The 143441-nt window shown below is 42.8% G+C and overlaps 6 protein-coding genes, 2 long non-coding RNA genes and 1 other non-coding gene across 33 annotated transcripts in view; 4 read left to right on the top strand and 5 right to left on the bottom strand.

Moving 5' to 3' along the window:
• The window catches only part of ATP8A (ATPase phospholipid transporting 8A1), a 134575-nt gene extending 98280 nt beyond the window's left edge, over positions 1-36295 (top strand). For 10 of the 18 annotated variants that reach the window (XM_065432726.2, XM_065432715.2, XM_065432711.2 and 7 more), the window contains 17 exons: positions 942-1006; positions 1100-1189; positions 1756-1838; positions 1962-2067; positions 3591-3668; positions 4308-4418; positions 4511-4585; positions 6262-6384; positions 8378-8456; positions 10855-10916; positions 11050-11106; positions 13658-13765; positions 15487-15575; positions 16938-17039; positions 28530-28615; positions 30928-30971; positions 32444-36295. In XM_065432726.2, coding sequence (XP_065288798.1) covers positions 942-1006; positions 1100-1189; positions 1756-1838; positions 1962-2067; positions 3591-3668; positions 4308-4418; positions 4511-4585; positions 6262-6384; positions 8378-8456; positions 10855-10916; positions 11050-11106; positions 13658-13765; positions 15487-15575; positions 16938-17039; positions 28530-28615; positions 30928-30971; positions 32444-32497 — 1412 coding nt within the window. In that variant the 3' untranslated portion in view covers positions 32498-36295. Of the gene's footprint in view, positions 1-941; positions 1007-1099; positions 1190-1755; positions 1839-1961; positions 2068-3590; positions 3669-4307; positions 4419-4510; positions 4586-6261; positions 6385-8377; positions 8457-10854; positions 10917-11049; positions 11107-13657; positions 13766-15486; positions 15576-16937; positions 17040-18220; positions 18644-19046; positions 19099-21461; positions 23806-28529; positions 28616-30927; positions 30972-32443 lie in introns of those variants that run through there. The other 8 variants (XM_065432717.2, XM_065432709.2, XM_065432714.2 and 5 more) reach the window with 8 other exon arrangements.
• Positions 36296-40842: 4547 nt separating this feature from the next.
• On the bottom strand, positions 40843-54296 carry LOC135902565 (G2/mitotic-specific cyclin-A-like). 2 transcript variants are annotated; one of them, XM_065432733.2, is made up of 8 exons: positions 53853-54296; positions 52752-53010; positions 52474-52607; positions 51358-51581; positions 45918-46122; positions 43836-43949; positions 41952-42085; positions 40843-41330 (listed from the first exon to the last, which is right to left on the bottom strand). In XM_065432733.2, exons 1-8 carry the CDS (start codon positions 54048-54050, stop codon positions 41282-41284), a joined length of 1317 nt encoding a protein of 438 aa, XP_065288805.2. In that variant the 5' UTR covers positions 54051-54296; the 3' UTR covers positions 40843-41281. The 2 variants fall into 2 exon arrangements, with proteins under 2 accessions (XP_065288805.2, XP_065288804.2); XM_065432732.2 differs by having other exon boundaries at positions 52752-53013; positions 53853-54295.
• A 2564-nt stretch (positions 54297-56860) lies between these two features.
• On the bottom strand, positions 56861-58006 carry Vti1b (Vesicle transport through interaction with t-SNAREs 1b). Its single transcript, XM_065432734.2, has one exon. It carries the CDS (start codon positions 57841-57843, stop codon positions 57160-57162), a length of 684 nt encoding a protein of 227 aa, XP_065288806.1. The 5' UTR covers positions 57844-58006; the 3' UTR covers positions 56861-57159.
• A 284-nt stretch (positions 58007-58290) lies between these two features.
• On the top strand, positions 58291-72892 carry LOC135902567 (cysteine-rich hydrophobic domain-containing protein 2). The gene is made up of 6 exons (XM_065432736.2): positions 58291-58702; positions 59539-59593; positions 61926-62081; positions 64259-64315; positions 67525-67584; positions 69640-72892. Exons 1-6 carry the CDS (start codon positions 58560-58562, stop codon positions 69688-69690), a joined length of 522 nt encoding a protein of 173 aa, XP_065288808.1. The 5' UTR covers positions 58291-58559; the 3' UTR covers positions 69691-72892.
• Positions 72893-76218: 3326 nt separating this feature from the next.
• Positions 76219-115701, bottom strand: LOC135902563 (sister chromatid cohesion protein PDS5 homolog B-like). 5 transcript variants are annotated; one of them, XM_070535387.1, is made up of 17 exons: positions 115557-115701; positions 115274-115430; positions 113065-113160; positions 111807-112013; positions 110045-110131; positions 107437-107537; positions 106489-106606; positions 105719-105799; positions 102792-102938; positions 100406-100521; positions 97936-98096; positions 96012-96157; positions 93359-93501; positions 91468-91691; positions 87437-87537; positions 81771-81956; positions 76219-76425 (listed from the first exon to the last, which is right to left on the bottom strand). In XM_070535387.1, exons 3-17 carry the CDS (start codon positions 113134-113136, stop codon positions 76312-76314), a joined length of 2004 nt encoding a protein of 667 aa, XP_070391488.1. In that variant the 5' UTR covers positions 113137-113160; positions 115274-115430; positions 115557-115701; the 3' UTR covers positions 76219-76311. The 5 variants fall into 5 exon arrangements, with proteins under 5 accessions (XP_070391488.1, XP_065288799.2, XP_070391490.1 ...); XM_065432727.2 differs by having other exon boundaries at positions 98005-98096; positions 115557-115700; XM_070535389.1 differs by having other exon boundaries at positions 115274-115426; positions 115557-115649.
• Positions 81971-87429, top strand: LOC135902568 (uncharacterized). Its single transcript, XR_011512707.1, has 3 exons — positions 81971-83952; positions 84238-84274; positions 86364-87429. It is a non-coding gene; the product is annotated as an uncharacterized lncRNA (long non-coding RNA).
• Positions 96596-111632, top strand: LOC139057358 (uncharacterized). The gene is made up of 2 exons (XR_011512708.1): positions 96596-96707; positions 111419-111632. It is a non-coding gene; the product is annotated as an uncharacterized lncRNA (long non-coding RNA).
• A 4926-nt stretch (positions 115702-120627) lies between the features above and the next one.
• Positions 120628-141527, bottom strand: LOC135902569 (serine/threonine-protein phosphatase 2A regulatory subunit B'' subunit beta-like). 3 transcript variants are annotated; one of them, XM_065432737.2, is made up of 7 exons: positions 141369-141527; positions 138356-138446; positions 131614-131930; positions 128864-129118; positions 122134-122361; positions 121003-121347; positions 120628-120905 (listed from the first exon to the last, which is right to left on the bottom strand). In XM_065432737.2, the coding sequence occupies exons 3-7, from the start codon at positions 131871-131873 to the stop codon at positions 120863-120865; spliced, it is 1131 nt and encodes a 376-aa protein (XP_065288809.1). In that variant the 5' UTR covers positions 131874-131930; positions 138356-138446; positions 141369-141527; the 3' UTR covers positions 120628-120862. The 3 variants fall into 3 exon arrangements, with proteins under 3 accessions (XP_065288809.1, XP_065288811.1, XP_065288810.1); XM_065432739.2 differs by having other exon boundaries at positions 120628-121347; XM_065432738.2 differs by lacking the exon at positions 138356-138446 and having other exon boundaries at positions 141369-141523.
• LOC135902624 (U2 spliceosomal RNA) lies at positions 129405-129599 on the bottom strand. Its single transcript, XR_010564550.2, has one exon. It is a non-coding gene; the product is annotated as a U2 spliceosomal RNA (small nuclear RNA).
• Positions 141528-143441: the final 1914 nt, after the last annotated feature.

Genomic DNA, 143441 nt, shown 5'->3' with positions numbered 1-143441 from the left:
CCCCAGCTCTCCAAATTTTGCTGCTAGAAATTGAATAAGGAAGTGGTTGAAACAATTAGTTGTATTGATTGGCACTGCACATCATAAAAAGTGTGATAATCATTCTGACTGCTTGACAGCTTGTGCAGCAGATATGGAATTTTTTGGACGTTTTTGTTAGACAATTTGCTATTTACCATCTTTTGCTCGTACACTTGTTATCATGGACTGGAGATAAGGTTATTTGGTTTTAACAGCACTGAAACCTTGCTAATTGCAGCTTTTACTATCATTAGCATTTTGCAAATATTCAAATTTTTCAATTAACAAATTAGATATTCTGCAATTCCATTCAGTCCTTGGCTCAAGTACCTTCTATTGATTAAGTCATTGAATCAAATAATTGCTATTTTGAGATATTTAAGTTTTCTTGAATGGTATTCAAGTAATCTGCACCAACAGGGTGATAAGTTGCAAGCTGATATGAAACATGAACAATATCTCCATGCTGAATCAAGAATTGGTTGGCAAGAAATAGAAAGCCAGCTAGCATAACTTTATAGCTGCTGAATGATTCACATTATATTTAGAACTTGCAAAATTTATTGATTTGTGTATTCCAGTGAGATCACTAGTGGTTTGCGTTCGCTATTTTTAAAAATAAGTTATTTTAATCATCACTGTTTATGATTAAAGGATTCTGAGCATCACACATTGTGATTTTGAGGAAGCAAAACTGTTAAAATTTATAGCACAGCTTTGAGTGTACTTTCTATAAATAACATTTCTGAGTGCATCAGGTTGCTTACCAGTGTCAAATAATCTTCAGCTGCAAGGCCACTTCATTAGGCTGATCACAGTTGTATAATGCTAACCACACTTTCACGTTGCCTGCATAAATATGTCACTTCTTGAGTATGTCTGCGAGAATATATCTCATTGCTGTGTCCCTCCTATTTCAGGATACTCAACGAGGCTGATCTCTCAGTCAATGCCACTTCTAGTCATTAATGAAGACAGCTTAGATGTAAGCCTTTCATTATTTTTTTTTTCATGATATGATTGCTTTCTTTGTAGCATAAGCAGTGAACACTTTTTCCTTCTAATTTTTCATCTTCAGGGCACACGAGAAGCCGTTCATAAGCATGCCCATGACTTTGGTGATCTTCTGAGGAAAGAAAATGAGCTTGCCCTTGTGGTTGACGGAAAGGTACAAGCTCTTCATTGTCTCTTCTGTACTACCATATTTGCCTAAACAGTTAACACTCCCCTTGTTTCTGGCTTGCCCATGATAATCAATGTGGTGAAGTGGGTGCTTATATTAAAAGCAAAACAATATTACAATGAACAAGCCAGAAATACTAGTTTCTTGCAGGCAAACTCAAAACTGAAACATTTCGGTCATTTCCAACATGAAAAGCATGACCAGCTTCAAATTATTACACACAATATCTTCAGAAATCGACCAATCTAGTGCCATTGTGCCCTTCTCCTTATTTTTTAACGGTGCTTTTGTGTATGCTCTAAATCTTTTTTTTTTTTTTAGAAAACCTGCTAGTCATTCCCTTCATCTGCAGCTCTTCTTGTGTGTGTCACTATGCAATTATTGAGATTACAAAGAAATATTACAAAGAACTGAAACAGCAGTCGTGAACAAAGCTTTCTCAGAGTCCCTTAAGACTTCACAGAGCTCCGGTATCCACTGAAAATGTTTGCCCGTGAATGTTCACAAAATCCACACAAGAAAAGATGTAAAACCAAGTGATGTCTGCGCAGACGCTGAAACATGCACTGTCTTCTGATGTTCGGCGAGACTTTGTTGACATCGCACTTTCCTGCAAGGTCTGCATCTGCTGCCGGTAAGTTGTGCTCTCGAGTTAATGAGGATGGTACACAAGAGCCTCGTAGGGCATCTTGCGCATGTATTGTGCATACATTAAGCTTTCGGGCAAGTGCTCAGATGGTTTTATTGTTCCCTCCAGGGTGTCCCCAATGCAGAAAGCAGAAATAGTGGACATGGTGAAGAATTCCACTCAGTGCGTGACGTTGGCCATTGGTGATGGTGCCAATGATGTTGCCATGATCCAGGTGAGTTTTTACTTGCAGAACACCTTTGATTACTCGCACTTGTATGTTGCTAATGCATCTTGTAGGAGCATCAGGAATAAAAACAACAATAAACCAAATGTTTGGTTTATCGCTCCCGTTTGTTTATCTGTGTGCCTTACTCTGTCCCCGTCATAAATGTGTGCCTCACAACAGCAAACTTTTCTCTTCCCTATTATTGGCAGTAACTTGGAAACTAAGCAGTTAAGCTGTACAGTCGATCCCACTTATAATGATACTGGTTTTAACAACATATTGGATATAACAGTGAACAGCCGATGCATTGTCAGCTTTTGTATGTGTTATAAGGTAAAAAATAAGCCGCTTATAACAGTGCTCCCATATCCCATGCTATCGGTTATAACAATTGAACCTGGTTACAGGGTACGTGCTCCAAAAGAAGAAACACCACAAAATCCCTGGGGGGAGCATGCGCCACTTTGTCACACCTACCTTTGGTGCCACGCAACCTACACGGCATGCCTTTGTCGCATTGCCTTGGGGGGGAAAAAATGCGATCCGTTTCATCACGCCTGTTTTTGTGCCATGCACCCCGCACGGCACGCCTTCATCGCATCTCATCACTGGGGTCAAGCGTCCCTCTCCCGTCTTTCTTCCACCCTAATGCCTGTGTCACCGACCCAGGATATGCGGAAGGGAGACCGGAGAGGAATCACCATATAGACCGGAGGCCGTGCAGGATGCGCGGCACAAAGGGCAGGTGTGACAAAGTGGCAGTTTTTTTTTTTTTTTTGTCTGGCTTTCATGGTCCTTTCCTTTTTTTTTGGTGCAGACACCCTGTAGCCAGATTTTTTATTATAGCGAATAATGTGGCAGGGAACATTGTAATGGTGAGTGCATTATTTTAGCAAAGAACACACCCACAGTTTGGCAGCTGCCAGTTGTTACATCCAAGTATTGTAAAAACCAGTTATGCTATAGATGGGTTTGACTGTACTTCTTTCAGTCTAATTAAAATTTTTGAATTTTTGTCCCCTCTACTTTTGTGGTGAAACTCGGGTATAACAATTACCAGTTGTAAAAGCGGGGCTTTCTTGGCACCCAAATATTGTTATAAGTGGGTTCCACTGCAATCTGTTTCTCAGCACTTGGAAGAAAATTAGTAGTCATTCGTTCACTTAACTTAGTTTATGCTTAAGCATATGACGTCAAAGAGGGCAGCGCAATATGCTAACAACACATCCAAACTGTCCACTTTTGTTTGTAATTTCCCTTGATTATTCACTGTGAAAAGCCTTTTCCCGGCCAAGGGTGCTTGCCATAGAACTCTGGGTTTTATACTGTTCAATGACAATAGTAGATAGAAAGGCCTTTGTGCTAAAAACGGTAACAGGAACTTTGTGATTGTGATCTGTGTGGGATAAATTAAGGTTGTAATTTTGTGCTACTAACATATTGGGGTGTCCATTAGAGATTTGTTTCATTGCGGTGACATATAACTCTCAAAGCTTTCAACAGAATGATTACTTACTCTTCATTTGCAGTCCGCACATGTAGGTATTGGCATCAGCGGCATGGAAGGCTTGCAAGCTGCCTGTGCCTCCGACTATTCTATTGCACAGGTGAGCGATACTGTCTTTGCTAAGTTGTTTTCTGTTTCGTCTTTTTGTGAAGCATAAACAAACTATCTAAAGCTAGTCCTAGTAGTGCACGTTTAGGGATGCCAGCTTGTGGAAACTGCTCACATTATTCAGTGCACCTTTTTATCACACATTCACTGCAGCATGGATCACTGGGTTATGGTGATTATTTCTCTTCTGTGTGGCTCTCAATATACAGACTCTTTCTGTCATGTGGATACATAGTCCTTTGGAAAATCAACACTGGCAAAAGATGTTGCCTCGAAATTCAAGTGCAGTCGTGCCATCTCCCTGGAGCTCAAGAAAGATGCCAAAGTGTGCAAATTGCCATCGGGTCACAACACTTTTGAGAGGCATGACATGCGACCTACCAATGGATTGTAAAGCACAGAAATGTGAAACTCAAGAAGTTCTGCCACGATGGACATGTTTAAGCACAAGATATGTTATGCTAACCTGATAAAAGGCCCCCCATAAGTGAGGAAGCATACAGTCTTTACAAGGCTATCATTGCATAGTCTGCTATAGTTGTGGCTAGATTTATTTGACAATTTCCTAAGTGTTAATGTCAGCAAATGTTGAATCAGACTTCATCTCCCTTGTGTTCAATGCCTCATGCAGTTCCGATTTCTGCGTCGTCTACTCTTCGTGCACGGAGCCTGGAACCACAACCGAATGTGCAGGTTGATACTCTACTCATTTCACAAGAACATATGTCTCTATGTCATTGAGGTGAGTCTACTTCGGCTTTATCTCCTGCTGAAGTCTTGCTCAGTTTTTTACCACTTTGTACGTAACTGATATGTGTTTGCTCGGATCTACAGTTGTGGTTCGCGGCCGTGAGCGGATGGTCTGGACAAACTTTGTTCGAGAGGTGGTCAATCGGCATGTACAACGTGGTGAGTAGAGATTGCAATGTAATCCAGTGTAAGGCTGGGCACAGCAAATGCTTGAATGGAATGAAATAGGTTCAGAAAATGAAATTAACGCCTGTGTTCCCGAACACCTTAGTTCTTAAACTACAGGGTATGCAAGGTATTTGAGAACATAATGACAACTTCAGGAATAGCAAGAACATTTCAGTCAAGAATTCAGGTACTCGTCCCTAATATTTTTACTTTTATTTAACTGCTGTTTTCTAAGGCTGTTCAACAAAACCATCTTCGGCCTCAATTATTGACTAAATTCAACTTCGATAATGGCTGCATGCTCGGGTTACATAGCGCATGTTAATGTTCGGCAGTGCTTCTGCAATAGCAGCTTTAGCGAGATTGTAAACATTGTGTGGTTGATTATTAGTCTCCATCTGAGTGATGCTGCCCATACATGGCAGTGTGGCAGGTTTATGTTGGAAACTAGGAACGCCACATTGAGGGTGACGTGGCCTCAAATGTTCACCAGCCAGCCACTCTCGGGTCACACAGGCCCTGTGGGAGCAAGAAAATCCATTGCTTAGGAGTGCACGTAATGACAATGTGTGCAGAAAGCTTGGCTTTTGACTCTGCCACTTCAGTCTGCTCAGCAATCGATAATAGGCCTCTCAGGGTTCTCGCTCATCATGGCCTCCACGTGCTGGACAAACTTGAAAATGCCTGAATGGCAAGTGACCACTGGTAGTGCTTATTTTGCTTTGTCTGAAATGAATTGGCCATAAACTGTAGTCTTAACCTGAAGAGATTGGATTTGGCACCATTTAAGAAGCTGGTGATCACCAAGCCACTGTGGTCCTCATGTAAGAAGACTAGGACAGCGTGTAGATTCATTTTCTGTGTCAGACTGGGAGCTGACAACCTGAGACAAGTGTGCTAGACAGGTGACAAAGGGGTTGGTGAAGACGAATTTAGGAGCCTAGACAGATGGAATGAGAATGTTGATGTCTATGGCAATTCGAAGCTGTGTCCTCAAATACCTCGTGAACCTGGTAGTTCTTCTTTTGCTAAAGTAGCACTGTAGTGCAAATTTAGAGTGATATAATGTACGATGAACCTAGTCTGAGGCCATACCTTGTAGTGTACAACTTCATGCAAGGCTGTTACAGCGTTTTCAAGCAGCTTAGGAGGATGTAGGGGTGGCCATTCTTATAATCATCACGATCATCACCATCAGCCTATCTGCAAGAGCCAAAGAAATTTTCAGAGGCCTCCAGTGACTACGCCTATCCTGTATTGGCCACTTTCACACCATGCCTAAAGAATTCCTAATCTCATCACTTCATCTATTCCTCTGCTGTCCTCGACCACATTTCCTTTTTTTTATTGCGTATCGTGTTACCTAGACAGACATCTGGTTATCAGTTTTATGCATTACATGACCTACTCATTTGCACTAATTCCCCATAACCTCATGTATAATGTGTACTCCTACTTGATATTTTATCTGTACTGCTATTTTTCTAACATTGCAGCTATAATTTTCCTTTCCACTGCTCGGTCCACAGTCATTAGCTTCCTTTCAGCTTTTATTACTGCCTCCTCTTTTCAGCATTTGAATCCACCTCTGGCAGTATGCAGCAGTGCACCTTTAATTAAAAGGATGTCGGTAAGCTGCTGTACGGGTGCAACGTTTTGCTTTGCAGATGTTCACCGCAGCTCCTCCCCTCGCCATCGGCCTATTTGATCGCACCTGCAGCGCAGAGGTGATGATGAAGTACCCCGCACTGTACAAGTCATCTCAGAATGCTGAAGGCTTCAATGCCAAGGTAAAATAGCATCACCATTGGTTATGTTCAAGGGTGTATGAATGTCAAGTAGATTTCTGATCGAATATCGAATCAAATCAGGAAAAAAAAAAAACAGCCAAATATCGTATCGAATGTTGAATACCAGAAAATTTAATGCTTACAAATTTTGGGCAAGAAAACACAGTGCTGCACATGCTTGAGAGTCTCCTAGTATTGCAGAACAAGAATGTAGCGAGCTATCAGCTAAATCAGGCGCATAGAAATCAACATATACAGTACGGTCTACTCTTATTAAAGGGGACTCCAAATTAGTGTGCCAACCAGGACTGCAGCTAAGTTCCAGTATATGAAACCCTGAAAAATATTTCTTATCAATAGAATGTCTATTGAATATAATCTATTGCCTTTTTTTTCTCTAAAGCTGACATATTTAATGACACACTGAATACCAGTGACATTCTCTGTTTAATAGTGGGCCAGTGTTTTATGGCAATTTGTTATAGCACAGAAGTTTTGCTTTCCAGTTTTTATCCAAAATATAGAAAGGCTTCCCCACCATTACAGCAGATGGGTTATCGTAAGGTCAATCTGCGCGACATGCGAAAGTGCCGACTGCACATCACGTGACTTAGATCGCCACTCATTGAGTAGCCATCCTTGGTGCTGTGCAGGTCAACTGCAGTCAGTGCCGACGGTAAAGAACAGGCACTGCTGCATTGTCAGGTTCAGCATGATTTGCCACCTGTCAAAGATTCTGAAGTTGAGAGGGTCACGATAAGTTCGCGCAATGCGGTGCCATTTTTTGAATTGCGGCATTTAAGTGCTGCGTGTGCAATCCTCGCATCGAGCCGACATCGGGCAGCGCATGTAGCAGGGCAGAAGCACTCAGAGAGACAAAGTCTGTGACCGCGTAAGCTGGGGTTCGCTACCCCTTTTGCACCAAAAACAACTGAGTGAGATGCTTGCGTTGCATTGAGCACGAGGGACTTCGTGGCACATACGGCACTGCACATGTGTCTGCGCCGAATATTCAAGAAATCAAATGGTAGATTTTCGATTCACGAATAATTCGAACGTTCACTATTCGATTTGATTTGGTGATGAATAATAGAGTATTTACACTGCCCTAGAACTTATGTTGCATTTCGCCGCAAAACAGCAGTGAAACAATAGAGTATGTGTGAGCCTGTTCGATGGGATGTACGTACAAGACAGTGCGTGCTTAAATTTGCTTTCAGCGTTGAACTCCGTGCTGCTTTTGCTGGTGTTGTGGCCAGTTGCTGACGAGAGAGAGGAAAGATTTTATTGACAGGAAAGGCAGAGAGGTCGGCCTGGGCTGGTACACTCTAGTCTACTACTGGGCTGCTGACAAGCTGTGCAAAACAAGCATGATGTAATTTCCATTACAAGGAAATCTCTACATCAGAAAGGTTAGAGATGCCTTGGAGTTCAGGCATAATCACCTAATTCAGTCTGATAATGAGAAAAGCAAAGAAAGGTGCAAAAATAACTTTTTTCTTTCTGTCATTCTTGTTTCAGTGTATTCTTTCTCTTATTATGACTTGTAGGTTAAAAATTGCAGTGTACTGTACTATATCTATTCATGCAGGCCTACCAATTGGTGAGGCAACTCACCCCCCCACCCCCCCCCTTTGGAGCTAGGAAAAAAAAAGAATATATTTCATTGTAAGGCACTTGCATCAATACATGCACTAGAGCAGGTTAAATTTAGTGAAGGCTGCAGCGAAGGTAACAAGGAATATTAAATAAAAGCTTTCCTACAGGGTCATAAGACGTTGAATACTTGTTTCGGGAGTCTTGGTGCAGTGACCTGGAGGTAACCGCAGCTAATTCTTGTAAAGCCTGTTCCCCATCAAGATTTCTGATGCACCTTACGCTTACCAAGTAGCAGCAATTATGTTTTGAGAAAACACTGTTTCTTTCAGTTTTGTTGTACCCACTTTCTTTTAATCATCTGTACCTTATTTTTGACTTGGCTGCCAACTTGCAGGTGTTCTGGGTGTGGATCATCGACGCCATCTACCACTCAATAGTCCTGTTCTGGCTGACCATGCTGGGAGTAAAGCAGGGCAAGTCGTGCTTCTAACCGTATTGCATCGAAAGTCACGACTAGAGCATGCTGCATGTAGCTGGTACTACAGCTCAAAGTTTACATCTAGTGGTTAAGAACATTGATCTTCAATCTTTCCTGCCATACAACCTATTGTGTCGTGACCCCCATCACCTCTTGGCCTTTCGCTGCAATGCCACAAGCTCTTCAGCTTTAGCTCATATTAGTAAAGTGCAAAACTGACACTCAAAATTGACGCTGAAAATTTTTTTAGCAGACTTCTTACCTGCAAACTTTTACAAATTTGTCATAAAATGCCTGTTTCTCATAGTTTGTTTACAATGTTTGCAATTGTCACATTGACACCAATAATTTTACGATTTTTCATTTGTGGCCAGTTTAGAGCAAAATGATTTTAAAACACTAGAAATTCCTTCGCCCACCGATTGTGCAGAAGCTAATTTTCAAACCTGCTCATTTATTCTGACTTACCAGCAGCAGTGCAATTCTTTCAGAACCAGTGCACAACAGCAAATGAAATTACAGCCTCTGTTCTGACTGTTTCATTAAAAACGGGGAGGAAGCTTAAAGCTTTGCCTTTAAGAGTGGAACGCGATAGCACTCCAAAATCCCTGACTGCTTCTCACGCTTCCCGGCAACTGCAGCTTATGGAACTGTAATGTTTACTGAAAAATGTTGGCAGCGAACGCTGTTCACAAAGGCGAGCTTTCTGGTAAAAATGCAGCCTTTTGTATGGGCTGATCCCGGAGGTAGTGCAAAGCTGTGCCAAGAAAGTTGCATCATTTTCAGGTTTCTGTTATTGGTTTGCACTTTTAATATTTATTTCTGTGATGGTTTAACATAAAAGGCATGCGCAGTCAGTGTTTCATGACAGTTGTTGGTGGGCTGTCATTCTCAACATTTTGAGGAATAGATTTGCCAAGAATGTTAGACAAGGTATGAGCAACATTAGTTATAGAATGGTATGGGAATATAACCTACATATACATTATGTCATATACCTTATGTCATATGTCGAGGTGTGGCAGATGCGTATACCTAAACATATACAGAAATTTTCGCTCACGGACAACTCCATTGACACTGAATTTTCTGCAACATGGGCCCCTAATGCTATCATGTTAAAATGTTCATTGACATTTCCGTTTGCTTGTGACGCAGATCATTTTTCACAATGTCCCTAATAAAAAAGTCTGTGATGTTCTTTTCTTTAATACGCAGTTAATATCTCGACTATAAAATAAATTTTGTATTTTTCACCCATATTTATTCCTTTTTTTGACTTCGACTGCAGTATTTGTCAACCGGTAAGGTTAGCAGGTCTGAGATTTGGGCTGACCTTTGCTAACTGATAGATACTTAGTATATAAAAATGTTAGTGAGTGGCACAATTATAGAAAACATTTTATACTCCATTTCCTTCATTTGCATTTGTAACCAAAAAAATAGTGAGCCGTATGAAAGAAAGGCAATGGTGTGTATCATGTAATTAGATGTAACAGTGTTTCATACTTTTATATCACAGAATATGACTTAAGTGTTACATGTAAGTCTGTATATCTGAGCCTATTTGCCACCAAAAGAACAGAGTGGTAAGTATCCACAACCATACTGTTCAAGTGCGCCACTTGTGCGTTTAACAGAATGTAAGATGTCGCATGCTGTAAGTACAAAGGTGCCTTAATAATATGTGATTTGACGTAACCTTATGTCCGCAAGTTGTAATCGTAACATATCTAGTAGTTCTTTCATAGAAGTCATCACAAATAAAGAAAACTGCGTAGTGAAAGAGATGGAGTGAGGGCTCTGTGAGTGTATTATTTGCATAGCTTTTCTGAAGCATTTCTTGCTAAGTATGAAATCGAGTATAGGTGTTTCAGATGTGCCTGCTCGGAGAGCAATGTTTAGCATTCCGTACTGCATCGTCTTGTGCCTGCACTGGGGTCTTATCACATTTTCACATTCCTTGAGCAGATTTTGTTTCCTGGTTCTGCTGTGTTATCTTTTACTTGAAGTCATTTCTATCTGTGTGGAGCACATCAAAGAGCCTGGGACATCATACAGCATTATTCGAGGCATATAATGTTTGTAGTATGTAATGGACAAGGCGTACTAATAATGCACCAGTCACTTGATTTAGACTTAAAAGAGTGTGATCTACCTAAAACCACCGAACGTTTAGGGCATAGCTGGATGATATTGTGAGGATTTCTACACTCGAACATGTTTTCCTCACTGGAGAATTTTATCTGAATGAAGAAAATAAATCATATGTGTTAGTTACCATTAAAACAATTTGTTGCAACCGAAATGTACTTTTAGGCTGTAATATGCTCGTCGTTCAAATAAATAAATGGGCTATGCAATTTTGACTTACATTGGCATTGATGACACAGATGTTGCATGGGCGAATGGAAGAGACGGTGGATACCTCATGTTTGGAAACATGGTGTACACTGTGAGTCTTCGAGTCATTTTTCTTTCCTTCTTTAGTTTAGCGACTTGAATAATTCAGCAAAATCTGTATATAAGTGCTTACCATTTGTTTTGTTTTTCTCTTTTATTACATTGTGCACGTATTACTTTTCCAGTACGTCGTGGTGACTGTGTGCCTGAAGGCTGGCCTGGAGATGAACTCTTGGACTTGGGTAAGGCTAACCTGACTGCTTTTGATGTGCTTTAATAAAGGGACACCAAAGGTGAACATTACCGGGGCCCTGAAACAGTTTTTTGAAAATAGTGAAAATAATTTGCCGATCTGTTAATAAGGCTCTTGCTAACATGAAAGCCAAATGTTATTGTACTTCATTCAGCAGAGAATTTAGTCTCATGTCAAAAGCAGTGAACGGACACTTGCTCTCGCATCCACAATATCGCCATGCAGCGTCAGCGAAAGCACTTGGTCCGCCAACACTATTGGCTGACTTCATGATTGTGGGAACATTCTCAGTAATATATAATTGCTAATCTTGAGTTAAATGAATGAAAAATATGTATGTCTACAATCTCGGATAGACAGGAAAAATAATTTCATCTTTGCACTGTGTGTAGTTGCGTTTGCTTCACGTGGATTCCAAGATGGCGGCGGTGTGCTACGTAGCATAGTCTACTGCGGCCGCCGCGACACTCAACTTTCAGCCGGCGCTTTGCCCTCTTGGCTTCTCAGCTGTGCAAGCTTCCAGCGTACTAGCGGAGACGTAAGCAGAGACGACGCTGAATGTCGGTGTGATAACTCCACTTCTAGTTGAAGGATTCAAGAAATTTCTGTGGCATGAGATTCATGGGACAATGTACTTTAATAGTGAGGGCACCCTATGATTAGATTAAAATAAGACTGCTTCAGGGCCCCTTTAAGTTAAGCTAAGCTGATAGATTAGTGTCCCAAAACGTACAAAGCTTCACATTTACTGGGAACAAAATTTCCTTAAGAGGGAGCTATAGCTCAGGCCCAACTTTGATGCTACCTATTCAAGTACTTGTAAAATGCAGAAATACTTTTATGAGACAACCCCTTGTCTAATTGGAATGAAATTTGCTTTGGAGCGAAAGTTAAATCCTAGCTACTGGAGAAAGCAAAATTTTGATTTAATGCCTGAAACTTTTATTACAAAGATTGCTGAAAATCGGCAAGTTTCAAAAACGTAAAAGTGCAATGTTTACAAATCTGTAACTTCTCGCCAAGAACAGATATTGCAGTTCTGTAAACTGCATATGTTAGAGCACCTAGAGTGCACAAATTTAATATATAAATTTACAGCTTACATGAATTTGTTACATTGTTTACAAAGGTTTTGTAAAATTCCTGCTCCCATATTATAATGTTATTTTTCTGAGCGGTGTATAATACAGCAGTTTTGTCTGCTTAGGTACAGTTAACAGAATTTTGGTTTCATTTTTTATTGCTAAGTTACAGAGTTGTAAACATAATAGTTTTGTTTTTTGATACAGTTGAACTCACTTATAATGATACCGGTTTTAACAATATATCAGTTATAACAATGAGAAGCTGCTGTACCATCAACTTTTGTATGTTTTTTATGATGATATAACCCACTTACTACAATGCCCCCATGCTGCATTATCAGTTATAATGATGAAGTCTGGCTGCTAGGTGTCCGTACCGAAAAGTAATGTGAAATCCTTAAAAAGAAAAAGGGAATTTGAGCCACTGCGTGCCACCCCACGCTGTTTTCTAGCCTCCTCCGCATCGCCAGCCTTGCGCGGCTCTCTACCTTTGCTTTTCCACCCCTCCGAACATGAACGGGCTGCGCCCATAGCTCTACGCCACACCAGCTTCCGAAACCAAGTGGATCGCGCCTGTTGCACTGCTCCCCGATTGTTCGCGGGCCAACACAGTAAACAGCTGGATGGAGGAAGGCGGTGGGGTGGGGTACTGACCTCTCTGCCATTATAATTTTCTCACAACAGCTCTGCCACCCTCCCATTTTGCTTCTATTTTTTTTTTTCATGCAACTCGGTTATAACAATTATCGGTTAACCATAACAATGGAAGTTTCATGGCACTTGACTATTGTTATAAGGGGGTTCAACTGTATTTTGAAATTTTAACAATTCTTATTAAAAATTGACAACCTAGATAAGAAATCTGCTTGCTACATTTGCTAGATTCTAACTTTTTCTTTTAAATGCAAGAAATTTCATCAAATTAGGTGTAGTGGTTGCCAGTAAAAATGGTTTCTTCGTTCCCATTTATTTATATGGGAGCCCCCAAGAGCTTCCTCTAAACAAGAAAATGGTGCATGTAGGAGAGGCAGCATTGACACCTCAAAATGTTGAACTAGCTTGTGATGGTATCTTGTGACCCATTTATCAGTGGCAAATAACCGTGGTAATAAAAGGACAATTACATTGCATTTGAATCTGAGAGGAAATGCACTCTGACCAATTCTATTTCCAACTGAAGAATTAATGCTACCTTGCCACACTGTGCTGGAGGCACATCAAAAAGGAAAGTTTGACCTTCGTTTTCTCTTAAAGTAACTAACCCCCTTTTTTTAGTCAAAGAACTGTTAATTGAGGGTTTGAAATATTGTGTGACTAGCATAAATTAATGTTGGGTTCTTGTCTAGTGTCCCTTTAATTGAGCATGCCTGTCTTCCTTCCTTGTCTACTGCATGGTGAATCCGGATGGTTGACAGGTTTTTTGCAGTAACCATCCCCCTTTTTCTTTTTTGCAAGCCTGTGCACATGGCCATCTGGGGAAGCATCGGCATGTGGATACTGTTCCTACTCATCTACTGCAACATATGGCCAGTGCTGCCCATCGCTCCAGACATGGCTGGCATGGTGCGTATAGATAGCAACGCAGTTTTGAACATCATCTTGTCTTAATGGTAGCCTTGGAAGTGGCCTGTCCTAGCACAGTAACTGTTAGTTCTGCGTATGTTATCATTATTAGATAAACAAAAAAACAATGGCAGGCTGTATCAGGGACCCTGCCACAGTGGGGTACAGGAAACATCTTGTGCGGGCTGCAGACCGTGTCTGCAGTAGTGTAGCCAGGAGGTGGCACACCAAACACAAGCAACATCCCTCCCCCTCCCCTGAAAAAGGATTTCTGGCTGTGTCACTAGGTGTGTGGGCACAAGGGTAAAGAAGTGACATGACCACATACCAAATATGTACTCAAGTTACATTTATTCATGCATTAGTAAGCTTACATGCCGAATTTATGTTACAGCTAGTGAGGGTCTTATGGTCTAAATTTGTCATCATAATCGCTCCCTATTTGTTGTGGGGCAGCTTGTTTTGCAGAGGTTGTTTGGGCAAAAAAATGACCCCCCTGCCTGTGGTACCCAAGACTACCCTGCACCTCTCGAGCCCGCCGCACACATAGATGGTTGGGGCTCCTGCCCTTGCCTCAATCTCTTGCGCTTGCGCTCGCAATGCAGACAGACACATTCCACCATGGTCAAAGGGGTCACGAGGATGGGATCCTCGTGACAGATATCACTCTGTCTTGTTACCCGAGTACCGTACATGCCAAATGCAGGGGGCCCATAGCCCAGCACGAAATTGCAGCAACAATTTGTGCACTTGCAAACCTTATAATTCCTCATTATCACTGGTTTAGTTTGATAAACTATACCTACTATGGCATAGCGAGCTCACTCAATTGTGACCATTTTTTCTTGGATGCACAAACATACTGCCAAGCTGCGTCTCTCTGCATGTCATGTGTGAAGCTAAATTTACCTCCGATTGGATCATGCATATATTGGCCATCTGCACACCGAACACATGCATGATTGAATAATAGCTTCTTTCCTCTACTAAGTGATACCAAAACAAAGCACATGACATCTAATCATTCATTAGAAAACTTAGATGCTTAAGGTACAGCTAGTAGGGGTCCTATGGTGTAATCGTGCAATTGTACTTGCTCCCTATTCATATTGGGCTCACCGTAGTAAAAGGTGGCGAGTAGAAATCGCCATCCCTCGATCTTGGTGTCCGAGTCTCTTCGCGCTGTTTCTGGATTCTGCGTGTTGAACACGGGGGCACCATAATTGAACAAGCATGAAATTTCTGCGAAAAAGAATTGCACATTTGTAAATATTATAACTCCTGACGAGCACAGGCTTGAGTTTGCTGGATTATACCTGCTATGGCTGCATGAGTTCTCTCAAGCGTGATCACTCCTGCAAGGCTCAACAAATGCACTGCTAACCTATGCCTCTCTAAATGCTGAGTGATAGGCCAAATACAGCTGTGATTGCAGCACATGCATGATCGAGTTATGGCTTCTTTTCTCTACACAACGATGCCAAAGTTAAGATACATGGGTAGTATGATGGCAGAGATATAAGCGATAATGCTATAACATGTTTTCATTACATCAACTTTTAGCATGCGATCCCCTCTGACCATTCCTAAAGATGTTTCACATCAGAAAAAAGTGTGTTGGAACTTACAGTTGGAAGGCAGACTTAAACGATAACTGGCTGAGTAACAATTCACTTTGGAATTTGAGCTGGAGTCTGGACAGTGCTGCCCTTCCTTTGCAGCACATCATGATCTTCTCGTCTGGGATCTTCTGGATGGGCCTCGTGATAATTCCCTTCATGGCACTGCTGGCAGATGTCATTGTCATTGTGTGAGTGCTGGCACCCTTCATTTATCAATTGAGTGCTCCCTCCTGCGTGCAACATGTTGCACGAATGACCGAGAGCTGAGCAAGTTGGCAGGGGTACGTGGCACGGACCATCAGGAGTGCAAGACACAGACATGAGAGGAACGAAAGAGATATTTGTGTTGCCTTTCCCATTCTCATGCGCTTGTGTTTTGCATGCCTGGCCATCTGTGCCGTGTTGCACGAATTAAAATGTTTGGCAGTTTTGGCAGCTAGAAAGCTGTTTACCTATGTAGTTTACATTTAGGGTGCTTGCTTAAACTAGCATGACTGGCTAGCTTTTACACAGGCCTGTAAGGCTGAACTGACAGCTCTGACAGGCTGAAGTTGCCTACCAGAACTGTGTAAATGCAAGCCAGTCACGCTGAGCGATTCTCATGTGAGGTGGAGCTAAATTCTTCTGGACACGGTAAGTTGACTTAGCCTGACCAGCTTGGTGAGGTGTATGCGAACACAGTAAGGTTCACTTGGTGTTTCACAGCCAGCACCTAAATACTTTGTGATCACTTGTGATACTATCTTGCCTATGAGGTCTCAGCATGCCAGAAACAAGTTTAGGCAAATGCTGCCTGGTTTTGGCCATGCCATGCCAACTTTTGACTTTACGTATTAATGTCTAGTTCGTGCAAACCAGCATACCATTATGCTGACGAAATGGCAGGATCTGATGAAAACAAGATGTTGCTTTAGGCAAGTTGGTTCTGCATTATTATGACAAGCACGTAAGACGAGACAAAACACATTCCCTAGTCTTAATTATTTGGTAAGGTTACAACTGACGCAGTTTTGAGCAACACCTCGTTTTACTTCTTTTATATTGTACCTATTTAATGCCCTTAATTTGTTTTCTCCGTCAGTTTTGTATTTTCTCTCTGAGTTTCACTCGACCAATGTATTTTGTATATTGTTTTACTTGTGTATTTTGCTAGACATTGTACTTTTGTATAACTCTTGTGTTTTTTGTATAACATTTGTGTAGTTTTGTTTTTTTCTGGTAACGCGCAAAGCTCACATTTTCTCATGTATCCATTCCCCCTATCTAGTACCCCTTCGGGGGCCTTTAAGGGTATTATGAAATAAATAAATAAAATAAAAGAAGACGAGTGAAGGTGCTGTCCTCGTCTTCTTGTGTGTTTTGTCGCGCGTTACGTGCCATTCGTAATATTAGTCAAAACAACTTTGTCAAATTATTGGCACTAAAATGAAGCTGCTTCCACCCTGTTTGCTCTCTTATGCTTTATGTTCTTGGTGTGACACTCGCAGCTGAAATGCTTTAAACGTGCCTCACCAACGGGACTCAACATCCTAGCCTTTCTTTACTTTCAGTATTAGGCGAACATGTTTCAAGTCTTTAACCGAAGCTGTGAGAGAAAGTGAGATTACCCATTCTGACCCTGGCCCTGTAATCCTCCACGGAACCAAGCAGAAGTATGTATGCTTGTTTCCTCTCTGCTCGCTTATTAGTAGAAACCAAACAAAATGTAATGCGCTGATGTATGTGTGGATAGAATGATGTTGCGTATGATTTGATTCAATAATTCAGCATTTAGAAAGCTTAGAATAATGCAAGCTGTACATTAAGTTTGCTGTTGCTGCTTCCACATGGCCTTGTAGTGTCCAAGAAGAATGGAAGTATGTTTAGAAGGAGCTATTGCAACATAGAAACAGTCAGTCAGCAAATTTTTTTTTATATATCATAGGAGGTGTTCTCAGGGCTCTTTTCACACCAGGAAATTGAATAGGAGTGCTTTAATACTTACGGGTATGTTTTAACTGGGTTTTATTTCCATATCTCCCTATTCTTATCGATGGAGTGAAATATGATAGCAAGATAACAGCTGGGCTGCTTTAATGAAACCTTCTGCATTTAAAAGTCTTATTGCGGTAGCTTAAGAACAAGAATACGGATTTAGGCATTTAAGATTTTCAGAGTGAGCAAATCTTATGTCATTTAATGAACCACCAAATTTCATGGCATGAGCTTTTGAAAAGCTTGCACAGTCAAAGTGCAACACATTGGCACTGCTTGCATTAGATGCTCTGTTAGTAGTAGTTTACAGACCCCTTTTGATATTTATTTTCATTTATAAGTACCTACAGATTAGTAAGTTGGTAAGTTGTTAATTTCAAGTTCTTCAAATTCTTGAATTCTTTAAAATTTTTAAAAGCATTTCAGAACTCAATGCAAAATTTTGCTTCCTGCAGTTGTAAGAGTTGCATTTGTTTTAATGTAGAATATTTTACTCAGATTGCTTCAACATCTTTCTGATAAGAGCACTGCACTCCTTCTCATTGATTCGATAAGGAAATGTAAAAAACGGGGGGAATTTGTGCAGGGAAATAGAGGGGAATATGGAATTTTTTCGTGTAAAGTAAGGTTGGGGGAGGAGCCAAGCCTTAAAGCTAGAGCTTCTTAACTGCTGTCTGTGTGAGCTCAATAAGCTGCTTTGCTGCCTTAAAGAGGCCTCTCTACATCCTCAGTACCTGCTGTTGCAAGCATGGCAGTAAATATCTGGTTGCTTTCTACTCCCGAGTACTTCTGCTCACATACCACTGCTTTTGGCATGCCACAACATTTGCACCTAATTAGCAGCGCCTTGACATTCCAGCTTGATCCCCTCCTCGCAAGAAGGCAACCTTGGCTGAAGCATGCGCAAGTGTGCCGCACATCTTGTGCTGAACTCTTTTTCTTTTTTTTTTTCGCATGACCTATCGCTGTGAACTTTTTTGCACCACTCGTGGGCTTTTACCAGCTGTAAAACACCCTCAAGCGACAAGTCTTTACACTTTTCGTGGCATTGCTGTCTTTGTACATGAACATCGTTGGAATGACCATGTAATCATGTGGCTGTATTACGTGTAATGCTGTCATGTAACTTTCCTCACGTTTTTTTTTTTTTTTTTCTCCTAGCATGTACAAGGCAGCTTTGACTTGCTTGGGATGCACGTGAAATGTCGATTGAAGTTAATGTAATAGCATGAAGCAAGCATGCGTTATCTGTGATTTATTAAACAGTGTACTCTGTTCTCAAGATGTGGCGAACCAGCTGCTTCGTGCGTGAACTAAATGCATTTTAAGTGTCTTCATTTGTGCTGCTGTGGCTTGAGCTTGGCAGTTTTTTATTTTTTTTGTGCGTAGGTTTTGCATGGTGGCAACTCTCATCACATAGCACCTTTTAATGCCCCTTTGTTTTCATGTTTTCAAATTTTGTTCTTGTGCTCGAGATTACTTGCACATTTCTCGTGCAATATTTATGTAGTCGTTTGTCTTTTTTTTATGTTTGCATTAGGCATTAGCAGCATGCCATTTTTAATTTTCGCTTAGGTACTTCATGTCTACGGATGATATCATAATTCCATTAAATCTTATGAATTCACCTCCATGTGCACAACTGTTCTTGTGAACACTTAGCCTTCTGGCCCTTTTTTACTTAGCAGCTGTTCAAGTTCTTTGTCCATGAAGAGCAGCTACCTTGTTTGCCACAAAGTAAGGCACCTGCTTTTTATCCATGCAAGTAACTTTCACTACCTGAAACTTGACTGTTATAGTAATTACAGTCACTGATATATTTTTCAAATTCAAAGCGGACCGACCGTGAAAGGGCTCCCCAAAGTGTGGCAGTCCAAAAGTAAGGAATTTAGTGCAAGGAAGGGTGCATTCTACTTCAGCCACCAGAAAGCTCACAGATATGCTTACAAGTCTGTTTTGCACAAAGTGTGATATTATGTACTCTAAGATGGCTAAACATTTGCTCAATGCCAAGCCCGACACACGTTACTATGCAACAGCATCGGGAGGTTGCAAGAAACCTTTCTGACTGTGCTGTGCCGGTGAACCAAAATTGGTTGGGAGCTCATGACGATGTAGTTTTGTCCTCATGCATCTCACTAGGATAAAACTCATCCTTATTCTGAGCACGCAGGCTTACCTGCTGCTGGTCTTTAGCCACAAATGAATGGACTACCATCTCTGAAACAGCTACCGCACCAGCCAAACACGTTTGCGATCTTTTGATATCTAGCAAAGCTGACCTGCCTGCCATTGTACAACTTGTTGTTCGTATAGCTCAAAGGCAACATACATAATTATTTTCAAGAGCACGTTAGTGATAGGAAATTTCTTGCCGTAGCATTGGGCCTATTGCCAAAATCTCCATGCGGCCGTAAACACATGAAGGCTCAAAAATTTCCCTGCCACATGAAATTTAGCTTCCTGCTCCATGTTTATACAAGTGGCATTTGTAACCTGGTACACGTGAATTACTGAACAGATTATAAGAAAAAAAGTTATTGGACCGCTGCATGGCCATTGTGAATTTTTGGCCGTAATTATACACAAGGTGCCTGCATATGTCGTGGCATGTGGTATGTTTTACTTAATGTGCAGTTGCATATATATGTCATTTATGTTTGTGTCACGATAAAAGTTCGTATAATTGAGCATTTCGGGAAAAAATGAAGTCGGAGAAATTGGTTGTCTGCTGTACCCGTAGATTGTGTACCTGTGGCTGTGCAATATCCTTAGTGATTGTGCCAGTTTCATGGCGATTGGACGGCTTGTTGATCTGGTAAAATAAAAGTGTCTGTATGGCCAGAAATGGTTGCAATATGAAACTTAATTGTAGCAGTAATCTTTTTTTTTTCTTGAAACATACCATTGCTTAGTTGTATAAGTGGTTATAATACTTGCATGCTGTTTTTCTTTTGTCGTTGTCCTCAGTATTACTAATCACAGGAGAGCAGTAATAACAAATGTCCTGTCTTTTGTCTAATTAAACAGCGTTGCTAAATAGCATGATACCCACTGCATGGTTTCAGCAAGACGGTCACGCCGTCACATCAATGTGCTTTTATGCAGCCATATAGCTTGTATTCCTGTCATCTGTTATGTTTGAAGTCACTAGCACACTGGAGAGACAGACAACTGTATTGTCTGTGCCATCTTTCATGATGCCGAATCAACTAGAGCACACAGAACATTAATTGTGACGACCGAGTTCTGCCTGTCTGCCTGGTGCAAAGACGTGGGTAGCGACAGTGATTGGCATATAGTGCATTCTTTTTCTTTCCCATTCTGCAAAAACTACAACTCAACACAAGAATGTTTCTCAGGTGTTGTAGTTGAAGAAAACATGACAAGGTTGCACCACCAGCACTGGTGCTTCCATCAACATCTCTGATGAACGTTGTACACCTCAATACATTTACAGAAAGGTTAAAACTGTCTTATATGTCAAACATCCTTTTGTTAGCTATTGCCAATTAAAAACTGTAAGCCGTTGCATGCAGTTTTCTATGTGTGTTTAATAGCAGCAAAATTAGTATATATATATATATATATATAGTCTTTGTAGGCTGCAAGCAGCATAATGGCTGTATTCTTTATTGATCAATTTTGGATATCAACTTTCAATGTGGGTTGATTAGCTAAGCCATTGGTAGAATAACTGTCACTCCAGTAAGGTGGGTTGCACAGGGCATCACATTTCACAAAATTGAAAGTACCTTCTCAAATGACTGTCCAAAAGTGAGCACTGCAGCTGCCATTGGGATGCTCACACAAAAAAAAAAGGAATGTTTGTATGTAAGCACCCAGCATGTAAAATTTGCAAGGGTATTGGGTGTGTAGGTACTGCAATTTAAATAATCTTTTGTGTCTTGGCACTCTCTTAATTTATGAGGCTTCTGAGCAGGCCAAGAAGCTGGCAACATTGTTGCATGCAGTGTTGAAAAGCACCTTGATGTGTGGTGTTGTGCTGTCCGTTCCCTCCTTTCACTGTTCTGTTTTTAGTTTTGCATTTGGTTCCCTCCCTTTTTTGTTTTCTTGCCACCAACCCTCCCTTCCCCCAGTGCCTCCCACGTCCCCCAGTGCATCGTGTATGAGAACAGACAAGTGCTGGAAGCTGCAGAAACCCGGCTCTGATATGGCTGTGCTTCCTCCTCCCACCTTGCACGTGCGCTGCTTCGTGACAACACAACACCACCATTCTGTGCCTGAGAACTTTTGAGTCTGTGATATGTGTGGTTGATAGCTCTGTTTTTTAGCACTCCGTGTTGTGAGCCGCCACGGCGAAAGGCCGTGGCTGCTGCGTTGGCTCCCCAGAGGTTGCGCTTGTTTTGTCTGTTTTATTCTCTACACTGAGGTTGTATGTTTCCCGAAAGTTTCTGCAAACATAAGAGCTGTTTATTCTCTCTAGTGGTATTACAACTATATTGAGACCGCAATCCCTATGTAGAGAAAGGTGATATAAGTTTAAATGCAATTCCTGTACAGGTATTTGTCAGTATTGTGTTGCACAAACCTGTCAGACATGCTGAATGATTTTGGCTTGATATAAATAGTTAATTGGCCTCTAGAAGTGCAGCTACAAAATATATCCTGTACATCCGAGTTGGATGTTTCAGGCACCTTATAATAAATTGTTTTAAAGGGTGTTTAGTGCCAGGAAGGCATGCGTGCAACGTTATCAATGTCTAAACACAAACTGAGGTTTTAAAACCATGTCTTTCATTTTTGATGCAGGGAAGATGCAGTGCCACAGATAACGGAATTTCACTCATTAGCCTGATAACAAACAAGCTACACTGGTTTCTTGAATACTCCAAATTGTGAGAAAATTTTTATACAAATGGGAATGGTGAAGTCACAGCATCATTTTTTAAGCACGCAGCCTCTGTAAAATAAAATTTGTCTTGCAAGGGACGTGTTTGCAAGTTGATTTTGTAAACTTGCTTTTCAGCCTGCTAGTGATTGACATAGCTGTTATAGCAAAAGAGTTGTGCATATGTGATACAAAGAATGAATAGTATGAAATGGCCAGCACGACTGTGCTTAAAGGGACCCTGAAACGATTTTGACGATTTTGTACAAACATACTGAGTGGTTAGAGTAGGTCTTTCTGATCATTAATTGGTTGCACCTAAGTGCTCCACGTAAAGCGTGTAATTTATTATAAGGTTTAAAAAATGTGCATAGCTGCCGATTGCAGCACACTGCTGAATAGAATTTTTAGCCGCCCCTACCCATATGACGTAAATCACCCAATTGATATCAGTAGGGCGAGCTATCTGATTGGCTGCCCAGGGTGCACCATTGATAATTTTTCCACCTTTATGGTGAACTAATGATGTTTGTAATTGTTGGAATGTTAGTTCATTTGTTTCTATAAAAAGAAAGTAACAGAAAGAGAATGCACAAGAACAATTTCTCACTACACTTAAGCACCCTCGGCACACAGCAAGCGTCGCCTGCTTGTGTTACAACATGCTCCATTTTGACGAGAACTCTGCGGTCAGAGTCTGTCTCAGTCTTTTCGCGAGCACTATGATTCGACTTTGTTGCATTCTGAACTGTAAACGTAGCTAGTGGCAATATGTCAAGCTGCGACATCGTGTCCCTTTGTAAGGCAGCAGACGAGCGGACTGGCTGCAATGCATCAAACTGCCGCTATCCGATCGGTGCCAGGATTTGTGCGTCTGCGACTGTCACCTTACACCGGAAGATTATTAACACAAAAGCATTTCGCGAGTCCGGTATGAGGGTAAACACAAGTGCAGGGGCCTGGCCGTTGCAAATGTGAATGGTCTGCACGGTACACCCACCTGGTGGCACATAGCCCAACCACACACAGTAGCAGTAACGAAATGTATTCTTCTTTGCTGCTGGTGTCAATTTTTTGCAGGAGTGTAATCATTAACACAGTGTTTTTGTAAATATTTAAAATGTTTTACACTTGGTTAGAGCAATATTAGCTCTTTGTTTGGCTGGTTAAGCTCTGCGCCAAAGGCTGACTGGACCGTGGAAGACCGATCAGGCAGCTCACATACGTCTGCACTAAAGTTCCTTCATCAGCTTGAGTTTATGCCTTCACCATTCCATCAAAACGTCCAGCTCACCTGTCGTTACCGGAATACCAGACACGTTCGGCACTGCGACAGAATGCTCGCAATGCACGCTGCTTCGATAGCTCTCGCTTGGAGAGGCTCCATGTGCTCGCTCCTAGAGAACCGGAAGTCGACGACACGACGTGCCATCATAACGCAGAACCAGTGAAGCTGGAGCTTAGCCCCGATCACTTGGCGAACGAGTTGAGGAGAAAATGCATGACTATGCAGGAAGGTAACTTGTAATTGTCCGTGGCTCTCTTAATATGAGACGTTTCACGCAAATTGTGGTGTGAATGATTAACTTTAGCTGTACCCTACGCGTCTACAAAATTTGTCCGAACCGTTTCAGGGGCCCGTTAACTTGTAACTATGTTGACCAACAACTATAAAGATTTCTTGGCCTTTTATACACGACCACAGGTGAAGCTTATCAAAGGTATGAAATTGTGAGCCATTGCCATAGGGCAGCAACTCATCTGAACTATTCAGCCTAATTGGACAAGTCTTACTGTGGCATATTGCAGCATTCGTTACTCTGGAAGATACTCAAAAGTTGTGAGGGTGTTACCGTCACCCAAATTTTGTTTTGAATATGTTTGTGTAGTGAGGTATGACATGTTGAACAGCATGAAGGACGTGTTCTTCTTCAGATGAGACTCATTTAATGAACTTGAAGTGCACACAGGACGTGAACTGTGCCTTTCAAGATGAACATTGCTCAAGAAGGATGTGGTACCTTTCTTAGATTGTGGGGATGTGTTGCCCTTGGAGAGCTAAGCCTCGCGTAAATGATGCAATCGAACCCTGTTTTAGTGAAGTTTCATTCAACATGAAAATATTATTGTTGTGCCTGATATTTGTTCTAAGCCATTGCAGGTTGACATCAGCAAGAGATATGTTTTATTTATGCTTCAGGTTCAACTGTATTACCATACAGGGTTATTGGATGCACAGACAAGCAGCCAGTTGGTAGGGCCATTTTGTGGTGCAGAGTTCGGCTAGAGAAGACACAGCCATTATTTCAGGGACAAACCACATTCTACTTAACTTCTGATGTAAAACATTGACTGCAGCGTAACTGTCAACATATCGATGTTTTGAAGAATACATCCGTGCGACACAAGAATGTCTCTATCCTATTGTGGATTGTGGTTTGAACAGGCCATTGCAAGATGTCCCTATCTGCTTTGATACTGCTGCCCGCGTCTCTGGTAAACTTTTATTTCATGAAGCATAATATGTATGTGGACAAGGTATAACTCTCCATTATTAGACACCAGCCAGTGCGTGTAGCATGTAGCAACGACAGAGGCTTGGGGAGATTCTGTATTGAAAGCATATTATTCATTATTGAGTGCACCTGATGATAACATTCCAACCACGTGGCATATCTTTGGTGCTCAGTATTAAACTACATAGTTCTATGCGGCCATCCACTGGAGCACATGGATGCTCATCTTCATTTAATTGCCTGTTGCACGTGTACAGAGAAAGCACAAACCCAATCTGAAAATTGAGCTCTATGTTTCAATTCATGCTTGGCAACTTGCATGTGCTGTGCGTTTTTTGCATTGATTAGCTTCTGCATGCTGCACCATTTGTTTTGGCACATCAGCTGGAGTTGTGTGCAAAATGCCCTTGTTTCAGTTTTACACCAAAGACTTGTTTTGTGTTCATTCCCGTAATTATTTTCGTCATTGAAAATTTTTGCAATAAACAGTCACCAACAGCTCTCTGTGGCGATTCTTGTTCATTTATTGGCCAGAAAGAGTTCACTGATGTTGCTTTAAGCTTCCGTGCATAATATGCACCATGCACCCACATAATGAAGCTTTACCTCAAGCTGTACACATCTAAATATGAAACACAGAAGTGTTTTCTTTATTTTTTCATCGCTGAATAAATTTGAGCATGAAAGTGCTGAAAAATCAAAATAAATTGTAGCGGCAGCTTGCACATTTTTTTCTTATTTTCATCTAATATTGCCAAATTAAAGAAGAAAAAGAAATTGAAACATTGAGTGGGAAGGCTATAAACTCTAAATTACAACAAAGTAAGGTGTACAGTTAAATTTACTGCTGCAATCTTGCAACAGGAGCAGATATCACAATTTCTTAAACTCCACATATTATAAAATTGGTGGGCAGATCAGTGTATTAATACATTGCTCTTAAAAATACTGTTGTGTTTATAGGACTTTTGCAAAACTTGCATAAAGTGGTAATATGTGAACTGTAAACCAATGTAGATTTGGCTTCTTTTTAAGTGCTTTAATAGGTACTTGGGGATCTCTCTGTTTCTAAATATGCAGATTTTTCCTTAGGGGTGAGGGGTGAGGGGGGGGGGGGGGGGGAGACTTTTGCAGAAAGACTGTGGGACTATAATATATCTGGCTCAACACTTGCTAGAATTTAATACATCTATATGACAATTATATTTAGACTGGTTCATCAGTTGCCTGATAAGAGTGTTGATGCATTTCACACATATGAACTTGAACACAAATATGAGTGTTGGTTCTAAGCTAAAGTTTCTTTTAAGAAGAAAACCATCATGTCTGCAACTTTTGCATCCGTATTCTAAGTTAGAAGTGCAAATTCACTTATTTTGGGACTATTAGGTTTTCTTAAGGTATTGCTTGCAGTTGCAGTACTTGAAAGTCTGGAATCGCAGCTATGCAACTTAATTGGGTATTGAAATTATCTGAGGCACACGGCTGGTAAGAAGTATAGGGCAGACAACTAATACTACTATTTAGCTATACAGTATACTATTAATTAAGAGGATTTTCACTGCACTTTCTTACCTAACTAATGTAGCACTTTTGTGTGAGATTAATTTGTTAATTTTGTCTGCCCAGTTCTAATAGTAACAGATGATGGCAATAGGCAGGATGGCCTCCATAGTTGTTGAGTACACCAGACTTCATATGCTTGAGAGAACATATAACTTGTAAGGCAAGCAAATAACCAGGCTTCACTACAAACCAGTATTCTTGTAGTAGAAACCTATGGGGCTGAAACTTAGAGGCTAGCAAAAATACCTAAAGAGTCTTTCAAAAGGGTGTTTAACTGAGCTAGTTGGTTCATTCTTCGAGGATAGCAGCAGCTGAAATTGTAGAACACAGACACAGAAAGGAAAGAACAGACTTGGACATAGCTGATCCACGTCTGTTACGGCAGCTATGTCCCTATTTGTTTGTTCCTTTCTGTATCTATGTTATGCAATTTCTGCTGCTACAGTCCTCGAATGACTTCAAGGGTTTTAAAGATCAAACAATGAGTGATAAAAAGAGAAATGCATTCAACATTAAAAGATAAGAATACCACTGTGTATATTGGGGAATGCAATTATATGATATTGTTGTTCATGTTAGGAAGTTGAGATGGTCACGTAATGGCATAGAGCAGATGAGCAGTTGTCTATAAGAGTTACCAGTGTGGGTACCAAGGAAAGATAAATGGTGTTGAAGGTAGCAGACGATTAGATAGAGCAATAAGACAAGGAAATTTTCTGATGTAGAGTGGGCTTAATTAATGCAAGACTGAAGTAAAAGTGAGGTCTTGGGGAAAGGCCGTTACATTACAATGGACTTGACTGGGCTGATGCTGCAAGTAATTTTTCTCGAGTGGCATTTACTTGAATTTAGCATAGTCGGACCAAGTTGATTCAACTGGCTTGTTGCTGTTTTCTGGGTTCTCATATAGGTTCAATAAGCAATAAGTGATTTAGAGTGTACATAAGTACGAGCATGACTGACTGTCGGCAAGTGTAAGTGCAGGTACGTATGTATGCGAGTGAGTGCCAACGAGTGAAAGTGGATTTGAGTATGAGTGGGTGCTGGTAAGTATGCATGGAATTTGCTATGAGTGCGAGTAGGAACACATATGTGAGTATACATAGTCTGTGAAAGTATTGATGAGTGAGTATCCACTTATTATGCTCGCCTATGATGCAGCTTCTTGCAAAACAGAAGAAACCAGTTTTATTATGCATGCTGTGTCCAGTGGTGTGTTTTACAGCACTGCATACAGTCTTCTGAGGCTACTTTTTTTGCACACATAGTCCAATTCCTGCATAACAGACCTCATAACTGTTATTGTTCACAGTTTTGAGCACTGTATGCTGCTTTTTTTGTATTCATTGCCTTTGGATCACATCCTAAATGAAGGGATGTTCACTGATGGGCCAGAGATTTCAGAAAGTGGCATCTGGAACTCGCAACTGTTGGACTGCAGTTTAATTTACTAGATAGGCAGCTTACACAGGTGTTTCGAGGAATTCCCATAAAGTATTTGCAGGCCTAGAGGCTGGAATTCTACTCCTATCAGTCGCTGTAGTTCAACTCAGTCTACAGTGCAATAAATTTCATCCGAATTGTGCCCTAACTTGACTAATGAAACTGTTTATGTATTTTTGTACATCATAACAGAGAAATAAGAGTTAGTGCCAAGGTAAAGTAATAGGTGCAAATTCTAAAGGCTGCAAGTTGGCCTAGAGCTAGCTGGTAACTAGGGCCCAGCAATATCTTGGCCTCGCATTATCAATGCGTGTTTGTATTCATCCCAATAAATCTTTTTCAAGCCTTTGGCAATCATCTAACTACTACATTTACACCCAACGCATATGAAAACACAAATTTGCACATGGAGAACTACCATTTGGGTTTTGTCTGTATTCAAGCAAAGTAAAGGCTGAATGTATATATGGAATATTAATGATTAATATGCTGCATTGCATTTATAAATTTATTGGAATGAATGCTTATTGTATCAAGTATTTAATGTTGTACAAATGACCTCTCTTCCGTATGCATTGTAGTTACTATCTATAAACTATATAGGAGGGCTACACTACAGAATAAGTGCAAGGCTGTTAAATGTGATTTTCTTTCTGCAAGCCTTTTTGCCTATTTTTCAGACAAAATTCAACCTATGGTGAATTTAGTACATTTTGACTCGGGGGAGTACTGACGACAATTCACAACGTATCCCACACAAACAGTTTCACAAATTTCCTCTGTTGATACAGGTTGACAGAGACTGCACGTCTGCTGAAGAATGTCTTCATGAAGCCTGTCACCACAGCACATGTACCAATAGAAGTGGAGCTAAAACGTGTGTGTCCTTTCCAAGCTTTACTCATGCTTCCTTAGTGGAGACCTTGCTTTTGTTGTTGTATAACTTCACTCACACATTGTCTAGAGGGATATTAAAGAGAAATGGTAAGATTGAGTCTGAATAGTGAAGCGCCCATCTAGAGTTGTCAGAATACCCTGAGAAAAGGTTTGGTAAGCCTGAAAAAAATTTTAACTGGCAATGCCACTTCATTTTTGCACCGATTCACTGTGGCATCATTGATTTTAGCATCCTCATTTAGTATGTTGTCATGAAAACTGGCTATTTAATTGCCTTATGAATAAAGAATGATTATGCTTGCATTTAAGGTTATCAACTAAGTATGAGAGGTTCTGAAAATGTTTTCTTCTCAAAAATGGCCCAGATGTGGGAAAATACTGTGGGAACCATAACATCACACTGACGTCATCAACACTGTGGTTCCCCTAGATTGAAAGATGGATGTGTCAGACCTATTTTACCTCTTAATTAGCAATGTCCTTTGGCTAAATGTATGTAAATTGATAATGAAAAGAATGCTTTGCTAGCATAAAGCGATTCAGTATCTCTCTTTATTGTTCCTCTATCAATACTAGTTCCTCAGTTGTTTTTTTAGGTGACTGCTGTCTTGCTTTTTTATGCCCAACCAGAGCCTCAGCAGTTTAAAATATACTAATTCCTTTGCATTATGTTGTCACTACTGCTTCAATATAACACATTATTATGAATGATTGTGGTGATTGCTACTACCTTGGGGGCCACATTCGTGGAACTATTGCTTTCAGCATACATTTAGCGACTAAAGCTCTTGTGCCATATAGGTGCAAATGAAAAGCCAAGTTTCATCGAAGCCCAGGTGCGGAGCCAGAAATAAGTTGGTGCACTCTGCCACGCTCACAAAATTTGAAATTCATGAAATTCAAACGTGCCTGCCCGCGCTAAAAATAAACGGGGTGTTTTCTTTGTAGCTGTGATCCACAAACCTTTGTCCTTAACTGAGTGTGGAAGATTTTGTGGGCAGGCACACTTCCCGCTGACGTTTTGATGCCAAGTAGCCATCTTATTTCTGTGTATTGATGTAATGAGTTTCAGGAATGTCGTAGATATGCAGAAAACCATTTGTTATACTGAGACAATCGCATTGAATATGAAGTACCTTCGGCAGTAATCATTCCAGAATGTGGCCCCGCCATTGCGTACATTGAAGTATAACTGCCATGCCTTGTTGTTTGCATTGCTTGTGTGTTGCCTTGGCGAAATGACTCTTCTGCATGCACGCTTATGTCACATACTTGCTTTTACCTAAAACTCCAATGTAGTTCACATGTCACGGTTACATTACCTAGGCTAAAAGAAAACGACATACCTTGCAGGATTTTTACATACACTTGACAGCACATTTCTTGTAATTATCTTCTTTGTACTTATCGATCACCCTAGCTGGACACAACATTTGCCATTACTGTTCCTTCACTGCCCTGTCACATGTTCTTTAAGAGACCATTAAAAGCAGTGATAATTAAAGGGGAGACTAAAGAGACAAATAAGTTGGGTTGTATTGGTGAATTAACATTTTGCAATACCGAAAAGCCACGGTTAACTGTGAGAGGAGGCTTTGTATAAGCTACAATAGAAGCAAAAATGAAACATGACGATGGTATTATGGATTTTGATTACGTCTGCTTGCTCCTGGCTTATTTTGTGGACCACAAGATGGACCGTATTGTACTATAAAGGAGTCAAAGACCAAACTTAGCAAGTGTCAATAACACAGCACCATAAAGCCCAAATTCAAAACGATACTTCGAAATTTGTGACATTGTACTAAGGTATCGGTGCTAGGGTTCCAGCACGACATTAAAGAAATTGAAGTTTGCTTTTGTTTTCCACTAGTAATCAACCTATTACCACAACATATGTTTTTAAGGAATACTTTACAGTCTAAAATGATTTGGTGTTTCTTTAGCATCTCATTAAAATCATGCAATCTCAGTTGGCTTCTACTTTATTTTGCATCTTTAAGGTGTATGCTAGGTGTATACTCAAAAAGCCAGCAATCGTGTTGACAAGCTCCATGCCTATAGTTGTGAGCTAGTGGAGTTCGCAGATTTTAACGGTTGTTGCTTTTAATGGTCAGGTGTGGCATGGGTATAAAATGAGGAAGTCAACCACAGAGGTGAACATCCCTCTCCAATTTATTTTCCAAAATATTGTTGCTAATGTTGGTGAGAAATGAGCACGTCTACTTTGTTATTTCATAATGCTTGCATAACAGCTCACACCAAACACACATTTGCATTTATCACTTGCAGATGGTTACGCCTTCTCTCAAGAAGAACATGGAGTAGTGCCTCAGGTGACCTTGATTCTCTACTTCCACTTGACTGTAATGGTCTTCTTTTTTTTTATGGACTGTTTTAAATACAGGCCACAACAGAACACTGTATGTGGCTTGCTGTACTTAGAACAGAATCCGAGATGAACGGTTAAAAAGACAAGACGAAGATTTGAATCCTTTGGGCATTTACACATGATGTATGTTTGCTTCGGGTACTTCTGTAAAACCAACTTCCTTGAAGTCATGCACCAAGTAACATGAGAAAAAGAGCTGTTAGGTGTATTTGAGGGCATACAATAGGCCACTTGTAGGCCACCATTTCCTGGGTGTCTGTTGCACTTATGCTTCAGGGCAACCAAGACAAAAAGGTTCACTGTAAACATGTTCACCTTGAACCTTGGCGAAAAGAGTTTATGAACAGCAGGTGCTGTGGTAAAAGTTCATTTGCACACACAATTATCATGGGGCACTTGAAATGTCTTGCAGGCACTCGCAACTGCAGTCAACATGATATGCTGCCAATTGTGGGTGGAGAACTTAGGCACCAAGGATGCATAATTGTTTTCATCACTCCTACAATTTGTAAACTTCTTTCTTTAATATTACACGACCATTTACATTACTATTAAGTTAACATGCATGCAGAAGGCACCCAAGAAGTAAATGTTTAGGTCTCTTCATTACCCTAATTTCTTTAAAGGAATACTGACGTGACATTTTCAGCTTGCCGTCTAAACTCTAGAAGAAATACTGGCAATTGTCAAAGTGCCCTAAATAATTTACTGTACGTAGCACTTGTTTCTGTGAATTAGTTTCGGTTGCAGTACTCAGAGTTGGATGCATCATGACATGACGATACACCACCTAACTTTAGATTATGGGATTTTACGTGCCAAAGCCATGGTCTGATTATGAGGCTTGCCATAATGGGGGACTCCAGGTTAATTTTAACCAACCGGGGTTCTTTAATGTGCATCTAAATCTAAGTACACAGGTGTTTTTGCATTTCGCCCCCATCGAATGCAGCCATTGTGGCCGGGATTTGAGCCCGTGACCTCACGCTTAACAGCGCAACACCAAAGCCACTAAGCAACCACAGTGGGTGATACACCGCCTAACTCCGTGCCTACTATCGCTGCAAGCAAGGACTGCCAGAAGAAATGCAGGCAGCACTTAATAAATTTTTTAATGACCAACATCATTATACCTAACCTTGTTGCTGCACAATGTCAGCAAATGTTGTGCTGCATCATTATGCCATGACTAGGTTGATGACGCCAGGGTCCATATGCCACATGCATTTCAACATGTAACTAAAGTTAATGTTTTGTATAAGTGTTCCCCAACCTTCGTACTTGTAAGGTGTCATTATTTTACGCATGAAAAGCATATATTAGAGTTTCTAAAAGTTTGAAAATATGTTAGCACTTCTTTAAGAAACCATTATAATAAAGCAAGATTGCTCAAAAGTTTTTCTTATTATTATCCAGGCTGACCTTATTCGTGCATACGACTCAACCAAGACTAAGCCAAAAGGCATCTGAAGAACGACACTCAAGCCACGAGCACACATTCCACTCTCGGCAAGAGGTTTGGAAGCGTCGGCAATGTCAGCTGCACGGTGTACATACAAAGTGTGACTGCTTCCAAGTCTCTGTATGTCTGTGCATGGATGTATCCTAGTGACTCTTTTCTTTGTGTTACATATGCCGTGCAAGTGCGTTGGTATACAGGCTGTGCCACAATTCAGTGTTGTCACATTTTCCAGCCAGTGAAGGCTTACCTGGCGGAATGTTTTTTCTTGATTCAGTTGACTTATGCAAAGATATTGTTTCACACGTCGTGTTGCATTATTTTTTTTTTCACTCTCATACATCATGTTCACCATGGGCTGAACTATGATATTATTGGTCTACCTTTTGTGACACGACAAATTGAATCTCGCGCTCTTTTTTCTGGTCTGTTTTGTGCAGTAAACCAAAACAGAACAGAATTTCTATTTTGTTGTACGAACCTTCGTAGAAAGCAAAGATGAACAATGTAGGTGAATAAGTCTTTACCTCTCATGTTTATTTCTTTTTTTTTATTAGACACTTTACTTGTACAGCTTCAAAGATTTACTGTATTACTATATGCTTCCCCTACCTTGGAACTTGAGTAACCTAGTGTGCCGGTGTGGTTAAGAACACAGCTGTAAAGATTAAGCATGCCTGCTGTGAATGGTGACTTTATTAAACTAAAAGCAGTGAGTGCTTTTAAGGCAGTTATGTGAACAAAAGTTGACCACATTTTCTAAAAATTGTGCAATGAAAAGCTTGTGCTAGGGTCATACTCAAGGCCCCTTCCGATTCTGATCTCCGCGAGGAAGGGCACCTAGATGGTGAACGAAATGTATGGAGCATGAAAGGATGATGACACTAAAAGTAAGCACTTGAGTGGTGTTGTCTGTCATTTGTGCTCAGTCACTACTCACCGTAGTCATTACAGTTCTTATACTTAGTGACTGATGCAACAGAAGCACTAAAGAAGTGCTGTTATGACAAAAGGTACAAGGTCACTGTCGACACTCCTATAATGTTGCTGTTGGACTATACTGACTTGCTTATGTTGAAGGCCCCGTAAATGGTCGTCCTGCAGTAATGCTACTATGTGTGTTTCGTAACAGCATAAAATATCACACGAGAATGAGCTTTACAAATTTTATTGCTTACAAGCAGAAGAAAACTGTTCTAGGATTTTCGTTATGGCTATAGCTCCCATGCAACTCTGGTGAGTACACTTTGCAATGCCATCATCTGTTGTAGAAGATAGTGCGAAAATTCTGGAAGACTCATGGCTATGATTGCAGCCTGATTTGGCCATGGTATCACACAGATATCTGCATATTTCTGCTGCATAAGCATGTCAGAGCACACTCATTTGAGGCAATCGCTGTGGTCATCGTAATCAGAATACTGCCCCTGACCTTTGCATTCAGATTGGTGATATCAGGGTGAAGTTTATAAATATTTGAAAAGTTGCTAATTGTAAGAAAAAAAAAAATCGGCTTTTGAATGCTGATACAAGTCAAATTTCCAGTGATACATATGCCTTCTTACACCTTGTTGTTAGATTACTCGTTAGGATCACATTTCTGTGTGTTTCTGATGACCCGTCATGACTCAGCTGCTCATTTTTAGGGCTGCAAACAGTGTAGCAAATGTGTGCCCAGAGTTCTATAAATTGTTTACATGATATGCAGCTGATTCTGTTTTAGTAATGATCATTTATATAGTGAAGTTGCTACGCTGCTCTTTGGTGAAAACTGTTGTGCACTGCAGATTTCTACTTACACCAAATATTTTCTAATTGAATTCCATTTCCTTTTTAAAAGCAGGTGGGAAGTGTCAGAATTGCGACGACTTAGCACTGTATCGCTTTTCAGCTTATGGTAAAGGCAACAAAGACATTGTGTTGGTGTTTATTACATCTGATGCACCAGAAATCTGGTTGAACATTCTTATTTTGCCGAGGCTGTGGGAAAGTGGAGAGAGATTGCAGTATATTCCCATAACATGGTCTGGTAACCCACTGGATAGAGTGGTGTTGCATGGTTAAAAAATAGGAGAGAAAAGAGGTATTTCTCATGGTGCTTGCATTGTTGTCTTTCACAATTCACAGGATAATATTGTATTCTGAAATGTGCAATCTAGTCATGGCAGTCCTCTCTGTCATGTACATAATGTGCATGATTAATGGGTCACTAGAACCAACCAAATAGCCTACTCACAAACTACCTATATGTTACATCAGATTCTTTAATTGCTTGGAAGCAGTGTGTCTTTACCACATCAATTTTTTGTAATGTAAGCATGATGTAGATCCATATGTTACTTAGGTGTGCATCTATCTTTGCTCAGTGCAGGAAATTATAGAACGGATATATCATTGCCCACTGCCACAATCTATTCATGCTTAGAACATCAGTTGCCTAACATTGCGTAGATGCCTGCATGGCACGCATTTTGGCCATTGCTTCTAACCGGCATGCTTTTGTTCATTCATATAAGGCTGTTTTCTTAAAATTTGTAAATGGTAAAGACCTGTCGTGTGTGTTTGTCAAATGACATTTCATAAAACAAATACTGTAAAGAATTCTTTTTTATCGAGCTCAATTCTTTGCAATCTCATTCTGTGATAAGATTCCAGAACAATTTGTGGTGTCTAAATATTGAGGAATTATTTTGCCACTTAATGTATGCACTGATTAAAAAAATTGGTCCCCCAACTTGTTTGTAAGACCAATTTTGTTGAATTGCTGCCTGTTCGCACAAGTTGATTCATTTGCAGCACATGGACCTCAAGGTTGCCATTGTCATTCTTTCCCATCTGTGGCCTGACTAACCAGCATAAACTAGGACATCCATGTACTTGACCAAATACCGCTGTTGTCCTTAATTTGGTTTGGTGCGATTGGGAAACCATTGCATAGTTCAGGGGAGCTGCACGTTTGGTGCAGCTTGTCTTAGCTGCTTGCAAGCATCGTTTGTACAGTTAAAACTCGATCTAACGAAACACGATTTTACGAAGTTCCCAATTTAATGAAGAAATTCCAATTCCTGGCAAATATTCATACAGTTAAATGTTGACATCAACCGGAATTAACAAAACTAGCTTGCATTAAACCCAATTTAATGAAGCTTAAAACTTAACGAAGCAGACGGGTTTTCCTTCGAACGTGCACCCCAATGCTGTCGCGCTAAAACATATAGGCACCCTAGCCACAGCACAACGGACTCGGCAGGCACTAGCGTTCTTACGTACCAGATGGCGCTAGGGGCGGCCATACTTGGGCTGTCTTCGCCGACTTATTACACGCGCATGCATGGGTTGGCGATAAATGCAATGGCGTGTGGTACCTTTTGGGTGTTGCATTACAATTTTAGATTTCGAAGGACCGAAAAATCCCTTACTCGATTTTCTGAACTTCCAGATTTTCTGAACTTCTAGCATGGTCATCACTTCGGGAAATCGAGTTTCAACTGCAATAGTTTAAAGAAGCACATTTTGTATACCATTGGACCATGTGTGACAGGAAACCAGTGATGTCTATCTCAAAACAGAGATTGGTTGTATCCAAGTGGTGTTGACCTTAAGGAACACATGCCATTTGCTGTTGGAGCTTTATGTACATCTTATTGTCAAAGTGTCTCCAAGGAATGTTTCCCCCCATATTCAGTATGAGCAGTGGTGTACACAAGAAGGTACGCGATTGGCAAGGTTTTAAAAGGACTTGGATGTTCATGGCATATATGCTTGTATTTATTGATGTCGAATCACATTAAAGTATGTTCCAAAGCAGGTATTTTGAGCTTGTTTTTCTGTGCAAGCAAAGCTTATGAGAAGCAGTACCTCTGTCTCAGGATATTGAACTGCATTTGAGCACTACATGCGTCACTTGCTCCCCAAATTCCAAGGTAAGAACCTTTTTATGTGCATTCCACTAATTTCATATCTTTTCCATACAGTTACTTTGGTATGAATACGGATTCCACATAAATTTAATGTTACTTTAATAATACAAAAGTCAAATGAAGTTATTGGACAGTACGAGGAATTTTTTAATGCAGTAGCACTCAGTTTCACATTTTACCAGGCAATGCTGCAGGACCTATGCGTGTGGTGGATCAAAAGAGGCTCTTCATTTCCAAGAAATGGCTTGCACTATATTTATTGACAGAAATCGGCGATTGAGCTTTGTTTAGGTAGTGCTAGCTTGAGCGAGTTGTGAAGCTTAAGGCAAACGAAGTCAATACTCATAGGGCCAGTCCCTGGCTCATTGAGACTTTGCCATGCTATGGTTCACTCTGTCCGTCGTAACCAAACCGAGCAGGGCACCGTTATGGAAAGCAGATGATTCTCTCGTAGACTCCTTGCAAAACAGTTTGGTTGTTCGAGACTAACTGTAGTAGCCAAAAGTTTGTTCTAAGTGGGATATATATCATAGGCGGACTCGAGTATGAAAAGAATTCGATTCCAGTATACCCAACCAACGCATGTAAAGCATGTGGACTGAGTGCAACACATGCTCTGGGAATGTGCCGGCAACAACAGTAGTGAAACCACCGCCGTTCGCGACGCGTCCCTAACTGCGGCCTTTACCAGCGTACAGGAAGCCTCAAGCTCGCTTCTTCCCAATGCCGCCCCAGCTGCGGGAGTAGCCGGGGGCCTTCGTTGGCGGCGCTGCTGCTGGGAGGCGGCTCTCAAAAGTTTGCAATTGAAAGACCAGCTCTGGGCTGTCTGGCAAGCCGAAGAGGCCGCCCGACTCCAAGGACTTCGAGCTGCCACCAAAACTGCCGGACCATTCTTTTTAATGAAGTTTATTTTCTTCTACCAGATGACATCTACGTAGGTGTTTGTTGTAGTGATACCAAGTGCTCCAAGTTGGCATCGAAAAGGTTAATTGAAGAGCCACACATACCCAGTGGCCCCGCACAGGCCCCACTGGCATGTTGGCCCACATTTTCAGACTGCACTATTTTTGGAATTGGCCCACGAAAATTGGCCAGGTAACAGACAGGTAGTCATTACAAAAAAACTGGGTTGAACACCAAGAATGCTTCATATTAAAAATTTGCATCATCGGCTCAAAGCGCATTCACAATTGTTGGCTGTAGGCATTACGAGGAAGGAAAAGCTATTCCTTCACTATTGGTGCTGGAACACCACACATAGAACATGCCTCAAACATCCTGTAGTGCCTTCAGTAAAGCAGTAGCGTGTAAAATACTCTACATTGAAGTGAAATGGAGTCACATTGTGTAAGCTGCAATTTTATGTCCTAGTTTTTTTTAATGGTCACAGTGATACTGGGCATAACTGGCAAAAGTGCATCGCGTACACATGTCTACGTCAACACTGAAGAGTATATTTACACATTCCAAGTAGCATATCTGATGCATTTTTTGTTGGAAGTGTAGACAATGCAAAAAGCTGCTCCAAATCGACAGCACTGCCTGATAAATATTGTAGTTTCCTACTAATACTACTGCGGTCGTCCAGCTAGAATGGGGATGATGGCTTCAAACATTCTTGTCGATTTAATGCAATTTGTATGTCTAGCTTAAAGTACTACTGCACACCGATGCAGATCTGTTGCTAATTGTTGTAGTTATAATGCAACAGCATCCGGCTGATAATAAAATTTGAATACAGACAGTAAAACATTTGAATTCGACAAACAAGTACAGTCAAACCCACTTTGAGCATTACTGGTTTTAACATACAATGAGCGGCCGCGGCACCGTGCACTTGTGTGTGTTCCATGGCAAAATGAACCAGTTACTATATAATGTCCCAGTGCTATGTTATTGGTTACAACCAACATCTGACCACTGGGAGTCGACACCAAAAGGAAAGAAATGCGAAATCCTGGAACATATATGTGTGTTGTAGAAAGAGATACAAGCTTTAATGATATACTAGAAATGTTAGTCTGGCTGATAACCAGGTCATGTTGGAAATCAGTGCAGAGTTCAAAGTGGATAAGAAATTTTGTCACATTGATTACTTTCAGCTGTCAGACACCTATTCTCTATGAAACATCTATAGTGAACCCTTTCTGTTTCATAAAATGATTTGCAACAAGTGTACTAAACCACCATTTCCATGGAGTCTTTCTTGGCGGGAAGCCTCTTCATAGCTAGGGCTTGTGTACTCGGCTGGAAGTAGGAGCGTAGTCTGTCAACGAGTGTGTGTAAGCTGCACGATTTCCAGGACAGACAACTCGCATAACTGTTGAAAGGATATCTGGACAGAGGTGAGCCTTATCAGGAAGCTCGAGGGCCAACCGAAATTCCCCCAATTCAAATAAACGTAAGACGTAGAAATGCTTTTATGAGACAACCGATACATTAATTTGAAATAAAGCTGTTGCATTTGAGACAAGTTCAATAGGATGCAAAATCTCCATTTAGGACCTCAAATTTTTAAAAGGTTGCCCAAAACCAGCAAGCTAAAGAAAACAGAATGGTACAAATCCACAACTCTGCACAAAAGACAGAGCTTCTCAAGCGAAAAAATGATGCATATGAATTTGCAGCTTATGGGAAATTATTACAATGTTTACAAGGGCTTTGAAACAGTCCTACTCGCAAATTAGCGGCATAATACGTACTTCAATTTTGTCCACTTAAATGTATTTAGGTTCAATTTACATAATTATATTCTTTATAGCAGAGTTAGAAGCAAACCTGATATTCCTTATTATCGAAGCTTTGAAATTTAGGAACCTAAACTGACAGCCTAATTAGAAATCCACTTCCAGAGGTACTAGACTAGCTCTTTAGAAAATTGACAAACTCAATCTGTGCAGTAGTTGCAGCGGAAAAAAAAAACTTCTTTACCATCCCCCCAACTAACATACTCACAGTGAGAGGAGATTCTCCGTCGCTCCGAGCCTCGCGTCCAATTGGCCCCACCCCCTCTATTCGGCGATTGGGCCCCTGGACTAAGGGCTCCAACCATAGTTCCATAATGTTACTAGAGGGAACTGTGGTACTACTGTCTACAGGATCTGCAAGCAGGGCAGTTATGCCAGCATAGGAATGATGAATAGTCCATGGATTTGCCTAAACGTCATCCTTCCGGCTTTAAAGGGACACTAAAGCAAAACAAATCGGTTTAGGCTGATAAAGCATTGTTTGAGAACACTGCAGGCAGTAATTTCAAAATAGTTGAATTATTAGATGAGGAAATGGAGGTCGAAGTATCAGTATTTGAATTTCGCGCCGAAACCCCGACGCCGGTACGTCAGTGCGACATCAGGGATTCCAAAGTATGTTTTCGCATTTGGACCACGTTGACCAAGTAAAGGTTCCCGAAACTTGCTACGTTTAATACTTCGTTCCTTTAGAACACAATGTAGTCAATCTGTACCGCTAAATAATTAAGTAGGCTGTAGAAGATGCCATCAGAATCCACGACGTCGGAGAGACCAGATGCGGGAACTTCAAGGAGGCTTCGCCACCCATCTTTCGTTCTTGCACTTTTTCTGGCTTACCAAGTGTCTTATAGTAGTAAGAATGGCGTTTTTGGTGTCTTAAAGACGTAATTTACTGATGCAGAAGAAATCATTTTTCTCTTTAGTGTCCCTTTAAATGGCTTCGCACCTTTGCAAAGTGACCATTTTTAAGAAAGCACTGCATCATAAAGAATACAGTAAACATTGTTAAAGTTGTCCGATGGCAGAATACAAACACAGGACCTCTAGCAAAAACGACAGATATCGAAACCATTATGCCATGGACACGCAGTCAAGTGGAACCACAGGAATTAGCAGCAATTATGTAAACTAGTAGAGTGTTGCTACCTTTTTCATGAAAGGAAAGTATATAATCTCCGAAATTTAGACCAATTTAGAACGAGATAAAGTGTAATAAACAAAGGCACAAGCTTGTCTAAGCCCTAAGCACAATGATCAGACAGATCCATGTAGTACCCATCATTTCCATGGTGGCTGAACAACTACAGTGCCAGAGTTCTAGCAATTGTAGAAGCTGTGGCTCCAACCAAGTCAAACTTTTCACTAGACAATTTTAAGTCTTGTTACCATGCAATTAGATAGTTCTGAAGCTTCCTCTTAAGTGTGATGCATTTAGCTTTCTTTTTTGTAACTGTGCAACATGATGTTTTGGAAAAATATTGCAAGGGATCTGCAAGACAGTGCTTCTTTAAGGCCGACATTCCACTATGTTGTTGCAGTGCGTCAGGGCCGCTTATCACTTGGAAATTGTTTAGTCGACTGTTCATGCCACCAAATGTAGGCAGTGGTGCCTACGCTGTAGTCGCTGCAGTCACTCTGGGGCAACGTGCTAGCGCAAGCAAACACTCAACCATGAGAAGCAAGAAGTCACTTTGTGGTGAGCATCTGACGTTTATTGTCACGTAAAAAAACTTTTGGACCACGATCTATGTACAGGAAAAAATGACAATGCTAAGGCCATTACATCCCATGGAATGCAGAAACGATGGAAAATTCATGATTGGCCTCGACACCCTGCACACGAGCCTCGCAGCTCAAGTGACGCACGAGTATCTCGCAAATGAGGTCAGCATTTAAAAGGCTAAAACATTATCAACAAATACTAGAAATGCCATATGCCAGAACGTGGACGCTGAAGTCGCAGTTTACTAAGAGCATGTTTCGCCACTTACAAGACACGTCATCATGGCAAACTAGGCAGTGATGAAAATTGCACGCCGTACGCAAAAGGCTTCCAGCGATGGAGCAGAAAAATACATGCAGGCGAATACTTTGTTCACAAATTGCCCATTGTGCACGCTAGGACTTAGAAGGGCAGCATCTGTGAAGGCTTTAGGTGGGCGACCGAGTGGAACCTGCGCAGGAAACAAACAAAGTCATCAGTGGTGCAAGTTCCCTACCTGAAAGTTTGATTACAGCAGTACACAAAAAGATATTTTAGTCGTAAGTGTTGTGCGGTTTATTTCAGGCTTGTGCCATTTTTGGCAACATTCCATGAACAGCACAAGCTAAAACGATGGCAACAGCATGGAAACTAGCAAACGAAAAAAATTAGAGTGCGCTTTAGCGAGCACGAAGCTCCTTGTTCCAAAAATCAGCAGTGAAAAAAAGCAAGTGCACGACCAAATGCCAATGCATTTTTCAATTCACTGCCCAAACCCACTTTTCACACTCCTGCAGGATTGCATGTCCTGCGATGTAGCAGGACATGCAAAACTTGTATGCCCAAAGCATCGTAGCAGAGTTGCAAGGTTTGACAGTGCTCAATAAAAAGAATGCTTGCATTATGTGACCACAACCTGTTCATTGTTAGAAAGCCATGAAAGAGTTGTGTCTAGTACATCCTCTGCTTCTGAACATCAAGTTTCAATTGGTTTCCATTAAACTGAAACAGATCTCAAAGTGCAATGTGGATGGCACCTATTGGAGATCCAGTACCACAAAAAAAGTCAGAATTATTCAAAAGCCGCACTCACTTTGGACTCTTGAACTTCTCATGCACAGCCTTTTGGTCGCGGCTGGCTGCGTTACAGAAGGTGCTGTACATAGAATGGATGCATTCCCGGAAAGCGTGCACTTCATAGCCCGAGAAGGAAACAAGATCCTGGCCCTGCAGAAAAGCACACAGATTTGTCGCAAATGCACGTAACTGCTAATGGTGTCATGAAACTGAGCATGACAATCAACTTCTCCTGTTCACATGGCTGCGCCTGCAAGGGAAGTGGAGCTGTCTGACCAGCAGTACTATGTAGTTGGTGTTTGGCCATGACAGAGTAAAGGTGCTGGTGCTGCCATCCACTCATCTGCCAGAGTAAGTGTGCGCATAAACAAAAAAGGTCACCTGGTCGATGTATTGGTACTTTTGGTCCACAACAGTTAGAATGGGACGTAATGACGACAAAAACATGCCAAACTTAATTGCGCCGTGAAATAATAATGTTATAGTAAATTAAGCATTGCAATAGAGCATGAAATTTGAGAATTGTTACAAGAATAGTGAACTATGCTAGGTGGTCAAGAAATAGAAAAAAAAAATTTGGCAGATTACCATTTCCTGGGAATGTATTTTGGCAAGAGGAATGCGGCTATGAGGAACAAAGCTTAGTTTTTACTGAAGTCAACTTATGCACCTTTTATAAAAGTGGATCATTCATTTACGGTGAATGCCTCTGCACAGTGTCCGGAAAGCTCTCTCAGATGCAGTCACAAAATCTTGCGAAAGTGATAGCGTCTTTAAAAGTGATCACAAGAGAATACTGCTCCAGTGTAGTTTGAAGCAGTGGCCAAGGAAGCACAAATGGCAACGACATGCCGCTTTCATTATGAAATCTCATTAAAACGCAAACGCACCAAATCCACTGCATGACGATATACTGGCACATTCCAAGTGTTTCAAAAGCAATAGCACAGAGTTGGGTGGCAAGCTCTTTAAGATAAGTTGTCAGAGTTATGGCTCTTCATAAGTTCAAGCGACTAAACTTGGGTACAAAAATCATTGATGCGACACAAGCTGACCACTTCTGCACCTTATACAGTCGAGCTCGCTCATAAGGAACACACAAGCGAACTTGTGGATCGCCAGCAACTCTACAAACCGGAGCATAACAGATGGCTGCATGGGCAATTACCGCTGCGAGAGTCTTGTAGACTTTGTATGTGCACTAAAAATGGTGAAAGTACTTCAGGGCACATTGTGCACACGAAAGGGCAGCCGAAAATGATTTGGCAGAACAAAGCCTCATGTGGCAGTAAACCGTAGTAAAGTGACACCGTCTGCCCCAAAATTTGCTTTTGACTTCACTGATCAGCCTTTGCACGGGTCCTATCACACCCTTGAAATCCCTGCTTGAGGGAAAAAGAAAAATGACTAACAATAATAGCCATTCCATACTAAGCAGTCTCCTCAAACTTAGAAGGCACTTTCAAAACAGTGGTCACAGGCACTTTTCTTTAGATATATATCCGAGGTGCCAGCAGCCCATGTAGTAAAAATATTCCTGCACAGCTGCGGCAGAAACTTTGCTGGGACATTCTTTGAAGAAACTTCAAACAATTCTTTTAGCCAGAAATTGCCGACTTTCTTCCACTGTGTCACCGCTTAAACATTGTTTCATCAGTGCTTTTGATGCACTATTTTGCATTGTGCAATTTGCATACAGCAGCTGAAATGGATATGCAACATGCAGCAGTTAGGAACACAAAATCGTGAGACTGAACAGAAGATGCTAAACAAGGGAAAAATTTCGTTTGTACACTTGCTCACATGCCTTGGGCACCACATCTTTTTGTTGAAATGTTTGCACGTGTGCCAACAGCTTAGCTGGCAGAGCTGCCACCAAGAAAAGAATAACAAAACATACCCATGGATGCCTGTTGAGAGTGTGGTTGGCCAAGCAGAGTGCAGCACCGGCAATGATGCTGGGTAGATACTGAAGGTAAGGTTCATCCTCCAAGAGTGCAAGCTCGCAGAAGTACTGCAGAGAGGGAAAATGAACCAATATGAAAAGAAATGAGCCTATGAACAGCTCTAAGGAGTTAACAGGCTGGAGTAAGAAGGCAATCAGCAGAAATTGAGGCACTTAAGACAGTGGCATAATGTGTTTCAGCTATCGCTTGTCATTCAACAGACCCCAAATGCGTCAAAAAAAAAAAAAATCAAGAAGAGCACTCGTATGAAACAAGATGATCGATTGCTTACCGTAGCCAAAATGTATAAAAAATCAATGAAGCATATGAAAGGATTGCCGACAGAAAATGTTTGCCTCCCCTTTACTGCTGTATTGGATAGCCGTGGACTATGCTGTGGAGCGCTAAGCCTTCAACCGCCATTCTCAAGATAAACTTTTTTACCATCCAGACTTCGACAGGCAAAGAGATTTATGAAGACTTGATGAATTGGAAGAAACAGAGACTGGAGAAACAGTAATTCGAAAGAACAGTCAAGGCCATGACCAGTGTAGCATGTCCATCTGCCTGGGCTATGACAGACAAACAAATTTACGAACTGTTCACAAATACTGAAACAAAAGAAAACTGAAATGAAAAACCAGCTTCTATACAGCATGAAATGCCCACTGAACCAACACGCTAGAAGAAACCGGTATGGGCTGGGTAGCAGTCAAAAAGAAAGAAAACTTTACTGTCAAAATGCTAGTAGCCCCAGAGCACAGTGAAAGAAATTAAGTTGCCCTTTAATGCCACGCATTTCAAGTGCATGCCTGGTGCAGCACGGCTTAAGACGTGAAAAAGGAGCCATCAAGTCGCTGAAACCTGTTCTGGCAGTCTAGTGGTATCAGATGCCACTGACACGCACACACACATGACTGCTGTCTAAAGCCAAGCGCACTCAGCACCCAAGGGGGCAAAAGAGGGGGGAGCACGTCCCCTGCATTTCCAAGAAAAGAAACTAGAAAGGCCACTTTGGCAGCTTTTGGCAAAACTTTTTGTAGTAAACCTTTCGAGCAACACTAGGCCGACTCCCCACCTGTTTTCCAAGATTTTTATCAGTTCAATTTTTTTTGTCATAGTGCTCTTTAGAAATTTAGGCTGTTACGGTGAATACAAAAGCAAGACAAAATTTGTGTGTCAGTATTCTAGGAAAAAGAAAATAACATTGTGTTCACGAACGTCCCAAAGCAACATTGCCATGGCACACTTGCCATGGCAATGTTGATGAATACAGCAGATTGCCGGGCAGCCATATTTTTGTACTACTCGAAGCTGTTGATGGACGCCAGCACCCGTCATGTTATCTGAACATGGTTAGATATGTTACTGACGGACTGCAATAGTTTTTCTGAATGCACCTGTATATATTTGGTCATTAATGGTATGAAGTGACAGAAAATGTGGCGGCTTCCAGTAGCCGGTGTGCGCTTTCCAAGCGAAAGATACTGGATATTCTCATCAGTGACAGTGATGACAAGCCTTGCAACAACAGCACTTTCTACGAGCCTTCAGGAGAAAGTGAATCTGACTGTAGGTTGGACCGATTCACCAGAGAACAGCCCATGCTGGAGAGCTTGAACCTTTTACACAATGAATCGCTTGAGACTAAAAACTACAGTAAAATCTGAATGATGCTGAAATGTAAATAAGTTTCATAATTTTCTCACTAAATATTTGACCTGTGTACCGATGGCACACAGAAAAACGAGCATATAGCATATTCCTGCTTTCAGTAAAAAAGTGTGCTGCACAGAAGGCCCGCACGAATGGCAGTGAATAGGTTAACTGTAAGTATGCGTAAACATTTTTTTTAAGTCTACCCCCATCAAAATACAGCTGTCATGTCCTAGGTTGAACCTGCAGATCTGTGCTTAGCATCAAAATGCCATAGCGGGTCAGTGTTGAGCAAATGCTGCCAAAAAGCAATTCGGTCAGCAACAGTGATGAAGTGCATTGCCAACACATCCAACACAGCCATACACGAACATACATACCTGGGCAAGATAGGTAACCGTGTCTGGGCACTTGTTAACTTCTGCAAAACGTAGCAAGAAGGCATAGGCCGTTGGGGAAGAAACGTCGAAGGAAAGAACCTTGAGGACCACTTGCTCCATTCGCAAGACTTGCTGCTTGGTGTAAGTGTCATCAGTGATATACACGAACTCACTGACTTCTGGAGGGTAAATCTCTTCAAACTTCCTACAATTGTGAAGAAAAAATAAAGCAAGGGATTTTGCAAAATGAAACACTACGTACAAGTGCAAAGGAGAAAACGCAGCACAGCTCTGAATGCATTGCCACATAAGTAAAACCATAGAGTGGTTAGGAGTGTACAGTGCCGGTCTGCCATTGAAGGAAACAAAACTAGCATTTTGGGACTGGATCACAGTTCACTTTTGACATGAGGGAATGGGAGCAAGGAAGCTTTTGAAATTTCCTGGGTAATATTGATGCCGACAGCCAGCTCATCGAAGTTCATGCCCTTTCGAGCATCACCGCAAGCACATTTCTCCTACAAAGTTGATTGGCTTGAATACTACCTGCATATTTGCTATAAGGATGGACCATAATGCCATCATGCTCAGTGTGAGCTGCAACGCACGATATGTGGCCAGAGCACTCTCTGCATTGAGCTGGTGGTGCTAACATGCGACGCTCTAGAGAAAAAAGTTGAGGGTCATCCGTGTTCTTTGCAGAGCAATAAGGCACCGACGTTCCGAGCAGCACAACATACTCAGCCTTTAACACAGAGTGCATCGTCATGGCACAATCCTGCCCTACCATAGAAACTATTGCAAGTTTTTTTGCAATGGGTCGGCAGCAGCGTTGCAGTAAGGGGAGGATTACACTTAGAAGATAAGACCGAGTGCCTCTAGCAATGCTTAGCAAAGGAAGACCCCCAAACTATTACTAGAAACAATGAAACTTCTTTTTAAGAGCATCACACATTACCGTCACCTGCTCGGCCAAGCGAGAACTCCAGATAGCTCGCACTTACGATTCATAGCATACTGTAGGATGTAAATCATACTATATGCTATAGTACACCTGTGAGCAGAAGTACACGAATCGCAAAGTGAATTCGTAGTTCAGACAAACAAGCAAAATAGACGAGTGCGCTGTAAATTTTGAAATGCCAAGTTTCGACTACAGTCCTCGACTTTGTTGTGGAATATCTGGACAGCACACTTTTCCTCAGAGTAACACGCTGCACAAACATCCTTAACCATACAGGGAAAGACTTATGAACAGACAAGTTTTGAACTGTGGGAGTAGCATGAAAAAGCACTGTTAACCTGCCTTCTTTTGGATAACATTACCCCCTACCATGCCTTGCATGCCAGTTATATCTTGACTAACAGTGGCCTTTTTAGCATTTAGGCCATGGCCATGTCTAAATGGTGCCGGCAGACATGTATATCAGTGCTGTTCATGTACAATTGTTACACAGGGTTAGGTAGGGAGCATGAACATGTAAAAGTACTGGGAAGGCATGGCATTTGATGCTGTATCATGCAAAAGCAACCCAGTACTAATTTAAAGGGGTCTTTAACCACTTTTTATCTAAGAGGAGAAAGACACTCGAAGTCAAAATAGGCTATTTCAGAAATACTATGCTGCAAAAGTACTTCAGTGTGTTCAGCAGAAGCAGGCCCCGGCCTTTTTCTCTTGGAGAAATAAATGAATCTTGAATTAAACACAGTCTCTGCTGTGTTCTCGTTCCTTCTTCAATGTCTTGCACTGCGAAGGCTACAGCGGAGTTGGGCATGCCCACAGTTCACATTTCATTTTGGATGTCAATGTAGACACCGCGACTTCCAATTTTGGCGACTACGATGCTCTAAACGTAAACCACTGTTGTGCTCAGCGAGCTGCAGTTCGCTTAGCCAGTGGACTCTCGGCAGCACCACATGGCGCCGCGGTATCTACGCTGCATAGCTGACCGCAGCTACCAATAGCAGCCACGTACGAGAATCGGCTTTATTATAAACTAGAGCATCCAGAATGGAATGAGGAGCAGACTTCTGTTTGAAAAGCATTCGAAAGAAAGGCAACTTCACGCTCTACTTGTGAGCTGCAACCATCATGTACAGCAGCAAAACTTTGTTGAGATGTTCAAAGTAGCGAATGCTACCCACGGACTTATTTCACCAAGCCCGAGAGTTGGTTCAGGTCCCCCTTTAATAAACCACATGGGGAAAAGAAAAATGTGCATGCTGGGAGCTTTACTATTAAAGGGGTATTGAAACAAAAATTGTAACTCAATTTAACTGGTAAAATACATTGCAGATGATACCTGTGAGCTCGCAGCAAAGTATCAATAGCCGAAATGCAGCATAGAAAGCAATTTAATGTCAAAGCTCATGCAATTGACGAACCAGCAAGTGCTGCATCTATCAATGTTATGATCAGCATAGGTCCCATTTGTAAACGATGTTATGTAACAAATTTCAGGGATTGAATTAGCCGATGTACAACACGATTGGCTTGTCTTGGTGTTTGGAAGATGTTTCACCATTGGCTTGCAGTGACCACATACAAATAGTACATACTATATGCATACATTAAGTTGACGTGCAAAGTGTTTGCCATTCACAGATTATCGTGTTACCGGTAACATTAGTAGCGAAGCTGGTGGCAACATCTCGTGACAGTCTGTCCAACAACTACAATGCATTTGAGTTTGTCACACCAGTGTTACTGTCAAAAAAAAAGAAAAAAAAAGAAAAAGAAGGAGTTATAAAAGTATGGCGCATTCATGATTGCCTGTGTTGCTACCAACACTTGACACCAACAAATAGAATCTGCAAGTTGCAGTGTTAGTGTTGCGTGCTCTCTGGTAATATACGGTCGCCAAATTACTACCAGCATTTTTCCTGCCATACCTCTCTGAGAAACAATCCAGCAAACTCCAAACAGCAAGACATTTGCAGACGCGCTAAAATGAGACCAGAACACTAATGCCAGGATCATACTGCGCAGTGGACTTCAGCGCAATGAAGTATTATTATGGTGTAGCAATGTACAGGTTTCCCCATCAAACTAGCAGACGAAACAGGGGTCCAGATGGCATGGTAGACTGTGCGCAAACGTGCCTCACAGGTCTGCACGCTCACATGATCATCGCTGTTTAGAGCATGCAGTGTACATCAAGGGTCACAAATGCTCTTCAAAGTCAAAACTACGACTGTTCACGAGATATGAGCATATAACTAAGCACTCATCGCGTGCTGGAGCAAATGAATATTTTTATAGCACAACTGCAGGATGAATAGCTACTTATTAAGCAAAAGAACAGCACAAGGAATTTCAGGGTGTCTACCAAGCTGACGTTTCCAAATTCCCCGAGTTTTCCAGGTTTTCCCTGAGCACTTTTGCTAAATTCCCTGAATGAGCCAGAACTTTGTTTTATGTCAAGACAGGCTGACACCATGTTGCCCGATGCTGTCACTCTCTAGTAAGCATGTTGAAACAAAACAAAAAAAAAGACTTAATCCAGTTTGAATAGTAAGGCGTAATATCTATTTTATTTAAAAAGAAAACAGAAGGAAGGTGTTAGTAAAATGCACAGTGAAAAAAATGATAAAACCCATTGCAAATTGGGTCGAACATATTCAAATACGAGTGTAAGGAGACGCATACATAAGTAAATATTTTTTGAATATGAGCTATTTCTATCAACTGATAGCAAGCTCATCGGTATGAGGCCTGAACTTTGTCACAACTAAGATTCTCTCTCAGCAGCTGGGAAGTCAATCTCAACTGTCCTGACAATGACATACTCTCTGCCCGTACAAAACATCTCAGTGTAGGGTTTCACTGCTTTAAATAGCTTATTTTGGTTTGAATGAAGGACACCTGCATCTCGGCATCAGCCAACGCTTTGTTTTTTGAGCTCAAGCTCCTTCAAAGAGGTGATAGGACGCTTCATTTCCTGTTAATTCCTCAGGACGTCGGTCCTTCCTGTTCTCATCCTCCTCCTGCCACACGTTCACCCCATGGATCATTTGAAGCATCCTCTTGGTCAGTTGTACAGTCAACGTCCGATTTTTCGGACTCCCTAGGGGCCGCAAAAACATCCGAAAATCGGGCAGTCCGAAAAAAATGAATGCATGTCTCTAACTGCCTATGAGGGCTAAAATTGGAACAGGCACGTCCGCAAAAGTTCTTAAGGCCTGCCAGTACACTTATTAGGCATATCAGTGCTCGTACTGTGACAGGAGATGAGGGTGCACGCGCGTATATTTAAGGAATACATAATGTGTCCCGTGACAATTGCCCCTTCCCACGCTTGTAAGCTTCACCGCCTAACATTGCTGTAATGAGGCGAAGCTAACTTTCGGAAACTGTCATTACGAAACGCGCTGTGTGTGATCTGCGAACTTCGAAGCCAATGGCGAAGATTACAAACGTGGTGTTGGTGCCATTGCTGACAGCGGCGAATTCTTTCAATGAAAAACACGGCACCGCACGGCAAGAAGCTTAACAGCGAACGTGAGAAGCAGCTAGGCCTAACGTTGCCGTGGTGGTGGCCACGGCTGCCGGCGGATTCGCGTGCGATAGTGCCAGTTCGGGGCGGCGAGATAATCAAAATGGCGGCGGTGGCGGCTTTGATTAATGCCATTTCAGACCTGCAGTCAGGGCAATATACATTTACTATATGGAGTACGTGGTGGTGCCGCAAAGCCGTGCAGATTATCGGGCATGTCCGAAAAAGCGTCTGGAAAAATCGGTCGTTAACTACTCTGGCAATACATCGTGCCGATGACACGGCGTCAATGACGATTCATTGCGATTCCTCTGTTACTGGAGCCAGCATTAACACGACTTTCGTTCCCTTTCAATAAAGTTACAGCTAATTTTCCCTGACAGAAGCACGAATTCCCTGAGTTTTCCCTGAGTTTTTCCAGACTTCAAATTCCCTGAGAATTCCCGGTTTTCCCGGTTGGTAGACACCCTGAATTTGCCGTCAGTAATCCTTTAAAGAGAGCCTTGAAACTGAATAGGCCTAGTCTCAACAAAGCAACAAAAACTTTGCCAGAGGCAAACCACATGAAGCACTGCTGAACATTTGCCAAGGAGGTGCGGGAACTGCATTATGCAACTTTTACAACTCTTGCAAAAAACGCTCGGGTAGCCTAGATTGAAAACTTGCAGATGTTGAATACCGTCAGCCAATGCATAGCGTTTGAATATGAGCCCTGCAGCTGTTCCAATAAAGTATGTTCGAAGAGGTAGTACCACCCAAAATACTTAGCATTTGGCTGCGTACTACACCGAGGGTTTGACGAGATACAACAGAACTATCGGGACCAATTTTTTCACTTGCTTTGACCACAGTTCTAACTATTTAGATTTACTATAACAGGCTTTACAGTACAAACAAGAGCACTCAAATGAGGGATTCCCCTTGCATAACTGATGCATTCTTACGCGGCAATGAGAAGAGAAGCTGTGCCGACAAGTTGTAGCCTTGTACGCTGCACCGACATGCTTGACAGGAAGCGGTCGACGTAGGAGACTGCGAGGAATAGCGTTTCAGTGTGCAGCTGGTATTCCTCTGCCACTTCGACGAGCCAGTCAACGAGGATGGTACGCATGGATGAAGTTATGTCTGGCTGCTTCCGCATGTAGTTTGCTTTGCAGGCCATCCTTACCTGGATGACAAAAAGAAAATGGTTGACAAGATTGAGAGCTCCAAAGCAACGCAAGAGTGAAGAGGGACTTTGTAGGAAGTTTAAGATTAAGTAAGCACACCTGGGTTTTCTTTGCACATGCATGCAAAGCACTGCACACCCTCACTGAAATGCAGCTGGGGATGACTGCTCAACAAAAAGCCACAGCATAATGCAGAAAAATGAAAAGACAATAGGAAGAGCTTGCCAGGAGATTGGCTAAAATAGAAGTATGAAAGAGGAACAGAAAATACTGAGGAACAGTGGCAGTGTATAGTTACCACCGATGCCAAAAAGGCTTGATGCACTGTTACAGGAAGTGTGTTGTATGGAGCTTGCTGAACTTTTCTACACAAAGTCACATGATCAGGAGGGAGAAAGGCAAGTTTCACAGCAACAATGTTACAGGATTGCGTAGTGGTAGAAGACGAAAGTCCGTATAGAAGGCAACTACATTGACAACTTGGGCAGGGAGTTTACCATTGTGAAAGGTTTGCAATAAGCAATAGGTAAATGAAATAAATGGGTAAGTGAACCTTGCAGTGCCATACAAATGAGGTGCATCAGCTCCCTAGTGGCATTAGCAACCTCACAAGAGTTGACATTCAGCCTGTGTCGTACAACCTATCCACAAGTTCGAAGCATTAAGAAAGGGGAAAGGAGAGAGAGAAAATGCAGCAGGCACTGAATCGTTAGAGGTTAAGAACCATCTCATTTGCTTCCCTGTCTATCCTTTCACTTCTTTGCACTATAAACTTGGATATGGCATCATCAAGTTAGAAGCCACTGGGCGAATTGATTGTCCAAACTGAATTTGCTTGAAACAGGCATGGGAGGCAAGAAGTTAAGACCTTCCTCTCCCCAAGAAACTTGCCTCTAGCTCCCTCATGTAATTGCATATGTCCTGTGCATATTCTGCACTGGATTCTTGATCCCGGACGTCACTATAGCTCAGGGGCTCGAGTGTATGGAGAGATGTGTCCAGGACCATGGGAGATTCACCAGGCGCTGAAAAAAAGAAAAAAAAAAGAAAAGGAGTTCGGTGAGAGGAAAGAAAAGACAGCTGTCGACACCGTGCATGTCCGAGCAGCTTGTTTGAATTTGTAAAAGCCAGCAACTGCCAAGTCGCCCCTCAATTCACCCGCAACTTACGAAGTGCTTCATCGTCCATGCGACAGTCAGGCGACATGGGCACCGCCGTGGAGTTTACAGAGGCCGAGGGAACGGCGAGGCAGAGGGGTTGGCTCGCAGAAGGAGCCACCTCATCAGCTTGAACTGTGCGCTCCGCGCGAGGCTGTTCGGAAGCATCGCAGGAACCTTCTTCGAACACTTCAAAACGGCCAGTCGGCCGAGCGTTCTCTGTAGTGGATGCTCCAAGCCGTGCCGACCTTCTGAGGGCAATTGGCTGCTGCTGCTATGAAACCAGCAAAAGAGTGGCGTGCGTTAGCAAAGCACTACCCTTTGCGAGTTCGCCTAGAAACAGTGTTGCGGGGTACCATTTAGCAGCTGGGAAAGATATGTTGGCCTACGCGTGCACAAGGTTACAAGTTTACTACAGACACGGCTAACATACTTAATTATTCAACATCAATGCTGCGGCAACCCTCCTACCGAGCAACCGAATAGCAGCAGCATGTGAAAATTTGCACAAAGGAGTGTCGTAATTTAGTGCGCAAGAGTCGCACAAAAAGAAATTAGGAAGCAGGTCAAACTGCAACGGAGATCGGTACTCATGCAAATTTGTCAGCTAACTGTACACTAAATCAACACAGGGCAAAGATTCACCAGTGACAACTGATGCAAAATAAAGTATGCCTACCAGGCAACCGCGAGCGGTATTCGCAACGGAGAATAAATGGACACCGCCGAAGTGTAGCAGGACCCACGCCGCGCGCACATGGCGCGTTAGCACAGCAGACAGAAAGAGAAGCGTGCAATATATTTGAAGTTAAGTCTCAGAGGAAAAGCAATACACTTAACTAAGCGTTGGCCCGCGATGACCAGCGAGACGAGAGTTAACAAGTTGTTTACAAGTTAGCTAACGCTTTCTCGAGGATGCTCAATGTTCAGGCAAAAGCGGCAACCCGCGCACAACAAAATATCACTGCAGCCTGCACTACGATATATAAGCAAAAGGCCTAAGAGACCCAAGCACCGTCACAAACCATTTCTCCATCAACGCATGTGCAACAATAAACAATGGTAGCACAACCCCTGAACCCCGCAGCCGCTGCACCGGCAAGTCGGCCATACCTGGTTGCCGCAGTCTCGCTTCGCCAACGGCTTTTTTTCTGCTACACGGTTAGTCTGGATGCATCCCAGTGCTTGTCTCTTGGGAATAGCTGGCAAGGAGGTCTTCTCTGCGTTCGTGGTTAGCTTGGGGGCCAGGTTAAAAGGCCTCGAGTTTTCGTCAGCGTAGCCAACGGTCGAGGTGGCGTTACGCCTCGCCATGTTTGAAGCGTTCCTCCACAGGCAAAGCGCGTCACCTCGTTTACGATGTCGGTACGCTCGCCGCTTCAGAGGCTGTTGTCCTGTCGTTTCATGTGGCAAGCTACTCGTCCGACGGTCGCTGGCTGCCGGAATTCCGAGTTCGTCGGCCCCGAGTAACGACCGCTGTATCAGAGCAGCAGAACCACTGACGAATGGCCGTCCCACAGCTGAGTGCGCGAACGTTAAATTCCCCGCGATTCAGGCGAGCCCAAACAAATGGGCCAATAGCGTTCGGCGTTTTTTCATCACGTGCCCTATACGTCATTACTTCGCGCGCGTGCGCGCGCTTTGTTGATTGCAGCGCCATTTGCGGGTAGATAAGCAATTTCGTATCACAAAAATATTGCGACAGACAACCGAGTGATGAGGGATCAGTCGTGAATTAGCACACTTTTCATAGCTGACAATAGGGCTTCTGCGTAGTATAAGGTTTTTCAGTATCCAAGCTGACCAAGCGGACTTTCGAATAACCGCAAATGCCGGTGAAGTCGGAAGTGGTGTTTGAAGACGATGTTTCCTTCCTCCGTGATGAGGGCTAACAAAAACGTTTTTGACCTATCCACGAATATTTTTGGAATGCGGTGACTGTAAAAAAAAAAACGGTACTTTAACAGCTCGCATTCTTTATTGTTTCAACGGTAGGCTTTCAATACTTGCTTGAAGGTGCTACAGTTTTCGGATGACAGGATCGCCCACTCCGTGATCGCCCACGACCACTATAAACCCACCTCTCTCCATTCCCCCCACTTGTGCAAGTCAGGCTCAAAAATGACAAAGCAGATCTAGCTTCAGAAAATGGTGCTCGAAGAGACGCCTAATTGGTACTACATCTGATAAAGCTTGAATTAGCGGTACTTGTTCTTGAGGTCTCGGCAAGTTTGTTCCACTTCATTTTTCTAAGACGGCCGCTACAGTCGTAGGTTCCACCCACGACAAGCCGGTCGTGGTTCCACCTATGCACTTTCACTCGGGGGAAGCTATTTAAAACACAGCAACTGTGGAATAAAAGGCTCCCACGTATGTGGTTCGTTCGTAAAAAAAAAAGTATTAGCATCAATAATTAAAAGGTCACCAAGCGGCCAGAAGCCCGCAGGCCTCCTCAATCCGCTGTACCAACCGGTGTTCTTGGTCTGGGTCCGAGCCGAGCATGTTATATGACCGCTCGACTGTCGTGGCACGAGCAGAGTATTCCCAAGGATAAATCTTAGAATATATATAGCGTTAAGTTGGCCAAGGTGCCCGTTTGCAATCTCCACCAAGTGACTTCTTGCCCCATACATAAACTTTTTAAGATTTGTCGCCCAGGCGATAAGCTAAACCCCATTGACGCGATTTTGTGCGCGACAGCGACGAGCGACGGGTTCGCGCGACGGATCGGGCCGTCGCTTGAACAGATCGCTCGGTCTTGTCGCGCGATCGCTCGGTTTTGCAAATCTAGAATTCGTCGCTCGTCGCCCGGAAGTGCTATGAGCGACTAGCCAATAGCGCAAAGCCGGAACTGGATGTACATAACTTCAGTACTTCTGATTGTCGCACGGAACGAGCAAACGATTGAATTTTTATACGTGCAAGGATAAGAACCTACTGCAAGACTTTCAGAAATATTTTATGCTGCTTTTTACAGTAAAATACATCAACTTAAGTTAATAAAGCACGCGTCACGCTAGTTTCGGCGCCTATATTGCTGCCCTCATACCGGCAACGCTGGGGAGACGTCGCTCGAAGTCGTCGCTCGCATGGGGTGCAACTTGTAGGCGACGAGCGAACGCGACAGCCATCTCCATCGCGTCGCTTGTCGCTGTCGCGTGCAAGATCGCTTGCATGCCGCGGTATAAACCCCATGCAAGCGATCTTGCACGCGACAGCGACAAGCGACGCGATGGAGATGGCTGTCGCGTTCGCTCGTCGCCTACAAGTTGCACCCCATGCAAGCGACGACTTCGAGCGACGTCTCCCCAGTGTTGCCGGTATGAGGGCAGCAATATAGGCGCCGAAACTACCGTGACGCGTGCTTTATTAACTTAAGTTGATGTATTTTACTGTAAAAAGCAGCATAAAATATTTCTGAAAATCTTGCAGTAGGTTCTTATCCTTGCACGTATAAAAATTCAATCGTTTGCTCGTTCCGTGCGATAATCGGAAGTACTGGAGTTATGTACATTCAGTTCCGGCTTCGCGCTATTGGCTAGTCGCTCATAGCACTTCCGGGCGACGAGCGACGAATTCTAGATTTGCAAAACCGAGCGATCGCGCGACAAGACCGAGCGATCTGTTCAAGCGACGGCCCGATCCGTCGCGCGAACCCGTCGCTCGTCGCTGTCGCGCACAAAATCGCGCCAATGGGGTTTAGCACGTGTTTCGTATACTAGAGTCGCTGATCATAATCTTGCAGTTGAAAGAGGCGATATGTGGTAGGCTTGCAGGCGCTCATCCGCTTAGCTCTCTGCTTTGCATAGCACGCCACTAAGCGCAAACTCGCTCTCGTGCAAATAAATTACAATTACCGTATTCTTTGCATAATGCATGACCGCGGTCAACTGATAGAGTATGGTGCACTTCGCAGCCTGGTTAGAGTGATTCAATTTTAATAAATGCAATACAAATTGATATAGAATGCGGATGTAAATGTAGGACTGATGCACTGAATATATATATATATATATATATATATATATATATATATATATATATATATATATATATATATATAATATATATGTAAATGTAGGACTTGCACTGAATATATATAGTAACAATTGAGATCAAGACACTTATAAAGTAATAAATTTATCGCCACGCTAGTGAAAAGGCATGCACGAAAACAAGCTGTCTGAAACATTTAACATTTTAGAAAAGCTGCATGATGCGCATTAAAAAAAGAAAAACCTGTAAGCTTTAATTAGGTCCCGTAAAACTAACTTATGTCACGACAACCACATTTATAAACTTACAACATTTTGCTTCATGTTTACAGTTGGGAGCACAGAAGAAAGTAACAAGATCAGTTGTCTCGACAGTCAGACACGGCGAGCAATCTCGCAACTTCACGATAACACTTCACTTCAGGCCTTCATTTCATGATAAACTTCCAGTATATCAGGGCCCCCAGGATACAAATCTCGATAACAATAATCACGATTAGGATCAATTTGTTCGTCATAACACGTCTGTACATGGTGCGCAATATCTTGCGGGCCGTGGTGAGGTTTTGATCGGTCTCTTCTAGCCTCTCTTTCGTGCGCACTAAAGACTCCCTCTGAGTGCGAAGTTCCTCGGCTACAGCCGTCCCAATTTGGTCAGTTTCAGCGGCCACTTGGAAAGTTCTTGCCAGACTATCTGTGGTTCTGTCTAACGTTTCGTTCATCTGCAAAAGTCTGCTCCGTTGAGGGTCGCCGGCGCCAAAATCACCGAGAACGCTGGACGGACTTAAGAGGTCCTGCCTTGCAATGGTGACGTGCGTGACGCCGCCAGCCAGGGACGCCGCGGTCTTGTTCACATCGTCCAATTCCGAGCGATACTTTCGCGTCTTGGAATTCATGTGCACGCGGTAAGGGTTCGGCGCCGCCCTCGCCTCTTGCTCTAGCTCTTGCAAGACGCTGCTGGCTTGGTCCACTTTGCGCTGCACTTCACGAAGCAGAGACTTCTTGCTTTCGGCGACACCACCCCGTCCCTTTGCATTCTCCAGTTTGCGCCGTATGTCTTCCATAAGTGAAACGAAGTCCTCCTCGAGGTCCTCGAACTTTTCTGATGACATCGCGGTCCTCGAAGGCTTGCACCCGGCCAAACGCACAAAATGGGTACCCAAAATTACTGTCTACCATGCGATCAGACGACACAATCGACGGAAACACCCAGCTGCTATCCTGTGACCAGAAATCCAAAATAAGTCGCCTTATGTCAAGCCAAGCCTTTCTTCTGGTGTGCTCAAAAATTACGTTTCTTGAAGTCATCTTCTGCAAAAATAAAACTAGAAACAAGCTTTATTTCTTAAGCTTATGCAATAATCTACATCCTGTGATCGCCACAAATTTGAATTAACCGTTTTAATAGTCACAGGTGTTGCTAAAGTTGAAGGGTTTGACGTTTGCGACATCACAAACGCACTTGAGTCTCTTCAGTTGTGTCAGTTGTTGCGTACAAAAAAAAGTTGCTCTAACGTCATCACAGTCACGTGAGAAAACGCAGACTTGCTGCTGCTGCCATCTGTCTCCAGCTGGTAGGGCTGATAGTTTCAAGCAAAAACATTAGCCTGTCTGTGAGTCTAGCAAGTAGATTGCACTGGCGATCATTGAGCAAAGTCGTGCCATACAGTCAGCTGAACGCCTGGAAAATAACCTCGGCCCATCCACGTTCGCACAATGCGACTTGTTAAAGCGTTATAACTACGTGTTTACTCATGTGCGCGTAGAAATCACTCGTCGAAGTGGCATATAGAGGAGAAAAAATCGCACACGTCGAGAATACTGACCGATGGCTGCGTCTCCGGAATCAAACATGGCAGATTTTGATGCGATCTACGAGGAAGACGACGACGAGGACCGAGCGAATGAAGACTCGCTTGTCAGTCTCGTGCCAGAGCCCGTGGTCATCAGAGGTGCGGGCAACATGACCGTGTGAGTAGCAGCCGCGCGTGAAGCGCGGCTCGAGAGACTGTGATGGCATCGCTCACAAAGAGACCTCCCGCTGGGCGCGCGCGTGGAGAAGTTCCGTGACGATGCGTTTCACTATTTTTGGCTTTGTTGCATTCATCGTTATGGGAATATGCAGACAAAATTATTTCGACTTACGCTATTTGAAACACGCGTTGCACTAGGCACTTCGCAGTCTGCGAAGAGAAGGCGCAGGACACCCAGCGCTTAGCGTTCCAAATTTTGTATTACGAATCGGTTTTGAATGCTTCTGAACTGTAAACTTCTAAACGTAACTCCAAATGGTGGCTTCAATAAATTAAAGAAATGAAATGTCGTCTTCTGGATTTGTTTGCCTGCGGCTTCCACAGCATTCTGCGCCGTTCAGTACTTTGCTCAGACTGCGGTATATGAGCGCTCAAACTACAGAGTCCGCATTTGCAAAGGGAATCTTGTGGTATTCCCGAGTTCAGCTTATACTGTGAATCAGTTCTCACGTCGCTTGTCGCCTGAAAACTGACGTCACCGACCAGATCCATTTACCCATTCACGTGTTGTTATTGATCAGCTGATTCAGCGGCTGGACACTTCGTCTCCTGGGAGGCCTTTGTTTTCTGCGAAGCTGCACGCGCGCTAGCCCTCCGTTGTCTAGACGGCAGGTCCCTCCGTTTTTCACGAACGAGTAGGCCGCATATATTATGTGCTCTGTGCGCAGCAGCCGCTGCGTAATCTATTAGCGCGAGCGTAACGTTACGACCGAGTGCTTTTTATTGCTGCTGTTCTAACGCCAGCTGTGCGGTGTGTTTACGGACGTTGCGCAGATTTGGGCTGAGCAACAAGTTCGACACGGAGTTCCCGCCCACGCTATCAGCCAAGGTAAACAGCGGAAACGACTGCTCTCTTTCTTGCCTCTACTACTAGTAGGTTTTCTTAGCTCCAGAATTATATTGTGTGTGTTTGTGTGTGTGTGTGTGTGCGCCTGTGTGCGCGCGTGTTAGCGAGCGCATTCATCTTAGATGAAGCATGTGCTGCAGTCTACACTGTCAGATGTCTCTGCATTTGCTTCATGGATCTTGTTAACAGTGTGGCACAACAAAAGCATGCAAACAGAAAGCAGGACTGTTGTTGACTCGCAACTACATTTTAATAAGAAAGTATATTTGTATCATATATATACAGATATGAAATGACATAGACACGCTTCATACCTTTATACACACACATGAAATTTCTCCTTCGCAAAAGCAGATGACCCACATCGATGGCATAATGGAGACAGTGATAAAGTGCAGTCGCACGATGCGCTAATGGGCAGAGAAAGTGAGTCTAGCAGTAACGATGATTTGCATCACAATGCGTATGCACTGTTATTATTTCTGCACTGCTAGATACACTTGCCAACGAAGGCATTTGTGAAGCACACAGAATCTACTAATTGTAGCGTTACTGCATTTTGTGAGCAAATAGCGCAGTGATACCTGCACCATTAGCATCTTAAACGTACTATCATCTGCACATTTCCTTCCTCTGTTTTGCTGTCCTGCTAAACTGCGGAGCCGGTGTCCCATGATATGTCATCCACCTTGATGTGGAATGCTATTGAATTATCACAACTCTTGTTGGATTCGAGGATGTCGTGGTCTCCCGAGGCTCGCGCTCTAGCTTACGCTGCCAGTGCGTATTAAAAGGGTAGCTGGCCTACATTCCCGGGGGGGGGGGGGGGGGAGGGGGAGGGGAGGAGGTCGCATGGAGGCTAAGTATACCCTTACTGTCATCTGTAATTTCTCGACGAGAGTTGCTAACTTTTTCTTGAGTACGATGTAAGGACGTTGGAGGAATAGAATGGGAGGTTTATTCACATTAGGGAAAAAACGGGCCAACCTATCTACTGGAAGAGGCATAAGATACTCGTACTGGCAGGAGCATCGAGCACAGTGCACATAGCATGCAGCTATAGGTTACATATTGGAGCAGACTGCATCGTTCTGAGAAAGTACACTCCACACACTCAGGATAGCTCTTAAAAACCCTTCGTCTTCCCTAATCACTCACTAGGGAAAACAGGTAATGCTCCAATCAACCAGTCCAGTGGTTTATATCGGCACAGCACACTGCCTCTAGGTGGAGAAGGTTGACACAAAGCCCGTGCCCTGCCTCCAAGCTTATCCTGGATAGGGGGAAGCAAGCATACCAGACCCAGTGTTTCACTAACAACCTGGGAGAGGTCACTGGCCCAAGCTTGTTAGGAGGTAAAGCTTCTCGAAATCCTGCCATCTTTCCCAGAAGTTTCGGGAAAACCTTCGTCCTCTCGTTCTCCCGCTGACCTCTAATTTGCCGTCACTGTCAGTGTCTCAGTGTCCATGTTGACTTGGTGGAATGTTGTTCAACTTCGGTACCACAATGATGCCAGACTCTGCTTTTCGGTGAACACACCAAATCTGACACTCTACAAGGGGAACTGCAGTTCAGTGCCACTGATGGTACACCTTCCAGTTACACCACTTTAATGCATCAGTGCGCATGACTGCAATAGCCATTTGCTATCATTAAGTGTGGTATATGGGTATTTAAAGGACAAGTCATTGTTGAATGCCTCAGTGCCTTCGAATGGATCTGTGCAACAATTGTTTTAAAAGGAGGATAGGTTTGTTCACTTGTGCAATGGTTAAACTAAGAAAACCTAAATCATTGATAAGTTTTCACTTCTGCAGAGAGGAGTTTTCTTTAGTTTGCATTGAGATAACCTCCAAGCAGGATCTTGCTTCTGTGAATTGCCTGGAGCCACTCAAACAGCGGAACTGTGATCCAGCTGTTTGAAAAGCACTTCACATTGATAACATTGTTTATAGCCATTCGTGAGAAGGATTACATGCAAAAGCAGGTTTTGAACTTAAGCAGCAGCTTGTCTTGACATCACATAACTCATATCTGCGGAAAACATGTGAAAAAGAGCTGTTTGTGCTTGCGTAATCACTCAGCACAATGAGCAAAGTGCTTGAACCTTCATACATCAATGAACTTCGCTCTTTTTGGAAGGATGGGAGATTTAGATGTGTATTAAAGAGTCTCAGTTGCTCAAAATTAATCTGGATCCGTCCTGTACAGTGTCCCTCATAGATTGTTCCAAAGTTTAGATATGTTAAACTTCTTGAATTATTACTAACTGCTATTACTGTTTCTTTCTTGCATGCTTTTCACATGTGAACAGGTGGCACCTGAAGAGTTCAAGGCGACCATTATGCGCATAAACAGTGTGCTGCGCAAGACATTGCCGGTGAATGTGAAGTGGCTCTTTTGTGGGTGTCTGTGTTGCTGCTGCACTCTTGGCTGTTCCCTGTGGCCTGTCGTCTGCCTCAGCAAAAGGGTGAGCAATGCGATTCTACGCCACCAGCTCTTGCATGACTGCGAGTTGTATGCAGCAAGCATGAACAACAACCTTTTGCTCCTTGAGTGCAGTCGGGGAAGAAAGGTAAAAAGCAAGGACACACACAGCTCTGACTTCCTACTGAACTTAATTGATGCAAGAGTAATGCTGTGTTCATTTGGGCTCACTAATGTTGAAGTAAAAGACACCCCTAACCAAAATTATTATTTGTTGCACCTAGACTGCCAAGTTCAGCTCAACTTTGCAGTTCTGTGACAAATTGACATTGACAAAATTGACGAAATGACGTTGAAAGTAGTGCAATGTTGTGTGATGATGTGTATAATAACAGAAAGGGGAAGAAAGGCATGATGCTGCAGAAATGAAGCAACCCCTGCGAAGGGATTTTGCTGGCGCATCCAAAACGCACTGAATCCCACCCGTAGTTTCGAGGGTGGCCTCCTTGCTCTGTATGTCCAGTGCCTGCATTCTTTGATGAAGAGGAAAGAGAGGCAATGCATGACAATGGTAGCCTTGACAGAGTTGCCACTGCTAATCTGCTGAAACCTGCTCATTGCTTTTGTCAACTATATAACAGGAAAGCAAAACAAGACCTATCTCTATCAACCCTCTCGTCCAGTTATTGTTATTATCAATATTTTCATATAAAGATACAAAGGAACTAAGTTGGTGCTGGAACATTGGGTGTAATAAATCTAAATTCTGGTGGTTAGACACATTCACTTCATGTTTCAAAAGACTATGCTAAACAAATCTGATGAACGAAAAAAAGTTCGTTACTCACTGTGAAATGTATTGTTGTTCAACTTATTTGACCAAATAATGTTCCTTACACACTGTGGTTTGGACTTATAATGTGGAACATCTGTGTATTTTGTCAAAGAAGACAGAGAATCATAAGGGGACTTGCTTTCATCAGGTGCGCCTCCTTGTAGAAATGTTGGCGCTACTGAAATTCCTTGTTCAACCACTGTTGATGCTAAAGTATGTTGTGGCAGATTTTGAGGTGACTAACTAAACAGTGATATCTCGGATTGTACATCTTAAAATGTTCAACAGAAAAGAAAAAAAGGGAAAGCTGCACAAATGAAATTAACTATTGGCGTTGGTTGGTACATCTTGTCAAATAGCAGAATATTAAACAGTGCGACACAGGACACTGCAGGACAGCGCCGCCCTGTATTTTTTTCCTTCATCCTGTGTTGCGCTGTTCAAAATTATGCTGCTTGACAAAATTAACTACATCCAACATTGCGCATGCTTAATTTGTTTAAGCCTGCCACGGCACACATTTGGCTACAGTGCTGTTGAAGGAGACCACCGCTTGTGCATTTGCACACAAAATAGAACACACTAGCGCACACAGTCTTAATTTCTACATCTGCCTGCTGTTCTCAGGACCACCACTAGTGCTGGCTGGGTCGAATGAAACAGGCTCTCTTGATTTGGGAAGTTACCACAAAGAGCACGAGACTTGAAGAAAGGAACAATGCGAGGCGGTACATACAACTGATGATCTAATGAAACGAGTGCAGAGCTTATATAGATCAGACACACGTGTGCACCCGAAAAGCAACGTAAAAACCAATAAAAACACGACCTTAAACAGGGGTGCGACACAAATGCCAAGTTAAACGCTGAAGACTGACGAGGCACCGAACACGTGTGTACCACATATTACTCAAAAGACTAGTGCAAATAACAGGGACACAGACAGAGGAAACAAAAGTTCTGTCTGAGAAACAGCAGCTGATGGTGAGCTGACACAATTGCCATCCTTAAAGCATCACATGGCCACTGCCTCTACAATCTCACTTTCCAGCTGGCCACTCTTGAGGCCACATCCATATTTTGGAGGCTGTAGCCAATTGTCATGCCACCAGAAGCTTTTTGTTCTATATTTTGATTGCAAAATTGTGTGTACTAGCCAGGAATTGTACTCAATGAACACATTAGCAGCATCACAAAGACTGGGCTCTTGTGTCGTAGTAACCAAAAACATTAGTGAAGAATATAACTGCATGTCCTATTCCATACATTGCTATAAAGTTATACTATGATTTTGTAGGATTGTGCTATTTACAAGGGCATTGGCGTCTGTCGCTTGGACATTTTTCAAACTGTTCCTCCTGTTTTCATTGTGCCTGTTCCCACAGACAAGACATTCAATAGAGAAAGTCTTGGATTGGGAAAATAGTCATCTTTATCACAAGGTAAGGTCACGAGGATTTGCTAAATGTGTAAATGTCTTTCTCTGTGATTGTCCCAACATCTGCATGGGGGTATGAAATTTTTGGAAGTTTTAATGAATGGGAAAAAGAAAGAATTGTGAGACCTCTTTCAGAATAAGCCTGCATGAGTGATGCTACTGAAGGAAAACTAATTTCTGAATATTCTTGTGCAAAGCAGCATACAAAGCCAATGTGGGCACCTTTGTGTTTCTTGGTGTGTTTTCACCCATAAAAAGGACCGTGATACAGACAGCGTGGCACTAGTATTATCTATGGGTATTTTCTTTTTCCATAATTTTTCACTTGCATTGCAATGCTTGCTCAGGTTGGGGTGATTACTTGACAAGTCTCTGTGCTCTTCAGGCACTGTGTTTACATCTGCACATGCAAACATTACACTTAAGAATTGCAAGCATAAATAAAAAAAAATGTGTTAAAACATATAGCATACTTGTTAAGGCACTTTGAATTTTACATGTACTGCAAAGTTGGCTAAATCATTTTAAGAGTCTAGCATTTTCCTTGTTGTGTCCACATTCAGTGGTTATTCAGTCAAATTGAGTTAAAAGGGGCAAAAGCAACTTGGCTATGCTGCGGCAGCCACCATGTGTTAAATATCAAGAAAAATGATGGCAGCAAAAGTTGCATTACCCTGTAATTTCTTCACAGAGCCAGTATCGTCTAATAGTTGAAACTCTCTGACAGGGGCACAAGTGGTTTATCTCCACAAATAAATGTGGGGTCTAAAGGTATTTAGTATATGTAATGAAAGGGTTTTTTGTCTTTATTTATAATACCTGCCGTGGTGGTGTAGGGGCTATGGTGTCACGCTGCTAAGCCTGAAGGCATGGGATTGAATCTCGGCCGCTGCGGTGGCCGCATTTCAATGGGTACGAAATACAAGAATGCCCGTATACTGTGCATTGGGTGCACATTAAAGAACCCCAGGTGGTCGAAATTAATCTGGAGTCCCCCACTATGGCGTAATCATATTGTGGTTTTGGCATGTAAAAACCCAGAACTTAATTTTTTGTTTTGTTTTACGATATGAGGACACGTAATCAAAATGTTCACTCGCATTAAATATGAGCTGCAATACCATGCCAGGGGTCAAAGGGGCCCCAGAGTGCACAGTGGCGCTGATATATGAAGAAACTGGGGGGCTCTGAAGTTACATGACATCAAAGTAGCAAAAGGTCTCTATCCGCACATAACACAGACTCTCTGGCATGCATTCAATTTCCAGTGACAGAAGTGGGCAAAACTTCGTTTTAAAGCAAATTCAGTGGAACCCACCTCACAATGACTGCTGCCGACAGTAATGCATTTAGCATTGAATCATTATAGTGACGCAGTCTATTGCCACTGTGGAAACTAGTCATGTTTGAGGGCTCTGCCGCAACGGGATTTCTCTTTCACGCTTCTCCGAGAACACTTGGTGGCAGCTAGCGCTGCTGCTGCGAAGGTGCCGTGTGGTCTCCAAAATGCATGGCGCACGATTGTGTCGGAATGCCGAGGAACATGTCATGCTGCAACCGAGCTCCTCTCTCGCACTTTTTTCTGGATACACTGGGCCATCTAGTGGTGCTTCCAAGAAGTCCGGGCGTGGCCTCCGAGATGAGAAGCGTGGCACACCGGTGCCTGCAAATGCTGAAAATTGTGCCCTCACTTGCTGCATACTCAGTGGCACATACTCAGTGACCCAAATTGGCGAGAGGTTCATTGAAGGGTGACACATCGCATATAACCGACACCCTCAATTACAACAGTCTGGAAAGAAAAAAAAATAGTTCTGCACTTATAGACCGTAAAAATAATGGCATACAACAAGGCTCATCGTCTCCATTAGTGCATGCACGACTCGTTCAAGTCATATCTTTGGCTAGTGTCTCTGTTCGCCCAATCTTTGGCGGTGCTGATAATCTTCAGCTTCTGCTGCTTTGTAAAGGACGGCTGTTGAGTTCTAGTTTGCCAGTGTCGCTTGCACTATCACTATTACTTCATGCACTTCGTGAACTACTAAACACAAAATGGCGCCTCATAGAGAGGAAGAGAATGAGCTACTGGGAAGGTAGGGAGAAAGCAATTTCAATACCCAGGGGTGGGATGAGGATGGGGGTTCCCTAAGAGATTACGAAACTTTGAATGGCACAGAACCTCGCCTTGATGTGATTTCATGGCTGCGCGCAGTGCGTGCCACACTGTACCCAGTGCATCTGTGGCGCAGCCTGCTAAAGTGTCTGGTTGCTGTCCTTGAGGAGTCCTCGTGACGTGGGTTCGATACCGCTCAGCATTGGAGAAACCTATGTGGGATCTTTTTCGTCACTGTAAAGCAGCAAATTTCCAGTGGCGACATGCCTAGTTCCTCAAGTTGACATCAAAGATGTTCATTGAAGAGAGGTGCACACCTATTGACACACACCCATTTACCTAAGTTGGCATCAAAGGGGTTCGTTGAAGAGCGGTACATATGTACACATCGCCACATACTTGGTGACTCAGGTTGGTCCAACGATTGTTTTCGAACCATGTTCCCTCAGCAGAGCAGCGCGACCTGCTACCCATTCGACCATGGGCTACCCAGCGATTCAGGTAGGCGGAAAAAGGGTTGCATGCAAACATACATACATAAATAGTTGGCCTCCGGAAACCACGTAAAGTGCCCTAGGAATGCAAACACATTAAAATTTGTTTAATAAATACCAGTAACTGTACCGGTGTTTATTCCTCCACATTTTTGTATGTCAGCGCCGCTGTGCTATCTTGGGGTTCTTGATCACAGGCACGATGTTGCAGCTTATGTTGAACGTGACTGTCCCGAAACCTTAACAGTTCATAGCATTTGTGGCTTAATCCATGCATGCTAAAGGTGGCATTTCTGAAAGTGAACAACCAAGAATATGGTTTTGCTTGACCTTAACATGACATCAAAATTTTGTAGTGTAAGCATTTTTGGAACACCTATTGCTCATGACCAAAAGATTTACTGCTGCAAATCAAGGGGGGTGGGGACGTTACTGAATTTTTAAAATAAATAAGCAAAAGTACTTTAAACTAACTAAATAGATATGCATATCACATTTACCATATTTGAAAGCTGCTAGGTGCTTTTCGGATGTATGAAGATGTCTGAGAGCACAATCGTTAGTACATTCATTGAACAAAAAAGTGTTGATGTGATGTCGTTGCAGCTTGGACTGCACTGGAAGCTTGGAAAACAGAGGTGCGACTCCAACAGCATGATGGAATATGTGAGTAAAACTGAGAAGCTTGAATATATATTGTGCGAGTGAAATTTACTATGTTGTATGTTGAGAGGGAGGTCTTATAGTAGTATCATGCAGGGAATTTCACAGGCCTCCAGACTGATGGTCTGTTTTGTTGACTCAGTGAGCAACAGGCACTGCTACTGCATGGGAAGCTTCGGCAGCGATATTTACCTGTTGTTTAATTCCAGGGTCATGTTCACAAAGCTTCTGTTATGTTGCTTGCTCTTAGGCTTATGTTTGGGTGCCTGCCACTCGCGATGGGGCTAGACGTGGCTCGGTAGCAATAAAATTATGCAGCAATGGGCACTTGTAGAGCATATTCTAATTCTCTCGCAGGCAAATTTTTCACATGTAGCACAGAGGTCAGCGGGTTTTCCACAAAACATAGTCTCAAATTTGTCCTGTCAGAATTTTTTTTCAAGTGCCCAGTAACTGCCCACTGCCCAGTAACTGCAAGTAAGAAAAAAAGGTATTTTCGCATGACTAGAAACACTAGAAACTATGACTAGTTTCTAGTATGACTAAAAACTAGGAGCAAGAAAGAATTCTTAAAAAGGTAGTGATATCACCTTCAGGCGGTATCACTTTCTGTGATACCGCCTGAAGCAGGGTTCTGCACAAGGTGGCATAGTGTAGCACTGCAAAATGTCACTCATCTGCTTCTTCGCTGCTTTCGTGCTGCAGTGCTCTCTCATAGGCACAACAAAATAGACTTGCAGCAAATCCTGAGTAACCAACATTTTCTTATTGTCAAGAAAATTGTTTCGGAGCTCTTGCACACATTCCAAAGCCACAACTCCTTCAAAACGATCAAGCAGACAGCAGCACTGAGATCTGTTCATAGTGCAGGAAATGCTGTAGATCAGTTTTCGTGGCGACCGAGGACACTTTAAAAGATAGAATAATATTGTGTTAGTAGTCTTTTTTTAAGTGAAGCTTTCTTTCCCTTTCCTCCCCAATTTTTGGGTTCTGGATGTCTTGCATGATTGTCTGGCCCTTGGTATATTGCAAACCAGTACTGAATACAGTGCAAATCAAGGTGGCCTGTGGTGGCCGGTGGTGTATGCAAGCATGGACGTGAGCTCTTAATTCCAACATGCCGTCGACGTCCTTTCTTCACCTTTATTCTATTGTGACCATTCCTTCGTTGTCATGCCGTCATTGTAGTTCTGGCGTCTTCATCCTGTTGCCTCTTTGTTGTCATCATCATTCCGTTGTTGTCATTCCATCTTCACCATGCTGTCATCATTGCGCTGCCGTCAAGAAAGTGTTATCATACAGTTGTTGTCGTGCCGTTGCGGTTGTTCCATTGTAGTCATGCAGCCATCACACTGTTGTCATTATTTGTGGGATTCATATGCCATGTGGGATTCAAGTGCCATGAGTTTATGTTGAGTGAGACGTTTCCTAGTGAAAATGTGTCCAACTTGGTCATGTGTGCTCTATAGCCTTGCAAATGTTCACTAAACAAAAATAGAGTTCTTAGCAAGCACCTATGAAATCTAACTGAATCTCACATCCGTGCTGTTGTTTGCTTGGGATCTGCACTCAATCAATGTCGTGTTAGTAGTGCTTTTTTTTTTTGTACACCTAGTGGGAGTTTGTGCATTTGGCTGGAGAGGACTGCCAGATGTGAAATTTTTGTTTTCATTGCGTTTGTCCCCCTTTCAAACTGAGGCCACAGTACCATCATTCTAATAAGAGGAATTAAGTCAGTTTTGAATGTGTTGTTAAATTTAGGCTGGTTGCTTGCTTTGCTGAATTTTCTTCAGATTTTACTTGTGAAGTAGACCCAACTATGCAGTGTGCTATGGAAGTTTATAAAGTTTATCTCTTGTGATCTTTAGGACTCCACATGAAAGGTGTTGTCACATGTGTCTACTCTAAAGCACAAGTCTTACTTTGAACTGCCACTTGAGGGCTGTTGATGCCTTTGGAGGGAGGGGTGTATAGAGGTAAATGAGGGAAGAACAGCACAAAGCAACAGAATACCTTCTTTTGCATACTTAACATCAGTGCTCTGTTTTCATCTCTTAGGTGCTTCTCATTGAGTTTATCCCAAAGCTGGCCATTCATCGGCCGGACTAAAAGCCGTCCACTGTAACCACCATCGCATCCGAACCAAGGTTGGACAAAAAGGGCAGCATCACAGAGGAAGTGCATCTGCAGTGAATCTCAAAAAAAAAAAAAAAAAGAAAGACCGGACGCTGGGGAGTGGCGGTGTGCGTGCGGGCCAAAGTGCCTGCAATGCTGCAAGATGGGGTTCTGACTGTAACTGTGGCTATGTACTTGGTCCTGGGCTAGCTGCGTGACATTGCCACTTGCTTTCAGGGTTCTACCATTGTGCAGCAGAAAACATGTCTGGGGAAGCACAGAGGATGCGTGCACCCTGCTGGTGTTCCAGGGGGCCTCATTTGCTTAGTCATGTGTTTCTGTTTTCTGAAGCACATAATGCCCGGTTATAGGTATTGAGAACAATGGTGGTGCTGAAGGAGTGCCGAACTGGTCTGTTGAGTCGGGCACTCTGTTGCTGGGTACGTGTCATGAATTGCTGCCCGTCACCTGAACAAATGCTTGTATAATGTGAGTGCTGGTTGACAGCTGCTGCTAAACCAGAATGCACGAAGTGCAAATGAGCCGTGTCAAGAGGGAGCTCTGCTTGACAACAAAATTTGTCAGCTTGACAAGTTGAGCGCAGAAAGAAAAAAGTTACACTGGTGCCTTTTCAGCAAGGTAATTGCAACAACCAGCATTCTACTACTTCACTGGTGCCCTTAGTATGTTACTGTTCGCTGTAGTCAGCACTGTTACTTTGCAGCAATGCGCATGCCTTCACCATAACATCTCTTACACTATTTTTCTGTCCCGAGTGTCGATATAAAGTGTCAGTGTTTCTGACAGGTGCCACAAAACGTAGCATCATTGCATAAGCAAGCATAAGCACTGGCATACTTTATGAAGTCTCCTTTTGGGTAACACATTCATTATTGGCAGAAAGTTTTATTGCTGTTTTTAGCAGCAAAAGCTCTTGTTGCAGCAAGAAGTGGTAGCACTGGGAAAGGGAAGCGCCTTAGCTTCTGTATGGACGGGCACCTCTGGTGTGAATGGCATGTATGAGACATATAAAGGTGCAATAGGTTAGTGCACAATTGTTGCATAAGTACTGCAACAAGAGTCGGTTAGTTTGTTTGCAGTGGTTGCATTTGACTCGTCTCTCGCTGACATATTTGATGCAGCGAGTAGAGCTGTCTCAGAACTAGCATGTCATTGTGACCCTGGCAAATCCAAGTGCAGGGGTACATAGAAACTTATCTTCTTGTGATGCCTATACTGCTGGCTAACTTGTTAGGATTTTCTTAACTCAATAGGTAGTCACTTACCATAGAACTTTGTTGATTACACTCCCGGTTCATGCAGCTTCCCGGTTTGTACTATGGAATATTTAGAAAACCCTGTTTGCATGATAAATTGTCCTGGATAACAAAGGCATTGCTTCTGTTAAATCGCTTTTTTTTTAATCGGAACTCATCAACGAGGTTCTATATCTTGTGATTGAATATGCAGTTGTTTTACGAGAACCAGAGTGCCTAATAAAGTTATGGCACAAGATTTTCTTAGGTGCTGGCAGAATCCAGCATGACATTGAGTGCTGGACTTAAATAATAAAATTTCGAATACAGCTACACAGAATAGAGAAAAGAGCTTCTCTGTGGCAAGACCTTCAAGTAGGTATGCATTGATTGTGCAACTTTGTGGCATTGCAGACTTCATAGTTGTGGCCATATGCATTGCAGTCCCTTGCAGTGAAAAAAGGTCTATGTTGTGGCTGCTCCCTAAAACTTCCCGAGTGCATGTCCTGCTTCGGAAATGATTTAAATGTGCTGTACTGCCATCGCACCATAGATGAATCAGTTTTGAGATTTGTACGGAATTCGGTGCCTCCTCAGATCCGCAGGCAGTATGGCTCAGGACTGCAAGTTTCTGAGATATTGGAACGCTGAATTGAATATGGGTCTGTTCCTTGTGATCTAGCTGACCAGTCATGCATTGTGAGAGCCTAGGGAATACCTTGAAAGAAAATAAACAGCAGTGACTATAGACCTCATTTATAATTTGCAAGTGAACTTCCCTGCACTGTCCATTTGCCCAACTAATGGAAGCATCGGCCATCATTCAAACAGAGACAAAGTGTTAGCTGCTGATGTTGATGCTTGTCTTGCACGCGTCTATATTTTCCATGTCGTAATGCAAGCAAATTGTGCTTGTACACAATATTTGCAAAAATGGCTTATGGCATCATTAGTTAGGCAAACTGTCTCATTGGAAGGATAGCTTTGCAATTATGAAAATGATCTATTGGCAGAAATATTTCAAAATTAGGTGACCTTTAAAATGCCATAGATGCCTGAAGATTAGACTGAGCATATAAACAAGGCTTGTAATGACTCTTTGTGTTTCTTAATGCCTTATGTCTCACTGCTGTAGTCATAATAGGTGTCATAGTTAGAGAGCATTTACAAACTGCTATGAAGTAATACAAAAAAAACTGGTTAGCATTTGGCAATTATTTCTTAAAAAGTAATGTAATTGCAGTATGGTTTGATGAATTCAAGGCCTGAGCAGTATAGCATATCCGGTGATGATAATGTGCAATTTAAGCCTCTTAATTTCACATTCCTATTTATTAAACTGATGCAGATTAAACACAAGGCCACTTATTACACAAGGTGCAAAGTGATAAAGGATTTAATATTGTTGCGTCGCCATCGTCAACAGTTTAGGTAACGACAGTAGCTGAAAGCAAAAAAAAAAATATATTGTAGGTACAAAACTAAGCTCTTGATGTGCGCTTGTGCTGCCTTGAGATGACATTGTCGAGGTACATTATGTGAACCCCTCATTTCAAATCTTGTGTGATACTTGTACATATATTACTCACCAGATGCACATGCAAGATGCTTTGTTAATGAGGGGTGAAGGGTGTGACAGTGTTGTGGCACCAGGAGCCTTTTGGTGGCTTGAAGTACTTGATGGCCGATGTACCTTACTATATCAGATAATCGACTCCATAAACTGTGTGAAGAAACACACTTTGGTGTCTCTGTTCTTCGTGCCGCATATGATGCCCCTTCCCCAGTTCTGCCCTCTATTTATTGTTGGCACAATTTACCGCATGATCTGACATGGCTGGCAGACCTATGCATATCAAAAAAGTGTTGAGCTGTTTTGTATGTACTTCTTTTTTTCGCTTTTGTGTGCTTGGAATAAAATCCCATATAAAGCGAAAGCATGTACTTTGTACTTGTAACTTACATACGAGTTGCATTCATATGTAGTATGGTAGCAAACATGTTAATAGGCCAACTGATGTGAAATTTCACTTTGACTAAACTTCTTATAAGTTGTGTAAAGCAGTGAACAAATCTTGGCAGAGCTGGTAATTGTAAATTTTTTTTATTAGCTGCCTTTAAACAACTTTACCAGATGATGCCGGCACCTGGAGGTGTAGCTGTGACGGAAGTCCCAGTAGACCACATCCGAGATTTCTCGGCACACTGAATGCTAGGCTCTCGGGCTGGCTCCTGTCACCACGCCTGGAGAACTGCAGAAGGCAATCTGAGCACGTGCTTCTCAACGAGATAGTATGGCGAGAAGGCTTGTCCTGGGACCCGACGATGGCCGCGGTATTTATGCTACGCATCACTAGGGCCTCCAAGCTTAGACGGGTGTGCGTTGCAACCTGAGAGTTCATGCTGAGGAGTTGTGTGTTGGATCATGCTTCACTTCCTGTGAGTGGTAACGGTAGTGCTTTTTTCAGTCTCGGTATCAAAAGCGGCAATTTTTGCAAGCTTTTCGTGAGGCTTCTGCTCGTACATAAAATGTCAAATTTCGCACAGAGGCTCTTCTATAAATACGTTATGTTAAACAAGGCTTCTTGCACAGTCCAAAATTTCGTAGTAGTTGGCCTTCAAGAGGTGAAGAGGAATGGTATACCCAAGCTGCATTATATTTTAAAGCAAAAAAAAAAGTTCATAAGCTCATTGGTACTGAACCTGCCTACATTGCATCAAAGGATTCGTTCCTAGAAAAGGCACATAAAATGGACTAGGAAGTAGAGGAAGGCAGAACACATGGGATGTGCTAGTATCCTGTCTTCATACACCTGTCCTCTCTTTCTCCATTTTATGCATGTTTTCTAGAATTAATAAACACCAACTTCCAGTTCACTGCTCTCCTCGACTCCATGTTGGAGGATGAAGAAGGCATCTCGACCATGAGGTAGAGTTGATGTTGGCCAATTAGATGTTGCTTTTAATTTTAACATGTTAAAAAGTCCTGCTATTGTTAAACTCTTAATTAAAACCTATACATGATTTGAACCAATTTCGCACATGAGCTGCATCAATCTGCTTTACTTAAACATTTGTTCAGCTGCAAATGTAGGGCGATGACGATTTAGGCAGCTGGTAAGTAAAGGATGCTGGCAGTCTGTGTGATAGAACCACGTGTCAATCAGCGTTAAAAATATATGTTTATATATATGTGCATGCAGCTAATTAAAATACAAGAGATTGAAATTTCTTTTCTCTTATATTCTCATTGACTATTTACTGTGTAACAGCGCCTGACAGCATGCTGGTGGTCTGAATAAATAAGCAGTCTAGTTGGAGCATGTAAAACAAGTAATAAAATAGCCAGTAAATTTATATGCTTGAACAAAGCTTTAATGCAAACCTCTCTGAAAAAGAAAAGTGTTATGAATGAATAGTACACTTTTGTTGGTGTTACAATGGTAACAGATACCATTAATTATCAAAAATATGCGGGCAGTATATCCATCCCAGATAATCACGGTGATAATCTTGTGCATAACTAAATATACACCTTGTATATGCACGAAAACATATACGAGGAGAAAAAAGAATTGTTCCAGTTTTAAGTAGTCTGTCGGAGAGCATTCAAGCAGTGTATATTTTTCGGGAACTGGGCTTCCCTTGAGCTTCACAAGTGGCTCTAAATGTGGTATTTTCGTTGACCGTCAATGATGCCTGCAACTTATTGTGGCACCCATTTAGTTCACGTAGGTGTCCTTTCAGCTGCACTTTTAAGGTGGCATATCAACAGCTCTTTTACTGGCTGATTCAAGGAAAATTGCAGCTCAAATTGCAGCAAAGTTTTTTAATCTTTGGTACCTTGATGTCAGCCAACTCGGCACATATAGCATGCACTCGGGAACACATTCGGAAGAACATGTTACACAAGGTAACTTGCACATGTGTTTGCACATTCCGCAAGTTGCCTTCAGCATGAAGGTCTCGAAACTGTAAGAAAAAAAAAAGATGCTTTCACACAGAGTACAAAGCAGTGATGACAATAGCTTATGCAGCTTCGGAGACCTGCCTGGTGAATCTGCCACTTTCTTTTCGTTGACTTCATTTCAAACCCACACTATGATTAAAACAGCAAGCTTGTGAATACTATACTGTGTAGCACACAACGGTATGATCCAATGATCCGAGGGACTATGCAGCCATACAGTGTAACGTACACTCCATCGGTGCTTTAGTGGTTATTCTGCAAATGCACCGCAAACCACTTCTGTGCACTGAAGGACACATTCAGCACACAACACTTGACTCTGGGGAAGTTGCTTCAATGTGAAAGGCAAATGTAAAGGCACATTGCTCAGTAATAGTGGTTGTTTTTGAGTGGGCACTAATATGCTTATGAATCTATGGGTGTTGAATGTGCTACAACACATACTCAGAACTCCAGATCTTTCCAAGCAAGTCGAGAGCTAATAAGAGATATCGCTGTAAAAAAAGGAGGTATCTGTTGATTATTTTGATGGGCCAAAGGCATGATAGTCCATTTTGTCCCCGGCCTGCACATTAAATTCTCTGCTAGCCTGCACCCATGCATTTGAACATGTAATGCGTACATTTGTTTTTTTCACTTCAAGCTGAACTGGCCTGGTTTAGCGCAGTACTGAGTCAATCGATTGTGCTTAACCCTCCCAAAGGAAGAGATCTGTGAGAAATGCCGTGGTGGAAGGCTCCAGGTCAATTATAACCACTTAGGATTTTTTACCTCCACCTAAAGCCTAGCACGGAGTGATTTTGCACTCCACGTCCATTGTAAGCAACTTCTGCTCCTGGGAATGAAATCTGTGACCTCACACTCGGCAGCAGAACACCAGCCTCTGAATTATAGCAGTAGGTTGAGGATGAGCAAGTTGCATGCTTTGAGATCCTCGTTCTGATTGACTGGCGAGAAGCATAAAGGGAATTGAGAGGCTCTATTTTTTTTGCTTGATACAGTCACATGAAATCAACTGACACTGCAGTCAACGAAAGCATAAGGGAAATGAACTGTTATCTGAAATTTTAACATATAAATAGAAAGGAAAAGGGAAATGAAAGTGGAGAAAAAGACAGCTTGATGCCAATGGGAGCCAAACCTACATTTTTTGCTTTGTTCGTACAATGCACTACAATTGGACCACAGTGGCCACTGACCCTCAATGCTCTGCTGATAATTTTTACATCACACATTTACCTATAATGTTAAATACACAATTGTTCAAACAGTTAAGTGATGGCAGGAGAGGGCATGCTCGGCTAGAGCGCTCCAATATGTATTAAACTTGGCAAAACATGTGCAAAAATTGCACTTGCATTAGATGCCACTAGACTTGAACTATGAAGGCTATTGGGAAATCTGTGCATCTTCTGAGTCGATGTCACTTTGCCACAGACCACCAGTGGATGCTGAAAGGTACTTGAGTTTGCCACAAGACAATGGGAACGCCCTTGACAGCACCTGAAAGAAACAGCGTAATCATGGAGATGTGCTGTTGCAAATGAAAGAGCCCAATTATGCACAATGCGCTTTTTTCTTTTTTACTACATGCTCTACCTTGCTCACAACAATGCACCATTGCACGAAGATTAAACTTCACCCTTTATGGCAGAGTGCTGCTTACAGGGAAAAACAAATGTTTCTTGCTGAGCTTCGGTTTTGAGCACGGAGATTTTGGCCAAACTTTTGTCTTGGACCAACTACAGGCAGTAAGCATGATTGGTTAAATTGGAGCTGAAACAGTGGATAAGGAAGAAGCTTGGTGCGCGGCTTGCTTTCTATTGAAATCGGTGTCAGAGGGAAAAGTGTAAGGTGAAATCTCCTGCTGCGGTAGTATCACAGACAACGTAGAGGAAATGCAGTATGCACCATTGTTTGAAATCTGATGAGAATTGTCTGTACAAATTCTACATGAAGCCATAGGTGGCTTGGGGCAAAGCTCACTTTCAGTATTTTGTCTTGTGTTGCCTACAGGCAACAAGCCTATTGCTGCAAACTTTTTACTATATATATATATATATATATATATATCAACAAACAAGGACAACACCGGGGGAATTACTTGTATTTACTAATTGAAATAAAGAAATGATAAATTAATGGAACTTGCCACAGGTGAGGAACGATCCCACGTCTTTCGCATTACGCATGCGATGCTCTACGCACCTGTGGCAAGTTATTTTTTCATTCACTTTCAGTTCCATTAATTTATAATTGCTTTATTTCAATTAGTAAGTACATGCAATTTCCTCTGTGTTGTCCTTGGTGTCCTTGTTTGTTGGCTTCTTATGATATGATATATATATTAGTATCCTTCTCCTCTGTGTATTTTTCACATTCCAATGGAAAATAAGCTTTTCCTTCGGGTATTTTTATGTCTCGTCCTTAAAGGGATAAGGAACACAAAGTGAGTCCAGACAAGTCCAATTTTTTCACAATTCTTTCAAAGTGACCAATGTTGCTCTACTGTTCATTTGTGGAAGAATATTTATCAATGCACGAATACACCCAAAATTCTTGTTTCTCAGTTTAGCTTCAGAGCTGCAGAACCCACGATGTTGTATCTGCATAGAAAAATTCAATGTATTTTGTATATTTGGGTCTTTTGCGTGCACCAATGTCTACAAGAGACCTCTCATTCTGTTTTCACTTATGTTTAAATGCAATAAATTAATTTTGTTATTGGTATGCAATTAAGTGTAGTTTTTGAAAGCAGATATACATTTACTGTTTGTGTTTAGGCTGCATCTATGAAACTTGGACCCAAATTTAAGGAAAGTGAGCCCATTACACTAGACTATCCTCCATATCTTATGCTAGTGTCCTCGTAAAGGAGTACTATAACACACACACCACCTCCCTGCCCCTCGCACTGTTCTTATTTAATTGCTGTTGATCCAGCAATCGCAGTATAAAGCCTGTATTCCTTGAATGTGCCAAAAAATATTTAGGTTATTCTTTAATTCAACTAGTCCAAAATATGCACAAGTGCAGCAGGGCATTGTGTGAAAAATGTCATTTCAGCTATCAGGGGTGGCGAACATGTGATGCTGCATACCACTGATGCACATGCCAGCCAGCCTGGTGTAGTGGACACAGGCCGCACAATGACCATAAACCCTTGGGCCCCATAGAGTTCCTTAAACTCAGGCACTGACATTGCTCAGGTACTATTGGAATGGTAGGTAATACATGGATTTGTCTAATCTTCATATTTGCTGTTTCAGATGGTCTTGTTGCTTTATTTATTGCGCTTTTTCTGTTTTTAGTGGCCTATATTTCCAAGCAATCGTATCCTTTTAAAGTGCAGAAGGCAATAAACTCTGCGCACATGCATGATCATTGTGAATTGTATTTATAACTAGGGTGTTGAACCCAACTCGAACCTGAACTGAAAACTACCCAAATCGATATTCTTGGCACGTCCCTGAGCCAGAACTGAAGCTCAAGCAAAATAAATAAATAAATAAAAACGGTTACCGGTTCGGCACGAAACGGTCAGAAATATTGGGTAGCAACAAGTGCTCAAAAGACTCGGTATCCTTCAGAATAGCTACTTCTGTACTCAGTGCAACGCACTAACAGATTGTTTCGACTCACGAGTTTTGTTATTTGCGAGTATGGGGATAAATGGGCAGGTGGAAGGGGGCAGGTGCTGGTAACTACGGCCACCTTGGCAGACACGCATGCACTTCTGAACTTGTCTATGCCAATTGTGTACCGTAGCCAAAAGAATTGCCTGAGGAGCTCTGCAGAATCGCCGTTTTCTGTTGAACCTTCCAGTGTGGCCGTGAGGTCACCTTGTTACTATAACTAAATAAACTGTAATGTATCCTCACTGGGATACAGAGGGATCAGAAAATATGAGATCCTCGAGGAGGGAAAATTAAGATATCGACTACAGCTGCATTACTTAATTATCGTATGTATAACACTGTGGTCACTAATGAGTACCATCACTTTCTTAGTGTGCATTAGCCGCGGCTGTAAATAACATGCAAAATTTGCTTTTGTTCCGTGTTATAATTCAATGCACATTTGGCACATATAAGCAGAGCACAAAGCTCATTGAGTCACAAAATGTTTCTTGAAGCACAATGCATGGTCTACATTTTATGATTTGCCCTTATGGCCCGCGCGCAAGACTCTACAACATGTGTAGATTCGTAAGAAAGATCTGCGCGGGGATCGGAACAAACCATCCTTGTCCATTGTTCAGAAGTATCAATATCCTTGCCTGCTTATAAAAAAAATAAAACGGCAAACTCACTGAATTGTGAATCGCTGGCTTCTTTCTTTGCTACAGACTGGAAGTTTGAAGTTGTGACATATGTAGTACAATGTGACTTCGCGCTGTCTTTGGCACCACAAATTATGTGCCACAGTTCACTCACAACCACTCCTGTACTAAATACCTGAGGCAAGATAGAAATAAACCCCACTGCTGTCAGGATAATGAGGTGTGGAAGCTATGCAAACCCCACATAGATGCAGCAATTCTCATTAGTTGCCTCTTTTTTTATTACGTATGTGAAAATGTTATTGTAACTGTGCAATGCATTTGTAAACTGCACGTTATTGCGAAGACATTCTGGCAGAACCCGTCTCTTGATGACTGTCGACGTTAATGTGATAAGCATTCAAGCAATCTAACAATAGACCGTATGTTACTGAAGACACATTTATTAAGAATGTGTAGTCATTCTGAGGTTTCCGTTGTTTCAGTTATATGCGACATACAATGTCTCCAGGATTGGCCCAGTTTGCTATGACACTCGCTCGCAATGGACAGCCATGGCCATGGACAGCCATGGCCATGACGACATGGTGACTACGTAGTGATGGCAATTGAATGTATAGATGTATAGACTTGGGATGTGTTGACTCTAAGTGTGTGAAATAAGGTAAACAATGCTAATCACATTTAAAGCAAAAAAAGATTTAGCAATTTCCATGGTTCTGCACATACTCGGTATGGATGACTGTAATTGCAAACAAGGGAAAAAGGAAAGTGCAGGGTTGGATGCTTCGAGGCACACTCTCGCGATGGCACTGCCTAAGAAGGTGCCTTCATCTGTATATCTGCTGTAGCTGCATAATATTAAAATTCATTCACAGATATTCATGTAAAAGCCTTGTCCCTTCCCCCTGGGGAGCCATAGACATAGACAGGGGGGCATAGACGAGGAGCCCATCTATGCTTCTTCCTGAGGAAACTAGCTCATGTGCTATGCTGATATAGCACTCTGCAGCATGTCACGTGGGGCAAAACAAAATGGACTGCTTTGAACCGGTTTGCGAACTGCTGTAAATTTTTATTTACTCCAAACTGGAACAAAATAGGGGCGTGTTCAACTTAAACCTAAGCCAAACTTGTATTTTTTTGGTCCGAAACCCTGTTTACGATGCAATAGTTCGTTGAAGGTCATCAATTTGCAAAGTCACAAAGTTGTTTGAAGCCAGAAGGACAAGGTTTAGCCGAATCCATGTGCCACCCATAATTTCAATGCTGCCATGCCTACAGCTCCCTTAGACACTAGCACTAGATTTTACTGAAGTAACTTTTATAGGAAACTATTGTCAGCTAATTCTGGCCTTGCAGCCACTGTCTCCATAGTCAACAGACCCCCACCTACACGTGGACACACAAACACACTTTCCTTTCCAAGTTTGGATAAAGAGAAGACAGCATAGTGTGCTTCCTGATGTCTTATTGCCGTTATCTAGCTACTGTTGCAGCAATGGGGAGTGATCTAAGAATATAGCACTAGATTTTCGTCAGGTAATTTTTGTAGGAAGCTATGTTCAGCTAATTCTAGCCATGGAGCCACAGTTGCCTTTTTCTACAGACCCCCACCCATAAATGCATGCACAAACACACTTTTCTTTTTAAGGGAGAAGGGAACACAGTATGCTTCCTGATGTTGCCTCACTGCCATTCATTTAGCTGCTGTTGCAGCAATAGAGAGTGATCTATATTACAAGACAAAATTTTTTACTCGGAAACCAGAAACCACCTGCTCTGCCAAACAAATGTACGCAGGTAACCTTAATACCTTGAATCAATTGACAGTATCATTGATGAAGTGACAGTAAGCATATATGTGGTGCTTGGAATGTTGAATGAGAGTGGTGAAAGTATTAAAGTCGGGGCTAGTTGGTTATGCGTACACATGGTAATAAAATGCACAACTACAGCAACAAAAGATGCACAGGAAAAGACCTAGGCAGAAAGTGCGGCTTGCATTGATTGCATGCAATTACGAGGCTAATATACCTACGTATACGCACATATATGCTCAGAGATCAGCAGATATGATTGAGATGATGTAAAGCTATTCCAGTTTGTTTTTATTGCAAATCCCAAATTTTGCTCAACGATGGGTCAAGATGGCCCAAATCCAGCCCGTATGGGCGGGGCCTAAGCCAATTTGACCTATCATGGAGAGCTAATGGCAGATTTGGAATAATAACAAATTGGAATGGTTTTACACTATTGGGGCCATGTGCTGATTATGGGCATATATAGCCTTGTGGTTGGTTTCAGTATAAAGTTGCTGCACTAGTTGTGCTTTGATGATGATATATGGGATTTCATAGTGCAAAGGCCAATGACGGCTGAAGAGCTCCAATGAGCTGTGGTGTTTTGTCCCAATGTTTTTCCTGTGCACCTCTTGTTGTTTTGGCAGTGGATCGCAGTAAAATAAAGTAGTGCTCAACATCTTGCATAAAAAAGCTTGCTGTACATTTACACAGTTTAACAACATCACTGAATAAAGTTATAACACTTGATCGGAACTCCAAACCTTGAATAGCTGCAGCTCTTTGCTTGTGTAGGAAAAATAAAGTGCAGGTCTCTGCTCTGAAACAAGAGCCAAAAGCTGTTCAACCTCATCTTCACTGAGTGCAGCTGATGTAGCTGTCCAGAAAAGCTTCTCTACTTCAGCCAGAGCTTTACTCCTTCTGTCTCCGAGGCTCTTCAGTATTGCATCCTGAAGCATAAGAATGTTAGAAAGCAGCATATCAGCTTTTGGACAAGTACAAATGAACCTTTGAATAGGTTGTTTCTAATGCCAAGGAAGAAGAGAGAATGCAAGAAACAGCAATATCCTTAACGTCTACTTAAGGCATTATTATATATTTGTTCATGATAGCTTACAGGCCCATTGAAGAGCACATATATATAAAAAGCAATTAAAGAAAACACTGCCCCGGATCTAATTTTAGTGCAACAGAAGGAAACAATTGGCACAGGTATGAAAAAGCATCTTTACTAACTCTTGAAAGGAGACTACAGCCAGAAATTAAATTGGGCAACTGTGAACGCACAAGGTTTTAGATTCTGCACTGCAAGTTGACAGCATGACCAAGAAAGAGACAAATGACAAACATCTCTTTGTTTATGCCTGTACAATGGCACACATTAGGTTATGGTGACAACAAATGAGTTTGAACATTATTTGGGCGCTTCATGTGCGAGAAAAGCCTGCAAAAGTTACCCGTTGCTAGCTAACTGTTTATTGCTCAAAAGAAAAAAATTACTATATTCCATTAAAAATAAACTAAAAGCTTAAAGTTCTCATTTATTTTGTAATGCAGTGTAGCAGCCCCTTATATAGTTGTAAACAGCCAGCTGGCCCCAGGTAGATGCTGCTGAAATCTGTGATGTCACAGGCACCTAGTACGGGAACTTCAATGTGATATTTTTCTCTTTCATGTTCTCTCCAATGAACCAAAGCGCTGATTGTGGCAAGACTGACCCATTTGGCATTCCAGAACTGTCGTCCACAAATCTAGCTTAGCTTAATCTTAATTTTAGCATCCCTTTACATGTTTTCATTTTGAGGACAACTATAGCTATTTTATTCATAAGATGACAAGCTTGCCTCATCACGATGACATAGTCATTGTCATCAGCCCACTTTGTCCATTACAGGACAAAGACCTCTCCCAGTGATCTCCAATTACCCTTGTCTCATGTCAGCTAACTATATCCTGTGGCTGTAAACTTCCCAGTCTCATATCACACTATCTCGTCCCCTTGTTTCCTTTCCATGGCACCCATTCTGTTGCTCTGGTATATAGCATTGGCTATCTGTTCTATACAGTACTTAAGCTACCAAATCCCACTACTTCCTCTTAATCTCGGCTGAAATATCAGCTGCCCATGTTTGCTGTCTAAATCATACGACCATACCCTCATTATTCTCAGGCCAGCCTAACACAGCCATCGACAGTGCTGATGAAAGCACATGAGAAGCAGGAACCACCGAATCAGTAGCATTTGTGATATGCATAACGAGCGCTCGTCCTACTGTCAAGAACATGTTGACAAGGACTCAACATCAGCGTATGCTGTGGAATTGTTACACAAATGGAGATCTCTGGCAGAAATACCAGAGACCAGACATTATCTTCTTTGAAGACTGGGCCAACCTGAACGACTATAAAGTCCGAAACATGCTGCTCTCCCTCTGGCAATTTGCACATAAGGTGGGCATTTACCGTTGCATGTGATGGCCTTCCCTGAACCCCCCCACCTTTTTGAGGCTGACGAGCCAACCCATTCCTAACAAAGATGTTTCATTCATTCATTCATTCATTCATTCATTCATTCCCACTTCCATCAATAGTTGAGCAATCTTTGGCTGCTTCTCAAGTTCTTTCGTTATCCTGCAGGTTTGCACTTGCAGTTGGGGCCAACTGCAACAAAATCTCACTTTGGTGAAGTTTATTTCAATGAGTAGTACATACTATTGAAGCAATCCTGGCAATTCTGCAGGCCTTGGAATCATCAAATTTTCTTATTGACAGCCTAATAAATAACATCCACCAGATGATGCATGCAACTGGGTGTTAGCGGGTGTGATGAAAATCCTAAACCATGGCCTCCTATGTTTTCAGAAGATTGTGAGTGCCACCTAATCTTGGAGATGATGCTGAGGAGCCATGCTGGTTCACAGTGTTCCAGGTTCTACATAATTTCTGGTGAGCGGAATTGGCACCATTTTTCCCCTCATTCTGGTGTAAAAAAATGTATGTTCTCGCAAACTTCTTGTGCTGCATCCACTTGTACTTCAGATCTAAAAGTTTGCATGGAGGCTGCCCTATATATTAATACTATGTGTGTCTAGGCATTTATACAGTCTAAAATTTTGTTGCAGTTTGCCTTTAGCCTGAGGTACTCGCTGTGTATCGATGCACAATGTGCCAAAAACATACACACAACAAAAAGCATGTCATACATACGGTCGTGAACTTTTTCTGTTGCAGGTCAACACTGCAGTTCGAAGTGGCAGGAAAACAAATGGTATTGCCATTTTCATGTCTTCCAGCTTATTTTGCAATCCTTTTGCTTGTGGCCAGACTTGAGAAAATTACAGTAAAGCCACTGAGTGGCATGGTCACTTGAACATGCACACAAGAGCGACTTTGTGGGCAGGCTTAATACAGGAAAGAGAAAGGGCAGCTTTAGGTTCCATGAGAGGAAAAAAAAAAAAAGGCACAGTTTCGTCTGAAAGGCGAAGCATCAAATGTGCTAGCAAATTATTAGACAGCTATGTGAAGTAAGGATAGTAACTTTATTGGCCGTATAAACCTGCAAACATTATTTTCCTAGCTAAATTAACGAGCGCACAGGCAAACATGAACTATCTCACTAGATGACTGCAAACGCTCACTGTCAAAACGCTAGTGTGAGGAAGAGCGGCAGCAGCTGTGAGAAAATCAACTCTTGTGCTGCCTCTCGCTTCAACGTGAACTAAGCGGCAAGAACAAAGAGCACATGAAGCTATCAGCCCTTGGTGAGCCTAGACTCTGACTCTGTAAGATAGGGCTAAGTGCAGCTGCTCTCAGTCGCGCCATACGCAGCCGCTGCTGGAGTAGAATGCCCCCCAGGTGCCTTGCAAGTGATGGAAGATGCCGTGCGATGGAAGAGGGTGCGCTTTTCACCTCGAGTGTGTAAGATCAAGCCACCATCCTTGGCTCACTGTTGCATGCTTTCACTCGCACCCACAGCGTATGGCGCGCGGCCACAAAGTTATCGCACTCGAACTTTATACGGAACATCACGACAATGACGCAAACACACCTGGCGTGTCCATATAATTGCTATTGCAATAAAAACATTTCTTTGAACATGTCTGGCAAACAGGGTTGGCATTTTTGCAGAGAGAGAGAGAGAGAGAGAAAGAGCATGAGTGACACCAAAAAAAAAGTGGGGAGAGTGTTTTTTGTGGAAGATACTGTATGCGAACAACTTGATTTGGGCAAGCCGGTTCATCTAGAAGGTTTTATGAAGCAATGTGGATGGGGTGAGGACAAAATGTACACAGTACAAACATGCAGTGCTAGTCTTTTCGTGTATGTTTTTGTCCCCATACCGAACAAAATGAAAGCAAAATGTGTGCACCAAGTACAAACTTGCCATGACTGAAATTTATTGAAAGGGTTTATGTAAAACTTCGTATGCTTTAAAAAAATTTCAAGCTGATGTTGCTGCAAGCTATTATCCATAAGGCACATCAATAGCCCATGAAAAACGCAGCAATATTATAGAAGTCTAGATGACAAAATACATGAAGTTTTAAGGTACTATGGAAAGTTTAAGGAATTGGGAATGAATTCGCTTGCGACCATTCAGTTGTATATAGAGCACTTGTGATGCACATCATAATGTGCTATTTAGCAGTACTTGAAAATCGGCAAATGCCATGTTGGTATGGGGTTAATACTAGTTCTGCCTGTGAAAAACTCGCAGCCTGGCAACTCTATTGGCAAATTCATTACTTAGTGAACCAATATTTAGTGTATCAACTGTGCAAATAAACATGCCTGTAAATATTGTACTCAAGGTTTAATAAAAGTGCACTTCAATGGAGCAAACGTGGATGCAATAGATTTAATACATTGAGAATGAGTCGTCTATTTTACTGTACATGTGTGTTGCCTGAATGTTTCTTTATTCAAGACATTATTACAAGCTGCTAGCCAGCTGAAGATACTGCATACTAAGCTACTTGCAGATCAGTTATGCATAAACAGCATGCATACATGTAGCGTAGGGTGTACTGATGTCAGGCACTTGGCCACATATACAGCAGCGTCTGTTTTAACGCGATAGCATTAAGGGCCCCATGTCGCAAGAAAACTGGCGTCAACGTCGGCGTCCCGTGTCGGACGACATTTCGCCAAAAAATTTTGAACCATGCATACCCAGGCTCTCTATGTGGTGCAAGGAAGTTACTGAATTAATTGAATTTCTCAAGCTAAAATATGTAGAAAAATCTTAAAGTACGGCTTACACACGACTTACAGACATGATGGTGTCGCATTGTAATTTGAATATATGAGAAAACATAATTCTGTTACGTGAAAGCTCAAACAAAATTCTTTTCCAGTGTTTCTACCATTCATAGACCGGCCACGGCGTCTGCCATTTGCGTACACTGGCGCATGTAAATCTTGGAAACCACACAGCGGCGCGCCTGGTTCCTTGCAACACCCCCTATGGCACTTGCCTCCGCTGCATCGCAGCCCCTGCAAGAGGCCGCATTTCTACCAGGAAGCCCACCTTCATGCATAGCGTTCGCTGCCAGCGTTTCCTGGTAAACATTACAGTTACATATGCTACAGTTGCCAGGAAGTGTGAGAAGCAGTCAGGGATCTTTGAATGCCATTGCGTTCGACTCTTGGAGGCGAAGCTTAAGCGACCTCCAATTCTTTTATTCCAATAACTTAAAAGAAGGTTTTGCACTTACTGCTGTTTTGCTCTTGCTCAAATTTTTCGACACAGTAGCATTTCTTGATCTGCATTGCTCAGTAAGACATTTGACATCTTTGCCTGCCTGGGCCATCAAGAGAAAATGCAGTATGTGCACCTCAATTACATAGGAGAAGTAAGCTGCGGCAGAGGTGTGGACTGGTTTAGCCAACTGTCAGCACCTGGTAAATGTTTGGTTAAACCAGGCAAGCAAAGATGTGAAGCATTTGATAGAACAATGCCAACTAAAAGCAACAGCAGTACATGTGTCGTGTGCTGTAATTCTTCCCTGGCGTGTACATGTCAGTGTTTTCTGCTGGAAATCTCTCTTGCAATGTAAAAAATGCCAATATAGTTGCAAAATTTGAGTAAAAATAAAGCAGAAGGAAGCACAGTCTTCTCTTACAGTTGAATGAAAAATGCAAGTCACCATATGCGATCCTAGTAGGCCTAACTGCACTGCCTTTGAGGAATGGCAGAGGTGGAGATAAGAGGTACTTAAGGCTTAAGCACTAGATTATAAGGGCTTTATTATTGCAATGGCAACATCAGCTGTTTTGAATATTTAGCTATATTTTAACACGAGTGAAATTGTACGGGAATTTAGTGACCTTACACCTTACTGATTTTCTTCACTACTGTACTTGCATGAGGTTAACCCCCTGCTGTCTGCTCTCGTATAACAAGGAACTGATTTGAATATGCTTTTACCCGACTGGAAGCAATGTCTGATGATTTCTGGTGGCTCAGTGCATTGAGTAAGTTCTCACATGCGACCTTGTCTTTCCTTAGCTCATCTATGAGCTGTGTGCCTGTTGGAAAAAAAGCAGAAGTGACAACTTGTTAATAGCCTTCCCTCCAAACAACTATTTGCTTGCTCAAAAATGAAAGCTCTTAAGATGCTATGTTCCTGCAGTTAAAGATGAAAGGCTTTTGTGTTTACAAACTGTCAGGTGGGAAAAAGAGAGAAAACAGGATGGAAAGTTGGCAGGTTGAGAAGCAAGATATGCTTTGGAATTGACATTCATGCCATTACAATGTAGATTCTTAATCCAGCAAAATATATTTGGAATTTTGGGCAGTCATTGACCTTACTTGATCTTGTGTTTCACAACCACTACTTATGTGTTGCTACCCAGTTGGTAGCTAAAATAAAGGGTTCACAACTCAAAGAAAATGTGATGTCTTAACAGCTACTATACTGTAATATCCTGCAGCAAGAAAACTTGGACTAGTTGGTGAAATTCTATATTTGATAAAACAGTACTAAATCACATGAGGGTTAAGCAAGGTACACATACGAGCACTAACTGCAAGTTTATTTTTGAAGGAACGTAATACACAGAACAACTTGAAAAAGAAAATTTTTTTGGTAAAGATGGAAACTGTAGATGCATGATGGAGCCTTTCAGATACTTGGGTACATTAAAACAAAGATGAAATTCCTATATCCTGTCACTTAAAAAGTAGAAAACTAACATGTGCCAAAAAATAGGAGTGTGTGAATGTTGATTTCCAAATAAAAAAATGATGACACCAAATTGAATATGAATTGAATATTCATATGATAATATTTGCTGTCCTTGAGTACCACATATTATTTTAAAGAATATTTTCTTTGCAACAGGCAACTGCATTGCCTGTTGCAAAGCCGAAGAGACAGCGCATCACCTTGATAATGGCACGGAAGGAGCACCAACAGCAGGTTTCGCGGCCTCATAGCTATTCCTTCCTCTCATTTATACATCACACTTATTATCTGTCTCTCAAGGCCGACTGATCACATTGATAACAAAAGCCCCTTGATAACGGGGCCAAAGCGCCGCTCTGACCATGCACGAAATGCGAAAAGCAATGTAATAGGCATAGAATGTTGGACAATCCCGGCTTTGCTCGCACCGCATCGAAAGAGTGTGCGCGAAGCTATATTTTGCACCAGGAACTTGCTTCAGACCAAGGCCAAATTAAAGAGACCATTTTATTTTTCATGAAAGTGCATACGTGTGGCCAAAACAGGTTCGTGTCAAAAAATAAAAGCAAACAGACTGGGAAGCGACCAATGTTTTGAGAAAAGGAAAAACTGATGCATCCAAGAAAGTTGATATACCACTTCTAAATGAGCCAAATTGGCAATCAGGATGTCTGCACAAAAAAAAAAAAAACGCAAGATTTCAGTGTGCCCTTAATATCTATGAATTCGTAAACTCCATTGAACACCAGCTGCTGCCTAGAGGACGTGTTCGAATAGGTCTCCTTTTGCAGCTATGCAGTACTGTGTCCGTTTTATCACATCTTCAGTGGCTTTCTTGATGACCGACACTGGAATTCTACAGCAGACATCCGTTCTCTTTGCCTTGAACTAATCTTACGTTTATATTGATCATGTTAGCGAGATTTTTTACATAACCTTAAAGAAAGAAATCGAGTTGTGAGAGGTGAGGTGACCTAACTGGCCAATTTAAAGGCCTTCCAATCTTTTGCGTATGAAAAGTTGCATCCAGCCAGTTTTGTGCTCGGCTGCTGGTGTGCGGGTGCTTCGCCTTGCCGATACCACAGAAGTGTAAGACGTGACAGCGGGACTTCGCTAAGAAACTCATCCCTCACTGCTTCAAGGATTTCGTTCACGTAACGTTGTCCAATCAGTGCGTGATCGAAGATGGGACTGATTATAGCACCGCCGTAAATTCCTAACCACTCATTGAGCGACCACTGGTACTGGTGCCGATTGCGCTTTACCCAGTGTGGATTGGAGTCCCTCCGATAGTGTGCATTATGCAAATTTACCTAGGCGTTTCTGCAAATATTGGCTTCATCTATGCACATGATGTTGTTCAAAAAGTCTAGTGACTCATCGGCTTTTGCGAGGGCCCAGTTCGAAAAAGCTAGACGATTCTACAGGTCCCTATCTTCCAAGCATTGGTGCTGGTTAAGGTGGTACAGGTGAAAGGCCGTCATTTAGAATCCTCCAAACTGATGACTTGGAAATTGGTACCTGGGTGGCCACGTCCCGCACGCTAGCATGAGGCTTTGAGGACATAAATGTTAGAACATCCGTGTGTAGGGTAGGAATCAAAGATGGTGCCTTACGCCGCTGTTTCTTGAAGCTGCCGGCTTGATTTAGGTTTTCATAATTTCTGATGATAGTCAATGCGTTTAGTCTAATGCCACACTTCCATGACTGATATATATATATATATATATATATATATAGTGACATGTGCCAAGCAGATATTGCTATCAAGTGTTTGTGATTAAGCATGCCAGTTATTAGTCGCTCTCAATAATTCCTCAAGTTGGACTTTGTGTACTTTACACTGATACATTACTCAGTGCATTTTCTGTCAGATTATGTTCGTAGCTTGTGGTGGTGTCAAAAGAAAGAGAAGGATGCCGACTAGAAAGGTGGTGTTGATAAGCATTAAAAAGGAGTGTGCAAATTTTTGAAACTTTCAAACAATAGATCGAATGGTGTACTATTCAATTTGGTTCTCAAATCAAATACATAGTCATATAGAATTCAGAAATTGAGTGTACAGAATTCATAAATACGAATATCTTTTTAATATTATTTGAATACCTTGAAATGCCAACTTTGCACAATTAAACATAAAATTGGAACAAAAATGGGATAAATTTAATTCCCACACACATAGTAAATTCATAATACATAAGAACTTATGTAGAGTAGCAGGACATATCACTCATGGAGCCATGCTTTATCAGCTATACAGAGATCATTTGTACTTTCTGAAGAGTCCTGTGCATGTGAAGAAACTGCTTATTTGTTCCTAATTCTCCATGTGCGTTTGTAATAAACAACACTTCATAATGTGCAATATGATGAAAGAAGCTTTCTAACGTTGAGAGTATTAGGATTTAAGCATACTTTTATAATAATTGTGAAGAACAGATATTCATTATTGAAAAACAATTAGAAAAGTATTTTATGTTCAATGTGATTCTGTTCGGATCTGGGGCTACTCGATTTATATTCGATTCAGTTTCCAAAATTACTATTCACACGCCCTTAGTATTAGATATTTCGGCTTCTGTGTGGAGAATCAGAAGTGTTTCAAGATGTATACGAGATGTTTTAAATGTGATTATTTTCATCTGTGCTTTTGCTTTTGATGCGCAGTCATTGATGCACTATTTTCTATTACCCCCTGAAGGGGACAATAGACAGACAAGGACAAGCGCTTGTCCTTGTCTGTCTTCCTTGTGTTCGTAGTTTTATTTGCGCTAAGCTACTACTTCAAATATGGATGACCAACTAGCCCAACAGTCAACTCTTCTAGGGGACAATAGAAGCCTGACATAAAAACGAGGTAAAATGTGAGATTACTTTTCAGGGACATGTCTTGCATTATGTCTGATATGTAAAACTGATTGAAATACATTATTACTGCATTATACACACATGCGGAAATGATGCTTTGAATGCACAGAAAAATCTAGCTACTCTTTTAGTTACCTGGTTATGAATATATCCATTCCCTACTTATTACCGGGTCTGATTATAGCCAATCTTTGTCTTTTTAATTTTTCAACACTCAATGTGGTATGTGGCATACAACAAATGGTTCATATTCAAGGCAAGGTTACGAATACATATTCACAAAAAGTGTTAGAAAATATAAGACAGGACTGACCCCTTTGTTTGTTTAATATGTTGCCACAGGAACAAGCTTATAATAATTTTACCCAATCGCTGGCTTGATGCAGTGAAAGGTCTTTCTCACCTCTATTAGAGCGCCTGGGTGTGCTTGCATGTGCTGTCGACACTTGATCTAAAACACTTTGCAGCTTTAGCTGCGCTTCCTGCATATTCTCATGCAGGCGCACAAATGACCGCAGTGCTTTTGCTTCGAGGTTACAGTAGAGGGCATATAGAAGCTCCATGCGGTACGAAGCAGACAGCAATAATGGTACGATATGCTGAGCGTATGTCTGCTCCACAGTCATGCTGAAACAAGAAAAGCATTTGCGTCTTGATTTAAACAAAAGATGTTGACATGAACATACCTGCCAACCTGGGGAACTCAAAATTTGTGAGATTCGCTGAGGAGGGTGGCAGGGCATGGCAACCACAAAAGAAAAAAACTCTCTCTCTCTCTTTATTTTTTTTCAGAGCTACAGCAATGTCACAGACAGCTCTGAATGGCTGCCAGTACACTTTCTATGCGTCTTGGCACTCATACTGTGACTGTAGAGAGAACATGCGGACGTGTATAATTAAGGAACATTACTTGACAGTAGCCCCTGACGATAGCCCCGGTTTACTTCTAATATGCTTCACCGCATAACAGGTCTGTGCAGCGGGCAGAGCTAATTTATGCAACATTGTGCAACACATGTTAGACCTTTGTCTCATGCGCACTGCTGAACGCATGGCTCGATCTGAAGGGAAACGAGTTAGGCCTCCACTGCCTACACATAAATGGCTTGAATATAAATCAGAATGCAGCTAGCTACCTAATGCATTTATGGCAATTACGATGCGCTGAGCTGCATTATGCTTCTTTTTTTTTTCTGGGGTTGGGGCAGTTTTTTAGAAGATTTGTGGCCCTGTTTGTACATTTGGGAGAATTGGTCAAAATTCAGGAATCTCCCAGACAAGTTGGGAGAGTTGGTAGGCATGCACGAAACATGAGCAGGTTTTAGAAATGTGCTGTACATTGATAATGTAAACAATGAAATATATTCACAGCAATATATATGAGGTCAGGGGCATCGCATGTGATCAATGTTTAAAGGGGGGAAGGTCACTTGCCACACCAATGAGCTGTGTAAATATGTGCATCACTAATGACATATTAGAGTGGTCATCAGAAAGCTCTGCTACGAAGGTGGTGAAAAACAACTTCAAGGCTGTATATTACCAGAATAACTAGGAATAGAAGTGATCTTGCTTCCTTAGCATCAGTGGAACCTGCTTATGCTGGCAGTAAAGCTTAATAGCTCTATTACATTACCCTTGTAGTGCTGCCGCAGTGCTCTGAAACAACTACCCAAACATGCCATAAGCCTGAAATGGTGGTGTGGAGGGTTGTGCTGTTGTAATGCTCCTCTCCCTCTTGTGTTACTGCATGAAACCTTAATAACTGATTGGCGTGTTCTTTTAACCGGACAGAATTATCCCTAATCAAATAAAAACATTGCAAACATTGAATAACTAGGAATAGAAGTGATCTTGCTTCCTTAGCATCAGTGGAACCTGCTTATGCTGGCAGTAAAGCTTAATAGCTCTATTACATTACCTTTGTAGTGCTGCCGCAGTGCTCTGAAACAACTACCCAAACATGCCATAAGCCTGAAATGGTGGTGTGGAGGGCTGTGCTGTTGTAATGCTCCTCTCCCTCTTGTGTTACTGCATGAAACCTTAATAACTGATTGGCGTGTTCTTTTAACCGAACAGAATTATCCCAAATCAAATAAAAACATTGCAAATAAACAATTGCTAATACAGTAGCTTTAACTACACTGAATTTTATATTAACTTCAGTTGATTCTAACTTCCTAGTCAATTCTGTGTTTTCTTCGTTTTCTTTCTTCTTGTCATTGAAACATAATTGAAACATTGAAACATAAGTGACATAATATGCCTTGAAGGCAGCAGAAGCACTCGCTCACCGGTCACTGGTATTCTTGGTTTGATATGCCTCCAGGATGACATTGGCAATTTTATAAATGAGCTTCTGAGGGCACACTCGGTCCATTGCTATGCTCCTATACAGTTTTCCAAGGCAGGAAATGGCTTGCTGGCGAACTTGGAACTGAAAGACAAGATCAGTTTATATGTGAGTGCACAGCAAGACCTTGTGCATTGTGAACAAATTCTTAACAATCTTTTCACAAAAAAGTGTACAGTACTCCCCTAGAATGTTATTTCTTACTTACATTATTTTGCTTTGCTCTTTTTTTCACTACTTTAGTGCGTGCTAATGCTTTGCATTCTAGCAGTTCTGCCACCGATGGATATAATAAGAAATGCATGCTTATCATAACCTTCAATTAATTAAGTTTTCATGTGAAGTGGATGTAGTTCTCATTTATGTAAGTTATTTTTAAACAGTACTCCTCCAAATTTAGACATCGCAAAACACCCACATACTACCTGCCAAGTCTCCCAAATCTTTCGTTTTTACAAACTTGGGCTTCTATAATTTTAGAAATGTTGTGTCAAGTTCTATGGAAAATAATTTGTTTTAAGGCTCTTGAAAGCTAGGGCAGCGCAAGATTGAAAATATTGCATGCAAAGACGAAATTTAGCGGTACCTGCACCATCCTCTTGTGGCTACTGAAGACGGTGAAACGCATGTTTCAAGCAGTGTCATCTGCTCTACAGAGTGGTGCATGAAGAGAAGAAGGAAGAAGAATATTGAGAGGAGAGTGCGAGCTATGTAGCCAGCCATGCGCTGTCTCTGTTTGAAGCCCTTGTCTGTCCTCTATGACGAAGTCTGTTCTTTCTTTTTAAAAGGCCCTCCCTTTAAAGACGTCATGTACCAAATAGGTACTTTATTTGAGCAAGTCTATTCTGACACTTTCCTGAAGCACATGAAGTTGGTAACAGCACAGTCACTGAAAAGGTCACTATATCTAAAAGCACTGTGTTTCTTCAGTATCTGCTGTTCCAAGTTTGCTGTCGCTTATGTGCTGCGTCTAAAAGTAAATGATCATTAAGAAGGGTGCATATATCCCACAGAAGTTTTAATGTCTGCCCAGGGCAGATGCTAACAAAAGAAAATGCACGGTATTCCACCCCATAGGCCTCTGGTCACATTTGCACGATTTTTATCAGTCTTAAAGTGCACAAGTTGGCAGGTATGCACTCGCAAAACATTGTGTACAACTGACAAAAAAGCATGTGATATGTGCATTTGGAGTGGTTGCATAAAAGTAGCTTTCGACCTGTTTCTTAATCTTGTTTTCAATCTGAATCTTAGTTACACTACAGAGGGAGTAAACAAAATCACTACTGTTGATGTGCGTGCAGAAACAGAGCAAGGCTCTTGTAATACTTGGCTTATAAAGAAGTGTCAGAAGAACCATGAAAGTGGAGATAATTCAAAACAAAGAGAAAGGAAGGTGCTATCTTATTGCTCACTATTTCATTTTAACCCTTTATGGACAAGACAGAATATTATCTGAAGGAAATGTTTATTTTTCATGAAATTGTGCAAAATACATGAAGAATAAGAACATCAAACAAAAAGAAAGACTATTTTGCAGAAACTTTTTCAGCAACAAGTTTGTTGCCTATGGTGGAAAACACCAGCCAGAACACCAAAAGTGAGCTTTGCCCCATGCCACCTACGACTTTGTGTGGAACTTGTACAGACAGTTCTCGTCAGATGTGAAACAATGGTGTACATTGCATTTCCACTACATTAACCTAGTGATACTGCTGTAGCAGGAGATTTTGCATTGGTCTTTTTCCTCTGACCATGACTTCAAAAGGAAGCAAGTCGTGCACAAGACTTCTGCCTTGTCCTTTGTTCCTTCTCTAATCATGCTAATCACGCTTGCTGCCTACAATTCAGTGTTAGTTGAAGACGTTTAGCCAGAAACTCCATGCTCAAAACTGAAACTCTGCAAGAAAAAGATAGTTTTGGGGTTTGTTACCTGTAGGCAACATTTGTCTATAAAGAGTAAAGCAAAGCGGGTACCTGTATGAGTGTTAGAAAAAGATTACACTGATCCCACACACTGTAAGAATCAGGATAAGCAAAGCTTTCTTTTGTGTTTGTAAGGAACACTGTTCTTGTTTAGTGACCATTTCCAAGTATAGAACCTTAGTTGACGTATACACTGCAGATATGTCAGCACTAAGCAGAGCCCTGACTTTTCATGGGTCATCATGCAAGACAGCAGCCAACAGATGCAAAGTTGGGGTAAGGGACACAAAAAGCTTCATCATAAAAAAGTTATTTACTGCAATGATAGCACAGTTTCTCATGTCTGACTTTGAGACCCACCCATTCAGCAAAAGCATGCCTGACAGAAGCTCCGTTTTCTGTTTCATGGAAGCAGAGGAAACTGTGTTGCTACTGAGATACACAGCGAAGCATAGTGTGGTGCCTAGAGCGTTTTGAGGGAAGGAAAGGTTGCACGTCATATGATAGCAAAGGCAGTTTCAAAGAAAGAGAAGGAGCACAAAATGTCCAGGAAGGTTAACTTAGCTTTGGCTAACCAAACCTAACCAAAGCAAAGCTTTGAGCTAAGAAAACAGAGAGGACAATTAGGATAAAAGAAACTGTGAAAGGCATCAATAAAGGTTACTCACGGAGGCATAGTGAGTGTTAGCTGTGAGGAGGGCAATCAGCTTGTCTGTGATGATTGCAGAGTCCTTCAGAGCAGCCTCTGTGACTGATTTGGTAACAATGTGCCTCACTGTGGTACCACAGCCTGCCTGTATTTGTGTTAAAGCCTCTGAAACATACATGACATGAAACCAGCTTGTACAGTAAGAAAATAACACAGAAAATATATGTATCTTCCTGGCACAGAAAAAAAAAATCCTAATTTATTTCGTGAACTATGAAACAGTCTGCATTATTGTAGATGTGCCAAATTTTTTTCGACTCATTTTCTACTAGTGGTGAAAAATATTATTGCCTCCAATGCATCGCGAACAACAATAAGGGACATGGCGCTTCATATTACTTTACAGTTCCCATACTTCAGGATTTTCAGGGAGGTACATTTTCTTGTTAATATATATTATTCTGCATGCAAATATATCATTTCATAACTTTGTGCCTACAGACACAATAACTTTTGCATCTTTTCTTTTTCTTTTTTTCTTAGGGCTTGAATGACAAGGAATTATGTTAGTGACGTCACTGCAGGCAGTGTGGCAATGTTCGACAACAATCGGCGATCCTGTCTACTTCAACGGGCGTGTTTACTGCAACTAGCATGCGTGTGCCACACCACTCTCATCTGTCTATGAGCTGACTCAAGTGCAGTCTTAATCAAGGTATGTACTACTCAGTGTTTATGTGTCACATATATAAAACATGCAGTAACACTTCATTTCTGCAAGTCTAATGTGACTATATTAGTATTTTGTTAAAATGTGGGTGCTATATGTTTATGCAATAATGCATAGTGTTCCTTGATAACTTAAACTGTTGCTGTAGACAGTGCACTCGGACAACCATCAGGGCAGTGAGAGTGTTCTGCTACTGACACACTGCTAGCAAAAAGACCTATCAGTTTTATTACATCATTTGCTGCAATATTTAAATATGGTAGTCTGTTAAAACTGATGGCTAATTTACATGTACAGGCGCCGACAAAAGTGGTATACTCCACGCAGCGGGAGCCGGAGCAGTGGCACACTGCATTGCGACGCCATCTACAGGCGGCATCTGGGATCGAGACAGCCAATGGGTGCCCTTTATTATCGGTAGACATGTCTCGCGATGCTGCCTGTAGACGGCGTTGCGATGCAGTTTGCCGTTGCTCCGGCTCCCGCTGCGTGGAGTATACCACTTTTGTCGATGCCTGTACATACACCTGCCAACCTTAACATATACTACAGTTGAAGCCAAAAAATACAAAAATTTAGCAAGACGATGAGCAAAACGTGAACAAGGTGAATTCACCTTATTCACGTTCTGCTCATCATCTTGAATTTCCATCTCCCGCATTCCCTGTCCTTTCTCTAAAATTTAGCAAAGAATACTAAAATCTGTTTTCTTATTCAAGATAGTGAGCACTTATTTTTTCAATAACTGCAGATATTTTTACAGGAACGTTGTGAACAGGCACTTTGCTTTGTGGTCGCCACAGATAGAAGTGTTTACATTTCTTTATTAAATATTCAAGTACTTAACAGTTGCTGAAATTTGGCTTGTTGTTATACATCAATTCTTTGAAAGGGTGCCGCTGCTTTTGGCAGTTACAAGTAATCAACCAGACACTGCAAAATATTTGTTGGCAACTGCTCATTCTTGTGAAATCAGTCTTGCTCTAAAGTGGACAAAAAAGAAAAATTGTAAAATTATTGGTGTAAATATGACAACTGTAAATGAGGTAAGAATTAGTAATTTTACGATAAAATTGTAAAAGTTTACAGGTCAGCACGTGATACACAACGACATAGTCCAATGCCATAGCACAATGGCATAGTTAAAAACAATTTTTGACGTCGAATACAAGTAGCAAAAAAAAAAAAACATTTGTGCATGACCGGGTCTCACCATCTTGCCCAAGATAGCTGATGCCAGAGCGGTGTTTAATCAATGCCATAATGAGTAAATGGTGCGTACCAAGCACATCTCCAGCAAATTCAGGACAGCACAGGACGCTTGATGAAAGCTTCAAACATGCTTCTCGGATTCGAGGGGACCCATCGGTGCACCTGAGAAAAAGGAAAATTCACCGGGCAAACTCGGCAATACTTTGTTTTCATACAGCGGTGATGACAGTGGTGCAGTGTTCAACTATTCTGTCAGCAACCGTATAGATTTACGCAGACTGCAAAATGTTCTTTATCTCCCTGAAAGTGTGTATCCATAAAATGTCCATTTCAGATGCTGATCTTGTTGAATTGTTATTTCACTGCATAAGATATATTAATGTGTTACATTGTGAAAACAAATGCAACACGATGCAGCTAAGACACAGTCATGAGCAAATTACCGTATTTACTCGATTCTAAGCACCCCCTTTTTTTCATGATCGCGATGCCCAAAGTGAGGGGGGGTGCTTAGATTCGAAAAATCTGGAATGACCCCCCCTCCCCCTTTTTGCTGCAACATCACGACAAGACGGGTGCGAGAAATAACATTTTATTTTGCAAACATTTAAAAGAAAAATCAGTGAAGACAGTGAGCCCACCGCTTGTGTCGGATGCTTAGTCGCTATCACTGCCACTCACGAGTCCGCGCGGCTCTGCAATCCGGCTGTGCGGCAAGATCGCGCCGCGGACACCGTTCTACCTCGGGACTCCGACGGCTCCGACTCGATAACAGAGCGAGCAAGCGCGCTGGGCGGTCTTGGCTACGCGCTCTTCCTGACAAATAGGGGGGTGCTTAGATTCGCATGCAAGCTTTTTTTCCGAATTCTTTCGCGAAAGTGGAGGGGGGTGCTTAGAATTGGGGGGTGCTTAGAATCGCGAAAATACGGTATGTGTGGCCATCCTTCTTGGTGTGCAGCGTGTAACGCAGTTACATGTTGCGATGCACAAATTTTTTACCAACATGTCCAGCTTTCAATCATGTGAAGTCCTTCAGTAAGGTGGACTGAACATTTAGAAGTGGAGTTCTCGACTGAAAAGCATTATTTTCACATTTAATTGTTCCATTACCAATACTCTGTAACATGAGCAAATGTACTGAGCAGGAGTTTAGTGACACTCAAATAAATAAAACGTTTAAATATGTGGAGATGTCTATCTTCATCGAACTGTGGTCCACTCATGTCATCAAGATGTGGTCCACCCATGTGGACCACATCTTGCTTCCTTTTCAAAATTAAACATGAAACGATAACCTAATATATTCTGATGTATCATAAAGCTATATGCAAGTGACACTACATCTCGAGCATGTATCAAATTTTTTGCTGCCAGTTTTCGAGAATATTCATACTTAATGAGAAATGTACCACTGTATCATCACTGACGCAAGCAGCATGCAAGCAAGTGCCATATGATGTTAACCCCTTACCACATGGTGTATCATATACGATACGTACAGAACAACTTCAAGCATAAAAGAATCAAAAAGAAAGAAAATCCTAAATATTGACCTGGAATCCTGTTTTCTCTAGCAATGAAATACACAGTGAAAGCAGTGCTGGAAATAACATTTAAGTTATTTTTCCTTTAAAAAGTGTATGGCGGCAGCTCGTTGCACAATGTGCAATAAGTTTGTGAATAAACAGGTTATTTCCACAATTTATACACTTGAAAATGGCAGACAAGATATATCAGAGTGTTTTTTTTACCCTTTATTAGCCTAGTGTGTTTCAATCGAGAAATATATTCGGCTGGTAATGCGAAGCAAGCATTAATTTCTGTATCATATATGATACAGCATGCAATTATGGGTTGTTTTGTGGAGGACAGTAGAGATATGTTTCCTCATGAGATAATAACTTTGGTGGCAAAATTTATTGTTTGTATGAACTGTACTTTTTCTTAGAACCATTATTTGTGCAGAATAGGTAAGAAATGAAAATGCCAGCAATGTTCACGAAGATAGCGTGGGGCCTGCCATGTTTCAGAAGCTAATAGCAATAGAAGCAACAAATTATTCTCGGAAGAAGAGGAAAAAGATTTTTTTTTCGGCTTTCGCCAAACTCATCAAGACAATGAAAAGCAATAATTAACATGAAACCACGGTCATTAAACGATCAAGTCTAATTATTGAAAGTATGAATTGGTCAAACAAAGATGACATTGTCGAATTTTAATGAAGCTTGTACTAGCTAGAGGTGCTGATATCAGCAGACGCTTTTGCCATCTGATCAAGGAAGCAGCATTTTAGTTTTGTAGCAGACTGGTTAATTTCGTTGCACCTGAGAAGGCTATGCAATCCTTATTGGTTCCCTTAGCTTTCCACATTAGTAGTGCCAAAATTTTCATTTATTCAAAAATGAGTGAGACAAGCGGTTGCCAGCGGAAGCATTGAGGCCCTTTAATATCAATAAAGCATGCATTCGCACCTTTTTAAGTATAATTGGCACATGTACCTGCCGCCAGGAGCCATACTGAGTGATTTTCGTGATGCCAAGTAGCATAGTGACTCCACAGCCACAAGCCTCTCATGAGCATCCTGAGACTGAGTGTAAAAATGTATACATGGAGACAAAAAAAAAAAAAAAACAAATCCTTGTGCACTGCGCATGAACTGATGCAGCATTAGCTGAGAAACTCTTTAGAAACTGCACTTACATGTGAATTCTGCAAGAGTTCATTTGCACTTGCTGTATTGGGCTGGTGCAAACACCTTGCATGAAACCGTCATGAAAGTAATGATTATTAAGAGCCCAACGACTAGGTAAGACAGAACTGTTCCAGGAAGTCAAGCCATTCTATAGGCAATGACACCTGACATATGTGATGAAGAGAATCTTAAGCTATGCCTGAAGGTGCACTGAGTTTAACATTTTTCTACCTTACAGATTTCAAAACAGGGGCCTTGCTACCACAAATATGCAAATCTAGTCTGCAGGATAGTCAGCTTAGGAAGACAAGGCCAACTATGAAATGCTGCGCCACGTGAGGCAAAAGCTCCCATTTCAACACTTCACCCTTTTTCGTGCATCAACATCACAACAGCTGTACCCGAGTGTGCGTTCACTGTAAAAATGGAACACTTCTAATTTTTTTTTTTTTACAACAGACATAAGCAAAGAACAAGAGGATCTCTCACAGTAACCACAAATCACATCACACCGCCTACACTTCCGAAGAATTTAATAATCCGCAAGCAAGAGTTGGAGTACTGGGAGTGTGCGCTGTTCTTCAGAAGGTGCAAACCAAAATTTTAGTGTAAGAAATTACACTGACATTTACCTCCTCCAAAACAAACAAACAAACAAACAAACAAACAAACGTACAAAAACAAACAAAAAAGGAAAAAAAATTCACTCTTTTACGTAAATGCAAAGCACTGATAGGGATATTTTGCAGCAATCAGGAGACCTGTCGCTTATGAGCTGTCCTCTCTTCTTTTCCTTGGTTGCAATTCATGCCTAAACAAGGTTTTATTCTGTTCTTCCTTTGTAAGTTTTCTCACTTGGCATGAATTAGTGGAACATTTCAGTAAGCTGCAGTACCATGAGGGAGCTTCAATTCGTGATGATTGCAGCGCATGACACCAGGTTAGTACGCAGAACTGCCCTAAGAAAAACTCTTGCTTGGGCTAGTTGGTGCATGCTTGAATGTGTGAAGAGCAAAGCGCAATAGACCAGGACAAAAGAACACAAACAACAGGACCGGCGCCGGTCCTGTCGCCGGTCCTGTCGTTTGTGTTCTTCTTCTGTCCTGGTCTATTGCACTTTGCTCTTTACACATTCATGCCCTAAGAAGCCAGCCAATTACAGTGGAAGGAGAGTCGGATACTAGCCAAGTATTTCAGAACAAGTCTGTTGCATGCGACACATTTCACTTCCAAGCTGCGGAATGTCACCACTGGCAGTGTGACAGCAATGCACCACCGCCAGTAGTAATCAAAATCAGAACTGGCCTATAAAATAAACCTTATTTGAAATGCTAGAACCAGACACAACTTTAACAATTTACAATTTAATCTCTTCTCACGCTGTACACGTTGATAGGCAGTCTGCTGGGCTAATCCTGATGGCTGTTACACAATATATTTGGCACACGTAGATGAAGTCCAGATTAAGTAAATTGAGTGGAGATCTCATAGTAGTTATAAAATAATGAACCTCATTTTAAATTACTGCACACAATTAAATTTACTGCACACCAGTATCTTGAAGCATGCATGAATACAACATGTTCTAATACATACTAGGCTTGCCTTTCAACATGCTGGTGGAGGCAACTTTATTTTTAATATGACCTTGAACAATGAAAGAAAGAAATAACAGAGCCACTTTTATATAATTCGCTACCCTATGCATGAACATTTAGGCATAAAATTACATTTCTATCACTTATTTTGATACATAAAGGCAATTCAATGAGAGGTTTCAGGGAGCACTGATACTTATTTTCACTGTTATATAAAAATTAATGCTCCTGCACATTTCAAAGTGAATATTTGCACTTATGTCAAACACAAGTTAACTATTGCCAACTATGTTAGTTGCTCATATACTATGGCTTACAACCTGTATTGAAATGTACGTGATGTACATAACAAACTATGATATTGTACTACTAGGACATACTTAAGGAATTAAAATACATATATATATATAATGTACTGTAAAGTAGCATTTGCACGTATATATGAACAAGAGAATGGGGTTAATGAATGAAAGTCACCCTAGCCCTTGTAACTGTCTGTGTCAAGGTGGATGTAGTTGCAGCAACAACAAAAAAGATGCAACATGTATAAAAGAATGGTTCTGTTACCTCAATCATCTGAGCAAGTTGGGAGAAGGCGAGTGAGGTGGCCATGGGAGAGAGACGAATCACTTCATGAAGGAGGCACACTGCTGTTTCCATGGATACAGAATCAGAATTTGTATGCACAGGCTTGCACACATAGCCTTGTAGCAGCTGCACATCATCATGTGCAGTGGTCACAATTACGCTACAAGTTAATTTCCTTTAATTACTTCATCTTGAAAGACATTGATCTCTTACTAATGTCTACTCCGGCAGTATTCACACATACACTGGAATATCAATGAAAGATTTCTTAGAAATCTTTATTTTGTTTACTATGCAAACTATATTAATATGTTAGTTGAAGGATAAGAGCACTGTGTGCATTTTCCATGCATGCAAATGGATGTTTGCTGACATTTGCATAGCCACCTATGCTAGGAAGGAATCGTGGTATCACCACTGCATCAGGCTGCATGCCAATGATCGCATGCAGCCTGGCACAAGGAGAATGGTGGATAACACTAATGCTCATACATTACTCAACATGTACAGGGTGGTCCTTTATGAAAGGGAACATGCGAGCGTGTGGCCCGTGCTCGGAGGCTGCTCAGAGCACCAGCAAGAGGTAGGAAGGAGAAGCACGTCTGCTTGTGGCGTCATCAATTGGTGGCTGGAGTAATCAGGCATGGCCGATAGGCAAGTGCTTGCTATAATTAGCTGGAACTCCCCCCCTCTCCTGGCGTGACTGTTGCGCAAGGAGCAGGGCCTGCAGTGCAATGTCTGCTGCTAGCAAACCGCGTTGGGCACGCAAGCGCACTGGAAACATGGAAGCACCAACATACTAGTAGTTATTAGGTATTAGGTTATTAGGTATTATTAGTTATTAGGTTATTAGATAGTTGTTAGGTACTCCTGGTGTACCTATATTAATGTCTAAGCATTCTAGAGCTACTTCCCTCGGAGCTCTGTCTGTCCGTCTTTCCGTTTATCTGTCTGTAACACGCGACACGATGCACTGCATGCATAGGTATACACGAGGTCCTATGGAGGTGTATATGAGAATGCCTTATGACTACGTATGACTAATAAGATTTATGATTACGACTATATATAGTGAGTACTGAGGTATAAGGGTAAGGTTAATAAGACTAAGTAGATTAGTTACGATAAAATTAGTTAATCATAATGGGGATTAATTGAGGGTAATTAGGAATACTGAGGCTAATACATTTGTTAAATTATCGGACTGATCAAGCTACTAATTGTTAAATAAACGGAGTCTAATTAGGAATAATTAAGGGTACCTTGAGATTAGTTAGACCTAACTAGGTAATCTCAATTATTAATTAGATACAGACATCTCCACCATAACATTAGCTAAGGCTAATCAAGTAATTAAGCAAATGTCATCATTATAAATATAACAGCCTCAGTAATTAACGAAATAATTATGTTTATTTACCTAAGCTAACTTTTCACCTGAGTGCACTTCTCTCCTAAACCACTCCAAATCAAGTGAGGATTATTTATGCTATGGGGGAGTGGTGAGCCAGAGCTTCGTACTGCAAAAAAAAGTATGCAGAAACTGTACTGGAGTTGTCAAAGTGTGCATAAGCCTACCCCCAAATTTCAAGTTGGCCCACCCCTAAATTTCAAGCTGGCCCACCCCCAAATTTATGTTGGCCTACACCCAGATTTCAAGTTGTCCCCCCACTCCAAATTTCAGTTGGTCCACCATTCTCTGTGGACCCTATGTATCTCTATAGTTATTTTTTCTAATCAGTGTTTTTAGTTGTTCCTCATAATTTATGAAGATGCCAATCCTCTACAGTTGAGATGTTATAATGAATAAATGTCGTAACTTTGCACATTACGCATTTTGTTCAGGTACAAGGCATTACTCTTTTCGCGTGGCAGACAGATCTTGTTGAGTACTCACCAAAAAATGCTTATGCATTATAATATACTGGGAGTGCCTATTAACGAATGGGCATATGTTGGTCCTTAAACGTTTCCAGTCTGCTAGCGTACCGAGCGCGGTTTGCCAGCTGCAGACACTGCGTTGCAGGCCCCACCTGTTGAGCATCCACCTGGCGTGGGAGGCAGTCCAGCGGCCGCTTGCCTATTAGCTGTCTCTGCTTATTCTGGACGCCAATAGATGGCACTACAGGCGAACATGCTTCCCCTTGCTGCCTGCTGCTGGCGCTCTAAGCAGTCTCCACAGAGCAGAGACCACACACTCGTGTGGTCCCTTTCATAAAGGACCACCCTGTACATGAGCTGATCCCACACCAACTCGCCCACCTACTTAGCCTTGGGCCTGTTTGGCTCCTTGCTGGGGTGCTACTTGGGTCTATTGCAGAGCCATCTGATCAAGACGTGCAAGCAATTTAATTGGAAAAAAAGCGAAAGGAGTAAAGAGAGGGGATGAGGGGCTAGGGATAGAGTAAAGCTTTTACATCGGTCCACAGGTAAATGCCGTGATGGACACCCACAACAAATAGCTATTTTACACTGCTCTTCTCCTGCCCCGATACTGTGCATCATGTGCAGTCTTTTTGTGAAACCCATTTCACAATTATTTTAGCAACTTTACACATCCTTATAGAAATTGGTTATAAAATTTCTGTATCTTATTTTACTGCATAATTACGGCACTGCAAAGTTCATGCTTTAGTTCCTGAATATATCCTAGATTCTTTTTTTTTTTTCAGGGATGGCCTAAATAAAAAGTATGCTGCCAACAGTTACTAAAATGTACCTATTATTTTTAATGCACCAAATTTGCAATCAAGGCACTACAACAATACAGCCAAATGAGAGCATTTCCGTGTTCCAAGTTTACACATGACATGTTTCAAGTTCGCTATGTTGAACAGACAAGAGCTGGAGTAAAGCTTCCGTCAAAAACTTGCTAATAAATTTGATACAAACATTTAACTGCTCACCATGTCCATAGTTGCCTGCAGTGATGGAGATGCATTGTGCACCAGCTCTTTTGAAACAGTGTAGCACAGTGGCTCCTTTTTCTGGGGCACCATCGATCCCATATTCCACACAAGTGAAAAAAAGGTACACAAATAACAGATTAGCTGCAGTAATTAAAAGCACTTCACTGAAATGTCTGTGGCTATATCATTAAGTGATGCATAAAGAAATATTCTGGAAAATTGTGAAGGTTACTTAGAGATGCTAACTTTTTTGACAGCACTGAGTCACCCTACATTAACATTATGTTTTAATGTGCAAGAGCACTAGGTAAAAGCTGCCAATAAATGTACTAAAAAGCTTTTCAGCCTCCTCTGCAAGTGATTTAATAATGGGGCTAAATGCAGAAATGCACATATGTTCACATAACTACAAAGCATAGAAAAAAAAGAAAAGAAAAGAATGCAAGGCAGGCTATCCAAACAATACCAAGGCCAGTGTCTTATAACATTTCATAGAGTCAATCATGAAGACTGAAAATGGTGAAATATGAAAGGGATCATTCGAAAATACAGCCACATGTGTTTATGTCAATGTCCCCAATCACTAAAACTGTGGGATATGAGAAAAAATGAAAATGATTTTGTTGGACAATATTCATTGGCCAAAAGTATAACATCTGCAATTGAACCTAACTGCCAACTTCAGGGAATGAATTTGCTGTGTACGAGAGAAGAAAAAACAAAAACACAAAACAGAAGAAGCAAGAATGGCTATCCACAGTTCCTACCTTCAAAGGTGGAATTAGGTGTGCAAAGATGAAGTCCATTGTCTTTTCTGGTGACTCAAGGTTATTCAGTATTGGCGAGAGAAACTGCCAGACTCCAGAAATGAGGCCAATGTTGTGGCTGCAGAGGGACAGCACACAGTGGACTTGACACACACACCATTTATCATGCATCTTTCAAACTGCACACATCAAAGGAATGGAACCAGTTGCCATCACACATTGCTATAGCAACTAACATCAGCAAATTTCAAGACCTTGTTCATAATAACATACATGCAACCATCCCTGATTAATATTCCACTGGTTTGTTCTTTTCACAATGTGTTTACTAATACACATTTTTTTTAATATGTTTAATTGTATTTTGCACTTTTTTTCAATTTACTGTACTTTATACTTTTGTTCAGTACCTTAATTGTTACCACACTTTGGACCTTTGTTTTATTATGTTATTAATTCTCCTTTAATAAGCAATCTGTTTTTTTGTACCTGTTCTACTGTATAACTTTTTTATGAATTTTGTATACGCATACACTGTTAATTATCCCTAATTTGTTAATTAGCCCCCCTTGTAATACCTTCAACCAAAGGGCCTTTAGGGGTAACTTGACTAAATAAATAAATAAATTAATTAATTAATTAATTACTGCATGTACCAGTGAGCTCCAAGCCATTGTGCCCAGCAGCCGACCCAAAAGTATATATAATATGAAAGTGTGACTTCCTCCATCTCGTAAGCTTCTTAAAATTTCACTGTATCAAAAACAATGAAGAAAATTACCATTGAAATGCTTGTCTCGCACGAGGAGTGAATCAGCTGTGACAAGAACGAGTGCTAAGAAAACAAAAACATGTACTACTAGAAATTAGTGTAGCTTGACCTAGTGGAACTAGATTCTTGTTTTGCTCTTTAAATTTCATCAGTCAAAATAAATTTAGATGGTTCACCTGACGACATCATAAAGGGCAATGAACAGTTTGTGAACAATAGCACCAAACTGTCGCACTCTTGGATGAATACGAATGAACAATCTTCCATGGCTTATTGTCTGGAAAAAACAAGAACGCAAAATAAAGAACACCTAGTGCATTATTACACAGATTAATACAGCACAAGCATGTGGCATACAAGCCATAGTTTACTATTTTTGAATGGGAGCCACAAAAATATGAAAGGATGCATGAGCGTGTGAAATTAATGGAAAAAAGAAAGTGCAGGTGCTTAGAGAATGTTCAGGAATGTGAAAGTTATGAAAATGCAGTAATTTTTCTACTGCCTAAACGTGTATAAAGGAGCATGAACTGCAAGGGCAACCTTTCCCATGCATTTCTTTAATCTCAACGTTCGTAACCTTATAGGACTTCATAGTGAAAGTGGCTCATTCAGAGTAATGCTGGCAACACCTTGAGTACGTTCCTTCGTTTTTTTTCCTGCCAAACCATAAAGAGCCCATGCATCAAGCCAGGACAATAACCAAAAATTTGTGATACCCATACTTTCATGCACTTTGCTCGCACCATTAGGAATGGTAAATGAGCATTATAGATAATGGCAGAAGGAAGACGCAAGACACACATCGACACTGACTATCAACCTCCCATTTTTTGCTTACATGTGTGTACATATCAGGCGCTATATTTTAGATCATACGGAATTTTAAGATCACCTTTGGCAAATAGCCCAGTTTTATTCCTTGAGCTGGATTTCTTGAAACGGCGAGATTACTTGCATGACAGATTAAAATGTATGATGAGATAATTGACAAAGTTTGAATAATTAAGTTTAGCTAATTACCTTACAACACATATTTTTGCTAATTGTAGCCAATGCGTTTACCAGGCACATATACTTGGAACAAATCCTAAGGATGGCACCAGTTACGAGATACGTGTCGTCGATCATGCAGTAAAAATGCACTGTTGTTCCACTTTTTTAACAAAGCACCATTTTATGCATTCGAGCACAAAAATAACTGGGACGCCAGTGTATGTTGCAACACACCTTGAGAATTAACTTCTTGCATGTTTGCATGCACCAGGGAGTACAAAGTGGAAGGGTGAATTATATGTATATATTGCTTGAGATGGTGGCTTCACCACAGCAGCAACTAACCTGACAGCTGACACAATAGCTGGCATGACCAGCTGAACAGTTTTGCTTTGAACTAGCTTTGAATAGCTTTAAACTGGCTTTCAACAGCTTTGGATCGGCTTTAAACAGCTGCCATGACAGCTGTCCGCTTCGCTGTCTGCAATATGAAGCTGCTAAATGTTGATGAGATGTACCATAAGTTTTCTTTCCTTTGCAATTCACACACTGGCCAATGGCTATGTGCACAATATGACGGCTTTTGCAGCTGCCAGGATTACATTTTTAATGCTTTAAGCGTCAGTGGTAGTCCACTAAAATATTCAGTGCATTGTGGGAACGAGGGTTCTGACACCTCTTTCGAAGTCACAAGACAGATTCTGAATAATGTTTATTTCTCGTTTCTAGTCTTGTCCGAGTGAGTGAGAGGAGCAAATTCTAATTCAGATAAAGTGCTGCAAATGCCTTGCAGGCCATCTTGCTTGCTCTTCTTGCGGATGACGCCCATTGCTGTTCTGTCGGCCTTCACAGCGGTCGCCACATAACTTCTTGGGCTCACACCATGTCTGTGAATGTTCTAACGTTATCGCTGCTCATAGTCCTTTGCGACCTTTGATTACTTTTCCTTCTCTTGACAACCGTTATGCTACATGTGATGAACCACTGGTTATTTCTTCTACCCGTTACATGACCTGACCAACTCCACTACATAACCTACTCTAGTCTGCTTCTATTTAATCTTAACTGGAATTCTAATCTACATTGCTAAGGTAAGCAGCAGTGTGGATCAGCAAAACAATCTTATGCAATATGCAGTTAACATGAAAAGTGGCACAAATTTTTAGCAGCACAAGTTATAACTGCAACTTGCCACGAGGCTGTGGAAATTGTATGGTACATTGTTGATTGCTGGCAGCATGGTATAGACATGGCAATGTGCCGCCATTCATCAGACTGCCTGGCTTTGGTGCGACAGGAAGTCAATGCGGCTGAACAACTGCGCAAGGGCGTTGACCCACCACAGTAGCTCACCGGCATTACTATCCAATTCTAATTAAGATAAAGTGCTGCAAATGCCTCGCAGGCCGCCTTGCTTGCCCTTCTTGCAGATGACACCCATTGCTGCTATGTCATCCCTCAGAGCAGTCATCACATAACTCCTTGGGCTCTCTCAAAAGTCTACGGAGGTTCACGAACTATATTGCGATACATTGCTCCATTCCATTTTGCACTTTCCCATATTGAGGAAATTCACTTGTAGAGCATTAGCGCTAAGGGGTTTTGGACATTTCGTATGCAGCTAATTGAGAGTCTTATAGCCTGGCTACTTTAAAATCTAGTATTACATGTGGAAATTCACATGTGGAACACATATTTGTACTGAAATTGGCCATGTACAGAAACCCTGGCCTTGCAAATTTGCCTTGAACATTTTAACACATTAGATTTTCAAGTGCCTGAACGTGCCTTAAACATTTCAAGGCGCTCTTCATATGCTGAACTTGATGAATCGCACAGCAAGGCAAGCTGATCCACCAGCGACTGCAGCACATCCTGAAATATCAAATTTTTGATAAGGCTCAGAAATATGTGAGCGAAAGTTGCAAAAAGTACATTGTCACACAACTGTAATCAGTGAATGAAACAGCTGGCTGAGTATTGAGCAGTAGAAAATATTGCAGCAAAAAATAATAAGGTCAAAGCATTAAGAAATACCATAATTTACCACAGAGATGACATACTTTTAAGCATGCAAGCCTTATCTGTAAGATACCCTGTTGCCAACCTATTAAATGTGCAGAACTCTATGGTGTTGGGCTGCTGAGCACGAGGTCGCGGGATCGAATCGCGGCCACGGCGGCCGCATTTCGATGGGGGCGAAATGCGAAAACACCCGTGTACTTAGATTTAGGTGCACGTTAAAGAACCCCAGGTGGTCAAAATTTCCGGAGTCCCCCACTACGGCGTGCCTCATAATCAGAAAGTGGTTTTGGCACGTAAAACCCCATATATTATTATTATTAAATGTGCAGAACTGTACTCTGTGCATTGCAGCAATGGCTAAGGTTTGTGTCAGCCAGTCTATAATGAAAGTTGGGGTGCTTATCCAGAAAAGGGAGGCGGGCTTGCTGATTGTGTTCTGCTAATGCTTCTGTGAAGCTTCAGTGAGTTAGTGAGGTGGGGTATAGGCAAGAAAATTGGCCTCAAGCCACATTTTGTGATATTTCTTTTCCTGATACATTCCCCTTTTTAGCCTTCATTCATCAACTCACAAATTCAGCTGCACGCTGTTCATGCTGGGATATTGGCACACGTACAAGTGGCATGTGCACACCACAGCACACCGTTTTCACAGGCACTGGCCACATGGTGCAGTAAAGGAAAAGAAAGCGATAGAAACAAATATACTTCACACGACATTATAGAAGCCATGGCATGGTGCTGGTCGCCTCGTGATAAGTAATGTATGATAAGCAACATGTCTGAATTTGTCAGACTTGTGTTGCATCAAGTTTAACATGTTACACTTTCATCTGTTTAGCTCTATCTAACTGAGCAGTGTGGTTTGAAAGTTAAAGAAAGCAAGCATATGAGCTGCTTTCTTTCCTTTGTGTGTGGACTGCAAAAAATTTGGTGCACTGAATTGTGAACACGTTTTTAGAATTGGCTTAATGCGTGTGCTGGACTTCTCTTAAGTTTGCAGTGCTCAGCTCATATGAACAGGAGGAGGTGACCGGCTTCATTATCTGTAGTGCTAGGAGTTGAATTTATCAATATTGATGTACTCACTGGAATTTCATCGTTTAATTATTACTTATGCTGCTGTTTTTAAATTTGCAGCTGGATAGAGGTCCCTCCCCAAGACATCCGATTACTCGTGCTTGCAGCAAGTGACCTCATTCTACGTCTGCGAATTTTCTAATGTTATCACTGCACATAGTCCTCTGCCACCTTAGAGTACTTTTCCTTCTCTTGATGACCATTCTGCTACACATGATGGACCACTGGTTATTTCTTCTATACATTACATGACTTGCCCAACTCTGTCACATCACCTACTCGAATCTGCTTCTTTTTTATCCTAACTGGAATTCAGTAACACTAGATTTCTGATCCACACTGCTAAGTTAAACAGCAGTGTGGATTAGCAAAACAATCTTGTGCAAAATGCAAGTAACACGAAAAATGGCACAAATTCTTAGCAGCACAAGTTGTAACTGTAACTTGCCACGAGGCTGCTGCAGCTGTACGGCACATTGTTGATTTTTGACAGCATAATATAGACGTGGCAATGTGCCGTCATCCGTCGGACTGCCTGGCTTTGGTGCGACAGGAAGTCAGTGTGGCTGAGCAACTGCGCAAGGTCGTTTACCCACCACAGCAGTTCACCAGCATTACTATCCAATTCCAGCTGCTTGCACTGGTATAAACATGCCTGGAAAAGAATAGAGAAGCACCGTTTGTTTTATTGCCATCAATTCAGTGCTTGCGAAATGCAAGTGGGCATATGGATTGGGCAGCAAGAGATACTTTATTTGCCTTAAATGTTTGATAGACCTAATGATTGGGCAACAACACCATTGTAAGAAGCAATGCCTGTGGTTGAGTGCACCCTGTATTGTCAGCTTCCAGGTGTAAAGAAAAAAAAAAAAATCGCACCTAGGCCAGAACTTGAATCTGGAAGACTGGAGACACATTACTGTGATATTACTACTCTTTCTTTTTAATATTTATTACCAAAGAAGAGCTTGTAACTCAGTGCACAAGTTGACAGCAGGAGCAGTGTGTTTTGCAGCAAACAGGAGACAGTGATGAATCGATACTGGTAAGAAAGTGGCAATGTAAGCTAGTTTATACACAGCTGACGAGTGATCATGAAAAAAACTGTGCAAATGCAGGCTAATAACATTCTGATAAGTCTTGGTAATGCTGTGAGTGTTGGTCTCCCTGCTGAATTAGTACTTGCGCTTGCATGCTTTCCACTCCTACCTTTATCTATGAAATATACTGAAGATATGTATCACTACATAAGCAGTTAAGGAAACAGATATGACTAATGCACTGTTATTACAGCATAGCAACAATATTTTTGTTCAACAGCTCTTGAAAGCATTTTTCCTGTTTTCTATCAATCCACACGTGGCAGTGCAACATGTATTGATGGCAATAATTAATTACAACAGGCCGAGTGCTCTTTGGTATGTTCTGTGCTTTGGTGAAGGACGCCTGTCTTGTGAGATGGCTGAAATGACATCGAACATTTTACTGTAAACTATACTCAATGGAGAGTTTGGTAACATAGATTTATAACACACAGAATCAGTTCAAGTCTGTGCAATTGGTACATTAAGTGTTGAAACATCAGTTATGTATAACAATGCCTGATGTGATTTGAGACAACTAAAGCTAAGCTATTATCTTAAGGTCCCCATTTGGCAGATGCAGGCAGTGTAAAAGGTTAGGATAAAGTGAACAATTCCACAGACCCTCAGCTGTGCTTCAATGAATTCTGTGTCTGAAGCGCTGTCGAAGGGCTGCACATAAGGTGGGAAATTCATTTCCAGGCTGGCCACACATTTGCGCTGAAATGAAGATGAACCATATGTGTGTATATATAAGTGCATCACATTGTGGCAGTAGTTGGGTGCGACAGTTACTTCACTATTAAAAACCGATACTATTAACTAGATTAAATGAATAAGGCAGCTTCCATTATACATATAGCCTGGCTTGTCAAACGTTACCTTAGACACAGCACGAAAGAAAGAAATGTGCAGAAATCAGTGATGCAATTACTGTCAATATAAGCGACCGACTAACGCTAAAAGGTATTTGCTTTTGAAAGAAATGGTGTGCTTGATGCTGTATATTTGTTGCAGCGAGGATATTTAGGCAGCATTTGTTATTTCATTGCGTAATTTCGTAGAGAACAGAGCCTTTAACCAGCCCATCTGTAGCACGTGTGCCTCAAGCAACCAGATTTGTATGTAATGAATTACAAGTAGGTAATTAATTGTAATCAATTACCTTTATTAGTAATCTTGTAGTTTAATGATTACTTTGTTTACTTGGTAATGCTTTTCTTAATTACTTTTTCAGTAAGCAATCACATATAACCAGTTACATTTTCGATGAAACAAGCTATAGCAGGCAATGCAGCTTTGAGCATTTAAATTTGCTGGGAACTACAGTGTTGAAAGGGATGAAAACCTGTACACGAGCTACCTCCGTCCCACAATCAGCGTACTGAAGCTACGCCGTGATCATCTGAGCATGGCAGGCTTGCAGAATCGCACACCTCCCTTAGAGATCCGACCTCCGAGCTTCTGTCTCATAATTAATTTCATTCTCTCTCTCTCTCTCTCTCCTGGAAGTATTTAAAAACGGCCTTTATAGGTGCTAAGGCCTGCTCAAGTCTTTTTAACTTAGTGCAGTCTGACTTCTCTGATACAGACAGAAGATTTTGGCCGTTAAACGCATATGCTTTTATCTATACGATATATATATATGTGACTCATATACAGCTATTTTGGCAATTGTAACACATGAACATAACTATTAGAGATTAATAATATGCAGCTTTATATCAAATTATATGACAGATTTGGTCCCCTTTTCAAGGGATGGGAATGTTTGCTGGCACCTGTTACAATTAGTCGTTTAATTCTAAATGGCTATGAGTGGATGGTGCTGGGTGGAGGTCCGCCAGATGTTTGCTGACAAATTGAAACAGTGCTTCTGGCCATTTCTGACCTTGACGGCTCAAAATCAACTGCGGACAATTTTTCAGTTTTTCACTGGTCTAATCAGGAAAGTTTTCCCTAACTCCAGCAACAATGAAGGGCTGCGCTTAGTAGAGGACCCATACCCGAGCACCGCGGCAATTGGTAACCATGCACAATTGGTGGGCAATATGCTTGTATGTTGCGACAGAGCCCTTCTCTCCAGTGTGCACATCGAGCAAGCTTTCAATTTCACAGATGATGTCTTCACAAGGAAACGAAAGATTGTGAAAGGACATTTCGAGAAGCAATTCTTAGTGAAGATAAGCAATTAATGTGTGGAGGGCTGCACAGGATTTATTGAAAGAGTCAACCCAGCATCGTTCTATTTACTGTGTTTGTGTAATGTTAATAAAGGTAGGGAGGAAAGTAATATTAAATATACCATGCTACTTTTTACTAATTGCGCAATTTCGTGGGGCAGTAATCGTTAACTGTCATCATTACATTTTTCAAAGCAATTGTAATTTCACTTGGTTACTCTTCGTCTATAACGTGCACAAGGCTGCAAGCAGACGAACACGCCTCGCGACTTGATTGCGCGGGCGCACGCTCAATGGACGACGAACGTCCAACCATCGGTCCAACCATGTATGGCCCAGCCACCAACCTCCGACCACGAAAACAGGCGAAAGAGCCAAAGATAGGTAGTCGCTCTAAAGAAGAAGAAAGAAAGAAAGAAAGAAAGAGAAAGGAAGAAGAAATACGATAGAGGCAGTGCCCGCGAGGGCGTACGCGCTCTGTGCGGCTCTTCTTTTTTCGCTTCCAACACTCACTTCCTCAACGCGCTCAACACTGGAACGTGCATCGGTGCACATATGTTCTCGCACTTGCGGTAGAACACACATAGGAAGCTATGAGCTCTTCTGCCGCAAATCACCGTAACCGCATGCCCTAGTTCTAGTATACTTACGTGCAGCTTCGAGGGCGTGACACTGGTAGTACTGCCGATACAGCGAACTTATCGGCAAGCGCAAAAGCGAAACCGCTCGCTAGCGCCGCTGCATGTCCCGTGATAGCACACGAGTGCGCTTAATGTATATATATGAATGAAGAACAGATGCGTCTATCTGAAATTAAAAAAACAAACAAAAACAAAAGAACTGCAGCATTGTGACATGTAACGTTAAATGGCTTAAAGTGAGGGGAAAAAAGTCTTTTTACATTCTTAACAAGCTCATAATGGGTGGTCATACCCTCATAAACGTCCTCTGTAGGTATTTCAGCCGACTATGGCATTCGAGACCGCACACCTTGCCTAGTGTAGCATTACGTCGTATCTTGTCCCACAATGATAATGGTCATCTGTGTTGCCCGCATTTCCTTTCTTTAACGCTGCGAGCCCAGTACTTCCAAGTCACGAACAGTATGCGCGTTATCAGCGTGACATAGCATTCTTGACAGGAAAGTAGCGAGAGCAGCGTTTTGAAGACAACTCTTGCAACAGTTGCGTCCTTCGGGGTGTATATTTGTCCCAAAACGATAGTCATCTGCTTTGCTTTCGTTTCCTATCTTGAAGATCAGCGCTCACTCAAGAATGCTGTGTCACGCTGCTAACGCGCATGCCGTTCGTGACCTCGAAGTACCGGGCTCGCAGCATTAGAGAAAGGAAATGAGGGCAAGATAGATACGCCTCAAAGGGTGAAAATTTTTTTTAAGGGTGAAAGGAAACGCGAGCAAGGCATATAACAGTTATTCTTGTGGGGCACATATACGCTCCAAAGGGTGCAAGTGTCTTAAGAGTGTATAATACTCACCTATCTCTCGTGCCTTTTTTAACGCTGCGCGCCTGGCAATTCCAGGTCACGAACAGCATGTGCGTTGTCAGCATGACATAGCATACTTGGTAGGAAAGCAGCGAGCGCAGATCCAGTTTTCATGAAATGAAACGCAAGTGAGACAATTGATTACTGTGTGGGGACAAGGTACGCCCAACAATCGTCATGTCTCGCTTGTGTTTCCCGCGCTTGCTATACTATCCTGTCAAGAATGCTATGCCACGTTTTGACAACACCGCTAAACGCACCAGGACTTAGGCACAGAAGAACACGACACTGAAGCTGACTAGAGCTCTCAGCTGAAGTTTATTTCAGTTGTGAGAAACTTCATTTGTGAGTCAGCGCCACTGTCGTGTTCTTGTTTTCCGTTTAGCGCTGTTACTTTTCAAAACAGGAATTACCGCCAGCTTGCCCATGTTTCCCTTCTAATGCTATGTCGCGCAGATAACTTGCATGTCGTTCGAATCTTGTAAGTGATGGGTGCGCAGCGTTGAGAATAGGAAAGGCACGCAGACTAGATGGCTATATTAGTGTTTGGGGACGCTCCGTTTGACACTATTTATCACAAACAGTTACTGCAAGGCTGAATCTGTCCGCAATCGGTGAACTAATGGCCTTTAAAATGGGCAGAGAGCACGCTTTTTCGTTTGTCGTAAGCGAATTCATAAAGTACTTGCCGGATCATTCTTCAGATTGAATGTGCGCTCACAAATGAACAGCGAGCTGTCGTTGGAAAGCTTTCCTGGCCAAAGACAGTGCCGCCTGTTGGACATCTGAGTCACGTACCAATATCCATATATCACATTGTGCAAAAAAAATTGCTCTGGAAGTCTTCTGTCTGATATATTTTGCCAAATGAACCGCGAATACTGCAGTTCAATAATAGTTTCTATCCATGGGCCGTCTAAACTATCACTCGCCCATTGCCTGAGCTTAAAGTTAGACGAGGGATGCACCGGTTGCGTTGTTTTGTACGCCCGGTCGATAGCGCTCCTTAACTGTGAGTCTCTTAATTGTTCCTAAAATTCCCCATTATTTCGACGTTCCTTGCGCAGTGAAAGAGCGGGAAAACTATTTTTCTGCCGTAATTGGACACGAGCAAGAGGCACGAACGAGAGAGAATACGGCACAGAGAAAAGGAGGAGGAAGTTATATAGATAGAAAGAAAAACGACAGTAACCGTCTCAGTGCTAGACACCGCATCGGTGTCGAAGGGAGGGAGTTAGAAAAAAAAAAGAAATGTCACAGTTTCATCGTACAAGCCAAGCATTGATTGCGATAGCGAATTATTAGACAGCTCTACGAAGTAAGGCTGGTCGTTTTATGAGCTGCATAAACTGCTGTAAACATTCGCTTACTAACTAAATTAACAAGCACATTGGTACTCGCGCACAGGCAAGCACGAACACATCTCCCTTGATGACCGCGTATACTCGCTGTCAGAACGTTGGTATGATGAAAAGCGGCAGCAGCAGCGAGCGAGTCCCCCTTCCTGCTGCATCTCGCTTCAACGCGAACTGGGCGCACGAGAACACAGCGCACACGAAGCCAGCAACTATATCCCGCCGTCTAGCCTTCGAATCCAGCGCAGATTGCCTCCAAGATAGGACGCGCTCAGCCGCCCTAGCTGGAGTAGAAGAAGAGGTGCGCACCAAGCTACCAGCTTCTACCCACACCTAGCGCGCGCACCCACCCCGCCCACCCATGCGAGCGGGAAAAGACAACGCCGCATCAAGACGCCACAAGCTATCGCTCGCACCTACAGCATACAACGCACGGCCGCGATGCTGTCGCACTTGGAGCATCACGGCGACGACGTGGGCGGACTCGGATTCGCATGAAGTGTCCATAAAATAAAATATATGGAGTGGGAAGAAAGTTTTCTCTCTTGCTCTTGACTGGTCATACATTAGTATTCTGGCTGAACGTCTGGTCGCACTTGGAGCATCACGGCGACGATGAGGGCGGATTCGGATTCGCATGAAGTGTCCATGAAAGAAAATATATGGAGTGGGAAGAAAGTTTTCTCTCTTGCTCTTGACTGGTCATACATAAGTATTTCCAATTCTCCAGTTGATATCCGTGTTTCTGGCTGAACGTTTGGCGGTGGGATTAGCCACACGCAAACTAAAAGGCAGAATAAATAGCCTTTTACGGGCATTTCATTTTTCTAGTGCCTCCTCTCAACTTAGATTAGTTTGGGTACCTAACCATAAGGGCTTATGTGTGAACGAAATTGCTGATAGCTTGGCGAGAGCGACCTCAGTCGTCCTGTTATATCGATGTTCCTGCCTCAACTTACAGCCAGATAGAACAGTCTTCGAAACGCCGTATCAAGGGATTCAACGTCTGAAACAGATTTTTGACCAAAATCGACACATTATGGACGTTCCAGGCAAGACATCTTAAAAACGAGGGGTGAGTATATATGTATACGTTTCGAAAACGACTTCACAAGACTGGCTCTATCTGTTTAATTATCTAGCGTATCAGGTTTTCGACATCGCCGCTTTTGGTGGGAGAATTCCTCCCTTGTCAAGCAGCACTCATGTCGTTTGCTGCTCGATTTGACCGGCATCAGCATGACTGCGGCTAGAAAAAAATGCCTTTTGAGTTGTTGACCTCACATCAGAAGAGTCGAAGGATTGTAAATGAAGTTAACATCGCAACGGGAGATGTTTTGTGCCAGGAAGAAATGGAGCGCGAGCACAGAAACACCGAAGCCGCTCTTTGTAACAGACAACGGCTCTGCATCGACCTCAGAGGAGCGCTGCCAGTCAGTAGATCGTGCCGGTGTTTGCGCTGATTTTGACAGCGCATTCGTTATACCAGTAGCCGAAGAACTGTCAATATGCAGCAGCAACGGAAACAATCTTGGACTGCCAGGGGCAAGCGACGTCGACGGCTGGCCAGGACCACATCCAGAAGCCGGCAGTGAGATTGGCTGCACGTTTTAAAGGCCGCCTATAGAGTTCCAAGCGTGACTAGCGTCTTGGACTACTCGACACGCCATCCCACTCAGTGCGGTACCAGAACTCTTTAGGCAGTTGTGGAATGTGTGCAACATGGATGTTCCGTCAGACGCAAGAACACTGCTCAGTACGCCGAGGCGTACTCGGACGCGTTGCGTGCCGCCTGGCATATACGTTCACTTTTCCCTTGCAGAAACACTTCAATGCTTGATGGCTGCAAAAAAGCTTTACTGATGGGACAAGGCTCGAGCTGCTCTTTTACATCGACGACATGCGTGTTGGCAGCAGCACTACTGAACAACTCTGGCCCATCCTTGGAAGCTGTGATCAGCTTGCACCACGATCTGTTTTTATGGTTGGCTGCTACCAAGAAAATGGGAAAACCTCATTCTGTACAAGTCATTCTTTGGCTGCTACCAAGAAAATGGGAAAACCTCATTCTGTACAAGTCATTCTTTCAGAGTTTGGGATGAACCTAACCAGTCATTAACACTGGCATCACAGCTAACGGTCACCACTTTGATGTGCACGTGAAAGGATTTATTTGCGGCGCACCAGCAAGAGCATTTGTGCTTGGTAAATATCACGGTGGGTACCATGGCTGCAGCAAGTGCCAGCAGAAAGGCCTGTATTGCATGGGCAAAGTGATTTACCCTGTACCTGAAGCACGACAGCGGACAGATGAATGCTTTGAGTCGAGAGTTTTTCCAGAGGATCACGTGAACAACACTCCACACTCTCGAAACTTCCGATTGAGTTAGTGAGCCGGGTCCCATGCATAACAGCTGCAAGGGTCAGGAGGCGTGCAACTATGCTACACTTTGTGAACCGCGCTACAACTAATTGTCGTCACAAGGCTGGTCTGCACTATCTCCGATAAGGCTAGTGCTTGTGTCGTCTTGCACATGCGCCGCCTGAAGTATGGAACCTATATTACCACTTCCCGTAAGCCAGCAGTTTACTGAACTATCATCTCTTGCTGTGAAACGTTCTGGAGCGCTGCGGATACACATGTTAAGTAAATGAGAAGGCTGGCACGTGAATGAAGAAATGTGACAGAAGCTTTATGGCGAGGTAGTTTTTCTCCGCACAAGTAGACAAGAGAGAGCCAAAGCTCCATTGAATCGTGCCTCATTCAGAAGTGCTCCTGAAGCAAAGCGTATTTGCAGAAAACGTTATTTATAAAATTAAGTAGGCTAACGGGCAAATGTCAGCACCGGTAGTTGCAAAATGCGAATGCTAAAAAAAAGAAAGACAAAGAAAAAAATCGGCACCTGGTTCGAAAAGGCCGATGGAAAATACAAGCCAAGCCTGTCGTCTCGAAGTAGTGACAAAATTTTACCACGACAGGATTAGCCATGCCAAGTCGTCAGGGCTACGAGAGAAGCTGATGTCATCGACATGTTTACGCGGCAAAATTTGTAGTTGGGACACTTTTTAGTCTCGTTTCTCGAGTGGCCACACTGCGTGGATGCTTCTGCATCCGCAGCACAGCGCTTCACGGACACGGGCACGAGTTTACGTAACGGCTGGACAAATTTTTTTCACGCTGAAACAGTTGCGCTTGTTCCAACTACATCCATCACAGAGGAGGAAAAATAAAAAGAACGAAAGCCGAAATTTTGACTCCGTTATTTTTCAACTGCCAGATTCGCACAAAACACGGCACAAAGTGGTCACACGTCCGCACACAGCGCACCGCTAGTTAAGGACTTTTTTTTTCAATCTGGTCCGATGTTCTGGTCTCGCACTTCACAGCAGCGGTGGACACTTGGGTAGCGCTTGTCGTTCACTCCTGGAAAAAAACAACCAATGTCGCTTCGATTCTTGAACCGGGCCTTAAATGACCCTAATAAAAAAAAAAGAAAGAAACGCCTGGTTGGCCGAGTTACCTAACCGTCATCGGTACGAGCATGAACGTGTTGACAATCATGCACACCACACTGGGTTCACAGCGCTTGAGGTCCGACAGCGCGATGAACTCGGGCTTGCGTGGTTTGACGCGCTCGAGGATCTCGTGCGCCACTTCGGCGAAGTCGCAGCAGGGAAAGTGCACTTCGACGATGCGTCGCTTGTCCTCGTAGAGGTACTGCATGTCGTACACAGTGATGAAGCCGTCGCCGTCGAAGTCCAAGCAGTGGAACCAGAACTCGACGCTCTTGGGAAGCCCCTTATTGGACTCGACAGCGTGGAAGACGACGAAGTCTTGTAGGGACATCATCTGCCGGCCATTGTACCTGAAAAAGTAAAAAAAAAGGTGAAGACCGTGAAAGCGCGTCTGTAATAAAACCAGCGCATGTGTGACGTATCTGTTTGCCTGGTGTTATTTACGCTGACCTGGATGTAAGTGCACGAGTGCTTTTGCAATATCGGTACCGTCGAGCTAGAGCGTGTCCACTTTTATGACCCTGATAGTGCTGGATTATGTAACAGCGTATGCGAAACTGCGCAAATATTATACGCACTCCTTCGCTCTTTTGGCCGAGGTATGGTTGCACACTTGCAAGCTCCTTCGACGGGTCGTTACGCCGTTTGAATCGGCGCCCGCCATCGCGATTCAACGATGACAAAACACAAAGAACCAGAGAGAGAGAGATAGAGAACGATGAAAGAAAAAGAAGAAAAAAAAAACGTCCATCAACAACGTTGCATAGGTAACGCGATCGGCGAAAGGAAGTTATTTTGAATGGACCATTTATTCATGAGTCATCATTACTCCAGGCGTTGTCTATGTAACAGATGTGTTTTGAGAGTGGTGCTAGGGCAATGCACGAGTAGTGATTTTCGTGGCGAGAGGTTGAGAGAAGAACGAAGAGAGGAAAAAAAAAGGAAAATGCCAAGGTCACTTCATGTCGTCACTACAGCTGTAACGCAACAAGGAGAGGAGTTAAAAAAAAAAGAAGACGAAGAACCGGAATGTCACGTGTTATGGCAGGCAGGTTGGTAATGTTACTTCGCATCATTATGCCATCGCGGATTTGTTGCCCACGTGCAGGAAATGACAGCCAGCGTAGTGCGCCTGCCTTTTGATGACCGCCGAGCAGAGTATCCTGTCCAGACCACGATTGGTAAAGGCGCCGCCCTGGAAGTTCCGCAGTTCTTCCGGACTGAGCATGCCATCTCGATCGCGGTCGAGGCCCTCGAACATGGCGTACGTCATGTAAAAGGAGCCGAAGTTGAAGGCGTCCATGCTCTGGTCCAGCTCAGATGACTCTTCCATCCAGCGGAGGGAGCTCAACAGGTGGCTCTCCCTGGAACGCGCAAGGGTAAAAGCTCGCTGGTCCTGATGCTATGCAACTGAGCGACATTAATGCGGCAGCATTATGACGTCCTATCATTCGATGGTTGTCCATCGACATGAAGTCGAGAGTATGACGGAAGCCCGTCTGGTTGGGATGATGCATACTCAACATCACGTGAACTTCCTCCCTTTCTAATTACCATCTGTGCACTATTGCAATTATAGAATTACTGCAGTAATGGATTCATTGTCAATAATGCGCAAAGGGGCCGAGGGAACAATTAGAGAAATAACGACAAGGAGGCAGCGACTCTTATGACTTAATGGTCTACGGATGCTGCCCATCAACTCCTTACGACCTTGGTCTACTGACGCTGCCTACCTCCTCTTTGTGACTCTTTGGCATACCGATTCTGTCTACTCATGATGCGTCATCTACATATACATTTATACCACGTGGTTATTATGTATACCACCACTGTTGTAAGCATAACAGCATGACTAGTTCAGCTTGACGCGCAAAACGCGTGATTAAACCTACCACACCTACATTAAAGAAAAAAAAAACAGTGAAGACAGAGTATGCGCAGGAGAATCAAATTATTTGATGTGTCTAATCAGAACGTATAAATAATAAGGACAAGGGAAATGAAAGTGTACGTAAGGACAACTTGACGCCGATGGGATGGGAACCCACATCTTCAACATTGCGCATGTGCACGTGCTTTACTAGTCTCGGTCATTTCACTCTCTCGGGTGTTTCTGTACGTCTACTATATTTAAGCCATGACAATGTATAACTCGCGCAGCTCCCGGCCATGGCAGCGGTCGTGAAACATCCTTTTAACCACAGGGGTCACGTATAGCAGGTGAGATAACAAAAGATCAAGCCCCCATTCCACGGAGTCACGCAACGAAACGACAAACGCTATACATAAAATGTCCTCACTTCAACAAATATTCGCCTTCAAGCTTTTTCGAAGCGTTCGACTGTCCGTTTACATTTGCAATCATCGTGGATAACCGGTTCATACAAATATATATTTCTACAGCGAAGCTGTTAAGGACTAGTTCATCCCAGGATCGTGTCAGTGTGTAGACACAAAACTCCCCATACGTGGGCCGATCCCGAAGATGGTGCAATGCCGGGCCTACCCGTGGCGGACGTGAAAAGGCGGTAAGCTCTCCCCATACGTGGACAGATCCCGAAGATAGTGCAATGCCGGACTGACCCGCGGTGGACGTAAAGAAGGCGTTAAGCACTCCCCATACGCGGGCCGATTCCGAAGGTAGTGCAATGCCGGGCCGACCCGCGGCGGAGGTGAAGAAGGCGTTAAGCACTCCCCATACGTGGACCGATCCCGAAGATAGTGCAATGCCGGGCCGACCCGCGGCGGACGTGAAGGAGGCGTTAAGCACTCCCCATACGTGGGCCGATTCCGGATCTATTGCAATGCCGGGCCGACCCGCGGCGGAGGTGAAGCAGGCGTTACGCACTCCCCATACGTGGGCCGATTCAGGATCTAGTGCAATACCAGGCCGACCTGCGGCGGAGGTGCGGTTCGCCATTAACGGCCCACATACATCTTCGCTGGTCATCCTGCTTCACAGAGTGTTAGGGCACTGAGTTTTTTAAACGAGAAACAGCTGTTTCTGCGATGTTACCTGCTGCTTTTTAAACTTAAAATGGGGCTATGCCCATATAAAAGCGTATGCGTCTACTAATATCAATTTCCTCTAGCTATAATGTAGGCATAGACCATCACAAACTTTCTGCGTGGATGCATTGAGAACCGAGTTGCATTTGCCGCACGAGATGGCTCATGTGAAAGCTGTTTGTTCACTGTTTGCAAAGTGTCTGGCAATGTGAATCGAACACGGCCACATTGTAAATGAATAAAATAAAAATACGAATTTGCAATAGTAGCTGGACGCTAAAATTGTGTTGCATGATGACCGCTACTATATTGTACACATGTTACTCGTATGGAAAGGGACTTTGCTGCGGTAACGTCTCTGAGAAAACCGCCGGTTAACATTGATGGAACGAGCTAACCTTGATGCCAGAGGAATGCGGCTAACAACGAAAACGGTAACAACTATAGAAATAATGCTGCGTACCTCCTAATAGCATATAGTTTATCTCGCAACTTGTAAAACGCGCGAACGCCCACGTCGGCGCAGTGCTGTGGGGCAATTAAGCTAATGTGCACGTTACCGCGCTTGCCTTGGCACTAACGCTATCTCACCTGCATACCAGACATAATTACCTTGCATATCGATTCTCAGAATACGCGTCCGGTGCATTGGACCGACCGGAAACACGAATGCGACGAAGGCTGACTGCACGCCTTGCGTCATTACTCATTCGTGGCCGAAATAATCAAACGTGCATCGCTTGCACGTACAGCCCCATTTATTGCATCAGCTTAGCGCTAAAGCTTTTTGAGTTCACAACTGCCGGTTGGACCTCCGCAGAGGTAAAATCTCGAGCGACCGACAGGCCAGTTTTCAATTCCGCAGTGTATTGAGTGAGGCTTCTTATATACAGGGTGTTCCAGTTAACTTGGACCAAGATGTTTGAAACACCCAAGAGCTCTAGGGAAAATCGTACCGACTGCATAGTAGCGGCAGTCGTATGTACTTTCAACCAGTATATTTTTTAAATCACGAAGTATTAGTTAGTTAATTGTATTTAATTAGCGAGCTTTTTCATTATTGCTCGAATCGCAAACATATTAATTACAATGTTGTAGGGCACCTTAAATAACCTCCGAATCAAGCATTTATCTCGTGCTGAAGTGGTCCTGGTTGTTTTTTCCAACAAAAAACAAAAGCCCGCGAAATACGAAATAGATACGCATTCGCACGCCTCTACTCAAGCGCCTACAAACAACCATTGAAAGATATACGGCTGCATTCTCTTATCGCCGCATCGTACAAGGCTCCGACACGCTTATCAATGCGTCAGCGGCGTGTTCTCTTGATGCCGCGACCATCGCACAGCGTGAAGCCCCGTATCGAGCTGCCGCCGCCAGTAAAGCCGTGTATCCGTGGCGATTCGATTGGGAGCGCGTGAGTAGCGGCGCGCGAGCGCCTATCTATCTCGTATTTTGGATGCATCGTGCGCTTTTATTTTTTCTCGGAAAAACCAACGAGGCAAAGCTGAGCACTAAACAAATGCTTGATTCGGAACTTATTTGAGGTGCCCTACAACTTTGTAATTGATATGTTTGCGATTCAAGCAATAAAACATTTCACTAATTAAAGGTAATTAATTATTATTTGTGATGAAAAAAGAATACTGGTCGTAAGTACATACGACTACGGCTGCTATGCAGTCGGTAGGTTCTTTGGTAGTGGGTAGAGTATCTTGGTCTCTTTAAAATCTTTAAAATCTTAGTCCAAGTTAACTGGGACACCCTGTATAGTGGTATTGTGCATTTCCAGTGACCAATTCTATATTGGTCACTCTATACAGTGGGTAAGGCTTGCTAAGATGCAGCCTTCAAATTCGTTGCTGTTTATCCTTCAGATTTGATCTGAATCCTGCTACTTCCTATGGGCCTATTGCCGACATGCCACGAGCTGCCATCATCGCAACAGGCCCACTGATGTAGGGGTCCTGCAAAGGGAGCTGCTGATGTAACCAGCTTCGATTGACGAAAGCTACCTATTCTTCCGCGAGAGGTGCTGGTGTCACGGAAGTACTAGAGTTGCTATATATGGCTTCTACTTTGGTAGCATATAGAGTAACTTTAGGAAGCGTTAAGAGCATTGGTGGCGGCAACGGGCGACGACTGCATAAAACTGCACATGGCGCACTCGGCAGTGGCAGCATTGCCAAGATGCAGCCTTCAAATTCGTTACTGCTTATTCTTCAGGTGAGCAGACGCTATTATAAGACATTTAGTAGTAATGAAACGGTAATGATGTCTGCATGAATTATGACTGCAGTGCCCACGGTCGCTTCGCGAAGCCTTTTGCAAGTTCATTGTTTCCTTGCGCTTGTTACATCTGGGCGTTCTGAGACGTTGAATTGAGCCCAGGCCCTACCGAAGAGGTTATAGCAGATCTGTGAAAGCTAATTGCAGGGGAAGAAAGAGCCTAAACAAACGCTAGACCTAATGCAATCGACAAGAAGCCCGAAAAAATCGCCGGCCTGGAAAAACAAGTTTCGGGGTAAAATAAACGGATATCTGACCATGAAAAGAACCTCGCGGCTATATGGATAGAAAAGTGGAGAATCTAGAAAACCTGCACCGTCGGTCCAACCTTGTTATCTATGGTGTTAAAGAACAGCAATACGAATCAACAGAAATGCTTCTTGAGTCGGTTAAAAAAATAATGATCTTCGAATGTAAGCTTGAGATAAAAGTCTAAGGGAATTGAAATAATACTTAGCCTAAAGCCAGACCCATAATTTTAAACTGCTCGACTATCGTGACCAAGCTATCATCCTTAAGCACTGTGCTCAGAGCTTAGAGGATCAGGTTTCCCGGTTAGTGAAGACTTGTCTCGCAATATTCATGAGATTAGAAATAAGCTGTTGGACAGAACAATAGGAAATCGGGATAAGCAGGAAAGGGTGACACTAACCCGCGGAAATGTACTTATAAATGGGCCCCTTTTTGCCTGGTAGAGTTACCGTGAAGATATAATAGAGTAAAAAAAAAAAGAAACGAAGAGAAAGGAAAGCGAGTCGCTCTAAGTCGATTTGCTGAATGTCAACGCGCGAAGTGTTGCAAATAAACTATATGACTTTGAAGCTGTTGTTTTAGATCTTAAACCAGACATTGTTGGTATCACGGAAACATGGGTTGACCCGGGTATCTTGGACAACAAAATCTTGCCATTGGGTCATGTGATCGTGCGCGGAGGTATACAGGAGCGAGAGCGTCGCACTGCCTGTCCTGTCAAGCAAAAACTGCGCTACTCCGTTACGTCGGATAACCTATAGAAATCGCGGCAGTGCAGCGCGAAGCTACACCTAAATAAAGGTTGCGTCTGCGTTTGGGCTGTCTACGGACCTCCTATAATGCTGAAAACGAGTTATCTGGAAGTTCATTTGGTTTGTTTGCACGATGCACAGATGATGTGATTATCGTGACTGCTGATCTTAAGCTGCCTGAAATGGAACGGTCGTCCATGAAACTGAGGCGCGTGGGCGAATGACGTCATTTTAGAAATTTCGTTTAGCTTTAGTCTCGCACAACTGGTACGCTCCCCCACCCGTGTTCAGGGCGCATCCAGCTCTATTTTGGACGTAGCGTTTGTTAGTGACCATTTTGCCAGATGATCAGATCGGCACTGAAATCGTAATCGTCACACGCGTGATTTCACATTTCAAGAATATTCGAGCAACAACATATTTTATTGTTTTTCTCCCCCCTAGATACATACGAGAATGGAACGGCATCGACCGGCTCATAGTACAAACGCATGCAATAGATGACTTTCTAGAACTGATACAGAAATCAGTTCAGCTTGTACGAAGTGATCAGCTTGTAATCGTATCTTATTGATGTTTACCCTATAGTTGTGAATATTTTTTCTTCTTCTTAATGACGCGATGGTCATTATTGTATTAGCGCTCACTGTTGCATTTATTATTTAATTGGGAAGGTTGTTTATGTGTGTATTCTGTGACTAGCTGCTAAGCTTAAACTAGCATCATGCATTGTGCATACCTCCTCATCGTTTGCATCTCTTTTTTTCTCCTTCTTGGCCAACTGTATTCTTGCTCGTGGCAATGATTGTTGTTTATGTGTATCGTATTTTCGAATCACCACTCCTGTATTGCGCTCCTCGCCAAAAGTGCGCTATTCGCCAAAAGTGATGGTTCTGCATGAGACACTATCTCTTTGAATTGTGAAGGAACAGCTCCAACTAAGACGATCACGAGAGGGAGAACGACACAGGACAGGCGCTTGTCCTGTGTCGTTCTTCCTCTCGTATCGTCGTAGTTGGCGCTGTTCCTTCCCAATTCAAGCATGCACCCATTAGCCCAAATGAATGTTGTCCGGATACTATCTCTTTATCAGCAGCACAATGTGTGTCCGTTGTAGAGCGAATGACTCTCCGAGCGATCTGCAATTACGCTCGTGTTTGCGTGCAGACTGGTGCAAGCCTAAATAGTGTCCTGCGCGGACGTGCCATATAAGCCTGCGTACATTATACATACCAAAAAGAAGAAAACTCCCGTGGTGTTTTCCTTTCTTCTTAGCAATTATTATTATTATTATTATTATTATTATTATTAGTAGTAGTAGTAGTAGTAGCAGTAGTAGTAGTAGTAGTAGTAGTAGTAGTAGTAGTAGTAGTAGTAGTAGTAGTAGTAGTAGTAGTAGTAGTAGTAGTAGTAGTAGTACCTGCGGAACGTTGTGCGTCCTTCTGTTTCAAACTTATCGCGTTATCGTTTGGTCCGGTGCATCTGGTCTGGTGGATATTGTACGCATGCTGTAAAATGCTGTCGCCTCGCAGGGGCACATGCGTAGCACGCGCACGTATACCTGAAGTCCCGGATGCTGAGCATGTTCTTCCAGGAGCGGGACGAGTGGAAGAAGTACTTGGTGAGCGCGGTGGCAATGAACGGCTCCCGGAACTGCGGCGTCTTCTCCAGGAAGCGCATGTCCGGGTGCATGGCGAAGAAGTCCTCGAACAGAGGCCGCAGGTCCTCCTGCGTCAGGTAGTCGCGGTCGCGTGCCAGCACGTGCACGGCACGTGAGCTCTCCTCCGGGAAGTTGGCCACCAGGTGGCTGTAGTACCTGCGGGAAGGTAAGGCTTGCCAACATGTCCAAGTCTAGCCACCGGCCTCCCCACGAATAATTACGTAGTACAGCGTAGCGCGAACGGGGCGCACCTGAGCTCAGGTCTTGCACACGCGCGTACATATCCAACAATGTGGACGTGGGAGCAGCTGTCGCCGTAGCACAATTGTATCGCACGCGTCGTGCGGAGGACGTGGGTTCAGAGCCCACCGGCGGCAAGTTACCTTTACAGCGAAGCTGTTTATGGCTATGGGGTTCCGTCATTTTTCTTATGCGTGTGCGGAAACCGTTGGCCGATCCCGGAGATAGTGAAATACCGGGCCTACCCGCGGCAGAGATGAAGCAGGCTTCGAGCACCCCGCCAACTTGCAAAAATAAGTTTAATATCTTGGCTCGAAATACAACCCGTATCAGATATTAAGCTGATAAGAACAGATACTACACTTTGACCCAACGTTACCAGATCCTAAGAATTTAAGAGCGTTGCTTTGACCCCCGGCGGCGGCCATGTCCACGTTCGCACCGCCCTCTCTCTTTCGGCGTTTCGAGCGCTTGCGTATCTACCTCTCTTTCCTTCCGCTCTTCCGTGGGGGCGGTCCCGCCGAAACGTCACGCGTGTCTGTTTCCTCCGGCTCCTCGGGGCGGCGGTCCCATCGTCCACGCGAGTAAACATCACGGTAAATGAGTTCGTACCTTTGTTCGAAATTCTGTTTCACCTCTGTGTCGTGTGCTAAACACGACACAGTGGTCATCCGCTTTCACAGAGTAGAACGGCTCATCATTTTTTTTTTCCATTTTTCATTTTCCTTTACCACACGATTTCCGCATTTCATTTGAAACGACAAATAATGTCCCCTATGCTGTCTTGGCTTCATTATCTGTTGGCTACATATGGTTGTGACTAACAGAAATCGCGCCTTCTTCTCGTTCAAGACGACTGAAAGACGACATTGCGCTGCTAAAAGCGGTGTACTTGTCGTTATGCACACGCCTCTGTGGCCTCGCGTGCTTATTATTTCACTACACACTGGTTGTTCTGCACTAACCCAATCGTGCGCACACACGCGCGCACACACACGCGCACACGCACGCAGTCTCTCCATTTTTGCTGTTGAGACACGACATCGTACCGCGAGAATCGTACACTGCAATCGGCATGGATATCATTCGAAACCATCTGCACCCGGCTACACTCGGCAATCGGTGTTTCAGCGAACGCTTTCAAAAATCTTTAAAAGTTGCCTGTGGCAGATATCACCATTCTAGTTCATGCACTGGTCTACTCGAAGCGGCGGACAATACTCGCACAAGAAATTGAGATGCAAAACCGACCAGTCATAAAAATCCACTAATTAAGTTTTTATCTATTGTATTGTATTGTATTGGGTTTTATGGCGCATAAGCAACTTAGGCTATCACGCGCCAAACACATGGTATAACTTATTTCAAGAATTGGTTATCCTTAGCGAGGTCCTTGTCCAGACAAGGACTCTGAGGAGTCCAACAAACCAATTGAAGACCTCAGCCTGCTTCTCAGGACTGAGAAAATGGGTGAGGTGCATCATAAGATGCGTGTAAAAACCGGGTAATACATTTTAGAATTAGTAGTTCTGTGATATATTATATTGCGTTTAGGATCGATGCGTCTTTCAAAAAACTAAAAACAGATGAAGTTTCTACTAGTGGGTTATCTCCTAAAAGCAGACTGGGATGGAAGGGAATGCGTTCACTGTAAAATACAGTAAAATGTTTTTTCCTTAGCCGTTCGAGTTGTGTGCACGAGAATAAAATGTGATTTACAGTGAGTTCATTGCCACATTTCTCACATAAGGGTTTGTCTTTTTTTTTCAGTAGAAAGTTATGTGTTAAGTGGGTGTGTCTAGTTACATTATAGCCGCTCTTGCAATTTACAAATTCTAGCCGTGGAGTTCGCAAGGCGGATCCCCTTGGAATGAATTTTCAAGATGACACCAGTTTCGACATACAAATCCCCGAAGTTTGCGGAGAAATGCATTGTCGTTCCAGTTAATTTGTTAACAAAACGTCGTTTCATGCACTGAAGCACTCAAGTAACTGGAACACCACTGTATTTCTCCGCAAAATTCGGGAATTGGTATGTCGAAACTGGTGTTGTCCTGAGAATTCGTTCCAAGTGGATCCGCCTTGCGAAGTCCACTGCTAGAACTGGTAAATTGCAATATGGGTCAACAGATACTTAGCTAAAAGTTAATTAGTGAATTCATTTTAATTAGTCTATTGCCCAGTTAAAATTTTTCTGCAAGCAGTGCCGCCGCTTCGAGTAGACCGGCTCAGAAACTATAGAATTGAGCTATCTGCCACAGGCAACCTTTAAAAAAAGTTTGAAAGTGTTCGCCGAAACACCCTGTACGTATAACGCGTCGAGAATCAAAGGAAATGGGAGTTGGGGGAGAAGGGTGGCCTTCCACATAGAATCTGCAGTGTTGTCCTTCATGTGTGTGCCCTTAGTGCACCTGCAGAAGCGCTCCTTGGTGACGGGCCTGTCCTTGTCGCCGCCGGCGGCACGGTACAGCGCCGTCTTGAAGTATCCCGGCAGGGAGCAGGCCCGCGCGAGAGGCGCGAAGTCCTCGGGCCCCAGAACATCGCCGGCGATGTCGTTGAGCGCGAGCTTGAGCTCGCGGCAGGCCATCTCCACTTCGAGCGGCGACAGGGGCCGGCCGTAGGGAAAGTAGAAGAGCGGAATCACGGGCCCTTCCTCAGCGGCCGACGACATTGCCAGCGCTCATGGCAGCCGCTGCACACGGGGGCTCGCGCCGGTGCCGCACCTCTCCTGCGCATGCGCAGGACACGGCCGAGTCACGTGCACAGTATTGCCAGCGTACCGTTGGTCCTGGATTGAGACACTCTCGGGAACAGTGCAACTATGAGAAGCACCGTCTAGTGGAGGGCTCCCCGTGTTCATCTCGACTACCTGGAGTCGTTATAAACGTGCAGTTCAATTTGTAAACACGCACCAACGTCCCGTGATTTTAAAATCAGCAATACCGTTAATACTGTTTTCAGCGTATTGCGTCATGGGGCATACTAGGTGTTGTTTGTGTTTACGCGACAATATTTGCATTGCATCCGACGTGCGGACTCGCCAGAGTGTGACGCGTGGCAAAGTACCATGGGATAGTGGAGCACATATAATTGTGTCTTGTCCCCAGTACGACTGCGAACGGCAGGGATTGATCTATTCGTTAGCGCGGAATAGCTATACAGGCTGTTCAGTGAAAAAGCTTTACTGGGCCAGTGACCGGACAAATGAATGAAGACTCTCTCATCAAGGCTCTCCTAGAATATTTAGTAAACACAGGCCTAGATTCAAGGCTGCGAAAGGGTCCTCCGAACACAAACGTGATCGCATCCTACTGCGTATTGTCATCATTACTCCTCAGTCCTATATTTTTCTCATCTTTTCTTCCCCCCTACGCAGACTAGCAGACTGGAGGACCTCTCTGTGTTTCCACAATATATTCTTCTCTCTCTCTCTCTCCCTCAATAAAGCTTCGCTTCACATTTCAGCTTCGGTGGTAGATTTTTCTTAACTACGTGTGGGGGCCTGAAGAACAAAGATGCGCAATCTTTCAGTACAACTTAGCAGAAGCATCTAAATATTGTGCAAAATAAATTTGCGCTGCTTCTGTAATTATTCTTCGGTTATGCAAATGAACTTGATCCGGTTTGAACTGTTATTTCTTCGTTCCGAAGTTTAACCGGAACTGAACCGCTGTCAGCAAACCAAAACGAAATCCGGACTGAAAAAAAAAATAAAAATTTGGTTCTACACTCTGCTCTTTTGCCTTAGTCTCAACTTCTTAACCACTCCTTTCCTGCATTTGCATGCTTATCATGTCTCCGCCGCAGACCTCTCCCTCTACATTTCTCTGTGTTTCTCGGTACATCATTTCCTATGGCTCCTGTCCTATTGTTTTCCCCACTTTTACGGCGTGACGGATGCTTAGCCTGCGCCCCGCGTGGTCCACAAAAATAAAAATAAAGATATGTTGATGCCAGTCTACGACTGGCAACATCTGTCGTCTGGCCCTGTTTCAGGACGCCCGAAAAAGGCCTGGCGCTCGGTGAGTGAGTGACGGTCGCTGTCCCTATAGAGTCGAAGCAGGGCAAGTTCTACAGACGCCCTAGTATGCGCCCTGACACCAAATCTGTTCATGCTCACTACGGCACCGAAAATTTTTGCCAAGCCTGTACGTTACAACAGGAGGGCAGGCTGGTGAAAATTTCTAGTGCTTTTCTTTTTTCCTTTTACAAAGGCCGAAAAACCACCTGGAGGCGAATTCGCAATGCTTTTCGTTCTTAAGTGATTTTTAACATTGGCTGGCCGCCTCCGCTAATTGTTTATGTGGCATCAGGATTGGCTGGAATTCGCTATTACGAAAAATGTTGTATAAGAGGTTTTTGTGAGTGAAGAAAAATCTGCGTGATATGTGAACCTATAGTGTTAGTCCTGCGGCAACTGTATGTATAGAGGCAGGAGTGTATTAATTAAAAGGAAAAGAAGACAAAAACAAAGAAAGAGAAAGAAAGAAGTAAAAAAATGAAAGAAAAAGAAAGTCAGTGGTGATTTAGCGGTGAATGCCAGAGAAGTGCGTTAGCATTACGTCGCACCTCTTGAGCTCCCGGATCCATGATTTAAACTGCGTTCACCACATTACAAAGTGTTGTCCAGGAAGCTCAGTCAACAAACGCCCTGCCTGTTAATACATACATATATATATATATATATATATATATATATATATATATATATATATATATCAGTAGCGACATCTTCGTTATTATTGGCTAATGAACTACCGCGATAGCGTGTGACAGCGTGACTAACATAAATAGCGATATGAAAGCTACTACCATAAATTACGACTGAATTAAAACGGCTGCAGAACAAATAAGTGAAAAAATTGCTACTGACAACTTAAGATAGCGGCAGCAGCCTAAAACGGCTAAACGGATAAAGAACGTATATCACGGATGAAAAATATTATGTGCTGATTGAAAGAGATGGCGGCTTAAAAAAATGTTATACTCAGATTGCCCCACAGTTAATGAAATGTATAGAGTATGGATAAGCTGCGAAATCAAAGAACCAACGAAGGGCTGTCGGAGCATCGGCTGCACCCAACACCATTATGTTTAGTTGAAGAGCACACTGCTTAACATTTCGGGGTTGGTCGCAAAGCTAGATTGATGTATCGGAGACGAATTCTATTAGACACCGAGCATAGAAAGTCGTCGTGCTGATTATGCGTATCAGATAATCAAATTTAGGTCGTACAGCGATCAAGATAAACGCGACACTATCGTTGACATCCTGCAAGACATACGCACCCACACGTGCGACGTCCCTCAAGGGGCAGCTGGGAGACTCAGAGCTTCGGCGCGGCGCACTTTTCAAGCAGCAGGAATCGCCGTCGTCCTCAAAACGCGGGGCGACGCGCCCGACGACGACAAACGGCGAAAATATTCGCCTCGCGGTTTCGCGCGACGCGTCATCTTCTGCCCCACTGGTTCCGACTAAAGCCACGGCTCCAAATGCAATACCCTCGAACCACGGCACCCGCCCCCACCACTGTGTGATTTTCCTGGCAGGGAAGCGTTGACGAGCGCGCATTCAAGTGACCCGCCGCTGCAACGCAGGAAGCGCGCAAACACATCGATGCCGCAAGATGCGACCGGCCACACGGGGTACGGAGGCTCGGATTTCGCGTTTGGAGGCGTTTAGGGAAAAACCGCGCAACGGAGCGCGGCGAACGTTTCACAACCGCGCCAAGGTCGACGTCGACGGCGCGAAATAAGCGGCCGACGAAGACTACCACCCTCCCCCTACCCCCCCTCTCACCTCGAGCCCAGTTCTCGGTGCCAGCATTCCTGTAGATTCCGCGATCTGACCATGTCTGTCTCTTCTTACGGAACGTCGGTCGTGGACGACACACGTTTTCTCCGGGTCGTTAACTATTGTTTGTTTTGCTGCCGATAGGCGCGGAGGGGTGGTCCATAAGAGGGGCGGGGGGGGGGGGAGAGGGGGGGGGGCAATCGTGTTTGCCCCCGTGATGGCTTGTTACGTCATTGGCACTTCAAGTGGGGAACGTGTCGAGATGCAGTGTCTCCTCGCGCGTGGCTAATGTTGGCGGGTTTCGAGAAATCTGCAATGTTACGTGTTCTGGAAGTCACCGCTGGCGTCATGCGTTAGAACACGTGGTTTTGCTTAAAAAAAAAAAGATGCGTATTTGGGAGGAGGTTTGTCATAGGCATATGTAACCACGGTGAAACTTCTCTGTTATCAATGCGAAGCGTAGGAGGGATGCTATACAAGGTGTTTTAGAAAAATTCATCCGAAATTTTTTAAGAATAGGGAGGTTGCGGTAATTCAACTTGATAAGGTGGAAGCTTGGGCGAGTTGGCGATTCAATATCGACATGTTTGCACAGCGCAAAAGACTGAGGACAGAAGGAAGAACAGCGCCTGTGTTGTGTTCTTCCTTCTGTGCTCGTCTTTTGCGCTGTGCAAACATGGCGATGATTCAGCAATTCTATCGCTAAGCATGTGTATTAAGATGACTGGGGGTATTATTTAGACATGTAATCGTGAAAACTAAACGCTCCTAATTTCTTCAGTATAAGGAACGCTGGCCAATTAAACCCACGTAACCGAGAATTGCGCAACTGTCACTTAGCAAATGCTGATGAGTGACAACAGCTTGCACGCCGCACCGCCACCAGGCAAGCACGAAGCGAGCAGCGTCCGGTTATGGAGCCCGTCATGAACTCCTCGGATGACGGGCTTGCGTCGGAATCAATCGTCTGACTCTTTCGGTGAAAAAGTTATTTAGTCTGACTTTTAAAATTACTTGTTTAAATAATACCACGAGCCATTTCAAGATTCATGCCTCAGTGGTAAAAGTACCCGCCGTGGTTGCTCAGTGGCTATGGTGTTGGGCTGGTGAGCACGAGGTCGCGGGATCGAATCCCGGCCACGGCGGCCGCATTTCGATGGGGGCGAAACACGAAAACACCCGTGTGCTTAGATTTAGGTGCACGTTAAAAAAACCCCAGGTGGTCGAAATTTCCGGAGTCCTCCACTACGGCGTGCCTCATAATCAGAAAGTGGTTTTGGCACGTAAAACCCCGTAATTTAATTTTATTGGTAAAAAGTAACGCTGATTGAAATCGCTTAATTACCGCATCTGCCCCATTTTAAAAGGTATTCGAACGCATTTTTTTTTAGATACCCTGTATACTGTAAGACCGCTGCTGCAATAATACTTGAACAGGAAGAAATAGAAAGACAGACGTAGTGAGCAGAGTTGCGCTCACATTATTTGCGTTTTCAGCTCGCGCACCAACTAGCCATTTCGTGGAAGCTCATCGTACTCGCTACTGGCATTCGTATAGGTTGCGCATGCGCCTTCTCGAGGTTCCAGCGGTGACGGATTTCAAGATCCTTACATACGAGACGTTCGCATTTTCTGTGACCATAGTAAATTGTATACACACCAAGCACAATAACCTTAATCGAAATGCACATCTTGTTACTGCACAATTTCGGGATGTCACCTAACGGCCACTCTCGTAATCGAACTAACGGCATAATATCAGTGCTTTAGTTTTGGTCTTTTTTTATTACTTTAACATAGACGTATATTTTACGCATTTAGACAGCGACTGATTTTGGGGCCCTTTACAGACGTGTTAGATCCAGACTTCATATACCATTGTCAACTATTTGCATCATGTGTTTGGCGCTCTTTGGCCAACACTGGCCCTTGCGGCATGAAAAAACCATTTGTCGTGGTCAGGTTTGGTCTTTTTCTCATTGTTTCCGTAGGATATACGGATATAGCATGCACTGATCAAGGTAAAACTTACAGGACAAGTTCGTACCGATTTCTAGCGCCATGGATGTGTCATAGTATAACAGGCACACCATGCCACTTGGCGTCAATTTACTCTGCACAATGTTATTGGAGACTGATTGAAAAGGTAGCAAAAGAAAAAAAAAATCAATACCAAAACGGCTCTTATTGTTATACAAGGCCACAACACCGCTGTTCACATTGAATGTGAAAATGTGAGCATCTACAATAGTATAGCGTGATAACTTTGTGCACGGCGAGGGACGAAAACGAAGGTGCTCAAGCGTGCCATGATCTACAAATGAGCGTTTAGCCCTTTCTTGAATACAACGCAGGACATGCAGCAAAGAGCGACAGCTGTGAGGCGTTCAGGGTCCAAATTCCTGTGATGCGAAGCGGAATTCCTCAATTCCACTTGGGCGTGCACGATTTAGGTACACTTCAAAGATCCTAAGGTGGTAAAAGATAATCCGGAGTCCCTTAGTACCGTACTAATAGCACGGCGTCGCTCACAATCAGATCGTGCGTCTGCCACGTGTAGCGATCAGTGAACACTTATTCCTAGCGCAATTTATTGCTGGTTTATTGATACGAAACCAGAATTATTGGTGTGGAATCCGTTCAGTAAAGCAGATAAACGATTTTACTGCCCGTTTAAACGTGCTACGAGGTACGCTGCAAGGACTTGCACGACTGGGAGAGGATTATCGCAGAAATCAATAACCGAAGGATGGTCAAATCAAAACAAGGGGATGATCGCTGTAATCTCGGAATCGCGTTCGGTACGCAAAGCACAATATATTACTGTGCTGGACGCAATATATAATTGTTCTTGTTGTACTCGGCGATTTATAACCCACTACGACATTGCAGTCGAAACAATGAATGCTAATGAACGTTGACACGACTTGCCTGTTTGCGCAAGAGGCATTTGCACTTTGTCCTTAATGACGTTCTTAGTAACGTCGTGTAGAGATAATGCGAGCGCGATATTTCAAAGTCACTGTCACAGAAAATAAACTTAAGACAGAACATTGCGCGAGTGGCAGATGGCTTGCTCTAAGAATTCAGCGTGCCAGTTTTCCTTGTTAACCAAAAAGAATATATATATGTCGCACTGTTAACTTTTGAATTCGCTCGAGTGAAGTCCTTATACGTAAATGTTGCTATGTAACGGTCAATGTTCTTCAACTTGGTTTAAAAGTCTTATAACGGTAATTGAGATAAGGTGCTCTTTGCGACACTGGAGTATACTCGCGGGAGCGGTATGTTAGTCTCGCATCCCAGAACAAGCGAGCGAATAAATGTGATCAACGACGCATTTTGATTCCAGCACTCGCCTGGATTTAACGTATCGGTGCCGCAGACACCAGAAGAAGGGCTCATGTGGAGGCTCAGGCGACGAGGATGCGTCGTGCGAGGCGTCGCCTCCTTGCGGCCGGAGTCAACATGCGAGAGCAAAGAACATAGCTGCGCACAAACTCGAGTCGATGGAGTAAAATAAAGTAGTACCACATATACGGTTCTTGTCCGCCTTTCTCTTCTGTCACGCGTATAAAATTAAGGTGCTTAAGTGCCGACAGACGTGCGGTGGTCAGGGCCACCACAACGATGAAATTCGCGCTACCCACGATGGCCCCACGTTAACGAAATTCTCAGCGTGAAAAGCTGTCAACTCGGAGACGCGGAAATCGGGGGTCCGAGCTCGCAAAGCGCGCACCGCTGATTCGAACACTGAGGGAGTCGGGAGCGCTCACTCAGCTGCTAACACACGAAAATGGACAGCAAATTAAATAAAAATGGTTTGTGGTAGGGGTGGGGGTAAAATCACTGCCACCATCAGCGATATACCGCAAGGCGACGCCTCTATAACGCGCACAAAATGAACGACCGAATTATGATAAAGCAAGGCCACTCTGTGTGATCCACATTGCCCGCACGAAAGCAAGTTTTGAACGTACGGTAGCCGGCGGAACGTCCCTTTCGCGGTCCGAAGATCATCGCGGATCTGGGCGAGGGGCCGAATCTGTACTTTTCCGCGAATGGTCATTCAGCGCGAACGTTGAGTATACCAAAACGCAAACATACAGCGAGCGCGCAGGGATGTTTCACGCGACAGCATGGCGACGACAGCTAGGAATTTTGAAACACGTAAGTACTTGTTCGACTGTACCTGTGTATTTCCGACAGGGACGTGTAGACTTGATTTGTTTTGTGAAATAGGAAACAATCGAGAACCCAAAGAAAGAAGAAAAAGCGACATGATGGCGGTATACTTTGCAACCCTATCGGGCTTTCGTCCGGCAGAGGTGCAATTTCTTTCTTTTCGTTTTCACCGACGGTGAAAACGATACTCAGCCGAGGAACACAGCAGCCCGGTACTCTAACCACTAGGCCACGATCACTTTTCCTTTTCCTTTACTAGGCCACGATCGCACGTATATGTCTCTCGTTCCATTTTGCAGCCAGCTCGTTGAAACACTCGAACGGCGTGTGCTTTCTCGTCTTCTTTCATCGTGACTGCTCGCACCTTGAGGCGCCCTCTAAGACTGCACTATCTCCGGGATTGGCACGCTTTCCCTAGACCATTCCTCGTAGCAGTTTACGCTACGTAAAAAAAAAAAATCAAAACAGTGCGACGTTCTACCAATTTTATGATCGCCCAAATTAATAATTCTTTAACATGCGCGAGCGCGTGGCAAAGCGACCCTCCTCCCCTTCTAGCGGTGACCCCTGGTGTTGAGACTGACGCCGACACGCATTCGCGTCCCTCCCAGACTGCAAGCGTGCATGTTGCCGCGCTTCCTCCTTGAGCGCCGGCGATATCCGAATGTAGCCGCGAGGTAGCCCTCTTGTTGGAGCTGGAGAAACAATCCTTGTTTCTCCAGCTTACGCTGATTCTCCACGCATATAGAACCGAACAATTGTTATGTCGGTAGGCTCATATGGAACGGCCAGCGTAGATATCATGCCTTTGCTGCCATACGATCGCCTTCGAGTTGGTCGTCATCGTGCTGCTGTCGTCACAAACAAGTAATATCGCGACCCACACACACAACTACTCAATTCCCACAAATAGGTTAGTTAACCTGGGGACGGTTTGCGGAACTCCAAACGATGCAGGATAGCCCGCTACCTTCGAAATCCTTCGCATAACATCGATTCCCACAGTACGTTACAAACACACACACACACACACACACACACACACACACACACACACACACACACACACACACACACACACACACACACACACACACGCACACACACACACGCACGCACGCACGCACACACACACACACACAAACACACGCACGCACGCACGCACGCACGCACGCACATCCTTTCTTTCAACAGCTTGACAAACGTTAGCTGTGACACCTTATATAAACGCGGTACTTTCTATCGATCTGCAACGAGGATATCGCAGTTTCACACACAACTGTGTACAGTGATGTTACATCGCGTTACGTTGCTCGTTAATTGCTACAGATTTCATTAGGTTACCAGTGAGACCAGGGTCAAATCGACGCATTTGCGTGTCCATGCCAAGCAACACTGTAAACGGCGGGTGGCAAATCACACCCGAGTTCAGAACTAACGTTCATGGTAATACTGATATGTGCTCCTATCAACGCAAGCTTATTCAAAGGAGAAGAAAAAAATGAAGAAAAAGAAAAACAAGAAACTGAGAAAGCGGCTTGACGATCTCACGTGTATCACAAAGCTGGGCAAGAATGGCACTATCAGAACAACAGCGCACAATTTGAACATGTGTGCAAACAAAAAATAACAAGTAAAAACGGGAAGATAAACGACATAGAGTGAACGAAAATTCAACAGTCAATATAATAGAGGTCAAGTGCAGGGTCATCATTAATGTAATAACATTATTTTAAAAGCTACGATGTTCTTAAATGCACCAAAATAACCACCACTTCTCAATACCGTTAACGTGCAGCCCCTGCCACTGCCGTCTGCCCGACCGTCAAATTTAGGCGTAAGATATAAATCCTTTCTTCAACCACACATCGACCCGCCGTCCCGTAATCGGATGGTGCCCGTCGAAGCGCGCTTCTTAATATTTAACCCCCCCCCCCCCCTTTTTTTTTCCCTATGCGTCTCCAGTTCACTTTTTCGCTGCTTCGGAAGAGGCCGCAAGCGTTTGGACACCACCAACCCGGGTACCGCGCGGCATTGTGGGTGCTTTCTCTTTTGGGGGTAACGGCGGGCCGGCCGGCCAGCTGCGGTGTACGCTACACGTCCAGTGGAACATCAGCCAGCGGCGGCCTCGGGACGGCTTACCCTGCGGGGGCCGTTGCCCGAACCCGAGCGGCGAACGGGGCTTACCAGTTTAGCTGAGAGCCGCTCTCGTTAGCTGCAGCAGACGGGGCTTTTTTTTCCCCAGAGGTCGGGCATGGCAGGAGGTGCACGTCGGCGCGAGGCCCAACCGAGAACGCGCAGTGCGCGTTTCGTCTTTTCCGCGTTGCGAAATTTCGGCGGTGATGACTATGATAATGATTCTGATGATCACTGTGATGGTCCTCAACTATGCCACGCATCCACTACTGGCCAAAATATGGGCAGCCGGAGGAAACACGATGGTGATGATAGAGGGTTTATACTTAAAATGTTGAGAGCGTTCGAGAGAAAGAAAGAGTCAATGAACGAACGTTCATTAAAATAGAGCGTATGAAAGACGTCAGCTGTGACGTGCGTCCTGCCCCTGCCGCCTACATTGACTTCCCGCGCGAACTGTGACAGAGAGAGAACATTTTTTTTTAATCGCGTGGTATGACCAAGGTATGACTACTTGGCCTGCGTACGGTGACTAGCTACCCAACATATGCAAAAGTCCTAGGGGCATGTAGTCCGCGGAAAGAAGCAGAAAAAAAAAAACTTTGTATATGCGAAAAAAGAAATCGGATGCAGTAGGCGCGTATTGCAGTGAGTGATGGCTTAATAAAAGCGATAATCCAATGAAAAACGTCACCGCCAATAAGCAAAGTAATGTACACGTGACAATATTCCAAGTTTTGAAAATTAGAATCGAATGAGATAGTAAGTCCGATTCGAGAATTCACTGCTCATAATGGTACAATGTTCATTGTTGTCTTTATTTTATTTATTTATTTTCACATTTGCCTAACAGGTTCTGAAATTTAGAACATTTCGTGAAGGCAGGTTACAGAACAACGCTCAATTTGCGGTACGCAGATCTGGTACCATAACCATTGGAAACAACGTATTAGGAAAACAAGTATTCAAGGAGCACATCTGTTCACAATATAAATGACGGAAAAAAAAATCGAGAATAGAAAACAAATTTTACACAATGACCTAGCGACAGCAATAAGAACAAGTCAAGAAGAGATTACCTTTATACAGTAGTCAGTGTAAAAAAGAATTAGATTACGAAATCAATACAAATAGCTCGTTTCTGAAAACTATTGGGTCATCTATGTTAAAGCGGCCCCGAGCTACCCCTCGGGCTTGGTGAAATAATGTAGTCCGCGGGTAGCGTATACACCGCTGTGAACATCTTAGCCGAGTTTTGCTATCGTACGCGGCGCGTGGAGTTCGCCAGCGGATCGTGAAGTCGCCTTTCTCCCAAACGCTCTCTTTTCAAACAGAAGCCTGCTCCTCGCTCTCTTTTGGACGCCTTATTTCGTCATTCCTTAGATGGCTGATATTGGCCGATAGCTGGCATCAAGCTGCAGTCGGCTACACGGCGTAGATACCACGGCCGCTCGCTGAGGACCACCGTATTTGGCTTATGCTTAGCGCCTCGTAGGCACCAAAGGCGTAAGTCGTGGCGTCTACGTTAACATCCAAATGAAATTCGAAAAGTGCGCCACGGTGACGTTTAGAAGGCGGAGCTTTCTGGGCAGATCCCACCGCGCCGTAGCCTTCGCAGAGGAGAAAAAGCCTTCGCACTGAAGAAAAAACGGGAGAAAAAACATTATGGGGTTTTACGTGCCAAAACCACTTTCTGATTATGAGGCACGCCGTAGTGGAGACTCCGGAAATTTCGACCACCTGGGGTTCTTTAACGTGCACCTAAATCTAAGTACACGGGTGTTTTCGCCCCCATCGAAATGCGGCCGCCGTGGCCGGGATTCGATCCCGCGACCTCGTGCTCAGCAGCCAAACACCATAGCCACTGAGCAACCACGGCGGGTTCGGGAGCAAAGCGGAGGCCTTAATTGATTTGCCACTTCTGCTGAACGCATTGAAGTACATTTTGCGGCAAAGTATTTCTGAAATAGCCTATTTTCACTTCAGATGCCTTGCTCCACTTTGATAAGAAGTGGTTCAAGGCCCGTTTAATGGTACCATCTGGAAGCCCGTTCCAAATTTTAATCGCACGAGGCAAAGCTTCACTGTTGAATGCTTGTGTTCGCTAAAACGAACGTTGAAAAC

This window comes from Dermacentor albipictus, chromosome 3 (assembly GCF_038994185.2).
Source record: "Dermacentor albipictus isolate Rhodes 1998 colony chromosome 3, USDA_Dalb.pri_finalv2, whole genome shotgun sequence".
In the NCBI taxonomy this organism is placed as follows: domain Eukaryota; kingdom Metazoa; phylum Arthropoda; class Arachnida; order Ixodida; family Ixodidae; genus Dermacentor; species Dermacentor albipictus.
The sequence above is the reverse complement of the archived record's forward strand: the minus strand, read 5'-3'. Positions and strand labels throughout refer to the sequence as shown.

Coding starts and splice junctions, on each gene's coding strand:
- LOC135902565 (XM_065432732.2), bottom strand. CDS start 54,050: ATGGCGAGGCGTAACGCCACCTCGACCGTTGGCTACGCTGACGAAAAC. Junction 53,014..53,852: donor AGCGAGACTGCGGCAACCAG/GTATGGCCGACT, acceptor CTGGTTTCATAG/CAGCAGCAGCCAATTGCCCT. Junction 46,123..51,357: donor GCTTCTCTTCTCATTGCCGC/GTAAGAATGCAT, acceptor TCACAATTGTAG/GAAGTTTGAAGAGATTTACC.
- Vti1b (XM_065432734.2), bottom strand. CDS start 57,843: ATGTCATCAGAAAAGTTCGAGGACCTCGAGGAGGACTTCGTTTCACTT.
- LOC135902567 (XM_065432736.2), top strand. CDS start 58,560: ATGGCTGCGTCTCCGGAATCAAACATGGCAGATTTTGATGCGATCTAC. Junction 58,703..59,538: donor GGTGCGGGCAACATGACCGT/GTGAGTAGCAGC, acceptor GACGTTGCGCAG/ATTTGGGCTGAGCAACAAGT. Junction 64,316..67,524: donor ATAGTCATCTTTATCACAAG/GTAAGGTCACGA, acceptor ATGTCGTTGCAG/CTTGGACTGCACTGGAAGCT.
- LOC135902563 (XM_070535387.1), bottom strand. CDS start 113,136: ATGAATTTCCCACCTTATGTGCAGCCCTTCGACAGCGCTTCAGACACA. Junction 98,097..100,405: donor TGCCAATTATACTTAAAAAG/GTGCGAATGCAT, acceptor CCTTTTTCTCAG/GTGCACCGATGGGTCCCCTC. Junction 81,957..87,436: donor CAGACATTGCTTCCAGTCGG/GTAAAAGCATAT, acceptor CTTATGCTTCAG/GATGCAATACTGAAGAGCCT.
- LOC135902569 (XM_065432737.2), bottom strand. CDS start 131,873: ATGTCGTCGGCCGCTGAGGAAGGGCCCGTGATTCCGCTCTTCTACTTT. Junction 122,362..128,863: donor CTCAGCATCCGGGACTTCAG/GTATACGTGCGC, acceptor TGCGCGTTCCAG/GGAGAGCCACCTGTTGAGCT. Junction 121,348..122,133: donor TGCTCGGCGGTCATCAAAAG/GCAGGCGCACTA, acceptor TTACTTTTTCAG/GTACAATGGCCGGCAGATGA.